General features: G+C 43.8%; 2 protein-coding genes across 2 annotated transcripts; one reads left to right on the top strand and one right to left on the bottom strand.

Moving 5' to 3' along the window:
- Positions 1-27,048: 27,048 nt before the first annotated feature.
- Positions 27,049-92,874, top strand: LOC311233090 (beta-galactosidase-1-like protein 2; the record flags this gene model as incomplete). Its single annotated transcript, XM_084319965.1, has 19 exons — positions 27,049-27,143; positions 27,721-27,906; positions 28,237-28,305; positions 38,191-38,286; positions 40,398-40,506; positions 40,633-40,725; positions 41,186-41,267; positions 43,610-43,674; positions 52,216-52,300; positions 57,631-57,768; positions 59,555-59,635; positions 71,618-71,721; positions 72,236-72,382; positions 75,688-75,759; positions 82,690-82,768; positions 85,523-85,610; positions 87,633-87,744; positions 88,372-88,488; positions 92,757-92,874. The coding sequence occupies 19 exons, from the start codon at positions 27,049-27,051 to the stop codon at positions 92,841-92,843; spliced, it is 1,905 nt and encodes a 634-aa protein (XP_084176091.1). The 3' UTR covers positions 92,844-92,874.
- A 4,147-nt stretch (positions 92,875-97,021) lies between these two features.
- b3gat1b (beta-1,3-glucuronyltransferase 1 (glucuronosyltransferase P) b) lies at positions 97,022-107,900 on the bottom strand (the record flags this gene model as incomplete). The annotated part of the gene is made up of 5 exons (XM_084319829.1): positions 97,022-97,147; positions 98,704-98,811; positions 99,299-99,595; positions 106,231-106,748; positions 107,789-107,900. 4 exons carry the CDS (start codon positions 107,898-107,900, stop codon positions 98,725-98,727), a joined length of 1,014 nt encoding a protein of 337 aa, XP_084175955.1. The 3' UTR covers positions 97,022-97,147; positions 98,704-98,724.
- Positions 107,901-141,822: the final 33,922 nt, after the last annotated feature.

Here is a 141,822-nt window from a genome sequence, read left to right as displayed (position 1 = left end):
CACATTGGCCGTATTACGGGGAGGGAAACTGAAGGGTGGGGATCGGGCGTTGTGAACAAGCGACTCCTACAAGTCGGTTGGTGCTCCTGCGCAGTAGAATCAGGAAGTGTCGGGGGCAGCGTGAGCCTCCCACGCGTTACTCCTCGACACTGAGAGATCGAGCTGCGCAGGTGAAAAGATGCGACTGCTGTTACCTCAAGTACCGGAGGGGACTTGTGCTATGTATGACTTAGTCCACATTGCAGCCGGCTTGTGGGAGGCAAGAAACAGCGTTCGTGACAGGGGAGGGTTGAATTGGATGATACGAAATTGGGATGGGAGAAAAATATAGAAAAATGGGAGAAAAAGTGGATTAAAAAAAAAAAGTATATATACAGCGGCAGGTGCGAAGAGTAGCTGTTCGTGCAGCAAGTTCAACGTTCAGCGAGTTCGGTAAAACAGTGAAGTGAGAAGCAGTGCGTCTAACAGAGCGTTGAGAACCACGTGCGCAGTGAATAGTAAAAGTGTCAGATTTAATGCAGTAACGTCAAGTTCGACTTAGCTTAATGTGAAGTAAAGAGTCGTTAATTATTGTGTATCGTGCCAACAGCAGTTCGTTCGTGTGTAGCATTACCCAGCAGTTCGTTCGTTTAGCTAGTGGACCTTAGCCAGTGCGCGTGGACTAAATACATTGGTACCAGCACACGAGGAGGCCTAGTCGGAGAACCTACTGGACATGTGCACAGGAGAACCGACGGCGGCGATTGCAGAACCAGTATTGGTTGGATTATATTGATTGTGGAACATACTACCTGGAGAAGAGCATCGTTAATCTCCACTGTCGTTTGGATTTAAACACTGTGAGGATCTACATTCGGGCTGGCCTCATGGACCGAGGCTAGCTGGCTATTATCATTGCTATTGGGCAATTGGATTACAGTTATTGCTTTTGATGCTGAGCTTTGGATTACAAGGACTGGCTTCTGTACGTGAATCCCCTTCTTCTTCAATTGATCAGACTGAGTATCCGAACATTTCTCTCTCCTCCAGAACTTACAACTCTGGGAGGAACCCCATTGTCTCCAGCGGTACCAGCGTTGCCCTATATAATTGCCATTCTACGCCAGGCGGCGTTAGCCTAGTACCCCATCGTAGGAATTATTCTATTCCCATTGATTTATGCTACTGACTGACTTTATGCCTATTCTTCGCCATACAAGCGCGACCCTAATTCTCATATCTGTAACATTTACTGCATAATAATAAATACCCTCAAATGATATTTCTTTGTCAGTGCCGTGTTATTATGAGTGTCTGCCATATATTAGATGTACTGTCTGGCCAGTAATTAAAGTACATAACTAGCAGTGGTTTAATCTATCACAATCTTTAATACAGTCAGGGTTTTGTAACCCCTCAGTTATAATTGGTCCTTCGAGCCGGAGGGTATCAGTAATCTTTAATATCATATTGATATGGCCAGCGGCGGACACTCTCCAGACGGCTCTCCCAAACTAGAGCGCCCTCGGCGCAAACGTCAGCCACCTCCACACCTGGAGGACTACGCTTTCGTTTTACCTCCAAGCTTATCTAAAAAGACGTTAAGCACGGATAAAACTGATAGTTTAAGCATGCCCAATCCTATCGACTTGTCGGCCCCACCAGTAGAGACCCCAGTGGGTTCAAACGAAACTGACTTAGCTCACGGGGGGAACAAGCGGGACATGACGTGACTATACCCCAAGACAGCGCCACCGGGATAGACCCCGGAGCGCCCCAGGATAAAGAAAGCGCCACCGGGATGGACCCCGGAACGCAAGAGACCCAAGAGCGCGCTCCCGAGACAGACCTCGGCGCGCACCCAAGAGAAGAGTACCGCGCTCAAGAGATGGACCTCGGGGCGCGGGAGAAATCAAGAAGCAGCGCTCAAGAGATGGACCTCTGAGCGCTCCAGGAGAACAGGTCCCCACCAAGCCCTGTCAGCGCCCGATCACCTCCATCAGTGTCATCCCCCAGCGAGGCTGACCAGAGACTAGCGCAAGCCTTAATCGCCACACTGACAGCTTCAACCGAAAGAGACCGTATCCAGGGTGAGCGCGACCGTCTCCAAGCACAGACACTTAGTGAGCGCGAACACTCTGCAGCGGAACGAGAGCGCCTCCAAGCGCAACAACAGAGTGCGCGCGAACAGTCTGCAGTGGAGCGCGAACGTCTCCAAGCACAGGCACTTAGTGAGCGCGAACACTCTGCAGCGGAACGAGAGCGCCTCCAAGCGCAACAACAGAGTGAGCACGAACGCATCCGACTGGAAGAGAGTCGCCTCCAGGCTGACGCAGCGATGACTATCAGACTGGAAGAGAGGCGCCTCCAGGTTGAAGAGAACATCCAGCGAGACCGCGCCAATGCACAGCGCGACGCCGCCAATGCACAGCGCGAGATGGAAAGAGACCGTCTGCAGGCGTAGATGATAGAACAATTGATCCAGAGGGCGACCCCCCCCTCCTCCACACGGAGCTCCCGGAGATCATCACGACACGGGTCTAGGGCACCTTCCCCTACCCGACAAATCTACACGGGACCCGGCCAACAGGAAGAACCTGCCTACGTCGCCGAGCCCCCTCCCCGACCGGTCTATACGGGACCCAGCCAACGGGAAGAACCGGCCTACGTCGCCGAGAGACTAACTAGAAGACTCCAGGACCTAGCGGAGGACGAGGAGGGACAGCAAGCCCACCAGCACGAACCTACTTTGGACCAGGAGGCCCAGTACAGCCCCGACCTCAGCCCCGAGTCACTGCGTTACAAACCCCCGACCCAACCCATGGGTGAGTTTAATACACAGTCAGCACCGAGGAGCAGCACCTGGGGGCCCGGCCTCTGGTACCCACCCAGCACTAACCCACGACCACCCGTACGGGGAGACTCGCCCAGGAGGCCTCTCCCCCTACGCTCATCGGTGTCCCAGCCATCCATGGCATCTTACCTTGGAACACCGACGTTCCCAGACTTTACGCGCGAGGACAGAGCACAGTACACAGAATTACGCATGTGTTTAGAGACTATAATGTCCGATGTCCACGACGAGTCTTATAAATATGCCATCCTCCTCAAGCATCTCAAAGTGCCCAGAGCGCATAACATAGCGCTGGCATATTCAAACTCAAGAACCCCCTACTCAGATGCTCTGGTGGCCCTCGACGCGCGCTATGGACGCATATGGGATTATGTGATCCAAGAAATACGAGATATCGACCGCCTCCCCCCAGCCAAAGACAATAGAGCACTAGATGACCTCTCTATCAAGGTACAATCCCTCATGGGGATGCTGGGGTCACAAAAGGAGAAGGGGAGATATGAACTATATGCAAATTCCAACGTGGAGCGGATACTGGAGAAGCTCCCTCCAGCCCGTCAAGAGCGTTTTCGGCGGCAGAAAGACCACCGTGACCCCCACGGCCCAGAACCATCCCTCCTAGACCTGGCTGATTTCCTCGCCAGGGAGGTCAGCAGTCTACGATTAGACACGTTCGTGTGGGGTGGCTCTGACCCTAAAGATGGACCGAGAAGGTTCAACGACAACCGCCGGTCCGTGACCGTGATGCACCAAGCCGCGGCTGAGTCACGGCAGACGAGCCACAACACCCACGTCCAGGAGAAGTGGAAGGCTGTCTGTCAGTACTGTGACAGTGAACACCAGCTGTCACAGTGCGACGCCTTCAAAGACCTAACCACCGCCGAAATAGGTCAGTGGCTTAAGGACAAACGCAGCTGCTTCCGCTGCGCGCGCGATCACATGGCAGCCGAGTGCCGCCTGAAGAAAAGATGCGGCAAGTGTGACGGCGCCCATCTAGAAGTCCTGCATGAGAGCAACAAGCGTCCGCCAGGAAACCAAAGTAGGCCCGTCACGGTGATGTACCAGGCCGAGGCGGTGTCACCACAAACCAGTCCTGAACCCCCCCCCTGGTGTCCTGACTGTTGCAGCAGACACTGGGAGTCACGGTGCTACTCGTACTACGACGAGTCGGCGTCACCACAGACAGGTCACAACCCCCCGGCCAAAGAAGTATGGAAGATCGCCTGTACGTACTGCCGCAGAGGACACTGGCTGGCACAGTGCGACGTGTTCCCGAGACTGACCATCGCCGAAATGGAGCAGTGGATTGCGTCTGACCCCCCAGAAGCCGGTCACCGCCGATTCCTGTGCGAGGATAACATGCGAAGACTAGCCCTACAAGACAACCCACCAACAGGAGTGCTCCACATCGACCCCAAGTACAGTGGGAGCCCCCGAGTGCTCATCAAAGTGGTCAGAGTGCTCCTGAGCTACGAGGACAAGGTCCTGGACACTTACGCCGTCCTCGACGATGGGTCTGAAAAGACTCTCCTCCTCGCTTCCGCCGCAGCCCAGTTGGGCCTGCGGGGTACCAAAGAAACAATGACAATCCGTACTATTCAGCGAGACCTAAAGACCATAAAGGGCAAAAACGTCTCATTCACAATAGCAGCGGTCGAGCAGCCCGAGAAGCGGTACAGCATCACTAAGGCATTTACAAGCCATGACATAGGTCTGTCGAGCTACAACTACCCCATCCCACAGCTGATGGTGAAGTACGCGCACCTACGCAGACTACCTATACCGCTCATCGACGGCGCCACACCGACCCTGCTCATAGGCTCCGACCACGCGGACCTCATTGTCCCAATCGAGGCGGCCCACATCGGACCCAAAGGATGCCCAGTCGCGGTCAAGACCCGACTGGGGTGGACACTCCAGGGCCCCCTCTACGGACTTGCCAGCCAACCCACGTCTACACGCTGCCTGTACACAAAGGTGAGCGACACAGGCCACTCTCTCGTACAGCCCGTTGAGAGGCTATTGACATTAGACGAGAAGCCTGTGAGAGAACCGTGGGCTCAAGAAGAGGGAGTTCCGAACTCCACCCCCCTCAGCTACGCTCCAAGCGACGTAGCTGACTTCGAACCCAGCACCCCAAACTACCTCTTGATGGGGCGGCCGGAACCGGCCCCTCCTCAGACGGTGTACCGAAAGAACAAGAGAAACGGACAGAGGATGTGGAGACACAACCAAGCACAGATCGACCAGTCTTGGGCCCGCTTCCTCCTAAGCTACCTACCATCCCGTCCAGCCCGTCAGAAGTGGGTAACGGACAGGGACAACCTGAAGGTGGACACAGTCGTTATGATCATAGACCAGTCACTACCCCGAGCTACGTGGCCGGCCGGCCGCGTAAGCAAAGTGATCACTGGTGCCGATGGGAAGGTCAGAGCGGCAGAAGTCATAGTCCAAGGGCGGACCTACACCCGACCCGTGGCGAAGCTGATAGAGTTGCCGGAGATCCCTGACTCCCCTGATGACGACCATGACCCACTGACTTTGTAGATTGCCCTACTCCTCACAACAAATATTGAGCAGTTGACTGGACTATTAATCTGTCTCCCTTAACTAATTAGGTGCAGACTAATTAGGAGGCGGCTGTTGTGAAGGGCCAGATTAAAGCTGAGAATCTACATTTATTGTTTTATATACCTTGTATATTATTTATATATACACGGTATATCCCTTTAAGCCTGCGTTTGAATCATAGTAATATTCGCTTTCCTTATTGGATAACGCCATCGGCGCCAGACCGCAAGCCCCCAAAGTCAGGTTCAAAGGCGAGTCCGGGCATGTTGCGACAGCGCATTGATTCGAGACGAGAACTGAGGTTCGGCACTAGATAGCCACTTAAGTATATATACAGCGGCAGGTGCGAACAGTAGCTGTTCGTGCAGCAAGTTCAACGTTCAGCGAGTTCGGTAAAACAGTGAAGTGAGAAGCAGTGCGTCTAACAGAGCGTTGAGAACCATGTGCGCAGTGAATAGTAAAAGTGTCAGATTTAATGTAGTAACGTCAAGTTCGACTTAGCTTAATGTGAAGTAAAGAGTCGTTAATTATTGTGTATCGTGCCAACAGCAGTTCGTTCGTGTGTAGCATTACCCAGCAGTTCGTTCGTTTAGCTAGTGGACCTTAGCCAGTGCGCGTGGACTAAATACATTGGTACCAGCACACGAGGAGGCCTAGTCGGAGAACCTACTGGACATGTGCACAGGAGAACCGACGGCGGCGATTGCAGAACCAGTATTGGTTGGATTATATTGATTGTGGAACGTACTACCTGGAGAAGAGCATCGTTAATCTCCACTGTCGTTTGGATTTAAACACTGTGAGGATCTACATTAGGGCTGGCCTCATGGACCGAGGCTAGCTGGCTATTATCATTGCTATTGGGCAATTGGATTACAGTTATTGCTTTTGATGCTGAGCTTTGGATTACAAGGACTGGCTTCTGTACGTGAATCCCCTTCTTCTTCAATTGATCAGACTGAGTATCCGAACATTCCTCTCTCCTCCAGAACTTACAACTCTGGGAGGAACCCCATTGTCTCCAGCGGTACCAGCGTTGCCCTATATAATTGCCATTCTACGCCAGGCGGCGTTAGCCTAGTACCCCATCGTAGGAATTATTCTATTCCCATTGACTTATGCTACTGACTGACTTTATGCCTATTCTTCGCCATACAAGCGCGACCCTAATTCTCATATCTGTAACATTTACTGCATAATAATAAATACCCTCAAATGATATTTCTTTGTCAGTGCCGTGTTATTATGAGTGTCTGCCATATATTAGATGTACTGTCTGGCCAGTAATTAAAGTACATAACTAGCAGTGGTTTAATCTATCACAATCTTTAATACAGTCAGGGTTTTGTAACCCCTCAGTTACACAGGGATTCAATGTCTCCTGATGACATCACTGGTGGCCATATTCAAATTAAGCTCTCAATAGCTGTCAAACTAAATGAATGTGTGCAAAACTGTTTAGTTTTTGAACGTGGTGTGAGATAATGTGCAAAATAAATCAGCATTGCTTTTTGGTGAAGTGCCCCTTTAATGTTTTGTTGTTGTTGTCCACAGGTTATTACATCCACAAATGCAACCTTGGATGCAGGCCGGATGGACATTTTCATTGTTTTTGCCATCTTTTTAAACCGTAATCGATTTGTGGATCATTTATTGAAAAAACACAGTTCACCTTCTCCAGCCATCCCTCAGGTAGCTACCTCCTCCAGCCATTCAGTGATTTTGATGCGAAAAGATTTCATACATAAATGCATATTTATCAAAACCACTTCAATTAATTACATTTTTTATAAAGTACTATAATTGTATGGAAGTGCATTGATATAGCCTTCTTGATGCCTGTGTTCAGTTTTGAAATCTGTCCAATTAAAAAATATATATCTTTAATTCGATGTCTAAGAATAAAAAGTTATTATTATCATTGCAAGAAGTATATATAAACAATTCTATATTATCAAAATAATATGGATGTGAAACTATAGTGGTTTGAGGTCAACCAGCTGTTTGTAGTTCACAGGACAGTTTTAGTGAGGTCAACCAGCTGTTTGTAGTTCACAGGACAGGTTTAGTGAGGTCAACCAGCTGTTTGTAGTTCACAGGACAGGTTTAGTGAGGTCAACCAGCTGTTTGTAGTTCACAGGACAGGTTTAGTGAGGTCAACCAGCTGTTTGTAGTTCACAGGACAGGTTTAGTGAGGTCAACCAGCTGTTTGTAGTTCACAGGACAGGTTTATTGAGGGAACAGCATGGCCAGTATGTATGGGACACATTCATCAGAGAGGAGGAAACTTGTGTGGAGTTTGATGCAAATCAAATCAAGCAGTGTTCATGAGTAACACTTCCTGTTTATAACACGTTTTTCCAAATTGGATTGGATGTGGCGGAGTCATATGGTTTGGCCTCCTAACAGAATTACACCATGAAAACCCTTCATCCTTAGATGACACACAGTAGGTCAACCTAGAAGTGCTGCTAGGGGTTAGTTATTTAAAGTATAAAAATAATAATAAAAAAGATTAATTAAAATAAATCCAATATGGCAGACTTGGGTGATCCATAGTGATGACCAGTTATCTTACTGGCATACCCAACTGCTCTCTCTCATTCACGCTGGTCCTGACTATACGCATTGATCCAAAAGTACAAACAAACAGAAGGTGGGACAGTCTAGTAGAAAAGTGACAGTAGGACCAGACTGACATATTAAAATACTTAATTAGTGTGGTTGTGAAAGGGTTAACAATTTTTTCATGTGGCAGTGAAAGGGTTAACCTGTATTGTCGCAGTGAAAGGGTTAACCCTTTGGTAAGTGTGGTAGTGAAAGGGTTGATGTCAACCTGAAATATGATCATCGTATTGACACAGATACCATTAGAATGTACTGCTGTGGAGTCATGGAGCTCAGAGGACATGCAGGATCCAGACCAGACCTCCCCATCTCCCCCCGAACAACAACCCACACTGGATCCCTCTCCTGCCAACCCGGCAGCTCCCAATTCCTCCAGCCCATCTGCCAGGAGATGCTGCTCACTATAGACACTCCAGCCACGATAGAGAACCAGTGGTCAGTTCTGGGATATATCCAGAGACCTTTAGATAAGGACGAGCAGTACCTGCTCAGCCTTCCACCGTCTCTCAAAAGACTGTCCAGACAGAAAAAAGCTCACATCAGGCGGGTCTTCGCACAAGCCCTCTATGAGGCAGAGTTTTGGGTGTAGCATGCATGCATGCACATTTGAATACTTTATTTGGTTCCACAAATTATATTACATAAACAGGGAATCAAATATATCGGGCCAAGCAGCACTGAACACTTAAGGGTACACCTAGCACCTCCTCCACACGGCTAAGCTGCCAATAATAGCTGAGACAGAGCAATATTTGGCAATTTGTTTGGCTTTTCTCTTTGACATTGCCGCAATTCTCAGACCGGTCATGGTGCATTTATATACATGGCCAAGACTTCCGAATATTAAGTACACTATATCTACACTTGTACCCAAGGCTGGTTATCACATCGAGCATTGGTTGGTATTTTATATACTTGTCCTGGAAAGCCTGGTCCATGTACAAGTCAAAGGCGCCTACTTCTAAGATTAGCACCTCCTTGTGGCTGGTGTCAACAAAAACAACATCAGGTGTATTTGGGATGTTAGCGAAGACATCATTGGTAAAACCAAACCATTCCGGTAGCACTCTAGTATGCTTGTACATTGCTGCACTAGATGGTAAGATGTTTTGTAGGTCTCATTCCCGAACGGATTTACGACAAGAAATTAGCTATCAGGCAAATTTCTGCCGATTTAAGACATATTAGGGCTGGTAGCGAGATTCCCCAAATTTCCCTGAGATCGTATTCAGCCGTGGCTGAGAGCAGAATTTAATTTAGTGCTGAGGAGCACACTTATGATGGATTGACTGATTAAACACTTTATTAACTTGACAGACTGTGTTCTCCATGTTCTTAATGGCTTTATTTGGGAGGAATCATAGTGATTCCTTCATGTCAACCCTACAGGCCTCATTGGAATTTATTACTTAATCATAATTCAAATAAATATGATAATATTTGTACGATAAGAAATTACGCGGATGTCGGAAAAATAAATAATATGGATTCATCTGATCACGGCAGCTGGATTAACCATATCTGAACCAGCTATTTTGGACAAATGTATAATTACTTTAATTACTCAGATATTCAAACACAATTATGCAATTATTGTGAAATGATTGAAAATAATAATAATTTAATGCCTTCTGTGGAATTTGTATTTCTTATTTGTTACATATCTGTTTTATTGATTAATTATACATTTGAAAGAATGCAGGTTAGAGTCAACATGCAATATATCCCATGATTAATGGGACAGACATTTGTTTGATATAGCTATAACTTGCATTCCTTCAAATATATCATTAATCAATAAAACAGATATTGAAATACACTATGTAGCCTACTACACCAACACTGCAGTGGATAAATAAATAAGAACTAAAGCTAATCGCGTGGAAATAGACTGCATTAATATTCCATAAGTCTTGTGTGCGCCAGTATAACCTACGTGTCTAATGAATGAACAGTAAAGTAGGCTTATATTATTCAAATTACTTGTTTCATTAGGATTTAGTAGATACTATATATGCTCTGCCCTATACAGTAAGTACAGTACACATATTAAGGCCGCCAGAGTCGGGCAGTGGACTGGTGGACTGTATCTGCGATCTCCTAATGAAACAAGTCATTCGAATAATATAAGCCTACTGCGTTCATTCATTACGCACGTAGACGTGTGTGGGGGGGTGCGCGCGCTGCGGCAGGTGGTCACGAGTAGTAGCCTGTATTCTGTATAATGATGACAATAGAGTAGACGACAGAGTACAGCAACTTGCAATGGGCCTGGTCTACAAGATACACTACGCGACCAAGGTACCCATGTACATGTCAAAATACTTCCCAAAGGTCAGTGAATACCACGATCACAACACAAGAGGGAGCTCCACAAATCATGTTAAACCCAGATTCGGCTCAAACAAGGGACTAAACACGTTTCGCAATTATGCCACAACAATGTGGAACGCCCTACCCAAAGCTGTAAAGGAATGTAAATCACTACCCACTTTCAAAAACACTCTCAAAGAACACCTACAGGAGACTGCAATTCGAAACTGGCCCCTACAAATGTCCTAACCCAGTTGTACAGTAAATTACCAAGTATGGCTTTGTCAGTATTCCAATGAACAGTGTACAGTGTCCCCCCCCCCCTACCCAACCCCCCCCCCCACCTCCAATGTACAGCCCCCACCCACCCACCCAACCTCCTCCAATGTACAGTTTCTACGTCAAATGTATATACACTCTTTTTCTGGACACTTTTTGTATCACAAACAGTACTGTATTTGCAAATCTGATATGTCATAAATGTATAGATGTAGCAGTACTGTCTATCTGTATGTCATGTATGTCATATTATGATGAATTGAAAATGGGGGACCCTGATGTAAACAAGACGAAAGTCTTTCTCTGGTCTGCATCCCCTTAACAATTGTATGTATTGAGCTGTACTGTACTGTACCCATTCTGCAATCTGTTAATAAACTTTTCAATCAATCAATCATCAATCAATCAATTCAATCAATCAATCAATTAATACATTAATCTAATCTCATTTTGATCTGTCGCAAAGCGCTTCCGCCACCATTTTCCCACGGCTGCATCATTAGTTGCATTTAATGAGCTGGACAGGTGTGTCTAAACCCTCGACTTTTCTCGATTTCATTTGCACACGGCACAGAGCCTGCCTTATAAGGAGCTCTGGAGGCATTGTTTTGTATGCAAATGACCTGTACGGGGGACGCACGTTCATGTTTCAGAGCAGTGACATTCCTCATCGCGGCATCTCAGCTGTGATAGTTTGAGCCACTTAAGACATCTTCCCCACTCGTTGGGAACTCAGAGTGAACTTGTCGTAGATTCTGTCTCAGTCGGTTCCAAGATAAGTCTTCCAAGAGAACTCTTTGGAAAATAATCGGGAATGAGACCCGAACGTCCACAATACGGTCATGACGAGCTATGTACAGGTGTTTGTATGCATTACATTCATTTGTTATGTGTGCAATGGATTCTAGGTGTACATATACACACACATAAATTATACAGTAGACACACACACAAGCATAAGCACTTTGTTCCTTTTTCTTATTAGTTGTGAAGTTGAATAAGCTCAGTGATCTTATTCAACTTCACAACTAACACACACACTGGAAACGTACGGTTATGTATATAACCATAGTTATATGAGTATAGTGACGCTCTGCGTCATACTGTAACTGTAATACTCTTCCATATCAGTATTAGCACTGAATACATTTTCACATGCACCTTTACACACCTTATCTGTCTGGCCACACCCCCATCCGCTCCTCTACATAAGCAGGGGTGTGGCCATACTAACAGCTCCTTCCCAAGTCTTTCACCACAAAGGCAAGACCACAGGGTCCTCAGTGAGTCCGACGCAGAGCGTCACTATACTCATATAACTATGGTTATATACATAACCATACGTTATATATCGTATAGCTCCACTCTGCATCATACTGTAATACAGGAGCTAAGCAGAGCGAGAGCTCGACAAATGTACCCGCTGAGGTCCCCCACAACCTAGGAGGGACCTTTTATTATTGTAACAAAAATCATATTTGTGGCGGGGAAGGGAACGGGGGTAATCAGGGGGGGGGGGGTCACTTAGCGGCGCCTGCCGGGAACAGCGCAGTGTTTGCCCCCACGGGGAGCAGGCCCGGAGGGACGGTACTGGGGTGCCTGGTCACGACGATCCCTACCGTCACCTCCGGGCGTGGGTTGGCTGGCTGTGGCGGTCAAGGCACCCTCTCTCCTCCTGGCCTTCTTTTTTTAAACAATATGTTTATTGGTATTTTCTATTTTTTTTTTTCAGTTTTACAGCATCAGTTCAACAGTTCAACAACCATACAAAAGGAAATGCTGCCAACTGTCCCCCCTCCCCCCCTCCCCGAGTTACAGAAAAATAGATACAAAATACCCCCCCCCCCCTGAAAGAAAAAAAAATCAATATAAAAAAAAACTCTAGGCCAGACCCCCCCTCCCCTCCCCCAGACTAGGACCTCAACAAATTAAGTTATTATTTTTTTTTTTACACATTTTGAGAATTTAGTAAACCCAGTTACACCCGTCTAACAGGTGCCCATACTTCTACACCAAACAAATAAATATCTAACGTTACATCTTTTCTCTTCAAAAAGCAACTAATAACATTTACAGTATCATTCATTGCAATATATACCCATCAGAAAGACAAAAGGGAGCTTCAATAATAGCCTACATCGTCAACCTACTATGTAATCTGTTCTAAGTATTGCCTAAACCCAGCCCAGCCCTCCTGGCCTTCTTGGCCGAAGGTCCAGCAGTGGCGGCGGTGGTGGCGGTGGCGACGGTCGCGGGTCCCCGACGACGTGGCCTCCGTCGAACCTCACCGGCAACATCGGGTGGGGAAAATGGGGCTGGAGCACTGCACGCTCCTCCTCCATGTCCCTGCAAGCAGCCGTCATCAGCTGCATTGCCGACCCGAAGAGCCCAGCATCGGAGAGGGGGGCCGTGAGCAAGGGAAGTCTTTTCCGCTCCGGCACCCGCGCCTGCTCCAGCCAAAGGTGGCGCTGGGTTAGAGTAGCCAGGGCGCGTACTTTCCCGGCGGCGATTGCCTGTAGCTGTATCAGGTGCAGGATGGCTCCAGCCGCCTGGGTGTGCAGGAACTGATGATGAGCGTCCAGCACCGCACCGCCCGCCATCATCCCTGACATGAAGCATGTTGGATGTCGCAGCTAGGCTCTGAGTCGAGGCGATAAATGACTGGTCACTCCAGTTGGCCAACTGCCTAGCCGATTTCCCTTGGGGAACCGGCTTCCGCAACGGCTCCCACACCACCTCAGGACAAAGGAGAGACGCCATCGGGCTATCAAGCCGAGGCACCCCTTCCTTCAGTCCCTCGATCAAACCCACCACCCGCGTGACTTGCACGTAGGCGGGGGTAAGGCCGGTGATGTGGGAGATTACCTGTCCCTGACGCACGTAGGCCTCCATTGAGGGGAAGAATGGGCAGACAACGCCCGTCTCCCTCACAGGACGATGTTGCCAGAGATGACCTATCAAGTCATCGGGGACAGGTGCAGGCAGTGGCTGCGGCAACGGCACGCCATTAGCGGCTGCGGCTGCTGCCATGAGCTCCGGAAACAAGGCACGCAATTCCCCATGTGCACCTTCCTCCACGCAGCCCGCGTCCCTTACGTACGGGAGGCTGCCACTCATTGTGGTGCCACCATCTGATGTGGTTGATAGCAGGGCATCCCGTCGCCGAGTCGGAGGTTCTAACTAGGGCTGCAACTAATGACTAATTTGGTAGTCGACTAATCTGTCGATTATTTTTTCGATTAGTCGACTAATTGAAAATCAATTATGTAAACCAAAAAAAAAAAAAAAAAAAGGATATAATTCTTTTTTTCTTTTCTTTTTTTTTAAACTACCTATCTTTGTGAAAGTGGCTTCTCAGCTCTGGTCCAGCTGAAGACAGAGCAGAGGAACAGATTGGACATTGAGCATGACCTCAGAGTTGCTTGTCTACCATCACCCCAGACTTTGAGACTCTTGTCAGGACCAAACAACAACATCATAACATGATGATCCCATAGCAAATTAAAATAATGACTCATGAAACATTTGAATTTGGATCTTAAGCCACTTTAAATGAAAATGTATTTGAAGAACAATACAGCAATCACTCATAACAAGATAAATAAATTAAATAATACAAATTAAAGTGGAAGTGTACTTTAAATAACTAAAAAAATTATAATAAAAAATAAATAACTAGCAGCATCTGCCCCCAGCACCGCGGTTGATGGGGCTGTAACTTGGTCCAGGACCAGGAGGGTGACGTGGAACAGCTGTAAAGGGAGAGGGGGATGAGTCAGATCAGACAGACTTCTAGGTCTTTTGTTTGCTGTGTGTGAGAGGAGTCCGTGTATGTGTGTGTGTCTTACTCTGATCGCTGTGTGAGTGAGAGGAGTGTGTGTACTGTGTAATTTGTGTGTGTGTCTTACTCTGATCGCTGTGTGAGTGAGAGGTGTGTACTGTGTAATTTGTGTATGTGTGTGTGTCTTACTCTGATCGCTGTGTGTGAGTGAGAGGAGTGTGAATGTGTGTGTGTCTTACTCTGATCGCTGTGTGAGAGAGAGGAGTGTGAATGTGTGTGTGTCTTACTCTGATCGCTGTGTGTGAGTGAGAGGAGTGTGTATGTGTGTGTGTCTTACTCTGATCGCTGTGTGTGAGTGAGAGGAGTGTGTATGTGTGTGTCTTACTCTGATCGCTGTGTGTGAGTGAGAGGAGTGCGTAATGTATTGTGTGTCTAGTCTGATCATCATCTCCTACAGGGGAACAATGTTTTCAATGTCCAAAATTTGCTATGGGATCATCATGTTATGATGTTGTCTGGAACCCTGAGAAGCCACTCTCACAAAGATAGGTAGTGCACAAAAAAAGAAGAAAAAAAAAATTAAATAAAATTTTTTTTTTTTTTTAATGACTAATCGACGCAACAATTTCTCGTCGACGATTTTTTTATAATCGACATCGTCGATTATGTCGACTAATCGTTGCAGCCCTAGTTATAACCCAACACCGGAGGACGAGGGACCCCAAGGAGACATACCACCCCCTGCCACACCCTGAGGGGGAGAGTGATGCGTCCCCACCGGGGCGTCAAACAAGAGCGCCTCCGCTTCCACCATAAAATCTTCTTTCCATCGGACAAGGAGAAGCAGAAGCACCCTCGTCTGGCCCCTGCAGGCCACCCTCTTACGACGGGAACGAGCAGAGGCAAAGAGCTTGCGTCTCAGATCCTCCGCTACCAGAGGAGCCGTCAGCCTATCGGCCGACCGCCCCCCAGCGGGGGAACCAGAGCTGGAACTAGGCCATCTCACAGGAGACGGCCTTGGCTCAACAGCTCCTCGGAGAGGCAAACTCTCCACCGGATGCCGATTGGGTGCGTTTGACTGCCACGACCGCGGAGTCAGCGCAGCCCCACGACGCACGGCGGAGGCGGCAATGGAGAACCTTTGGTGAAGGGTGGCGTTGCGAGCGCTCGAACCCCCCGAAGAAGACATTATAACTTAGCTTTTTTCTCTTAAATCGGTGAGAGAGAGAAAAAAACAAGAAACAATGTCAACGCAGCTCCTATTCCTTTCTTCAATATTTCAGCAGTCTCAAAGTGGTGTATACAGACACTTGCCGTGGTGAAAACAAAGAAGGAGCTGTTAGTATGGCCACACCTCTGCTTATGTAGAGGAGCGGATGGGGGTGTGGCCAGACAGATGAGGTGTGTAAAGGTGCATGTGAAAATGTATTCAGTGCTAATACTGATATGGAAGAGTATTACAGTATGACGCAGAGCGGAGCTATACGATATATAACAAGACTATTATGTAAGTAGGGGATGCACTGATGTGTTGTTTGAGGCGGATACTGAAGTCCAATCTCTTCCAACCCATATCGGCCAGATTGTTCGAGACATGCCTGTTTTCAGATAAGTAAGTGGTATCATGACATCACAACGCTACTTGTAAATACAGGACACAACCACGTAAATAAAAGGAGAAATGAACTGAAATGTATTGCTAGTGTTACACTTATGTTCACTTGGAATGTGTATTAAGTAAAACTTGTAAATACCTGTATAAAGGAAAAGGTCACAATAAATATTGGTGCATCCCTTGATTTAAGATATTTCAATTGCTGTGAATAATTTTGTAATCTGTATATGAATCTCAAGTATCTTGTGTTTTGTTATAAATTAATCAACTGTAATAAAGCCCATTTTCCTCATAACTAATGATTTCAATTTCATTTTCAGAATTATATTAAAACCATATGGAACTTTGGTATGCCTTCAGTTGCTTTCTGGTCACAATATGAGTCCATATTCATAGTATTCAATCGCAGACATTTTGGTCGCAAACATTTTTTTATTGTAATCAAACATCATGCTACGAAGACTATATGAATACTGGCACACCTCTTCATGAATCTCTCCTGTGGTCTGTGTGTGGGGAACAGAGTTTAGTTTAGTTTAGGTTATTTTCTCTGGCCTTATAGGTGACATCACTGTAACTAAAATAGAAACAATCTTCGCAAGGTTAATAACCATAGAGAAAGTAAATGTCTGAAACAAGTCATCTTATTGTGTTTTACTGTAATGGTTTACTGTACTGTACTTTTAATAGGGGGTATATTCAAATGAAATATACAACAATAAATTGTCCCAGAGAGTGAAACCTATAGGATAACAATGGTTATAATTGTAAATATATATATTTAATAATTATAATAAATGATAAATTCTCCTTATTTTACTATTAACCCTTTCACTGCTGCACTACCGAACGGTTAACCCTTTCACTGCGACAATACACAGAAGGTTAAGCTAAAGTCAATTTACCTCATGAAAATTCTTTTTTTGCATTATTTAAAAAATGATTATTATTATTTACTAAATGTAAGACACTGCAAATTGGATAATTATTTACAATGCTGGCAGGCTATCTGTTGCCATAACGTTATGATTGATTGATTGATTGATTGATTGATTGATTGATTGATTGATTGATTGAAAAGAAATATTAAACAGATTGCAGAATGGGTACGTACAATACAGTACGGCTCAATGCAACAATTGTTAAGAGGATGCAGACCAGAAAAAGGCTTTTGTTTTGTTTACATCAGGGTCCCCCATTTTCAATTCATCAAGACATTTATGACATGACATACAGATATACAGTATACTGTTTCATCAAGACATGTAATTGTATGGCCCATAACTGACATACAAATATACAGTACTGTTTAAGAGAAAGAGATCATAAAAAAATATATATTCGAAGGGGAAGAAACTGTACATTGGACCGTTTATGGACTACCGTATTTATTATCAGGTTGGTAAATATTAAAGCACTTTTGCGTGGTCAAACCAGCCGCTCCTGTTTTTCGAGTGCGCGATTAGTTCCAGGTTTACGGTAATGCATTAAAACAACCACGGGAAGCTGTTGTAATTAACCGAAGTGACTTTCGAATACAGTCTCACAAGTAGATCTTACAGAAATACTTAATATGACATTGAATGCGCATCGAATCAATAGGACGTTTCGTATGTGCAGTATTATTAAACATCGAATCAATAGGACGTTCCGTATGTGCAGTATTATATATTCGACCACAAAACTAAAGACAATTCCACAGAGGAACACTTCCGGTGAGGATTTCAAAGTAAAGGATGGCATGTGGTTAATTTCTATTATTTGCGATTGAGGAAAAGGGTAATTTATGAGAATAATGTTAGGACTTATTGCTTCATAAACTTGTTGCACAAATACTATGAACTACTTTTACTGTGTACCTTTTGAGAATGGCAAAATTCCCTCCAGAGAAGGAGCATTTGATGTGGGATAAAAAGCATTTCTTCCATAAGCAGTTTATTAAACTGCCATGGTTGTAGTACTTCTTAGACTACTTGCACAAATAATATGAACTACTTTTACTGTGTACGTTTTGAGTAATTTGAGTTTCAAAGTCCTCAAGAATGAGCATTTTCGACTAACTTTGATGTAAAAGTTAGAAGAGCTGGTTTGTGACCGCTGACATTCCGGTGAGAATTTGCATATGGTGCCTGCAGTGTGTGTTTCAAACTCAAATAAGCAAAGCATGCTGTACACAAACATTTATATTTTGCGGAAAGAGCCCTATACCACATCACGGTCTGTTAAAACAGCCATATATACAACTATTTTGTGTGTGTGTTCACACTGCTATGCACAGTTCAAAGCCATGGTAATTGGTAACTATACCACTGTGCTCATTGTTCTATGGAAAGGACTTTCAAATTACTCAAAACGTACAGAGTAAAAGTAGTTCATATTATTTGTGCAAGTAGTCTAAGAAGTAGCCTACTAAGTACAACCATGCAGTGTTGCAGTGCTGGTATCACTCGGTTTCACACTGTGATACCTCACTCACTGAGGCTGAAGTACGCGCAATCGCGCACGGAAATGTTCGCGCGTGTACGCGCAGTCACTCACACAAAAATCCGCTGTTCCCATTCGTTGTAACTAAGTGCCGGCTCGGCGCGGCCACCGTTTTTACATAACAAAAGCACAGGTAGAGTCAGTGTCTCCAACCACGTCCGCGAGTAGTCGTTATAAACGGATCATTTTGACAACAACAGTATCATTCATGTTGAACTTGTTAATCTACCTGCAACGCAACATGCCACCGCCGTCCAAGAGAAGAAAGATGCCGCAGCAGCTCGCCCAAAGCAAACTCAGTTTCGCTTTACCTCCAAAGCCTCCGAGTCCACTGAGTCCAGCAGTCCTCTTGCCACTCCAGTACAAGTTCAACAAGGCAAGTAGTAACGCATTTAAAATAGCTTTTCTTTTTTTCTTTATTTATCCAGATTGACTAAGCTATAGGCTATTTGCCTGTTTGTTTATTATCTTGAAATAAATAATCGTGGCACAGTCACTGGTTCTGTGGTTCATGAATCATGAGATTGAGACATGACAAATGCGTGTTTTGTTTACAGAGTCAAGAAATAATCATGTTTTAATTCAATGTGATCACTGATTAATATTGTATTGACAAAATGCAGATATATTCTTACAAAGAAATGTATTTGCCACGCAATCACATTGGAAGAATAATCATTCAGTAATGATTTGCCTTGCTATTGATTGAAAAATGTATTAACAGATTGCAGAATGGGTACATACAACAAGATACAAAGCATTCAGTTGACTAATTGTATATGTTCTAATGTTCTCTGTTTTGAAACAAATAATGTAAGTGATTGATTGAAACGTTTATTAACAGATTGCAGAATGGTACAGTAACCTACAGTACAGCTCAATACACACAATTGTTAAGGGGATGCAGACCAGAGAAAGACTTTCGTCTTGTTTACATCAGGGTCCCCCATTTTCAATTCATCATATGACATACACAACATACAGATAGACAGTACTGCTACACCTACATCTATACATTTATGACATACCAGATTTGCAAATACAGTACTGTTTGATACAAAAAGTGTACAGAAAAAGTGTATATACATTTGACGTAGAAACTGTACATTGGAGGTTGGGTGGGTGGGTGGATGGATGGGGGGCTGTACATTGGAGGTGGGGGGGGGGGGACACACTGTACATTGGAATACTGACAAAGCCATACTTGGTAATTTACTGTTTTTTGAGTGTTTTTGAAAGTGGGTAGTGGTTCACATTCCTTTACAGCTTTGGGTAGAGCGTTCCACTGTCCACATTGAATCCCTGATTCCCTGCCCCCCCTTATCAAGTTTGGTGTGAACGATGGGCTGTGTCTGTGATTGCCATGGAATACCATTCCATCCATAGAGGCCATTAGTGACAGTGTCATTGTCTTTCATATGCTGGGAATGATGTTCTCTGCAGACCAGAGAAAGACTTTCGTCTTGTTTACATCAGTAACATAACATCATAACATACACCAGATAGACAGTCTTGCTCTCTTAATATGCTGGTTAAATCGGCTGTCTTTAACCTGAATTAGCAAACAAGATACAAAGCATTCAGTTGACTAATTGTATATGTTCTAATGTTCTCTGTTTTGTTTATTCATCAACAGGACCATGAAACGGTGCCCACCACTTGTACAAAAAGTACCCTGCCACCATCACTGAATGAAACGAATAATGTAAGTGATTGATTGAAACGTTTATTAACAGATTTCAGAATGGTACAATAGCCTACAGTACAGCTCAATACACACAATTGTTAAGGGGATGCAGACCAGAGAAAGACTTTCGTCTTGTTTACATCAGGGTCCCCCATTTTCAATTCATCATATGACATACACAACATACAGATAGACAGTACTGCTACACCTACATCTATACATTTATGACATACCACTATACCAGATTTGCAAATACAGTACTGTTTGATACAAAAAGTGTACAGAAAAAGTGTATATACATTTGACGTTTTTTTCTGTCTTTGTTGTTTTTTCAGCAGGGAGATGGAATTGTTCAACCTGATTCCAGTACATCCTCACCGATACCTGACATATGGTCAGACAAGATGTGGGAAGAAAAACAGGCCAACTACCCGTGGCTGGATTGTAAAGATGGGAAGTTCGGCTGTAAAGTGTGCTCAGCCGCAGACGCTCAGAAAAGCAGAGGTCAACGATTTGCAGCAGAATGGACTAACTACGAGATCACACACAGTGGAACAAAAAAATCTGCTATGATGATGAGTCTCAGGAGAAAGGTGTGGCTCCACAACAGCTCGAATGCGCATGTCCAAGCAGTACGTATTCTCAATGACGCAAAAAAACAGAGAATTGAGAAATCCACTGACACCATGCTCGTATCAGAACTGACGGCTACAAATAATGTTTTCCATTCTGTGTACTATTTAGCAGAGGGGGACAAGCCGTTTTCAGATAGTGTTGGTCTGCTGGCTTTAATAGGGAGAACTGGGTCTGACACTGGCTACAGCTTGCACTCAAGAGAGAGTGCAGCAAACAAAGAAAATTTTTGCAAACAAATCCAATCCATAGAAGGTAAAATTTCAGTTCTGATTGATGAGTCAACTACCCATGCAGCTAAAACTACACTGATTGTGTACCTCAAAACTGAAGTTTTCAAGCACCTGGACCCACAGTTCTTATTTTTAGATCTGATTGAACTTCCCAACCAAAAAGCAGAAACGATTATGCACCATCTGTTGAAATGCCTCAGTGAACATGGCTTTGATGATGCATATTTGAAGAAGCACTTGGTTGCATTTGCAAGTGATGGAGCCAGTGTCATGTTGGGACGCAAAGCTGGTATAGCTGCAAAACTGACTGAACTGTATCCTAACATATTGACCTGGCATTGCTTAAATCACCGGCTGGAACTTGCTGTAGGTGACACAGTTAATGATATCACAGCTATGAACCATTTCCAGATCTTTATGGATAAATTGTATACTGTGTACAGTAGATCACCACTAAACAAAGAGCAACTGAACGAGTGTGCAGCCGGCCTGGAAAAACAAGTGAGAAAAATTGGCCGTTTGCTAGACACAAGATGGGTATCCAGTTCTTTCCGCACAGTGTCTGCAGTGTGGGATGGTTATGATGCACTTTGTGCTCACTTCAGCATGGCAATGACAGACAGGGGACGACAGAGCGCTGATAGGAAAACATATGAAGGTCTATTCAGGAAAATGACTTCATATCAGTTTTTGCTAGATTTAGCACTGCTGTACGACACCCTAAGTGAGTTAAGCATTCTTTCAGAAGCTCTGCAAAACCGCCAAATGACACTAACCTCTGCAGACAAACGTATGAGGCGTTGCATTAAATTCATTGATGTAATGGGAGAAAAACAAGGCAACAAAGTCCTTGAAGCTGAAACTGCAATAAAAGCAGGTAAATTTGGCACAGTTGATCTGACAGACAGACCGAAAATTGTTTCCATCAACCGGAAACAGTTTATCAGAAGTCTGAGTGATAATCTAACTAATCGGTTGTTCACCACTGCATCTTTTAAGGGGTCATCATTAGTGGCACAGAAAGAGTCTGAAGCACAGTATGTTCAATTGCTTGCACAACTCCAAGTTGTTGAGTGTAAAAGCTGGCCAAAAGAAATGCCACTAGGATTTGGCGAGGTGGAAATAAGGCATCTGTGCAAAAGATTCAAGCTGCCCCTTAACAGTACTATTGATGGATTCAGGGACTTTGTTGAGAGCAATGGAGAAATGATACCCGATGAGCTTATTCCTTTATTGAATTGCACAAAAGTAATTCCATGTAGCACTGCAGAATGTGAAAGGGGATTCAGTGCCATGAATCAAATTATCACCCCAACACGCACAAGGTTAATGATTTCACGGGTAGCATCTTTGATGTTCATTAAGATCAACGGGCCACCTCCAGAGATCTGGGATTCAACAACATATGTTGCAACTTGGCTGAGAGGCCATCGCTCAGCTGAGGACAAGAGAACGAGGATAGCAAAACCAAATCATAGGCCCAGCACCCTATGGTGGGGGCTTGCTTGACTGATTGTATGGTAACTCAGTTACTTCTAGTCTGCATCGAACATTGTACATATGTCTATACTGAACACTGGGACCTCTATTTTTACTTCTTTTTACATGCTATTTTATTTCATACTTATCTTCTCTAGCACAGTCTCTGGAGCGTAACAGTAAGAAGCATTTTGTATAAAAGTATTCTGTACTTCTGTATGACAACTATTAAAGAAACTTGAAACTGTTTTGAAACCACTGTTGTGAAACAAATTACATTGAACAAATTTAAGTGATGTGTACTTTTTCCCCTTCTCAAAATAAAGAACCAAGTAAACACAAGTTGTCTGATTATTTTAAGTTTGCTTTTGTGTTTGTGTGTAAAACAATTTCTTTAATTGAATTAACTTAAACTAAAAGTAAATACAAACTAAATTAACAATGTAACTTACATTGTTAATTTAGTTTGTATTTACTTTTCTAGTTTAAGTTGATTCAATTAAAGAAATTGTATCAATACATTTAAAACATTGTTTGTTTTTCAACCATATCTGTTGACAATATAGGCAACATCCTGCTACCTTTTTCAGCTTCTCTATTTCAAGGCAAAAAAAAAAAAAAAAAATGTGCCAAAAAAACTGTGCATGCGCGCGCGCGTGCACGCGCGTGGAGCGTTTGACCTACTGTCAATTTACCACTGCACCACTTTTGGCAGTTTCATAAACTGCTTATTGAAGAAATGCTTTTTATCCCACATCAAAGTTAGTCGAAAATGCTCATTGTTCTATGGAAAGAACTTTGAAAATCTAATTACTCAAAAATTACACAGTAAAAGTAGTTCATATTATTTGTGCAAGTAGTCTTAAGAAGTATTAAGTACAAACAGGGCAGTGTCATAAACTACTTATGAAATAATATAAATTAACCACATGCCATCCTTTACTTTGAAATCCTCACCGGAAGTGTTCCTCTGTGGAATTGTCTGTAGCTTTAGTGGTTGATTGATTGATTGATTGAAAACTTTATTAACAGATTGCAGAATGGGTACAATACAGTACAGCTCAATACACACAATTGTTAAGGGGATGCAGACCAGAGAAAGACTTTCGTCTTGTTTACATCAGGGTCCCCCATTTTCAATTCATCAGGACATATATGACATACATGACATACAGATAGTCAGTACTGCTACATCTATACATTTATGACATACCAGATTTGCAAATACAGTACTGTTTGTGATACAGAAGGAGTCAAGAAAAGGGAGTATATACATTTGACGTAGAAACTGTACATTGGAGGAGGTTGGGTGGGGGGGGTTGGGTACGTTGGGATATTGACAACCATACTGGGTAATTTACATTGGAGGTGGTTGGGGGGGGGGGGCACACTGTATAAACAAGCAAAACTGTACATTGAGGGGGGGGGGGGGGAGACACTGTACAAACAAACAAAATTGTACATTGGACTATTGACAAGACCATACTAGGTAAATGACTGTACATTGGAGGGGGTTGGGTTAGGATATTTACAGGGGCCAGTGTTGAATTGCAGTCTCCCGTAGGTGTCCCTTGAGAGAGGTTTTGAAAGTGGGTAGTGATCCACATTCCTTTACAGCTTTGGGTAGGGCGTTCCACATTGATGTGGCATAATTGCGAAACGTGTTTAGTCCCTTATTTGAGCCGAATCTGGGTTTAACATGATTTGTGGAGCTCCCTCTGGTGTTGTGATCGTGGTATTCACTGACCTTTGGGAAGTATTTTGACATGTACATGGGTACCTTGGTCGTGTAGTGTATCTTGTAGACCAGGCCCATTGCAAGTTGCTGTACTCTGTCGTCTACTCTAAGCCATCCTAGGTTGTCAAAGTGGGCAGGGGTGAGGTGGGTTCTAGGAGTAAGGTCAAGCAGTAGTCTGTATGTCGAATATATAATACTGCACATACGAAACGTCCTATTGATTCGATGCGCATTCAATGTCATATTAAGTATTTCTGTAAGATCGACTTGTGAGACTGTATTCGAAAGTCACTTCGGTTAATTACAACAGCTTCCCGTGGTTGTTTTAATGCATGCTTCTCTATTTGAACGAAGCAATTGGTTTTGATAGTCTATCAGTGAGCTGGATACAATCCTACCTGGAGGGGAGAGAACAGATGGTGGAGGTAAACGGTACCCTATCCCCCCCCCCTCCCAGTGAGCTGTGGTGTTCCACAAGGAAGCATACTAGGACCGCTACTGTTCCTAATTTATGCAAATGACATGTCGTCAGCTTGTGACTGCAACTTGTTCCTGTTTGCGGACGACTCAGCCCTGCTGGTCTCTGACAAGAACAAGTTACAGGTTGAAAAAACCCTCAGCTCGGAACTAGGCAAAATCTGCATATGGCTCGCCGACAACAAACTATCATTACAAATGGGCAAAACAGAGTCCATTCTCTTCGGTTCAAATAACAAACTCAGCAAGACCGACGGCTTCTCAGTTACAGTGGGTGACAATATTGTCACAAGGAAAGATGAAATTACCTACCTGGGTTCCATCCTAGAGGCTAATCTTTCCTGTGACAAAATGGCATCCAATGTAATAAAAAAAAGTCAACCAACAAAATAGATTATTGTACCGGATCTCCTCTCTGGTAAACAAGAATACCCTGAAGACTCTGGCAGGAGCACTCATTCAAGGGTACTACGACTATGCTTGCACCTCATGGTACCAAAGCACCTCAAAGGCACTAAAAACAAAATTACAAACATCTCAAAACAAACTAGTCAGACTACTGCTTGACCTTACTCCTAGAACCCACCTCACCCCTGCCCACTTTGACAACCTAGGATGACTTAGAGTAGACGACAGAGTACAGCAACTTGCAATGGGCCTGGTCTACAAGATACACTACACGACCAAGGTACCCATGTACATGTCAAAATACTTCCCAAAGGTCAGTGAATACCACGATCACAACACCAGAGAGAGCTCCACAAATCATGTTAAACCCAGATTCGGCTCAAACAAGGGACTAAACACGTCTCGCAATTATGCCACATCAATGTGGAACGCCCTACCCAAAGCTGTAAAGGAATGTGAATCACTACCCACTTTCAAAAACACTCTCAAAGAACACCTACGGGACACTGCAATTCGAAACTGGCCCCTGCAAATGTCCTAACCCAACCCCCTCCAATGTACAGTAAATGACCAAGTATGGCTTTGTCAATATTCCAATACAGTGTACAGTGTCCCCCACCCACCCCCTACCCAACCCCACCCACCCAACCAACCACCTCCAATGTACAGCCCCCCCCCCACCCACCCACCCAACCCCACCCCACCTACCCAATATAATTTAATATAATATATAATGCAGGACCTCTTTAGGGGGTCTTTATTCGGCATGCAACGAACTGGACATGCAATTGGAGCGGCACACACACACCGGGATACACACACACACACATGCATTGTCTTTTTCTCAGTCGCCAACCTCCTCCAATTGATTGATTGATTGATTGAAAACTTTATTAACAGATTGCAGAATGGGTACAGTACAGTACAGCTCAATACATACAATTGTTAAGGGGATGCAGACCAGAGAAAGACTTTCGTCTTGTTTACATCAGGGTCCCCCATTTTCAATTCATCGTAACATATATGACATACATGACATACAGATAGACAGTACTGCTACATCTATACATTTATGACATACCAGATTTGCAAATACAGTACTGTTTGTGATACAAAAAGAGTCCAGAAAAAAGAGTATATACATTGGATTGGGTAGGTGGGGGGGGACTGTACATTGGAGGTGGTTGGGTGGGTGGGGGGTTGGGTACTGGGTAGGAGTGGGGGGGGGGGGGGGGGGTGGGTAGGAGGGGTGGGTGGGGGACACTGTACAACTGTACAAACAAAACTGTACATTGACAAACAAAAATGTACAGTTTCTACGTCAAATGTATATACTCTCTTTTCTGGACTCTTAACAATTGTATGTATTGAGCTGTACTGTACTGTACCCATTCTGCAATCTGTTAATAAAGTTTTCAATCAATCAATCAATTCATTACCGTAAACCTGGAACTAATCGCGCACTCAAAAAACAGGAGCGGCTGGTTTGACCACGCAAAAGTGAAAGACAGCTCACTGGACCGCAGTCTAAAAGCAGCCACTTCGGGCACTACATTTGGACTGACACAAGTCGGTGCGCTATCACTATTGCGACAAGAAACCTATAGGCGTATGGATATTGTTATACTTTTATATTTGTAGGAATAAGCTACGTACATTTCAATGATACAATAAAATAATATCGATTTTGAAACAGACCATTATCAACGTAACTACGTTTATTATGTTCCCATGGTTATGCCCACTATTCCACACCCACAGGCGGTGCGCTGGTTATCCCATTCCCAGCATCGTGCGCTCATTTGTATCTCTGTGTGTTTGCTGCTTAGCATTACGGAACTCAGTTTGTATGACGCTTATGTTATCGGAGGGGATTCTTCACTTTATCGATGGTTGTTCTAAGAATAAGGATTGCCCACACCAACAGACATTATGCACTGCTCTGTCTGAGCATCGTTGCCTTCATTGTGTACAGATATATAGGGTAAGTTCTACAATTAACCTTTTGTGCAATTATGGCGGTTTATTTAGTTTGATTTTTTTTAAGACCTATTTACTTATTTTAAACCCCCCATCCACGCACGCACGAACGCACGCACGCACACACACACACGCACACACACACAGACACACACACACGGTTGCCCTCATTTCCAACGATGACGAGTAAACAGACAATTCAAATACAATAAAAGACAACATTAAATAAAATCAACATTAAATGCAAGATAAAAACAGATAAGAAACCCAGCTAAAACAGTTACAAGCACAGTGGTTACCAATTACCATGGCTTTGAACTGTGCATGTGTGAACACACACACAAAATAGTTGTATGGCTGTTTTAACAGACCGTGATGTGGTAGGGCTCTTTCCGCAAAATATAAATGTTTGTGTACAGCATGCTTTGCTTATTTGAGTTTGGAACACACTGCAGGCACCATTATGCAAATTCTCACCGGAATGTCAGCGGTCATGTGATGTGTGGCTGTTTTCTCATACTATTGCCAAACAGATGCACCTCATTGTATGTGTGACACAAACCAGCAATTCTTCCCACCAGTGTGCCAACTGGAGGGAGGGGGATGAGCAGGAAAGGGGGGCTGAACGCCAACTCCTCCCAGTTCACTTTGGAGGGGGAGCCCTTCCGTATCCTGGGGGGGTCCATCCACTATTTCCGCGTCCCCAGGGCCTACTGGAGGGACCGTTTGATGAAGATGAAGGCCTGTGGCATCAACACCCTCACTACGTATGAACCCCATGATTCTACACTGTAAAAAATAAAACTGTAAAAAAAACTGTAAATGTCTGGCAGCCACAGTTGCCAAATACTTACTGTCAAATTACAGTAAAATCAAATACATTTACAGATTACAACCTTTTGGTTAATATTTTGATAAAAGGTCATTTACTGTATTTTATGCCATTTACACTTAAAGTAGAAAAACAAAATAATTGTAAAATTATACAGTGAATTTCCCATGAAATATATATATATTGTTTTACAGTGTACTGATTTGTATGTCATAGTGAGTTTGGTTGAATACTAACAACAAGGGACATTCTACATCCCTTGCAGATATGTACCATGGAATTTACACCAGCCGGAGAGAGGACTTTTCCAGTTTCACACACAGTTGGACTTAGAGTAAGGACTCAACTGGTTTTATCTTCAAGGGACAGTGGGAATAACCCATTTTTGCCATTATTTTATTTTATTTGATATTTACCACATATCTGTCTGAATATACCTGCTATAATCCTTCTATATACCTACTTATACACCTGCATATAACCCATATAATCTATGATAGCATGTACAATAATGCTGTATATACCATATATATATCCACATATGTCTGTACATACCTGCACAAAATCCTTTTACATATCATATACTATATATCTGTTCGTATCCCTTACCACTCTTACTAGTTACACTGCTGGCCAGTATGACTACTACCACTGTCTTTATCTGTATCACTGTACATATTGGTATTACAACCCTGTACACATCTGATTAGCACTACACTTAGTAGTACTAATTTATATATTTTATAATATTTTAATCACCTGTACATTGTATATTACTATTGCACTTATACTGTTACATTTGCACTCTGGTTGGATGCCAAACTTCTTTCTGTTGTATTGTACTTGTGCTGTATAATGATTGACAATACATTTGAATCTAATCTAATATAATAACGGTTCTCTAACCTTCAAAATGGGTAGCTGACAGAATCCACTGGCCATGTGACCACTTATGGGTAACAAATAGTTTAATTTCATTTCATTTCATTTTTATTTATTCGTACATGGAATTGTTACAGTCCAACAGTACATATAGTTCACTTAATATGCTCCACTAAATTCCATGGCCGAAAGGAACAGGAAAAATAAAATTATTATTGTACCTGCCCCTACACACATACAGTACACTGATAGACTAAGTGCAATGTTTACCAAACCAAACAAAATGTACATACTGTGACGAGCCTGGTGGGGTGCAGACTCGCCACGGTTCAAATACAAACAAATTAAAATGTCCACACAAGAGCAATATCAATCAATACGAATATTTATTAAATTAAGGCAGAATCCAGTTTGATAGGCAAGAGAATGGTCGTAAACAGTCCGATGGCCAAAAACACAAAACAGGCTCGCCGACAGAAAAAGGGATTGTTCAATACTCAGGGTAGTTGTTCGGTCCAGGGTCAGTACACAAGGGGGTTTCTCAACCAGTCCAGGGTCCGTACACAATGAACACCTTCTCGCCTTCACCTCTCCTCACTACCTCTCACCTTACACAACTCCGAATAACTCAATCTCTCTCTCAATACAACAACTCCAACCTCACCTCCGCTCAACTTACTCCTGATTAACCTAGTGGCTTTGTAGTGTGTGTGTCTGGGGTGTGTGCACGTGAGATGTGGTGACCTAATGATGCGGATGTGTGTTCTATCAGTACTAATCAGCTACCTAATTGTCTCTACTCCTTCCGTGGCAATTGTATCTCCCTTCCTTCACATATCCACGAGAGGGGGGGGGGGGAGATCTGCCACAATACTTATTTTGCAGAAATGGAAACATCAACACAATTACATTAACATAAATAAATACATTTTGTGTATCCATCAGTTAAATTGCATATTTAGATTGATTGATTGATTGATTGAAAACTTTATTAACAGATTGCAGAATGGGGGCGTACAGTACAGTACAGCTCAATACATACAATTGTTAAGGGGATGCAGACCAGAGAAAGACTTTCGTCTTGTTTACATCAGGGTCCCCCATTTTCAATCCATCATAATATATATGACACACACGACATACAGATAGACAGTACTGCTATATCTATACATTTATGACATACCAGATTTGCAAATACAGTACTGTTTGTGATACAAAAAGAGTCCAGAAAAGAGTATATACATTTGACGTAGAAACTGTACATTGGAGGAGGTTGGGTAGGTGGGGTGGGGTTGGGTGGGTGGGTGGGTGGGGGGGGGGGGAACTGTACATTGGAGGTGGTTGGGTGGGTGGGGGGGGGGGGGGTTGGGTAGGGGGTGGGTGGGGGACACTGTACACTGTACAAGCAAAACTGTACATTGGAATATTGACAAAGCCATACTTGGTAATTTACTGTACATTGGAGGGGGTTGGGTTAGGACATTTGCAGGGGCCAGTTTCCAATTGCAGTCTCCCGTAGGTGTTCTTTGAGAGTGGTTTTGAAAGTGGGTAGTGATTCACATTCCTTTACAGCTTTGGGTAGGGCGTTCCACATTGATGTGGCATAATTGCGAAACGTGTTTAGTCCCTTGTTTGAGCCGAATCTGGGTTTAACATGATTTGTGGAGCTCCCTCTGGTGTTGTGATCGTGGTATTCACTGACCTTTGGGAAGTATTTTGACATGTACATGGGTACCTTGGTCGTGTAGTGTATCTTGTAGACAAGGCCCATTGCAAGTTGCAAGGTTCATTCATAGTGTACTGTATATGATGCCTACTCTTACATCAGGTGATGTGTTACGGTTTGTAAGTGACCCCAATAGCACAACACAAGACAGGTATGAGAGTTAGCCAAAAACAGGGCATAATTTATTACACAGGGAAAAAAACAGCACTGTCCCTTTAAGGGCGAATACACTAGAGCAGCGGTTCCCAAACTTTTTTGGCCGTGCACCCCCTGTCACCTCCCGACCTAGCTGACGCACCCCCCAATGGGTTTCTGTTAGAATTTTTTTTGCTGGTCTCCGTGCACAGATTTAATTTTTTATTTTATCTCTTCCCACGGCGACTATGGATAGGGAATTACCTTATTTAATTAAAATGTTCACGACAACATGGATGCATGTACTTTGCCAGCATGTTTAATATCCACAATACTAAAGGTTTGACTAAGATTTGTATGACATTTTATTGTAAAAAAAAGAAAAAAATGTTTTACCACCATTAGCCTTTTCATGTCACGCACCACCTAGAGGGCGCTCGCGCACCACAAGGGGTGCGCGCACCACAGTTTGGGAACCACTGCACTAGAGTCCAGGAATCATGAACAACAAAAATGCAGCACTGTCCCTTTAACACTTTGAGCGCCAGCCGTGTTTTCCTTTTTACCGGATGGAATGCCACCATCCACTCCAATGTTAACGTTAATATCGCCTAATCTATGTTTTAAATTATGACTATGTGTCTAATCTGCCTGTCGCTTATCAAAGAATCATTTTCCAGTTAACATTGTCAAGGCAGATTGTTTTTTTATCGCTTCATTTCTGTTTGATAGCATTTTGAAAATCACCCGTTTTCGCGGAAAAAAACAACCCATGCCTATGATAATCGCCTTTTACTGGAATATTCCAGAACGTTGTCATTTGTCGGTCTAATTATGAATCGTTTTCAAATAAATGCTAGATGATCGATAGTATATGTGTGCGCACGCACGCTCATGCCGCGCACTGATAATCGCTGCTCTTATTTCCTCATGGCTTTTACAGTCAAAACAGCCATATCACATAAACGCTTATATATCCGTGAAAACGAGTCTGATTATCCTAACACTGATAACATAGATTCCTTACCTGAGGTCAGATGGTATCCAAATGGTTTATTCCAATTTCCGATCGCCATTCGAAAAAATCGATAATTGTATTGATCCATCGTGTGTACAGTATAACCCATATTCGCCGTGGCTCAGAGGCTCCAGAATGAACTCTGGTAGACCCCGGCTGCATCAGTGAGAAGTAAAATGTGGAGTCAGAAATCCGTTCTCCCATTCACTTTCATTGAGTCCATTCCAAAAGGGTGATTTACCATCTGGGAGACGATAGGGGGCGCTTTTTTCACATCTGAGCGGCGGCAGTCCCTGGATCTCCAACGGTAGGCTCGCGTGATGCAATATGATTTCAGATCGCTAATAAAAAAAATAAAAATAAAAAAAACGAGAATACTCGTGACGTGGCATTCAACGGTCGGGGGGTAAACCCGAGAAAAGCCGTGAGTGGCATACAAAGTGTTAAGGGCGAATACACTAGAGTCCAGGGCCCTCATTCATCAACGTGACTTACGCACAGATATGTGCTTAACCTGTGCGTACGACCATTTCTAAGCAAAGTGTGGGATTCATCAATTTCAACTTGAACTTGACTTCGTGCTTATGTGTACGCACAGCTCTGAGCATGCTTAGCTGACGCCCAGTGGTAGAATATGGTTACTACGGCATATGCGCTGCTCAGTTCATGCATTAGTTTCAACGTGGAAATAAGCTTCCGTGCATTAGTTTCAACACTGGCGTGTTCAACCTCTGTATGACCCGTAATTCATTATAGTTCATTGTAAAATAGCGACAGTAGTGTAATTATAACGGGCTCACACGCGAACAAGAGGTTGGCCTGCTTGTTTGGCACGGGGGGGGGCAGACGCAGAACACCAACCTCCAAACGCGATTAAATATTGTTTCAAATAAAAAGCGAATTATTTTGTGTGTCATGTTTCCAAATAAGATTGGTCACGAAATGCTTTCTACTTCAATTTGTTGGTTAAAATAGATGACCTCCGTTGAAACTTCACTGAGACTAACAGTCTATTTGTGAGCTCCCGCACAGATGTGATAATAATAATAATAATAACAATAATAATAATAATAATAGCTTCATTTTATATAGCGCCTTTCAAGAGACCCAAGGTCGCTTTACATAGATAGGGGGGGGGAATAACAAAGTAACAAACATAGTGGACAGACACAACATATAAATATGATGATGGAATTCATTCAAGTCCTCTCCACCCTCGGGTCTTTGCCACCGGCACGGTCCATCGTGATATTGGAGATGGATCGAGCAATAGACTGTTACTGTAGCTGTCAAAGCTCCATCACAAATGCAGTTATGTAAATAGAAAGGGATTCCACTCAGTCAATGTTGCGATGCGCATTTGCCTGATACATGTTGTTGCTGCATGCCGGGAATAAAATTGAGGAGAACTTTAATCCCTGGGTATTAATCAAACAAAACGGGAAAAGGCAGTCATATTCCAGCACAGTCTTTATTAGTGTTTTGAGCTGTCCAGGCAGAATTGCAGCAATGGTCTTAGGGAGCCGTTGATATCTGACATCACCGTGTACAAGTCCGCCTTTTATTTATCCCATAACACGCGTTGTGTCTTCTTGGTTCGGCAGCGCCTCAGTGAACAATCTCCCGTGGAGTTTCTCAGAGTTCCGCTCGGGTCAGTCCATTATTTCACATCCCAAGGGGGGTGTTTCATTACCATATATGGATAATCATGCACAAGCAATTAGCTATCATGCTTCATAACTGAACACTGCGAACATCTTATACGTTTCAGACCCTGTTAGTCAAGTTGAACTATCGCTCTGACTGGGGATGCTGAGGGCATGCTGACTGTGATTTGACCAAAGCAGAGTACACACACAAAAAACGTGATCGGGGCATCCCTAGTCGGAACAATTAGGCCAGGTCCTCACGTATATGGATCTTTTGCCAAACGGATATTCTCAGGCTCCATTTAAAATAAAATCCCCGTCCACACCACAGTGTTAAAAAAAAAAACTCCATCCAGACACAAACACATAAACGCATATGCATTGCTCCAACAAGCATGCGGGCCAGCAGGTGGCGATAAGCGATATCCCAAATACCATGGTGGTACGAGCAGTCAGGACGACAGAGAAATTATAGGAATTGTCCATTGGTTCACCCAGCCCACTTCACCATTCCTAGCATTTCCATTGGCTATATTGACATACATACAGTAGATAATAAATAGATAGATATAGCGGTGGATTAGATGCAGTCCAGAGGAAACAACCAATCTAGATATGTCACGATTTAATGCTTTACTTCTGCGCACTGGGCGACGGAGAGATACAATGTCAATGTTGAGATCACAATCTCCGGATTTTGAAACTAAATATGGCGAGTCCTTATCACAAACTATATATATACTAATTACAACAAGACATTCATTAATTGCATTGTACTGTTCACGTGCCGTCGTCGCATATATAAGTAAGGATAGTTTGAATGACATTTCAGAACCCAGGCGCTGTCCACCGAAGTTATTATTACTTCAAAGCGCTACTGCCTATATGGAAAAAACAAGGTGTAATAAGGATATTTTAGGTGGTGGTAGTTTCTCTGTTAGGACATAGTCGGTCTGATATATATTAGACAAACAGTAAAGTAATATTCACCAAACAATCTGACGGGCAAGATATTATTACGGCCCGCCACAGTCTGAGCATGCGTAGTGAGCTGTGGCGTCATCGTTTATCTAGACTATGCGTTTACAGTGGCTGCACGGATCCACTGAACGGATATTTTGGAAAATCTTCACTTTAAAATGCGTTTAAGAAAGTCTCCGTTTATGTCTCTGAAAACACCCTTTACGTGTGGATGAGAGGCCCAATCGTGGAATAAAATGTGCGTTTGGCAAAAGATCCATATACGTGAGGACATGGCCTTCCTCTCCCGACGAGCTGATTGCCAACCACTCTCAGGTGCGTGAAGCAGACTGTTCAGCACGCCCCCTCGTTGGGAAGCGTGCAGTGTTTACCCAGCCCTCACATGATGTTTGTTAATGGTGGTTAAATTAGTCAAACTAAACAAAACTCATCAAACCATTGCCTTCAACCTTCCTCTCTTATTTCCATTTATTTATTTACCTAGTCCTAGGGTAGGTTCTCTGAGCACAGATGCTTTTTTCCAGCAACGCCCTGCTTCACATTCACACGGTTACACACATTCACACCTGGGAGTAACTGCCCAGTACAACTGCAGTCGGACACTGAGAAGTTGGGGGTTAAGTACCTTGCTCAAGGGCACTTTAGCGGTTGGTAACGAGGGACAAGAGAACACTATTCATTCACTTTCAAACCCCAGACTTTTCCTGCCGGCCCGGGGGATCAAACCAGCGACCTCCCTGGACGCAAGACCACTTCTCTAACCTTTAGGCCGCCACTGCCCCCTTTAGCCATTGTTGGATAAAAACAACTCAGACCATTTCTCTGGCCCCTGGGCCCTGACAATAACATTTGCTTTTAAATCCATTGTAAAATCCTCCCTTGGTGTTTAGTATCAGGGTCTTATCACTACGCCCCAAAGCCCAGGGGGTGAAGCGCCAGTAGCAGCAGCAGTGCTCACCTGACAACAGCAGCTTTTCCGCAACAACAACCCATTTATCTGGCAATTAACAGCACGAGGTGAAAAGTAACGAGATAAGTGTTGTTGCCTTGGCCCCTGTGTTGTTGTTGCCAAGCGTATTTCACGTGCTTCAAACAAGGAGATATGACTGTGTCACGCGATTCACATGTAAACTTAAAAGAAAAAGAAAGAAAAGAAAATTATTATTTGAGTATTATTCTCATGCTTGTTAGGTAGCGTCTCACTTGAAAGGCTAACTTTGGTACATGTTGCAACTCACATCTTTTTGGTTGAGAAGTACGAGATTTTTGTGTATATATATATATACTATATATATATAATATACGGGGCTGACCCCAATTGTTACGATGGGGTAGGTTAGAACACAGTTTGCAGAAGGGAATGGAGGCAGAGCCGAGGATTGAAGCTTGGAGAAGAGAGTTTACTGCAGAACCAGGTGCAATACAAAGAACATACAGAAACTACTTAACATACTTCTCAAAACAAAACAACAAACACTAACACTTACTAGAGGAAAACAAAACAACAAACACTAACACTTACTAGAGGATAACAGCGCAATACGGCGTGGACAGGAAACGGGGAAGGAGACAGGAGGAATGTCGCCACAAGGAAGTGAGGACAGACAGAACCTAAATACCCAACCCAATTAACAATCAAGAACACCTGGCCAACACAGAATCACAACACAACCTAGACAATAAAGAAATGACAACTAAACACAACTAGACACTACGGCAATGACACACAACAAACCCAAAACAGTGAACCATATCACACCAGGGAAGGGAAAGTCAGGGACAGCACACACCAGGACACCACATTGATCACACTATTAATTAAGGTTAAAACAGTAGTCAGGATGTCCAGTGTACTGGACCGCACCGTCTGCGGATGGCCACCAGAGGGTAGGAGACCAATGTTAGGCAGAGAGCCAATGTTAGGTAGGGAGCCAATGTTAGGTGGAGGGCACTGCCCAATGTTAGGTGGAGGGCACTGCCCAATGTTACCATCCTGCCCAGTCCAGCCAGGACCGGGCCTAGGAACCTAGGAATTAGTCGAATAGTCGACAAATCGATCGAAAGGAGCCGTAGTCGACTGCCAACCTCTTAGTCTGCAAAAAAAAGAAATATATATATATATATATTATAATCTTTCTTTTTTATCATTCTTTCCAAAAGCAAAGAGGCCTAGAAGAGTGGCCAACACTAATGGCATGCATACCAGCAAGGATAACTGCCTAAGAAAACACTAGACTAGACACATATCAAGATGTATCCATCAGTGGACTAATTGCATGCTTTCGCAGAGGACAAGGAGCCTTCAGTCGACTCCTTCAGACATTAAGCACCCCCCACAGCCCAAATGGAATGATACAAAAATATATACAGTATATATATATATTTGATCACTACTTACTTCTAAAGAAATGATCTAAAATTGGGTTGGATGATAATGCCTGTGTCTGGTTTCAGGATTATCTATCTTCTAGGCGGCAATGTGTGAAGTTAGGTCAAGCACAATCTGAATTCTTGGCCATGACTAAAGGTGTGCCACAAGGTTCAGTTTTGGGTCCTGTCCTTTTTACAATTTATATTAATGATATTGTTTCTTCTTTGTATGGATGTCATGCCCATTTGTATGCTGATGACACAATTGTGTACTGTATTGCAGACTCTGTACAGTTGGCCATTGAGAAATTGCAACTTTCCTTTTATGCTCTACACAGGATGCCCTTACTAGTCTTAAATTGGTTCTTAATGCTAGTAAGACAAAGTTTATGTTGTTTTCAAGAGCAAGGAATATTAACTTTGATGATGTGAGGATATCTACTGTCAGTGGCTCTTGTATAGAGAGAGTCACTGAGTATAAATATTTTGGCCTGTGGCTTGACGAGAAATTTACATTTAAGTTCCATGTGGACAATCTTGCCTCTAAACTGCGACAGAAAATTGGTTTCCTGTACAGAAACAGATCCAATTTTCCTCTATTTAGTAGAAAAATAATTGTTGAATCAGTCTTCTTATCAGTTTTGGACTATGGTGATATAATTTATAGGCATGCTGCAGGCCCTGCGGCATCAACTCTTAAACCTCTGGATTCTGCATATCACTCAGCTATCAGATTTATAACTGGTGACAGATATGATACTCACCATTGTGTCCTGTATGATAGGGTGGGTTGGCCTTCTCTTGCAGAAAGGCGCAACAAACACTGGTATTTATTTATTTTTAAAGCCCTTATTGGTAAACAACCTGTTTACTGTATATCTCTTCACTGTTAGATTGGAATATTGGAACCTATTCAACTCGATCGAATGACTGGGGTTCCTCAAATTTGTTCTGAGCTAGGGAAGTCAGCCGTTTCCTTTGATGCCTCTAACTCATGGAATGTCCTTCAACTCTCTCTGAAATTGGAGGTTCCCTCTTCCCTTGGAATGTTTAAACGTATGATTTCAGACCATTGTGTGACTACCTGTAACTGTTTTAGTTGATCTTTTTAAATTATTTTGAAAAGTTTTTAATTTTTTACTCTGGTGTTTAAATTTCTGTGAATATTGTTTTTATTATGTACTGTTTACATTTTGTACAATCGTCGTTTCTGTAAATGAGGGAAACCTCAGATGCTTACGATTTTAAATAAAGGTTGAAATGAAAAAATGAAAATATTTTTTTGCATTCAGGGGAGTAGTCAACTACCAGTCGACTATCGGCAAATGACTATCCAAATCCTTAGTCGGGGACAGCCACACACACAGCTGATAAATCATATAGACATTTTCTCTTTATAAAATATATTTAGATATATCTTTGTTATTTCTTTTCATATCTTTTTTATATTAATTTCAGAGCCTATCTCAAGCTTGCTGCTGAGGTGGGACTATGGGTGATTCTGCGTCCTGGGCCATATATCTCCTCTGAGCTGGACCTGGGAGGACTGCCGAGGTAAGACAGTGTTGTGGAATATTTTAAATTAGCCAAACAGTGAAACTGTAGAAATTCAGATGAGTCAAATTGTATAAAAAATAAAACATAGCTTATTATCTGTTTCTGTGGCCACAAAAAGAGTATGCTCAGTTTACAATCAGAGACCAAGCGTCTGACCAGAAAGTGAATGACATGATGTCAAAAGATGACAAATTAATAACAGATATGTCAAGAAAGGTAAACAAAGATGAACAAAGATGAGAAAATGAAAACAAAAGATGGGTTTAGGTGTTTTGTCGTGTCTCACACAAGAACTGGAGACAAGGCCAAATGTCATACCTCCTGGGCCTTGGCTGTTGTTTTAAGAACACTGTTAAGACTGTCACCCTAGTGTCTGAGCTGTAGCTGTATACTAGTTAACTATATTAACTAGTCAAGGCTGTACAGAGAATATGTATTTAACACAGCTATGGACATGATAATATTTTCCAAGACAACAGCATAGCATCATTTGTTGACTCTCAAGGGTTGAGTAGCTTAGATGTTTTGCCTATTATGCTGCATGTTTTCTCCGAGCCAAATACATGCAATTGCACTCATAATATACAGATGAATTTCCGTATGAACCAAACAATCTGTAGCTGCAGTTCTCCACTCTCCTGCATGTCCAGGCAACATTCCTCAATAAATCTAATAAAGACGCAAGTGATTGTGAATCTAATCACACAGAGAAGCCACTTGAAACCACAACACAAAGTGCTATTCTTATGACCATGTGCTGCCATGGGAACCAGTAAACAAGCTCCGGCCCCCACAGGGGGACGTCTTGTTTTGTATATGAAGCTCACTATGCCTCTGTTGTCCTTACATCTCTGTAGCAGAGTCACTGCTTAATAATAATAATAATAATAATAATAATAATAATAATAATAATAATAATAATAATAATAATAATAATAATAATAATAATAATAATAATAATAATAATAATAATAATAATAATAATAATAATAATAATAATAATAATAATAATAATAAATAATAATAATAATAATAATAATAATAATAATAATAATAATAATAATAATAATAATAATATTATTAATAATAATAATAATAATAATAATAATAATAATAATAATAATAATAATAATAATAATAATAATAATAATAATAATAATAACTTTATTTGTATAGCACCTTTCATACAGGGGATTGCAGTTCAAAGTGCTTTACATCAATAAGAAATAAGACATAAAATCAGTGTAAAACGAGCAGCAAGAGCAAAGCATAAAGTGGGATAAAATAATGCAGATATATTAATCAAATCATATCAGAACACCTCACGTTCCAATAGGCTTCTTGAATTTCTGTAATCTGTTACAAAACATGATGAAGGTCATAGTATGCACCCAGCGGATAGTGGGGCGTAGAGATAAAAGTAAAAATAAGTAAAATAATAGCAAGGGTAAAATGAGCAATCATATAAAGTCACAGTATTTCACATTAGGATCTAACATCCCAACAGGCCACCTTGTTTATGGTTTGATTGAGTTTTAGTAGAATAGAAAAGACATGAATGATGAAATGAGCACATAAAGTGCAGACATACTATAAAATCACAGTTTTTACAGTGCAATAAAATAGTTCTGGATTACTGTTCAACAGTTCAAAGTTGTCTTTACCTTCTGCCTTGTGTTCTTCACTGAACACTGATCTCTCCACACACAAGCACACATGAACACATGGACGGACACACACACACACACACACACTACAGGTCACTTTAGGAAAAAGCAAAGGTCACTTTAAAAAACATTAATGTATGTTTTTGTATAGTATAGTTAGTATAGTATAGTTACATATAGCATAACTGTATATATTGTATAGTATATTGTATAGTAGTGTATATAGGACTCATTATCTTTCATTCGTAAGCTTAGTATTGTATAGTATTTTATCTTAGTACCTTTTATCATGTCTATCTATTATCTATATTCTATTTTATTCTATTATTATTTGTATGTTTTTGCACAATCAAGGCGGGCATGGCCACCTTCATTTCACTACATGTCATGTATGTGACTAATAAATCTCTTGAATCTTGAATCTCTTCTGTTCTGTGACAGTTGGCTTCTTCGCGACGGGAACATGAGGTTGAGGACGACTTACCCCGGCTTCACTGAAGCCGTCAACACTTTCTTTGATCAACTTATTCCAAAAGTACTTCCACTGCAGGTCATTTGCTCGGCTGCTCGACTGTGTACCACCACGCACAATGTGTTTACTAATTTCATCTACTCGTTTAATTTACATGTTTAATTTACATGTTTCATTTACATGCTGCCTCCTGTGTTGTCTTAGTTCAAGAAAGGAGGTCCTATTATTGCAGTGCAGGTGGAAAACGAATATGGATCATTTGCAAAAGATTACGTTTATATGCTTTTCATCAAAGAGGTAATAGGTTGCACACACACATACACACACACACACACACATACAGTACACACACACGTACAGTACACACACATACAGTACACACACACACACACACATACAGTACACACACACATACACACGCATACAGTACACACATACACACACACATACAGTACACACATACAGTACACACACACACACACACACACACACACACACACACAGCATAAGCATTTTGTTCCTTTTTCTGATAGATGTGAAGTTGAATAAAGCTCAGTGATCTCATTCACAACTAACACACATATCAGAAACAAATTGATATGGATCCTTTGCAAAGGATGACAGTTATATACTCTTCATCAAAGATGTGATAGCCCCCCCCCCCCACACACACACACAGCTAATTCATTATGTTGATTCATGATGATTTATTAAATAAATTCTATTGTATTTGTCTCTTACTGTGTTATTCCTACAGGCCTTACAGTCCCGAGGGATCAGTGAGCTCTTGCTGACATCAGACGTCCACAGTGGCCTACAGTCAGGGGGTGTGGATGGAGGTAGAGTACACTACTATACACACGCACACACACATGCATGCACAAACACACGCACACATGCACACCCCTTGCACACACATATATTATACACATGTTCATTTTGAATACTTTATTTGAATTCAACTATTGAAATGTATGAATTAAAATATTCCAGAGGTTCAACGTGATTTAACGGATAATTCCACAGTTTTTGATATGTGGGTCTCTTATGTCATTCTTGATACGAGTTTCATGTATGAGACGTTTGTTCAATATACTTTTCCATCGTAGAGATATTTGGTAGCCATGTTGTGCAGATTCATCACTTATATAAGGCTTCTGCTGTATATTGTAAAAATGTACCATCATCAGCACCTTGTAAATGCTCAAAACTCACCACAACTGATAGAAATGTCATGCTAACCCGTGGGTCAACACTGATGACCTTAAAGTTGCTCCATTATACCCTTGTCTAGCATAAGAAGATGAGGGAAAAAGGTAAATGATTTTACCCACAGGTAGGGCTGACCTCAATTAGTAGAATAATCGACTAATCGATCGAAAGGAGCCGTAGTCGACTGCCAACCTCTTAGTCGAATGCAAAAATATATATATATTATTATTATTATAATTTCTTTTTATATATCATTCTTTCCAAAGACCGCTGCGCCACCTGGCCGCCCCTGAAAGAGGATTTCACCTGTCTAATGAACACACTGACTACTAGACAAATATCAAGATGTATCCATCAGTGGACCAATTGCATGCTTTCGCAGAGGACAAGAAGCCTTCAGTCGACTCCTGAAGACTCTAGCAGCAGAAGCACTCATTCAAGGGTACTACAACTATGCTTGCACCTCATGGTACCAAAGCACTTCAAAGGCACTAAAAACAAGATTACAAACATCACAAAACAAACTGGTCAGACTACTGCTTGACCTTACTCCTAGAACCCACCTCTCCCCTGCCCATTTTGACAACCTAGGATGGCTTAGAGTAGACGACAGAGTACAGCAACTTGCAATGGGCCTGGTCTACAAGATACACTACACCACTAAGGTACCCATGTACATGTCGAGGTACTTCCCAAAGGTCAGTGAATACCATGACCACAACACCAGAGAGAGTTCCACAAATCATGTGCAACCCAGATTCGGCTCAAACAAGGGACTAAACACGTTTTGCAATTATGCCACATCAATGTGGAACACCCTACCCACAGCCGTAAAAAAATGTGAATCCCTACCCACCTTCAAAACCGCTCTCAAAGAGCAGCTACGGGAGGCTGCAATTCGAAACTGGCCCCCGTAAATGTCCGAACCCCCCCCCCCCCACCCCCTCCTAATGTACAGTTCCCTCCCCCTCGTATGTATATATTTCCTGTTAGGATCTCTGTTTAACAGTACTGTATATTCGCATATCTTGTATGTCACAAATGTAACAGTACTGTATATCTGTATGTCATGTATGTCATAAATGTCATGATTAGATAGATTAGATGATTAGATCAGATTTTTATATCTGTATATCTGTACATTGTGTATGTCATAAATGTCATTATGAATTGAAAATGGGGGACCCTGATGTAAACAAGACGAAAGTCTTTCTCTGGTCTGCATCCCCTTAACAATTGTGTGTATTGAGCTGTACTGTACTGTACCCATTCTGCAATCTGTTAATAAAGTTTTCAATCAATCAATCCTTCAGACATTAAGCACCGCCCACAGCCCAAATGGAATGATCAAAAAAAAAAAAAAAAAAAAAAAATATATATATATATATATATATATATATATATATATATATATATATATATATATATATATATATATATATATATTATTATTATTATTATTATTATTTATTATACATTTCAGTGTATACATCAATGTCGACTATACAAATCCTTAGTCGGGGACAGGCCTACCCACAGGTTAGCAATGCATGCCATTTCCATCCAATGTGGAGAGTTTTTGAGTGTCCACAAGGTGCTGAAGGTACAATTCCAGAAACAATGGAAGCTTATGAAAGTGGTGAATCAGCACAAAATGGTTTTCCAGATATGGTTGTCAGGGAAACGCATATTGAACAATGGTTTGATGTATGAACTCATGTTTAGGCAAGAATGAATGATGTGTCAAAAATGGTGAAATGATCTTAAGTGCATTTAAGGATACAAAGATACATTATTTCTCTCTCTGTATCTCTCACTATCTTTCTGTCTCTCTATCTCAAATACAAGCACACGCACACACACACACACACACACACACACACACTCACACACACAAACACATGCGCACGCACGTACACACAAAATGTTCAACAATGATGGCATGCTGTCATGATTCTCTCTTTTGCAGTCATCAGAACAGTGAAACTTCAGAAGCTAAATATGAGGGACATAAAGTATTTGAATGCTATCCAGGTATGTATGTACTAAATTATTCCTCTCCAGGCAGCTCTTAGGCAAGTAGACATTAACAAGGTCGGGGGGCTCAGCTCGGAGAAACCAGTATGGAGCAAAGCAGGCACCACAGAAAGGAGGATGGCTGTGGAAGTGTGAGGTGTAGTGAGGTGACAACATGAGGAAGTAGTGAGGTGACAACATGAGGAAGTAGTGAGGTGACAACAAGAGGAAGTAGTGAGGTGACAACAAGAGGAGGTAGTGAGGTGACTAGTGAGGTGACAACAAGAGGAAGTAGTGAGGTGACAACAAGAGGAAGTAGTGAGGTGACAACATGAGGAAGTAGTGAGGTGACAACAAGAGGAAGTAGTGAGGTGACAACAAGAGGAGGTAGTGAGGTGACTAGTGAGGTGACAACAAGAGGAAGTAGTGAGGTGACAACAAGAGGAAGTAGTGAGGTGACAACATGAGGAAGTAGTGAGGTGACAACAAGAGGAAGTAGTGAGGTGACAACAAGAGGAAGTAGTGAGGTGACAACAAGAGGAAGTAGTGAGGTGACAACAAGAGGAAGTAGTGAGGTGACTAGTGAGGTGACAACAAGAGGAAGTAGTGAGGTGACAACAAGAGGAAGTAGTGACGTGACAACAAGAGGAAGTAGTGAGGTGACAACAAGAGGAAGTAGTGAGGTGACAACACGAGGAAGTAGTGAGGTGACTAGTGAGGTGACAACAAGAGGAAGTAGTGAGGTGACAACAAGAGGAAGTAGTGAGGTGACAACATGAGGAAGTAGTGAGGTGACAACAAGAGGAAGTAGTGAGGTGACAACAAGAGGAAGTAGTGAGGTGACTAGTGAGGTGACAACAAGAGGAAGTAGTGAGGTGACAACAAGAGGAAGTAGTGACGTGACAACAAGAGGAAGTAGTGAGGTGACAACAAGAGGAAGTAGTGAGGTGACAACACGAGGGAGTAGTGAGGTGACTAGTGAGGTGACAACAAGAGGAAGTAGTGAGGTGACAACATGAGGAAGTAGTGAGGTGAAAACAAGCTGAAGTAGTGAGGTGACTAGTGAGGTGACAACAAGAGGAAGTAGTGAGGTGACAACAAGAGGAAGTAGTGAGGTGACAACAAGAGGAAGTAGTGAGGTGACAACAAGAGGAAGTAGTGAGGTGACAACATGAGGAAGTAGTGAGGTGACAACAAGAGGAAGTAGTGAGGTGACAACAAGAGGAGGTAGTGAGGTGACTAGTGAGGTGACAACAAGAGGAAGTAGTGAGGTGACAACAAGAGGAAGTAGTGAGGTGACAACATGAGGAAGTAGTGAAGTGACAACAAGAGGAAGTAGTGAGGTGACAACAAGAGGAAGTAGTGAGGTGACAACAAGAGGAAGTAGTGAGGTGATAACAAGAGGAAGTAGTGAGGTGACTAGTGAGGTGACAACAAGAGGAAGTAGTGAGGTGACAACAAGAGGAAGTAGTGACGTGACAACAAGAGGAAGTAGTGAGGTGACAACAAGAGGAAGTAGTGAGGTGACAACACGAGGAAGTAGTGAGGTGACTAGTGAGGTGACAACAAGAGGAAGTAGTGAGGTGACAACATGAGGAAGTAGTGAGGTGACAACAAGAGGAAGTAGTGAGGTGACAACAAGAGGAGGTAGTGAGGTGACTAGTGAGGTGACAACAAGAGGAAGTAGTGAGGTGACAACAAGAGGAAGTAGTGAGGTGACAACATGAGGAAGTAGTGAGGTGACAACAAGAGGAAGTAGTGAGGTGACAACAAGAGGAAGTAGTGAGGTGACAACAAGAGGAAGTAGTGAGGTGACAACAAGAGGAAGTAGTGAGGTGACTAGTGAGGTGACAACAAGAGGAAGTAGTGAGGTGACAACAAGAGGAAGTAGTGACGTGACAACAAGAGGAAGTAGTGAGGTGACAACAAGAGGAAGTAGTGAGGTGACAACACGAGGAAGTAGTGAGGTGACTAGTGAGGTGACAACAAGAGGAAGTAGTGAGGTGACAACAAGAGGAAGTAGTGAGGTGACAACATGAGGAAGTAGTGAGGTGACAACAAGAGGAAGTAGTGAGGTGACAACAAGAGGAAGTAGTGAGGTGACTAGTGAGGTGACAACAAGAGGAAGTAGTGAGGTGACAACAAGAGGAAGTAGTGACGTGACAACAAGAGGAAGTAGTGAGGTGACAACAAGAGGAAGTAGTGAGGTGACAACACGAGGAAGTAGTGAGGTGACTAGTGAGGTGACAACAAGAGGAAGTAGTGAGGTGACAACATGAGGAAGTAGTGAGGTGAAAACAAGCTGAAGTAGTGAGGTGACTAGTGAGGTGACAACAAGAGGAAGTAGTGAGGTGACAACAAGAGGAAGTAGTGAGGTGACAACAAGAGGAAGTAGTGAGGTGACAACATGAGGAAGTAGTGAGGTGACAACAAGAGGAAGTAGTGAGGTGACAACAAGAGGAGGTAGTGAGGTGACTAGTGAGGTGACAACAAGAGGAAGTAGTGAGGTGACAACAAGAGGAAGTAGTGAGGTGACTAGTGAGGTGACAACAAGAGGAAGTAGTGAGGTGACAACATGAGGAAGTAGTGAGGTGACAACAAGAGGAAGTAGTGAGGTGACAACAAGAGGAGGTAGTGAGGTGACTAGTGAGGTGACAACAAGAGGAAGTAGTGAGGTGACAACAAGAGGAAGTAGTGAGGTGACAACATGAGGAAGTAGTGAGGTGACAACAAGAGGAAGTAGTGAGGTGACAACAAGAGGAAGTAGTGAGGTGACAACAAGAGGAAGTAGTGAGGTGACAACAAGAGGAAGTAGTGAGGTGACTAGTGAGGTGACAACAAGAGGAAGTAGTGAGGTGACAACAAGAGGAAGTAGTGACGTGACAACAAGAGGAAGTAGTGAGGTGACAACAAGAGGAAGTAGTGAGGTGACAACACGAGGAAGTAGTGAGGTGACTAGTGAGGTGACAACAAGAGGAAGTAGTGAGGTGACAACAAGAGGAAGTAGTGAGGTGACAACATGAGGAAGTAGTGAGGTGACAACAAGAGGAAGTAGTGAGGTGACAACAAGAGGAAGTAGTGAGGTGACTAGTGAGGTGACAACAAGAGGAAGTAGTGAGGTGACAACAAGAGGAAGTAGTGACGTGACAACAAGAGGAAGTAGTGAGGTGACAACAAGAGGAAGTAGTGAGGTGACAACACAAGGAAGTAGTGAGGTGACTAGTGAGGTGACAACAAGAGGAAGTAGTGAGGTGACAACATGAGGAAGTAGTGAGGTGAAAACAAGCTGAAGTAGTGAGGTGACTAGTGAGGTGACAACAAGAGGAAGTAGTGAGGTGACAACAAGAGGAAGTAGTGAGGTGACAACAAGAGGAAGTAGTGAGGTGACAACATGAGGAAGTAGTGAGGTGACAACAAGAGGAAGTAGTGAGGTGACAACAAGAGGAGGTAGTGAGGTGACTAGTGAGGTGACAACAAGAGGAAGTAGTGAGGTGACAACAAGAGGAAGTAGTGAGGTGACAACATGAGGAAGTAGTGAAGTGACAACAAGAGGAAGTAGTGAGGTGACAACAAGAGGAAGTAGTGAGGTGACAACAAGAGGAAGTAGTGAGGTGACAACAAGAGGAAGTAGTGAGGTGACTAGTGAGGTGACAACAAGAGGAAGTAGTGAGGTGACAACAAGAGGAAGTAGTGACGTGACAACAAGAGGAAGTAGTGAGGTGACAACAAGAGGAAGTAGTGAGGTGACAACACGAGGAAGTAGTGAGGTGACTAGTGAGGTGACAACAAGAGGAAGTAGTGAGGTGACAACAAGAGGAAGTAGTGAGGTGACAACATGAGGAAGTAGTGAGGTGACAACAAGAGGAAGTAGTGAGGTGACAACAAGAGGAAGTAGTGAGGTGACTAGTGAGGTGACAACAAGAGGAAGTAGTGAGGTGACAACAAGAGGAAGTAGTGACGTGACAACAAGAGGAAGTAGTGAGGTGACAACAAGAGGAAGTAGTGAGGTGACAACACAAGGAAGTAGTGAGGTGACTAGTGAGGTGACAACAAGAGGAAGTAGTGAGGTGACAACATGAGGAAGTAGTGAGGTGAAAACAAGCTGAAGTAGTGAGGTGACTAGTGAGGTGACAACAAGAGGAAGTAGTGAGGTGACAACAAGAGGAAGTAGTGAGGTGACAACAAGAGGAAGTAGTGAGGTGACAACAAGCTGAAGTAGTGAGGTGACTAGTGAGGTGACAACAAGAGGAAGTAGTGAGGTGACTAGTGAGGTGACAACAAGAGGAAGTAGTGAGGTGACTAGTGAGGTGACAACAAGCTGAAGTAGTGAGGTGACTAGTGAGGTGACAACAAGAGGAAGTAGTGAGGTGACTAGTGAGGTGACAACAAGAGGAAGTAGTGAGGTGACTAGTGAGGTGACAACAAGAGGAAGTAGTGAGGTGACTAGTGAGGTGACAACAAGAGGAAGTAGTGAGGTGACTAGTGAGGTGACAACAAGAGGAAGTAGTGAGGTGACAACAAGCTGAAGTAGTGAGGTGACAACAAGAGGAAGTAGTGAGGTGACTAGTAAGGTGACAACAAGAGGAAGTAGTGGGGTGACAACAAGAGGAAGTAGTGGGGTGACAACAAGAGGAAGTAGTGAGGTGACAACAAGAGGAAGTAGTGGGGTGACAACAAGAGGAAGTAGTGACGTGACAACAAGAGGAAGTAGTGAGGTGACAACAAGAGGAAGTAGTGGGGTGACAACAAGAGGAAGTAGTGAGGTGACAACAAGAGGAAGTAGTGGGGTGACAACAAGAGGAAGTAGTGAGGTGACAACAAGAGGAAGTAGTGAGGTGACAACAAGAGGAAGTAGTGACGTGACAACAAGAGGAAATAGTGAGGTGACAACAAGAGGAAGTAGTGAGGTGACAACACGAGGAAGTAGTGAGGTGACTAGTGAGGTGACAACAAGAGGAAGTAGTGAGGTGACAACATGAGGAAGTAGTGAGGTGAAAACAAGCTGAAGTAGTGAGGTGACTAGTGAGGTGACAACAAGAGGAAGTAGTGAGGTGACAACAAGAGGAAGTAGTGAGGTGACAACAAGAGGAAGTAGTGAGGTGACAACAAGCTGAAGTAGTGAGGCGACTAGTGAGGTGACAACAAGCTGAAGTAGTGAGGTGACTAGTGAGGTGACAACAAGAGGAAGTAGTGAGGTGACTAGTGAGGTGACAACAAGAGGAAGTAGTGAGGTGACTAGTGAGGTGACAACAAGAGGAAGTAGTGAGGTGACTAGTGAGGTGACAACAAGAGGAAGTAGTGAGGTGACAACAAGCTGAAGTAGTGAGGTGACAACAAGAGGAAGTAGTGAGGTGACTAGTAAGGTGACAACAAGAGGAAGTAGTGGGGTGACAACAAGAGGAAGTAGTGGGGTGACAACAAGAGGAAGTAGTGGGGTGACAACAAGAGGAAGTAGTGGGGTGACAACAAGAGGAAGTAGTGAGGTGACAACAAGAGGAAGTAGTGGGGTGACAACAAGAGGAAGTAGTGAGGTGACAACAAGAGGAAGTAGTGAGGTGACAACAAGAGGAAGTAGTGGGGTGACAACAAGAGGAAGTAGTGAGGTGACAACAAGAGGAAGTAGTGGGGTGACAACAAGAGGAAGTAGTGAGGTGACAACAAGAGGAAGTAGTGAGGTGACAACAAGAGGAAGTAGTGGGGCGACAACAAGAGGAAGTAGTGGGGTGACAACAAGAGGAAGTAGTGAGGTGACAACAAGAGGAAGTAGTGAGGTGACAACAAGAGGGGGTAGTGAGGTGACAACAAGAGGAAGTAGTGAGGTGACAACAAGAGGAAGTAGTGGGGTGACAACAAGAGGAAGTAGTGAGGTGACAACAAGAGGAAGTAGTGAGGTGACAACAAGAGGGGGTAGTAAGGATAGGATAACACACTGAAGTTCTGCAGGTGGGACAATGAGAACTAGCATGGAGGGGGTGGTTCTGGGATGCTGGAACTAACCATTGAGCCTTCCCGAGGTGTTGTGGGTCTAACTTGATGAAACACCAGCGAAGGGAGGTGCCTACTTGATGATAACCCTGGTGATATGGTGGCTCTCACTGCCTGTCTATCTACACATTGGGCTGTGGTGGCCGTTGGGGGCCATGTGGTGGCTATGTTGCATCGGCATTGTCAATACCTAAGCGCACATCAAAGAGGTGCAGGAAATCTGTTTGGGGGCCGTTATGGGCCAAGTAATACATTCGTAGTATGAAGTTCCATAGTATAAGGATTTATAGGCATGTTAGACTTTCTTTTGGTAATTGTGTTTCTTCATTGATTGCTTATCCTTATCATTAAGGCACAAGTATCTTGTGTTTTATTATACATATCTCTCTATACAGTATTAACATTATGGAAATCATATGGTTAAAATATAATATAAAAATTATATATTATAAAAGTATAATAATATTTAAAGGAACACTCCAACATTTTGGGAAATTAGCTTATTTAACATCTTCGCTGCAGTTAGACAAGAAGATACATACCTATTTTGTCTCTCTGCATGCATTAGGCTTAGGGAATGCCTGGACCGTGGGTTAGCTTCATCACTGGAAGTGGGTCATACATTTACCCGAGTTCCCAAACAGTCACGAAAACACACTCCAAATACAATCAAAATACAACTCCAAAACGTTCCTGTAAACATGTTGTGACCTGTGTATTTACCACGTGGAGAAATAAAAAATAATTGAATTAGACATTTCCGTTTTCTAAGCAGATATACTCGGAATTTTTTTTTGCCTAACCACTCCTGTCTGGGCGCAGTGATTTCACGTCACCAGTGCTACTTTTTCTAACGTTGAGGTCAGTGTTTACATTTTCGTTTCATTCAAAGGATCCAAACCGATTGAAGTTATTAATATGGCTACCATGACTGTGGTAAGTTTTCATTTATGTTTTTAGATGGAAGGCTGTATTCTCACCCTGCAGCCCAGGTACCTCACTCTGCTCTCACCCACCTGGTGACTGGGAGACTCTGGGAGACTTGTGTGACTGGGAGACTCATGTGACTGGGAGACTTGTGTGACTGGGAGACTCGTGTGACTGGGAGACTTGTGTGACTGGGATACTTGTGTGACTGGGAGACTCGTGTGACTGGGAGACTCATGTGACTGGGAGACTTGTGTGACTGGGAGACTCGTGTGACTGGGAGACTTGTGTGACTGGGATACTTGTGTGACTGGGAGACTCGTGTGACTTGTGTGACTGGCAGACTCGTGTGACAGGGAGACTTGTGTGACTGGGAGACTTGTGTGTCTGGGAGACTTGTGTGACTGGGAGACTCGTGTGACTTGTGTGACTGGGAGACTTGTGTGATTTGTGTGACTGGGAGACTTGTGTGACTGGGAGACTCGTGTGACTTGTGTGACTGGGAGACTCATGTGACTGGGAGACTCGTGTGACTGGGAGACTTGTGTGACTAGGAGACTTGTGTGACTGGGAGACTTGTGTGACTGGGAGACTTGTGTGACTTGTGTGTCTGGGAGACTTGTGTGACTTGTGTGTCTGGGAGACTTGTGTGACTGGGAGACTTGTGTGACTGGGAGACTTGTGTGTCTGGGAGACTTGTGTGTCTGGGTCTGGGAGACTTGTGTGATTGGGAGACTTGTGTTACTGGGAGACTTGTGTGTCTGAGAGACTTGTGTGACTGCAAGACTTGTGTGACTTGTGTGTCTGGGAGACTTGTGTGACTGGGAGACTTGTGTGACTGGGAGACTTGTGTGTCTGGGAGACTTGTGTGACTGGGAGATTTGTGTGACTTGGAGACTTGTGTGACTTGTGTGTCTGGGAGACTTGTGTGACTGGGAGACTTGTGTGACTGGGAGACTTGTGTGTCTGGGAGACTTGTGTGACTGGGAGACTTGTGTGACTTGGAGACTTGTGTGACTGGAAGACTTGTGTGACTGGGAGACTTGTGTCTCTGGGAGACTTGTGTGTCTGGGAGACTTGTGTGACTGGGAGACTTGTGTGACTTGGAGACTTGTGTAACTGCGAGACTTGTGTGACTGGGAGACTTGTGTGACTGGGAGACTTGTGTGACTGGGAGACTTGTGCGACTAGGAGACTCTGGGAGACTTCTGGTGGATCCTGCTGGACGTCACTCACTTCACCATAATTGATCAATGACAGCATGAAAAAATTTATTATTTTTGGGAACTCCAGTGATGAAGCTAAGCTAGGCTAACGGTCCAGGCATTCCCTAAGCCTAATGCATGCAGAGAGACAAAAAAGGTATGTATCTTCTTGTCTAACTCCAGGGAAGATGTTAAATAAGCTAATTTCCCCAAATGTTGGAGTGTTCCTTTAACAATGGTATTATCCCAATACAAATTCAATACACCCTTATGTAAGGTCTTTTGTGGTTTTTGTGTCATACTGTGTCTTTCAAAATGGTCTATTCTCATCAAGTTGCCATTGTAACTTTTAATACTCTTACAATGTACCATAAAATACAGTTTATCACCCAGCCCTCACGAAAACCATCATAAACTGATAGCTTGGACATTCATTCTGTAGCCAAACAGCCCTGCCATGGTGATGGATTACTGGACCGGCTGGTTTGATGTGTGGGGGGATCTCCATCATGTGTTTGCCCCAGAGGGTAAGAAGAACTCCTTACAAACGTCACCATATGAATTGTACAGGTTCGTTATACGCTATTGATTACACAGGAATTCCTGTGTTGTGCTTCTCTACTGTGTCTACTGACAAAAATGGGTTCAAAGTACATTTTGTAAATGTATTTTTGTATTGATAAGCGTACAAAGTTGATGAAAACCTGCTCCAACAGGGCTTGTTATACGTGGGCTTAAAGTCAGGGCTAACCTGCTTTCGAAATGCTAGTCTATAACATTAGTTAGATCTGAGGTGGAAAGAACCTGATAAACTCACAATGATTAATTGGTCTCTGACACTACTGGATGTCATTGAGCTGTGGGTCGCAGTGGCCGAGAAAGTTAAGGCCACTATCTAGCAGCGGAGCGGGGTTGGGGTGTTGGTCCTGGGGGAGGAAATGTCTTTTGTGGTGTTTGTGATAATATAATTTTGTTTAAATGTTTAGGTTCTGTATTTATAATTGTTGTTGTTCTACTGTCATTATATTGTCATTATAGTTATTGTTATTATTATTGTCTGGTGTTCTTCTGTTTATTATTATTATTATTATTAGGGCGGCTACGTGGCGTAGTGGGCAAGGCGCTCGCCACGAAATGCTGGAAACGCTGGCCTCGTCAGTTCGAGCCCAGCGCTCCACATTTGCTTTCAGTTTAGCTGGTCGTCCGTACTAATACACATTGGCCGTATTAGGGGGTGGGAAACTGATGGGTGGGGATCGGGCGTTGTGGACAGCGACTCCTACAGGTCGGTTGGTGCGCCTGCGCAGTAGAATCAGGAAGTGTCGGGGGCAGCGTGAGCCTCCCGCGCGTTACTCCTCGCCACTGAGAGATCGAGCTGCGCAGGTGAAAAGATGCGACTGCTGTTACCTCAGGTACCGGAGGGGACTTGTGCTATGTATGACTTAGTCCACATTGCAGCCGGCTTGTGGGAGGCAAGAAACAGCGTCCGTGACAGGGGAGGGTTGAATTGGATGATACGAAAATTGGGATGGGAGAAAATATAGAAAAATGGGAGAAAAAGTGGATCAATTTTTTTTTTATTATTATTATTATTATTATTATTATTATTATTATTATTATTATTATTATTATTATTATTATTATTATTATTATTATTATTATTATTATTATTATTATTATTATTATTATTATTATTATTATTATTATTATTATTATTATTATTATTATTATTATTATTATTATTGTATTATGTGTTGTCATGTTTTGTTTTATCCATGTAAAAAATAGAAGAAGAAAAAAGATAAATGCTATTTTAAAACCTAATGCTAACTTAAGGGAAACTGTGCTAACGTCCCCTCTTACAGGCACTCTCCCATACATTAAATGGTAAGTTCAGAATTGCGGACCCCTAGGTCCTACTCATTGTTGACATTGTCGAAGGGTCCCTTTCTGAACACAATCCATGCTGTTCTTCATCCTGGATACCCAGCTCCTTCTTACTGTAGTTAGTCACAAAACGTATGTAAAGTTACCACTGTAAAAAGCACATCCCCCAGGGTCGGTACCGACCCCTAAATGACATTATGATCATAGATCCATATTTTTCAGAGTGATGCAAAACATTTGCGATTTTAAAATCAAACGTTTTCAAGTATTAACATCACTAACATGTCACAAAAGCATGTAGAATGTATATTATCATCAATATGTTAGTTTAGCAATAGGTTAAAAGTGTTAAAAGATAGTTTTAAGTTTTCGATTTTCGATCGTCCATTCCAAGCTTGAAACGAAAATGGAAATTTTGAACCATGGGAATTGTAGTCTTTTTGCGGCCATTTTTCCGAACTACACTTCCTGGCAAGGTATATGGGGGTTCAAAGTTCAGAGTTGAATTATGAATTATGTCAATAACTGTTATTATTCGCGATAATAAGCCACAAAAGGTAACGTTTTTGACAAATATTGAAACGCAGTTAGTTTCTCCTCCCTATTGTTAGCATGTAGGAACAATTAGATCTGAAATTTGTTTCAAAACGGTTGCACTGTGGGGAAAATAAAAAGTACACTAGATTACAGTAGATATCAGTATCTGTTCTTATGCACGCCTGGTGATACTAAATCCAAATTGAACTCGGGCATTTGAAAGATAATATATGTATATATATTAGGGCTGTCAGTTTATCGCGTTAATTCGATTAATTAATTACACAGCTAATTATCGCGTTATGAAAATTAACTCAAAATGAATTACCAAAAGAAAAAGAAAAAAAATTATAATATTTTTTTTATCTCATTCATTCCATAAGAATGTAGAATACACATTTAATTATTTTTTTTAATATGGTCTATTTGCATGTTCTTGGTATCTGATTCTAGGGACATCTATGAATCTCAGGGAATGTATTCCCAGTGTCAGAAATACTGTGGGCTAGATCCACAAAGAATGGATTGCACGGTGCAAGTTGCACCCTTACTTACAATTCATTATGAATTGAAAATGGGGGACCCTGATGTAAACAAGACGAAAGTCTTTCTCTGGTCTGCATCCCCTTAACAATTGTGTGTATTGAGCCGTACTGTATTGTACCCATTCTGCAATCTGTTGATAACATTTTCATTCAATCAATCAATCTGCGCGGTGATTGATTGAATGAAAATTTTATTTTGAGTAAATTGTAATGAACCAAATGAGAATATCAATAAACATTTTTTAATCGTTGACTGTGAATAACACCATGCTCAAATTGACCAGACCTGAAAAATCTAAGCAAATTAATAGATGGAAGATGATTAAACAGAAGGTTTTGTAGATACAGTACTGAATTCTGCCATCCGGACACATGCAATTTGAAATATGATTATAGAATATAGAATATCAGGCATAAAATGGTTATGCGATTAAAATGCGATTAATTAGATTAATTAATTACAAATCCTGTAATTAATTCGATTATTTTTTTTAATCGCCTGACAGCACTAATATATATATAAATGTGCGAATTGGCTATAATAAGGTAATGTATAAGCATCTATTCTATATTCTATAATAATATTTCAAATAGCATTGGTCCGGATGGGAGAATTCAGTACTGTATCTACAGAACCTTCGGTTTTATCATCTTCCCTTTATTAATTTCCTTCGATTTTTTTGTACACATGATCTCAAGAGGGTACTGAACGAGGTCAGTGGCGTTTTTTTCTTTTCTTTTTTTATTGATATTTTTTCCCCTCCATTTTCCTCCGATTTTCTCCCAACCCAATGTTAGTCGTTATGCCAATTCCCAATCCCCTTCCTGGTCGCTGCGTACTTACCCCCCACAGTCGGTCTGGGAAAGTGGAGGCTATCACGTGCTTCTTCCGACACACGTCCAGCCAATCAACCGCTTCTTTTCATCTGGCAGCGCGGATTCTCATTGAGAGGGCGTAGCGTGTGGAAGGATCACACTATCCCACTCAGGTCCTATCCGCGCTTAGCAGGCGCCCCGACCGAACTGTAGGAGTCGCTGTTTACAACAACCCGGACCCACCCCACCAGCTTCTCCCACCCTCTAATACTTCCAATTGTATTAGTGTGAACGGCCAGCCAAGCTGGTGACAACCCCGGAGCTGTGAGCTGGACTCGAACAGGCGAATCTAGCCGCTCCGGGGTTTGGTGACGAACGCAATCTCCGTTACGCCACCTGACCGCGCGGTCAGTGGCCGTTTTTAAAGTTTGGTCATTATTATTATGGTGTTATTCACCGTCAAAGATGCAAAGAAAAATCATAATTCATATTCTCCTTTGTTTCATCACAATTTAAGCAAGCCTAGTAATAGACACTGACATATTTCTGACACTGTGAATACATTCCCTGAGGTCCATGTACCTAGATACCAAGAATATGCAAATAGCCCTTGTAGAAGTGGAGCAATATTCCATTTACCTAGGTATATATTTTATGCGGATTTTCACATTGTGTGGAACAGGTTAAACATACTTTCCATAGTCAGCCACAAAACGTATGTAAAGTTACCACTGTAAAAAGCACTTAATACTTACAATAGTCAGACACAAAACATACAAATTATAAGTATAAAAACCTATTTTCTTTTAACCTCCCCTCCCACCCACCCAACCACCTCCAATGTACAGTACCCCCCCCCCCCCCCACCTACCCAACCTCCTCCAATGTACAGTTTCTACGTCAAATGTATATACTTCTTTTCTGGACTCTTTTCGTATCACAAACAGTACTGTATTTGCAAATCTGGTATGTCATAAATGTATAGATGTAGCAGTACTGTCTATCTGTATGTCATATATGTTACGATGAATTGAAAATGGGGGACCCTGATGTAAACAAGACGAAAGTCTTTCTCTGGTCTGCATCCCCTTAACAATTGTATGTATTGAGCTGTACTGTACTGTACCCATTGTGCAATCTGTTAATAAAGTTTTCAATCAATCAATCAATCAAGGTTTCAGGGTTTATTTCAGGACTTGTATAGACTGAAGAGTGGCCTCGTTACTTTACATTTGTTTTTGAATGATCTGTGGGTATCCAGTATGAAGAGCAGCATGGATTGAGAAAGGACTCCAATCGACAACATCATTGGTAAGTAACATATATGGATGTCCAACATTCTGAACGTACCCCTTCATAAAGGGGTGTAAAAAGTACCCAGAAATTATACTTAAGTGAAAGTATGGGTCCTGTCTCAAAATCTTATTCTAGTAAAAGTATCTGGCTAAAAACACACTTGAGTAAAAGTGAAAAAGTGTCTACATTTAAATGTACTTAGGTACTAAAAAGTGAAACTAAAAAAAAAAAATTTATTCCGTGGAAAAGACATTTTCGTTTCGTCCTCTTCATCACTCACTCGTACTATCGTTTGTGGCCATCTTCTGTAGCTTGTCACTCTGACTGTCTATTCTTCTGATAGCAGGTGTTTAATCATAGATCCCCGGTTTCTAGTCTTGCACAAGGACCAATCAGCATGGATATGGGTGTGTTAATTTTCCATTGATGGGGCTTTGATTGGCTGTTTTTAAATAAAGAGCGGCCCCAGGATTAATAATGTTAATTAACGTTAGTTTGGTCAGAGAAACAAATATACTAATTAAAATGGTTGGACCTGCGAGATTTGTACTTTGTACTTTGTAGGTCTGCATTTTAAATGTAAGTTCTCTCTGAAATGTAATTGAGTAAAAGTACAAGTATACAAACAAACTAAAATCCCCCAAAACAGTAGGCCTACTTAAGTACTGTAACGAAGTACAATTACTCAAGTACTTTACACCCCTGCATATATGGCTAGGGGTCCAACGTTCTGAACGTACCTCCTTCAGACTGTCTAACATCCCTCTGTTCAGCAGATATGGTGTCCACCGTGCGGGACATCTTGAGGCGAGGCATGTCCATCAACCTCTACATGTTCCACGGAGGGACCAGTTTTGGCTTTATGAGCGGAGCCCTAGCCAACCCTTCCTACAAAGCATTAATCCCAAGCTATGGTTGGTTCTAAATATGTCATTTGTCCTGTTAATATAGTGGTGTCTATGTCGTAAAAATATACAATGCAAATATGCATATTGTGAAATATAGTTCATGGTATTACAGCTTTTGCCAGTAGTCTACTGCAGCATTAGGGACGCGTGTTGCTTAATAACAGCGCAACAGTGCAAAAATGCTTCCGCATTCGTCACCGCACGCCAGTACGGTAATGCGCCTTTAATTTTCCTTCGCCCAGCGCCCAGGTGCGTGCACCGGCGGCGGCGGCGGCGTGCTCGCTCAGGTGCGTGCACCGGCGTGCTCGCGAGGTGCCCGCGCATGCGCATTAGTAGCAGTGCACAGAACCAGAGCATTTAGACCTTTTACTGTGGTTCAACAGTTTTAGTAGCAGTGCACAGAACCAGAGCATTTAGACCTTTTACTGTGGTTCAACAGTAGTTCATACAAGACTTTCTTTGTAAAATGTGTCATAATGACTGTAGCATTTGTGTGTGTGTAACGTACACTGTAAAAAATAAATGTTTTTTCACAGGAAATTCACTATTATTTTACAGATTACTTTTGTTTTTCTACTTTAAGTGTAAATGCCATACAAATATAGTAAATTACCTTTTATCAAACTATTAACCATTAAATAAAGGTTGTAATTCCTTCATAGTTAAATACAGTAGAGGTTGCATACTTCATTATCTAAAGATGGTAAGTTAGAGTGTTGTGTTCACTCATAGTTAAAGACTGTAGAGGTTGAGTACTTCATTATCTAAACATGGTAAGTTAGTTAGAGTGTTGTGTTCAGTCAGACAGTAGACAAGTAGAGGTTGAGTACTTTATTATCTAAACATGGTTTGATTGATTGATTGAAAAGTTTATTAACAGATTGCAGAATGGGTACAGTACAGTACAGCTCAATACATACAATTGTTAAGGGGATGCAGACCAGAGAAAGACTTTCGTCTTGTTTACATCAGGGTCCCCCATTTTCAATTCATCATAACATATATGACATACATGACATACAGATAGACAGTACTGCTACATCTATACATTTATGACATATCAGATTTGTAAATACAGTACTGTTTGTGATACAAAAGTGTCCAGAAAAAGGAGTGTATATACATTTGGCGTAGAAACTGTACATTGGTGAGTTAGAGTGTTGTGTTCATTCATAGTTAAAGACAGCCGAGGTTGAGTAGTTTCTTCTGATATTCCATAGTAAAGTACACGTTAACGTTACAATGTGTTGTGTTCACAACACTGTTTAGTTAAAGACAGCCGAGGTTGAGTAGTTTCTTCTGATATTCCATAGTAAAGTACACGTTAACGTTACAATGTGTTGTGTTCACAACAGCGTTTAGTCGCCTCCGACGACGCGTCGCGATAATATACTATATTCGCGAAGTACACGTTAACGTTACAATCGTCGCGATAATATACTATATTCCATATCCATAGTAAATTACACGTTAACGTTACAATGTTGCGTTGTGTTCACTCATAGTTAAAGACAGTTGTGTTCACTCATAGTTAAAGACAGCCGAGGTTTCAAGTGATTCGTTGCAATGTACGCGGAAATGCCATAGCATTTGTCTAAGCGGGCCTGAAAAGAAAGGCGCTTTACCGTAGTGGCCTGCGGTGACGAAAGCGGAAGCATTTTTGCACTGTTGCGCTGTTATTAAGCAACACGCATTAGGCGTATGAGCTGTCTTTTCCAGCCTGCATTGTTTTTTCAACCACCAGAAGGCAGTGTTAGATCTTATCTCTATCCCTCACTCTGGTATCGTTCAGACTATGATGCCCCCCTGACTGAAGCTGGGGAATACTCTGCAAAGTATCTCCTCCTCCGGGACCTATTCAGTCGGTACAACAGTAAGTTTAACATTAACCCTTTCACTACCACACTACCAAAGGGTTAACCCTTTCACTACCACACTACAGAAGGTTAACCTTTCAACCACACTACAGAAGGTTAACCCTTTCACTATCACACTACAGAAGGTTAACCTTTCACTGCCACACTACAGGCGGTTAACCTTTCACTACCACACTACAGAAGGTTAACCTTTCACCTTTCACTACCAGACGGTTAACCGTCTGTAGTGAAAGGTTAACGATAGGTTATGTATATAACCTAGTTATATGAGTACTGGCTGAGCGTCCCGCTCTTAAGCCTATTGAGATACCCCTTATCTCCTGTACCTACTGTACTCCACCACGAAAACAACTTGTACACACACACCTGACCGGGTCCCGCCTCTATGGAGGCGTAGCCTATAAGACCATGGCCATGGTCACCAACACACCCTTCCTCGCCAAAATCCCGTTCCAGTAAAAGATCCCTCAAAAGGGAACTCAGGGCAGCTTAAGAGCGGGACGCTCAGCCAGTACTCATATAACTAGGTTATATACATAACCTATCGTTATATTTCGTATCTGGTTTATCGCGTCCCACTCTTAAGCCTATTGAGATATGGGTTAGAGCGGACGCGAGACCCGACAGATGTACCCCCTGAGGACCCGTAAGCCCACATCAAGGGGTTCGGGGAGCCCTGTCACCCCATCCTTCCTAATGAAGGGGGGGCGCAGTCAACTCCACCTGAGTGCGAGCAAGAGGGAACTAGAACCCCTTGAACACACAGCACAGGCGGAACCACGTGTGACCTAACCCACTGTGGCCCATACCCACACACTCCTGCTACCCTACCAAAGGACGGGAAGCAGGAAAGGCCACAGACCCCAGAACCGCCTGGGAGACAGAACCCCCGGTCATGTCCATGAGGTAAAACCTTACAAAGGGGCCCGGGGAGGACCATGATCCTCCACCGAAGCCCCACCCAGGAGAGCGGCAGAGGCAGCCACCCCACGAGTGGAGTGCGCCCTGACGCCCCCAGGGGGATCCTGCCCAGCCAACGTGTAGCAGAGGGCAATGCCCTCGCACAACCAATGGGACAGGCGTTGTTCGATAGTGCCTTACCGGCATGAGAACCACCGTGACAGACAAAAAGCTGAACGGTGACCCCGAGGTCCTGAGTACGGCCGAGGTAATTCCCAAAGCACGGACCGGACATGACAGGTGAAGGAGGCGGAAGAAACGCCTGAACCACAATATCCCTGGAGCGGAAGAACTCCGGATATTTACAGGCACGAAGGCAGGATTAGGCCGCAGAGTGGCACCGCAATCGGACGAAAGACAGGCACTCTGGACGTACCGAGAGAGCACAAAGCACACCCACGCGTTCCGCGGAGGTGACGGCCAGCAAGAACGCGGTCTTGAACGACAGCTGTTCCAACGGCGCCTGCTCGAGCGGCTCAAACGGGGCCAAGGACAACCGACCGAGGACCAATTGAAGATCCCAAGTCGGAGCCAAGGAGCGTTGCACCGGCTTAACGCGTCGAGCGTCAAGCAGGAAACGCTTCACAAGAGGGTGGCTGAACAAGACATCCCCTCAAATCCCTCATGATAGGAGGATATAGCTGCTGCATATACCCTCACCGTCGAAGCCGACAGTCTATCAAGGAGAGACTGGAGGTAACTAAGGACAGCATCCAGGGGGCAGGAGACTGGGTCCCGGCCCCCCGCCTTACACCACACTTGGAACATACGTCATCTGCCCGCGTAAAGCGCGACAGTGGAGGGAGCATGTGCATTCCGGATGGTAACACCATCAGGATCAAGAACCTGCGCCCCTCAACGTACCCGTCCCAACAACTGACCTAACAGATGTATGGGGAAGAATCCCAGGCGGCACGGCATCGGTCCCAGACCTGCCTGGCTATGTCCGGACGTAATCCCCACCCGTCAGGATGAGGACCGCCCCGCGACAGTACACCTGTACCCACATTCTCCCTGCCGGGGATGTGGGGAGCCCTCAGGCCGCACAGATGGAGGACGCCCATAGCCAGCCGCCCGCCGCCTGGTGCAGACGGGGCGAGCGTACTCCTCCCTGTCTGTCGATATACGACACTGACGTCGTATTGTCCGTCCTGATCAACACCGTTTGAGGACCAGAAGGACCGCTTTCAATACCAACACATTGAACGTAGCGCAGACCGGGCAGCATGGTTTGCCAGCTGCCCCCTACTGCGTTGGCCCGACGCGTCACCAGCGAGGGAGGCGTCGGTGAAAAACGTGACGTGAGACAGCGCCGTAACCGTCCTAGGACGGAACCGCCCGAGCGTGTTGACAACACGCTCTGAGAGGGATGCCCATAGCCCTCCAACCGTTGACTGGGAAGAGGAGTACTCTACTTCCAGTCTACAGCCAACCCCAGGCTGGTAGGGACCTGCCTGGTACGAGACCTGACGATCCACCTTGAACGCGAAGGACCAGAACGTCGTCAGGGCAGAATACACTCCGTAACCCCTGACGACGCAGAGGCCCCAGTGCGGCCTCCACGCACTTGGTGAAGATGCGGGGAGCCAGAGAAAAACCGAACGGCAGCCTCTGGTACTCATACGCTAACCCTGCAAAGGAAGCGTAGGTAAGCCCTAGGATGGAAGATCAGAGATGCGCATACGCATCCTACAGGTCTATGGAGGAGAACCAGACCACCACCTGACAACAGGTAGGAGACGATCCAAAAAATGCTGAACCTTCCCATGGGACAGGTCCAGCCTGGGTCTGACACCCCCCCTCCCGATTTCTCAGGCACCAGAGAACACCGGGAGGAGAACGCCACGACGATGGCTTGCTTCGTCCACAGAGATTGGATCTCGTTGACCAGAGCTGTCACTGCTGGAGACCCTGACAATAGGGTCTTTACCAAACCCGAAAACGGGTGGGGTTGTGTAAACACAAGTCCCCGCCTCAGCGTTCTCTCCATCCACCTCGACATATGGTACTGCCGTAGACATATGTGATGACACTCCCAACGCACCCGCCGCCATGTGGCGCAGGTCCGCCAGGAACTGTAGATAGTTGGCCCGGTCCCACCCGCTGTGCGTAGCCAACCCTGGACCCGCGCGAGCAGAGCGTTCCGTGTCGGGACATCTGACCCTGACACTACCCACGAGGCAATCGCACCCAAGGGGGGACCCCGACAGAAAGGGCCGGTTTGATACGGGGGGCTTTCTAAGTGAAAAAAGCCCCCCCACTGAACACCCCTCCAGCACATGCTGAGGAGTTGTTCTGCAGCCGGACATGCAAGGTGTAAGGACCCCATGCTGGTCTCTGACAAGAACAAGTTACAGGTTGAAAAAACCCTCAGCTCGGAACTAGGCTAAATCTGCATATGGCTCGCGGATAACAAACTATCATTACACATGGGCAAAACAGAGTCCATTCTCTTCGGTTCAAATAACAAACTCAGCAAGACCGACGACTTCTCAGTTACAGTGGGTGACAATATTGTCACAAGGAAAGATGAAATTACCTACCTGGGTTCCATCCTAGAGGCTAATCTCTCCTGTGACAAAATGGCATCCAGTGTAATAAAAAAAGTCAACCAACGAACTCGATTCTTGTACCGGATCTCCTCTCTGGTAAACAAGAATACCCTGAAGACTCTGGCAGGAGCACTCATTCAAGGGTACTACGACTATGCTTGCACCTCATGGTACCAAAGCACCTCAAAGGCGCTAAAAACTAAATTACAAACATCTCAAAACAAACTGGTCAGACTACTGCTTGACCTTACTCCTAGAACCCACCTCACCCCTGCCCACTTTGACAACCTAGGATGGCTTAGAGTAGACGACAGAGTACAGCAACTTGCAATGGGCCTGGTCTACAAGATACACTACACGACCAAGGTACCCATGTACATGTCAAAATACTTCCCAAAGGTCAGTGAATACCACGATCACAACACCAGAGGGAGCACCACAAATCATGTTAAACCCAGATTCGGCTCAAATAAGGGACTAAACACGTTTCGCAATTATGCCACATCAATGTGGAACGCCCTACCCAAAGCTGTAAAGGAATGTGGATCACTACCCACTTTCAAAACCACTCTCAAGGGACACCTACGGGAGACTGCAATTCAAAACTGGCCCCTGTAAATGTCCTAACCCAACCCCCTCCAATGTACAGTCATTTACCTAGTATGGTTTTGTCAATAGTCCAATGTACAATTTTGCTTGTTTGTACAGTGTCTCCCCCCCCCCCCTCAATGTACAGTTTTGCTTGTTTATACAGTGTTTCTCCCCCCCCCCCAACCACCTCCAATGTAAATTACCCAGTATGGTTGACAATATCCCAATGTACCCAACCCCCCCCACACAACCCCACCCAACCTCCTCCAATGTACAGTTTCTACGTCAAATGTATATACTCCCTTTTCTTGACTCCTTCTGTATCACAAACAGTACTGTATTTGCAAATCTGGTATGTCATAAATGTATAGATGTAGCAGTACTGAATATCTGTATGTCATGTATGTCATATATGTCCTGATGAATTGAAAATGGGGGACCCTGATGTAAACAAGACGAAAGTCTTTCTCTGGTCTGCATCCCCTTAACAATTGTGTGTATTGAAATGTACTGTACTGTACCCATTCTGCAATCTGTTAATAAAGTTTTCAATCAATCAATCAATCACCGTAGCCCTGCAGTGATATTACTACCACCCAAATCACGCGTGCCTGCGAGACCACTACCAATCTTTCAGGAGTGGGAGGCACCAACATGATACCTGGCCTGGCGAAGGCGAGGCCGGGGGAAGCCCGCACTGTGTGCCTCAAAAGGTTTCGAGCCCCCCTGCTGACAACACTTATAGTTGACAGACGTAACACCAGGCTCAACCAACACAGCTTATGGTGTGGGAGCCGCTTGACAGCACAACATTCTCATGGACAGACCCAGGCTCAGCCATCAACTGGGTGTCAGCCCCTGTCCCCATGAGAAGCGAAAAGTGGGGCCGCCCGCGCTTCAACGAAGGCACGCGGCCCGCAGCCAAAGGAAACTATCAGAGCCCACTTTTTCCGCTGGTGTTGGGGAAGGGAGTGATCGGAGAGCGGGCTGCTCGCGGCAGGACGGTGACGGCTTGTTGTTCAAGCCGAACCCATCCAGCATGGCCGATCCCTCGGCCGCCAAGGCTGTCGGCCTTGTGGACACCTGTCGATTCAATGCCCAGGATACCTCTGGCGGGGGAAAACATGGCCGCCTGTCGAGGGCCTCGTCATCGCCGCTGACGAGGCCGTGCCCTCTCTTCTTCTGGCTGCGCGGTGTGAGGCGGTGTGGGGCCTAGGACAATACCGCCCGCGCTCCAGCAGAAGACCAAAATCCCCTGCGGAGAGGGGAACCCTGAGCGGTTATAGCTTGCGGCTAGGTCAAAGCTAATAACGTCAACAACCTCGCTCGATGTGTCGACGTCGGCTGGCCCTCAAGGCTCCGCCACCAGACACCATTTTTATTTATAGAAAAAACAGCAATTCGAACACAGTTCTAATCGCTGCCAATTCCATACCGTGGCGGTACAGGCTTTAGCAGCCACTCGCCAGGCCGACCCACCCATGGCGTCGGCCGGGGCACTGTTTCAATATGTCAAAAGCAAAGGACTGATGTTAACACGGAGCACCATTGGTGGTTGCAAACAGCAACCTCCACTGTGGTGTGCACCATGAAAGGGTTAAATGAATAAAAGAACTAAACCACAAAATACTGTAGAATGAGCAAACCCATATACACAACGTTAAGGGGAGGCGGACCAGAGTGAACTAGTCCCGCCTTCATTCAAAATATTCACAACAGCACACCAGCCCTAGCTTAGCCCATTTACCAAAAAAGGTAAACAAAGCCCCCCCGCATACTCCCCCAACAGACACCGATTGACCGTCAGCATGAATGGTTGAGAGGAGAGAAAGCTGTAGCATAGACAGACCTTCTCATAGCAGAGTGACAGAACAAAACAGTAGCCCCCTACACTACTACAGCCTAGCGTGAGGCGATGTGGAACCCAGATCAACAACCTCCTGCGCAAAAACACGCAACATGTTTACAATGTCGGCTGGACCCATAGCCCCACTACCCGACGCCAATGTGGATAGGAACTAGCCAGCTGAGCCGTAACCCGCCGTTAAGTCCCATCCTGCAGTAGTATAGCTCTACTGCTACACCGCCGAGCTCACGTATCGGCTCCCAGATGGGGACACCGTTCAACAGACCCCGCCGGAACACAAAGGTAACGTACCTGGCTAGGCTACCTAGCCACGGCCTACCCTGTTGTCAACCCATTTACCCGTAAAAAGGTAAATAGGACTCAGCAAAACCCCCACAACAGCTACCGACTGACCTTCATTGATGAACCGGGCAAGAGGAGGGAGAAGTGACAACATCTCACGGCGGAGACATTAGAACAGCGTAGCAGTAGTGTTCAGCATGTAGCATTAGTATTAGCATGCAGCTAGCATTAGTTGTTTAACAGCACGCTTGCAGGACCGTTTGGAACCCGTTCACCGCAGTGAACGTTCACCAAACCATCCCCCCCTGGCGCCGACACACAACATGGTTGTGTAACAAACAACCCAGCCTTACTAACACTAATACCCGTGCCTGATGACACAGGGCTCACCGTTGTACAAGCCGGGCCGATAGCCAAACCATGTACGCTGCCCCTCGATCTGCTGTCGTCAGACGAGGAAACATCAACATAGGCCCGTCGTGTCGCTGAAACATGCTTCGAAGATGCCAGGGGCACGCAAACCTCCGGTAAGCTTTCAACATTACGCAATTCCTCCAATCTTTTTCATACTACTAGTTACATAAGGTGCACTGCATCCAATATGATGGAACGAAAATAGAGGAAGGGTGTGTTGGTGACCATGGCCATGGTCTTATAGGCTACGCCTCCATAGAGGCGGGACCCGGTCAGGTGTGGGTGTACAAGTTGTTTTCGTGGTGGAGTACAGTAGGTACAGGAGATAAGGGGTATCTCAATAGGCTTAAGAGCGGGACGCGATAAGCCAGATACGAAATATAACCTTCTGTAGTGTGGTAGTGAAAGGGTTAAAGTACATAATAGATGAGAATTATGCTTCAACTGCTTATATGATGAGTATTAGGAGGTGCACCGATACCACTACAGACTCAGTTAAATGTTTACGTTTTAATCTAACCAAACACCAACATCCCATTTTATTTTTCTGATAGAACTAAGGGTGCTTTCACACCAGAGCTGTTTGGTCCGGACTATCGGACCAGAGTTTATTTCCTTGGATAGTCCGCTTTTTTTGGGGTGGTGTGAATGCTCAGTCGAACTCTGGTGCGGACCAAACACACAAACTCCGGTCCGCCTGAAAACGTAAGTCTCGGTTCGCTTCATCGGACCAAACGCAAGACCAAATATAGGAAGTGACCTGATAAACTGTGCATCTTGGGTAGAAGGAAACAAAACAAACACTGCGGCGCGCATTCACTGCAAAACAAGCATGCGGTAAACATGTCTCGTGGACAGACATGGGCAAATGACGGGGTGAAAGCCCTGATAGAAATATGGGCAGAAGACCAAATTAAACAGCTACTTGTGGGCACTCATAAAAACGACGCAGTGTACAAGTTGTTTAGCGAGAGGATGGTGGTAATGGGCTTCAATAGAACAATGGATCAATGCCACGTCAAAATAAAAAAACTGCGTCAGCAATATATTAATAAATAAGCAGATAATTAAATTAGATGTCCATAACATTTGTGTTTTTAATTAGCATACCCTAAATAAATATGAATTCAAGAAGTTAAATACTGAATTAACGACACATATTTATTAACAGGCTAAAAGTTTAAACGAATAACAGGCTGAAAAAGACTAGACTATTTAATATAGGCTAAACACAATGCGTAAAATATAGGCTAAGCGGTGCGTAAAAGGCAACTTTGGCTATAGCCTTCTAAAACTATTGAATAGGCTAAACTTCGTTTTAACTTCTTGAATTCACATTTCTTTAGTTTGCAATAATGCAACTGCAAGCCAATGTTCCGAGACATATTACATTTAATTTGTTAGGCTATTTGAATACACCATTAGCCCTAAATGGTGGATTCAAATAGCCTAACAATTACAAATATATAAATATGTCTCTCTCCCAAGATGAGACCCATCAGACGGCATCACCAGCTGAAAATTGTGACGCCTCCGCTGATCTGGAGTCTGTATTTCTGTGTGTCTAGTACAGTGTTTCTCTCTTCACTTCACGCCAGAGCTCTTTAGCCCTGCACCAGATGGAAACATTAACCCAGGCAAACTTGTAGTCCAGAGGGCTCGCAGTCACACACACACACACACACACACACACACACACACACACACACATACACACACACACACACACACACACACACACACACACACACACACACACACACACACACACACACACACACACACACATACACATACACACACACACGCACACACACACACACTCACACACACATATCGTTGAGTCTTCGAAAGACTCAACGATATGTTTCGGGCTGGATGTGGGTCTTGTGCCAAGTATAACGTCCAGGTCATCATACCAAGGGAATGTTCTCGTCCCCCGAACTCCCACTTTTTCGAAGCAAGTTACAGACTTTAAATAGGCTAATTGTTTTTTCAGCCTGTTATTCGTTTTAACTTCTTTAATTCACATTTCTTTGTGCGCCGCGCACACACGTTATGGCTCGCAGTCACGCACACACATTTCCACTCTCTATTGTGTCCAATAGACGAGCGCCATTTTCGACCACGTGACATTGTTCAGAAAGTTTGGTGTGCTTGACAAATTGCAATGTGAATGCAAACCGAACCAAATGAAGAATGCAACAATGTTGCAACTTCACCCCTCGAATCGCACAGAGTCCACCAAAACTATATGTGAAAGCGCCCTAATACTAATCCTTTCAAATCAAATCAAATACAATTTATTTGTAAGGCCCGACAACACCCGTTAATGTCCCCATTGGCCGGACACGTCTTCTTTAACACAAGTCAAGAAGAAACATCACAATAAATCAAGAACAAAACAAAAACACCATGAAGTCCAGAAAATGTAAAATAAATTAATGCAACACTCCCAGACATACCCCACGCGAAGGTAAGGAAAAACTCACTAAAACCTAGCAATAGCGAAAAATGCACCACAGGCAATGTGGAGGAGAGAAACCTTAGAAGGGCTGTTCAAGTGGGCTGCTACGTGGTGCAGTGGGCAAAGGCGCTCACCACAAAAATTCGGAGGCTGGGCTAAAACAGATCATCTCCCTGTTCGAGCCCAGCGCTCCACATTGCTTTCAGTTTAGCTGGTCGTCCGCACTAATACACATTGGCAGTATTAGGGGGAGGGAAACTGATGGGTGGGGATCGGGCGTTGTGGACAGCGACTCCTACAGGTCGGTTGGTGCGCCCTGCGCAGTAGAATCAGGAAGCGACGGGGGCGGGGCCCCTCCAAAGCCCAAGTAAGTCAAGTCAAGTAATTTATTTATAGAGCACATTTAAAAGCTCGAGAGCCAACCAAAGTGCTGTACAGTACAGTCAAAGCATAAAATCAATGTCCTATAAAATACACAAATACAAAAAGGCACAACAGGACAGGACAGTACATTCAAAAAATAGGACAAGCGGATAGGGGAGCACAAAGTAGTAGTACAGTATAGCACACCAGGGACAGAGGAGCACAAGAAGAGATACAAGAGGGTGGGGGCAGGATAAAATTGCATGGGAGTGTGTGGGTTAGGGTGTGGGAGAATCAGGATTAATCGAAGGCTAGGGAATAAAAGTGGGTTTTTAAACGGGCCTTAAATGTCTCCAGCGTAGGGGCAGATCGAATCTCCAGGGGAAGCTGGTTCCATAGTTTGGGGGCTATGGCCTTGAAGGAGCGATTGCCTCTCTTTTTTAGTCTGGTGCGGGGGGGGGGGGGGGGGGGACCAGCCGAGCCTGGTTGGAGGATCTTAGTGACCTGGGTGCTGCGTAGGGGGTGATGAGCTCGGTGATGTATAGGGTGCTGCACCCGATAGTGCCTTGAAGGTGAGGAGGAGGATTTTGAAATCTATTCTAAGTGGGACTGGGAGCCAGTGTATGGAGGCTAGGACTGGTGTGATGTACTCTCTCTTTCTGGTGCCGGTAAGGAACCTAGCTGCAGAGTGCTGGACCATTTTGAGGCGGGACATGGCTGCCTGACTGATGCCGGTGTAGAGGGCATTGCAGTAGTCAAGGCGTGATGTGATGAATGCATTGACTACGGTTTCCTGGTCGACGGGTGAAAGGATTGGTTTTATTTTACTGATGTTGCGGAGTTGGAAGAAGCATGACTTGACTATGGCATTTACCTGCCGGTCGAATTTGAGCTCTGGGTCAAAGATTACACCCAGGCTCTTGACGTGGGGTTTGAGGTGGGTGGAGAGTTGTCCTAGGCTGTTGGAGAGTGTTTTGGTGGAAGAGGGGGGGCCAAACAAAATGATCTTTGTTTTATTTTCATTTAGCTGTAAGAAGTTGAGGGCCATCCAGCTTTTTATGTCCCTAAGACAGCTTTTAAGAGAGTCTAGGTTAGCTGTGTCAGAGGGGTTGAGGGGAAGGTAGATTTGGGAGTCATCGGCATAAAAGTGATATGAAATGTTGTGTTTCTGGATGATTTCGGCCAGGGGGAGCATGTAGCCCAGACCCCCGACGCTGAAAGATCGAGCCTCGCAGGTGGAAAGATGCGACTGCTGTTACCTCGAGTATCGGAGGGGACTCGTGCTATGTATGACTTAGTCCACATTGCAGCCGGCTTGTGGGAGGCATGAAACAGCGTTCAAAGACAGGGGAGGGTTGAATTGGACGATACGAAATTGGGATGGGAGAAAAATAGAAAATGGGAGAAAAAGTGGATAAAAAACAAACAAAAAAAAAGAAGGGCTGTTCAAGGGGGGATCTCCCTTCTTACATGTCGGTGATAGTAGTGTTGCAATAAAACAGGCGAAACAGTTGGTAAGCATGCACACACGTGTAATGAAACACAGATAAGTGCATGCAATAGCAACTGAATATTTTGAAAGATTGAAAATAGAGCTGATGGCGGATCTATTTGAGGCATGGGGGCGGTGCAGAGAGGGTTGCATCCTCCTGGTCATCATCACGGGACGTCCACCACTCTGGTCATCACCAAGAGACAGCCACTCACAGGGAGACAGGGTGACGGGACAGGCGTTAGACAGTTTGCGTGATTGTGATGGGCAGACATAGCATAGATACATGTGGTAAGCATATATGTGAATAGAATAGATATATGTAGTAAGCATATTACGTGAATAGAATAGAAGTACTTAACCTAGCAATGAACTCACCGTCTAAACCACGTTGACAGACCACGGACAGAAGACGGTAAGAAGCTGATCCATGGCCTGGATCAGCTTCAGCACGGTCCATCATTGTCTCTACATTGTGCTAGAGAACTCAGTTATTGGTATCTGTAATATTAATGGATACAGAGTATGAGTATTTCAACCAGGTGTTGAGCTGATCTCAGATACAGGTACTCTTAGGTGTAGCTCTAATTAGTATGTTTAGTTACTGTAAGGAGACACTGACACCACACATCCTGCACTCTCTCACACACAAACACTCTACAGGTCACTTTAGGAAAAAGCAACGGTCACTTTAAAAAACACAACTGTATGTGTTTGTATAGTGTAGTTAGTATAGAGTTAGTATAGTATAGTTACATATATCATAACTGTATATTGTATAGTATATTGTATAGTAGTGTATATAGTACCTTAGTATCTATTTATTATCTATTCTATTATTATTTGTATTTGTTTGCACAATCAAGGCGGGCATGGCCACCTTCATTTCACTACATGTCTCGTGTATGTATGTGACTAATAAATCTCTTGAATCTTGAATCTTGAACTTTTTGCCTGATCACTTCTTCCGCCTTTTGTTTTTGGGAGGAGAGAGTCTTCCTCAAATGCCGGCCTTGCATTATAGAGAACCTTATGAGCCAGCCATCATGTATCAGCACCTTTCTTTATGGGATGCCTTGAGTTTCACCAATGGGGTAAGTGTGTAGGTGTGTGTGTGTAGGTGTGTGTGTGTGTGTGTGCGTGCGTGCATGCGTGCGTGTGTGTGTGTGCATGTGTGCAAACAAAAGTAGATAGGCTTTTGAATTAGTATCTTTGACTTCTGTCGATATGTCTATGTAAAATAGGAATCCCATACTGAAACTTGTGTTCCTGTCTCTTTTATGTTTACATTTTATTATATTACATCATATTATCTTTTCTATTTTCATGTTCCTGTTTATCTTTTATGTTCTTCTCCAACTTATATTGTACACTCCTTAACTGAGGATGATATTGTTAATGATGTTGATAATGATGTAATGTCTTGAATATTGTTGTATTGTTTTAAGTGTCGGACCCCAGGAAGAGTATATTTTTGTCAAGTACAAAAGCTAATGGGGATCCTAAATAAACATAAACATAAACAACCCTTGCCACACAGTGCTATTGACAACAATGCAGTTTCCTGCAGGGGGGTGATAAAGTTGTCTTGTTTTATCTCACCTGTAGCCATTTAAATCACCCACACCAGTGAACATGGAGAATCTACCTGTCAACAATGAGAACGGCCAGTCCTATGGATACACTCTATATGAAACCCTCATCACCAGTGGAGGCGCGCTGAAGTCTGGAGACAACGTTCGGGACCGTGCCCTTGTGAGTCATCCTCGTATGTGATGGTATCAGCTCACCCTGACCTTCAGGCAACCTTCTTCTTTAGGAACCCGCTCCATACTGAAAGATCTAGGGTCTGTCTTGTAAAATATTATCATGTCCATAGCTCTGTTTAAATACATATTCTCTGTACAAAGCTTTAACCGGGTTAAATAGTCAAGTCAGGCGACAGTCTGGTGTATGTTCTTAATAAATCCTTCGTGCACCCCACTAAAACACTGCACACGGTGTACCCTTTGGGACGTTTTATGTCCCATGTACTTTACATGTAATATATATATATTTACTTATGTTATTACTTAAAAAATGTATGACTACCATTATTAACTTCAGTCCTCAACATACATATAAAATATTCATTCATTTTCAGGATTTTAACCCCTTAAATAACAGTTTGTGTGATTGAAGCGTGGCTTATTTTCAAGACAAAAAACACTAAGGGTTAATTATTTTCCATCCCATAAATGCTAATGTCATTTTTTTTGGGGGTGGGATTATGAGAGCCTGGAGTGTCGAAGATTGGCAAAAAAAATAAGTTTGATACATACATTTTTTTGTGCAGTGACACAGTGTAAAAAACGTCCTATTGACTCCCATGTTAAACACGCTTTTTTGAAAACGACGCCATTGCAGATTGAAGTGCGTGCATGCGTGCGTGTGTGTGTGTGCGTGTGTGTGTGTGCGTGCGTGTGTGTGTGTGTGTGTACGGACCGGAGCCACTGTGAGAAAACCAGCAGCATGCACCCACCCCTCCCCCAACAGCCAACACACAGGCCTCATAGGGAGCAGATCTCACATACTGCCTGCATTTGCAGCCATTTTCACATAATGGCTGCAAATGACCACATGCATGCACATTAATTTCTCAACACACACATGCACACCACACTAAGGCCTCCATAAAAGATTCTCAAATCATTTAATTTTACATAAAAATATTTTTTTAACTGCATTGCAGGATACAAGCAGTAAACACACAAGCTGTGGCCACCGGAAATAGATGACGGAATGCGGCCATCTTGAAAAAAATTAGTAATCATGCATATGTAAATGTCCATAAAGGGGCCTAGATGAAAAAAGAATTGTCTTTTAAAATTCAATCTGCAATGGCGTCGTTTTCAAAAAACTTGTTTTAACTTGTTTAACATGGGAGTCAATAGGGAAGTTTTTTGTCCCAAGGGTACAATGTGTGCAGTGTTTTTTTTGCAGGGCAAACTATAGGGTAAAAAAATAAAATTATAATGCAGACTTCATCTTTTGCCCTAGAGAAACTGCCTGACTTAATTTCAGGGGATATGCAATAAATCAAGACAAGGTTATCCCAAGTACAGTATGTACATTATCTACAGTTGGGACGTTTTTTGTCCCAGGGGTGCAGGAAGGTAACAACGGCCAAGGCCCAAGACAGCTTGACTTAGATATGACATTTCGCCTTGTCTCCAGTCTTGTGTGAGACACGACAAAACCCCTAAACCCATCTTTTGTTTTCATTTTCTCATCTTTGTTCATCTTTGTTTACCTTTCTTGTCATATCTGTTATTATTGTCATCTTTTGACGTCATGTCAACTTTGTACTTAACCCTTTCTTCGCCAAGAACGTGTTACGACGTCATTCTCCGCCATGCGTAATCTGCCAATGACGTCGTATAGCGTCTTTGAGATCAATATTTAAAAAATCTGTCATGGCAATCATATTTCACCCACGGAGACTTGACGGGTGCTGTAGATCTCCTCTCAACTCTCCAACGGTTCAAGACCGCCATCTGGTGGCCGATCGGCGAATTACCAAAACCGGAAGTGAGCGGCCGGAAGTGGTGCTCACCCATATTTTGTCCGGCCACTCGCTATCGCTCCCGGGGCTCCATCTCGACACACTGGATAATCGATCGGTTGCCCTAACTCAATAAACAACGTTATTTGGACGTATATAGTATTATACAACCTGGAAATGGATCGATACTGTATATCAACATCCCATAATAGCGATCTTTCTGCTCCACGCTGATCACCCAACGGTCAGAGGAAGCTGCGGTGAGTTTCAGCGTGTTTGATTATTATTATCCATACAAACTGCTATGATCAACATATCACCCATACTACATGATTCATTTAACGTCGGTCATTGCATTATAAACGACCCCCCCCCCCCCCCCCCCCCCCCCCTCCGGTCAACATCAGATGATGAGTCATGACGTTTAGGACCTTGTACAATTGAAATTTTTTATCTGACGTCAATCGGTATCAAACTACATTTGATGATCTAATATATGTATTTATGGCTATAACTCACATTCTATGGAATGCTGCAGAAAACGATAAAAACATATTTATACTTTAGACAGTATTTTAGTGGGCGCCCCAGTGGCGAACCACATAGCGCGCTCAGCCCGGGTTCGATTCCCGAATCCGTCGTTATTTCCCAAATGTCTTCCCCCCACTCTGTCTCCCATTTATCCTCTGTCTCTCCCTACTGGACTGCCCAGTAGTAATAAAGCGATAAAACGCCAAAAAATTAATCTTAAAAAAAAAGAAAAGACAGTATTTTAGTATAAATGTGTGAATGAAAAAGTAGAACGTTGCTACATCCTAAACGATAGATACTTGATGTTGAATGGGCCATAGTAATGTCAATTTAGCAATACAATTTAAAAAGTTATAGCCCTGCAAAGAAGGGGAACATCTCCATAGACTTACAGTACTGGCAGAGAAGGGATTAAGATGAGAATAATCTCCGGCAGATAAAGGGTTAATTGTAAGTCTGACCAGAGCTCGGTCTCACTTTCTGGTCAGACGCTTGTGTGTACACTTGTCTCTCTGATTGTAAACTGAGCATACTCTTTCTGTGGCCACAGAAACAGAAACAAACTATATTCTATTTTTGATACAATTTGGCGCATCTGAATTTCTACAGTTTCACTGTTTGGCTAATTTAAAATATTCCATAACAGGTCCTTTATCAACATCAAGTCTGAAGTGTTGCGAGGAATATCTTACAGGAGGCATTGCTACACAATAGTTCTGCTATCAGTTCATCTACTAGTGTTGTGACTTGTTCACACTTTGTAAAATGTCAAACTATTGTATCAACCGGCTGCCACAATGACGGTACACCAGCAACACCCTGATCCAGGGGCAAACAATAGCCTCATTTTAAGGCAACCTTTAGCGTGTTGTTGACTGTGACAATAATGGTAGACAAACCCTATGACACCTTTGACATGGGAACTGTCGAGCACCATATAGACAAGACATCATGCACTCATTTGAAAGTTTTTCCTTTTTTCTAGGTGTTTGTGGACAGACAGTTCATTGGTCTTTTCAAGCGCCGAAACCTGGAGCTAGCGGTTCCTGATGGTAAGGTAGGGCCTGGCTCACATGACTGTATCTGCATTATGTTCTGCTCACATGACTGTATCTGCATTATGTTCTGCTCACATGACTGTATCTGCATTATGTTATCCTCACATGACTGTATCTACATTATGTTCTCCTCACATGACTGTATCTGCATTATGTTCTCCTCACATGACTGTATCTACATTATGTTCTCCTCACATGACTGTATATGTTCTCCTCACATGACTGTATGAATGAATGAATGACCTTTATTTATATAGCACCCTTCACAGCACGAATGCACAGGGTGCTTTACACTACAGCTTAATATAAAAACACAATAAAAACAAAATCAGAAATAAATGACAACAACAACAAACAGCAGTTAAAAACAGTGAAACCAGATATAAAAAGTAGAATAAAAGAATTTGGATAAAATCATGAGTCACTAATTAAAACAAACAAATCTACATTATGTTCTGCTCACATGACTGTATCTACATTATGTTCTCCTCACATGACTGTATCTACATTATGTTCTCCTCACATGACTGTATCTACATTATGTTCTCCTCACGTGACTGTATCTACATTATGTTCTCCTCACGTGACTGTATCTACATTATGTTCTCCTCACATGACTGTATATACATTATGTTCTCCTCACATGACTGTATCTGTTCTGCTCACGTGACTGTATCTACATTATGTTCTCCTCACATGACTGTATCTGTTCTGCTCACATGACTGTATCTACATTATGTTCTCCTCACGTGACTGTATCTGTTCTCCTCACGTGACTGTATCTACATTATGTTCTGCTCACATGACTGTATCTACATTATGTTCTGCTCACATGACTGTATCTACATTATGTTCTGCTCACATGACTGTATCTACATTATGTTCTCCTCACATGACTGTATCTGTTCTGCTCACATGACTGTATCTACATTATGTTCTCCTCACATGACTGTGTCTGTTCTGCTCACATGACTGTATCTACATTATGTTCTCCTCACATGACTGTATCTGTTATGCTCACATGACTGTATCTACATTATGTTCTCCTCACATGACTGTATCTGTTCTGCTCACATGACTGTATCTACATTATGTTCTCCTCACATGACTGTATCTGTTCTCCTCACGTGACTGTATCTACATTATGTTCTGCTCACATGACTGTATCTACATTATGTTCTGCTCACATGACTGTATCTACATTATGTTCTCCTCACATGACTGTATCTGTTCTGCTCACATGACTGTATCTACATTATGTTCTCCTCACGTGACTGTATCTGTTCTCCTCACGTGACTGTATCTACATTATGTTCTGCTCACATGACTGTATCTACATTATGTTCTGCTCACATGACTATCTACATTATGTTATCCTCACATGACTGTATCTGTTCTGCTCACATGACTGTATCTACATTATGTTCTCCTCACGTGACTGTATCTGTTCTCCTCACGTGACTGTATCTACATTATGTTCTGCTCACATGACTGTATCTACATTATGTTCTGCTCACATGACTATCTACATTATGTTCTCCTCACATGACTGTATCTGTTCTGCTCACATGACTGTATCTACATTATGTTCTGCTCACATGACTGTATCTACATTATGTTCTGCTCACATGACTATCTACATTATGTTCTCCTCACATGACTGTATCTGTTCTGCTCACATGACTGTATCTACATTATGTTCTGCTCACATGACTGTATCTACATTATGCTGTATCTACATTATGTTCTGCTCACATGACTGTATCTACATTATGTTCTGCTCACATGACTATCTACATTATGATCTGCTCACATGACTGTATCTACATTATGTTCTGGTTACATGACTGTATCTACATTATGTTCTCCTCACATGACTGTATCTACATTATGTTCTCCTCACGTGACTGTATCTGTTCTCCTCACGTGACTGTATCTACATTATGTTCTCCTCACATGACTGTATCTACATTATGTTCTGCTCACATGACTGTATCTGTTCTGCTCACATGACTATCTACATTATGTTCTGCTCACATGACTGTATCTACATTATGTTCTCCTCACATTACTGTATCTGTTCTGCTCACATGACTGTATCTACATTATGTTCTCCTCACATGACTGTATATACATTATGTTCTGCTCACATGACTGTATCTACATTATGTTCTGCTCACATGACTGTATCTACATTATGTTCTCCTCACATGACTGTATCTGTTCTGCTCACATGACTGTATCTACATTATGTTCTGCTCACATGACTGTATCTGTTCTGCTCACATGACTGTATCTACATTATGTTCTCCTCACATGACTGTATCTGTTCTGCTCACATGACTGTATCTACATTATGTTCTGCTCACATGACTGTATCTACATTATGTTCTGCTCACATGACTGTATCTACATTATGTTCTCCTCACATGACTGTATCTACATTATGTTCTCCTCACATGACTGTATCTACATTGTGTTCTCCTCACATGACTGTATCTGCTCTGCTCACATGACTGTATCTACATTATGTTCTCCTCACATGACTGATCTACATTATGTTCTCCTTACATGACTGTATCTACATTATGTTCTCCTCACATGACTGTATCTACATTATGTTCTCCTCACATGACTATCTGTTCTCCTCACATGACTGTATCTACATTATGTTCTCCTCACATGACTATCTGTTCTCCTCACATGACTGTATACATTATGTTCTCCTCACATGACTATCTGTTCTGCTCACATGACTGTATCTACATTATGTTCTCCTCACATGACTATCTGTTCTGCTCACATGACTGTATCTACATTATGTTCTCCTCACATGACTGTATCTGTTCTTCTCACATGACTGTATCTACATTATGTTCTCCTCACGTGACTGTATCTGTTCTGCTCACATGACTGTATCTACATTATGTTCTCCTCACATGACTGTATATACATTATGTTCTCCTCACATGACGGTATCTGTTCTGCTCACATGACTGTATCTACATTATGTTCTCCTCACATGACGGTATCTGTTCTGCTCACATGACTGTATCTACATTATGTTCTCCTCATGTGACTGTATCTACATGTGTTCTGTATCTGCATTATGTTCTCCTCACATGACTGTATCTACATGTGTTCTGAATCTGCATGTGTTCTCCTCACGTGTCTGTTTCTCTGCCCCATGCCAGTAGTCACAGTAGTACACTGCATTTATTTATGTACAAACTTTCAATATTTCGGAACATAGTGTAGTGGAATCGTCTGTCCTTCCCCCGCTAATACACCATCCCCTTTGTCTCTATACCTAACACATATCCTTTCCTGTTTACCTTCCTTATTCTTTATTCTATTTAATTCTTATTTTTAATATTATTATATTCTTATTCATATTTTAGTCCTATTGATTACCTAAATGTTTATTGTTGTTCAATGTGAGCAATCTGTAGTGCCGAATTTCCCTCTGGATTATTAAAGGATTTCTATTCTATTCTACCATCCCCCTTCCGGTCCCACCTTCTCTAGCCATTTCTTTGTGTCTCACCCCTCCTCCTCCCTCCTTCACCTTTCTCCAGCCCCTCCCTTTGACCCCCGCCCACCTGTCTCATCCTCCCATCCTCTTTCCCACCTACTACTTAACCCCATCCCCCTTGTGTCATGTATACCGATCGACGTACACTTCAGGGGTACCAGGCCAGGACTTCCGGGTGGGGTCTTCTGAAGCCAACTCCTGTTATTACATAACCTAATACATCTGTAACAACCAGCTATTGACCAGCGAGTTACTTCCTCCGGCATCCATGACAATAGGCTTCAAATAACTTTGTGGTTTCACTTATTACCACATATCTTATTTGCCTATTTCTATATTTCTTACCCTATTCATTGCGATAGATATAGATAGATAGATAGATAGATAGATAGATAGATAGATAGATAGATAGATAGATAGATAGATAGATAGATAGATAGATAGATAGATAGATAGATAGATAGATAGATAGATAGATAGATAGATAGATAGATAGATAGATAGATAGATAGGTCTCTGACAAGAACAAGTTGCAGGTTGAAAAAACCCTCAGCTCGGAACTAGGCAAAATCTGCATATGGCTCGCTGATAACAAACTATCATTACACATGGGCAAAACAGAGTCCATTCTCTTCGGTTCAAATAACAAACTCAGCAAGACCGACGGCTTCTCAGTTACAGTGGGTGACAATATTGTCACAAGGAAAGACGAAATTACCTACCTGGGTTCCATCCTAGAGGCAAATCTTTCCTGTGACAAAATGGCATCCAATGTAATAAAAAAAGTCAACCAACGAACTAGATTCTTGTACCGGATCTCCTCTCTGGTAAACAAGAATACCCTGAAGACTCTGGCAGGAGCACTCATTCAAGGGTACTATGACTATGCGTGCACCTCATGGTACCAAAGCACCTCAAAGGCGCTTAAAACAAAATTACAAACATCACAAAACAAACTGGTCAGACTACTACTTGACCTGAACCCCAGAACCCACCTCACCCCTGCCCACTTTGACAACCTAGGATGGCTTAGAGTAGACGACAGAGTACAGCAACTTGCAATGGGCCTGGGCCCTGTTTCATGTACGTGGTTCAACTAAGTCGATCAACATGTCCATTATCCAGCTTCAGTTAACCCGATGTTCAAAGCCGGGATTTTCCTGTTTCACAAAGGAGGATTCAGTCTCGTTAACTCAAGCCAGACTTGAGAGTCAGGCTCAAGTCAGGCTAGATGCGCGCTCCCGTTTTAGGTGGAAAGCCAGCACGTATCGATGGCAGAGACCCTGATTCTCAACGGCATTGATTGATTAATTGATTTAAGACTTTATTGACAGATTGCAATAGGCTCAATCGCCTCGCCGACAAGTTAAATGCGTTATCTATAGGCTAATTCTAAGTCCCTCATTACCTCAATCAATCAGATTATATTTCTTTAAACTTGCCTGCTGGATTGAATAATCAAATGAGATCTTGCTAGCGAAAATTATTAGTTAACTGTTATACAGAATTACGATACGGCTCTCTCATTGGCTCTCTCATTGATTGATGTATAGTCAATCTTTTACTTATCTTCTCTGTGGTGTAACGGGTTCTTCTTTTGACTTTCACACGGACGACCGGGGTTCAAGGCCCTAGTCTTTTCCTTCTTTTTGCAATATAGGAATAATTCAATTTGGTGCACGTTGAGAGCTATATAAAGAATGACATCCTCAATGCATGTAGATTTATAATATTTTAACTTAAAACCAGGCTACTTTGGCGTATAATCATTAATATTATATTCAAAAAAATCATATTGGAAACACGGGGATTTGAACCCCGGTCGCTGAATTGGCAGGCATGAGCACTACCGCTGGGCCACTGGGCCAGATGGGATAAATTCATTGTTTATACATTAATGAACGAGAGACCCGTGTTTAGAATATCCGTTGTTTTGAATGAAGTTTATCTCTTTATCCTCATTCATTAATGTGACGTCAACGGCTCATTCAATTTCTCAAATCCGTCAAACAGCGCATCTCATCAGACATCTTAATCCCAGTTACAATTAAAATAACCACATCATGTGTACATCGCACGAGCGAGCGCCACCGTCGCCACGGTATATATAACGTGCATTATTTAGGACAAAGTGAATTTAATATCAGCATTTTGGGTCTATTTTACATTTCAAAAGCCCCCTCTGGAAGAATGGAGCACAAAAACGTAATTCAGAATGGTATAATGCAGATCGTAGACTGTGGGAATAGTTTCAGGAAACGGGCTGTCACTTCTTTGCGGGGGCGTGGCGATAGTTCAGGCTAACTTGAACTTGAACTCTGCTTTCGAGCAGGCTCAAACTTTTGGATATGTTGTCATGGTGATTTGGGAAATCCAGGTACATGAAATCGGAAAGTCAGGCTAACCCAGTTATCCAGCTAAAGTTATCCGGCTAACTCGGTTATCCCGGTACATGGAACGGGGCCCTGGTCTACAAGATACACTATACGACCGGGGTGCCCATGTACATGTCAAAATACTTCCCAAAGGTCAGTGAATACCACAACCACTACACCAGAGGAAGCTCAACAAATCATGTTAAACCCAGATTCGGCTCAAACAAGGGACTAAACACGTTTCGCAATTATGCCACAACAATGTGGAACGCCCTACCCAAAGCTGTAAAGGAATGTGAATCCCTGCCCACATTCAAAACCGCTCTTAAAGAGCACCTACGGGAGGCTGCAATTCGAAACTGGCCACCGTAAATGCCCAAAACCCCCACCACCTCCTAATAGACAGTCTCCTCCCCACCGCATGTATATATTCCCTCCCCGCCGTATGTATATTTCTCTCCCACCCACCCACCCCCTCCTAATGTACAGTCCCCTCCCCATCATATGTATATACTCTGTCAGGATCTAGGGGTAACAGTACTGTATATTTGAATACCGTTTATGTCACAAATGTATCAGTACTAAATACCTATATGTCCCTATGCCATAAATGTCATGTATGTTGTGTATGTCATAAATGTCTATATGAATTGAAAATGGGGGACCCTGATGGAAACAAGACAAACGTCTTTCTCAGGTCTGCATCCCCTTAACAATTGTATGTATTGAGCCGTACTGTATTGTACCCATTCTGCAATCTGCTAAATAAAGTTTTCATTCATTCATAGATAGATAGATAGATAGATAGATAGATAGATAGATAGATAGATAGATAGATAGATAGATAGATAGATAGATAGATAGATAGATAGATAGATAGATAGATGTTTTGATGTTATTTAATCTTTCATCAAGATAATGAAGGCAACTGACCCTGAACTAATACATTCGTCCTCAATGTAATATCAGTTGTGATGGTTGTTAATCTCCTGACAAGACTCAGTGATTTCTCACTACAGGGACAACGGACATTAAGTTTACTGGTAGAAAACTGTGGACGGGTGAATCATGGAAAATCCCTTGACAAACAGCGCAAAGGTACTAACTAGTTACATTCCTGCTATTAAAGGGACACTTCACCAAAATACAATGCTGATTTATTTTGCACATAATCTCACACACATCCAGAAACTCAAATACATTTAGCACACATTCATTTACTGTAGTTTGACAGTTATTGGGAATAAAGTGATGTCATCCTTGTGTCCATACAGCTCCTTGAAATGAGATGGAAAAAATAGCAATACCTTGTCTTATAGGAACTGTGAGAAGGGGATTTGGCGGAGCCAAATAGCAAACACAGGAGGAGAGAGAATGGAGCGTTTTAGGGTATTTTAACACTTTGAGCGCTGGCCGTGTTTTCCTTTTTACCCCCTTGAATGCCACGGTCCACGGCCAATGTTAACGTTAATATCGCCTAATCTATGTTTTAAATTATGGCTATGTGTCTAATCTGCCCGTTGCTTATCAAAGACTCATTTTCCAGTCAACATTGGCGAGGCAGATTGTATTTTTATCGCTTCATTTCCGTTTGATAGCATTTTGAAAATCACCCGTTTTCCGGGGAAAAACAACCCATGCCTATGATAATCGCCTTTTACTGGAATATTCCAGAACGTTGTCATTTGTCGGCCTTTTCAAATAAATGCTAGATGATCGATAGTATATGTGTGCGCACGCACGCTCGTGCCGTGTGCTGATAATCGCTGCTCTTATTTCCTCATGGCTTTAGTAAAAACAGCCATATCACATATCACATAAACGCTTATATCTCTGTGAAAACTAGTCTGATTATCCTAACACTGATAACATAGATTCCTTACCTGAGGTCAGATGGTATCCAAATGGTTTATTCCAATTTCCGATCGCCATTCGAAAAAAATCGATAAATGTATTGATCAACCGTGTATACAGTAGAACACATGATCCGCGCGGCTCAGAGGCTCCAGAATGAACTCTGGTAGACCCCGGCTGCATCAGTGAGAAGTAAAATGTGGAGTCAGAAATCCGTTCCCCCATTCACTTTCATTGAGTCCATTCCAAAAGGGTGATTTACCATCTGGGAGACAATAGGGGGCGCTTTTTTCACATCTGATCGCCGGCGGTCCCTGGATCTCCAACGGTAGGCTCGCGTGATGCAATATGATTTCAGATCGCAAAAAAAAAGAAAAAAAAAAACACCAGAGAATAGCCGTGACGTGGCATTCAACGGTCGGGTCGTAAACCCGAATATTCTCGGGCGTGGCACTCAAAGTGTTAATGTAGTTCTCCCCAAGCAGACAGTTTGACAGATGGAATGTGCAACAGACAGGTATTTGAAATGTTCTTGGGGTTAGTACAGGTGCACTCCTTGTGCAGTACGGGAGAATGTTCTTGGGGTTAGGACAGGTGCACTCCTTGTGCAGTACGGGAGAATGTAGACACAGGGCTGTGTCGGGGTGAGAGCAGGAGCACTCCTTGTGCAGTACGGGAGAATGTTCTTGGGGTTAGGACAGGTGCACTTCTTGTGCAGTACGGGAGAATGTAGACACAGGGCTGTGTCGGGGGTGAGAGCAGGAGCACTCCTTGTGCAGTATCAGCACGGGATGTCCGGGTAGGAGGGACACTGGAGCGGAGGTCCTGGGCACACAGAGAACAAAGGTTAGGTCAGGGAATATCAATGAGTACAGGTAGCAAGGCTTAGGTTCAGTCTTCTTACTTGGAAGGTAGTTTAACACTCCCATGATGAGGGAACAGGATCCACCAGCTGAAGTATCTTCTGGCTGATGAGGGGATGGGTGACAGCTGTGTTGATGAGGGGATGAGTGACAGCTGTGTTGAGTGGAGAGCTGGCAGCGTGCAAGAGTGTGGGAGAGGATGAGGAGGAGTGAAGAAGGCTGGCAGCGTGCAAAAGTGTGGGAGAGGATGAGGAGGAGTGAAGAAGGTGTGTGGAGAATGTGGAGGGAGGATGAGGAGGAGTGAGGAAAGCTCTTGCTGTGATTACAACAGGAACTGCCACCTTATAATATCATTGAGCTGTAATTAACACAACACAAGGGTTCACTGGTGGTCATATTCAAACTCATTTACTCTTAATAACTGTCAAATGAAATGCATGTGTGCAAAACGGTTTAGAGTTTTTGAGTGTGTGTGTGTTATGTGTTATTTTCTTTTCCAAATTCAAAGTATTTAATTAAGATTGTTAACTAGGGGGGGCAGGTGGCGCACGGAGATTACGTTCGTCACCAACACCGGGAGACACTAGGATTCGCCTGTTCGAATCCAGCTCCCGGCGTTGCTATCAGCTTGGCTGTCCTCTCACGCTGATACAATTGGCTGTATCAGGGGGTGGGAAGCTGAAGGGTGGGTCCTGGGCGTTGTGGACAGCGACCCCTACAGTTCGGTCGGGGCGCCTGCTCAGCGAGGGTTGGATCTGAGGAGAGATAGTGTGGCCTCCCACACGCTACACTCTCCCCGGTGAGAACCTGCGCGGCCAGGTTGGCCTGCCCCAGGCTGCACATGCGTCGAAGGAAAGCATGTGACAGTCTCCGGTCTCCCGGACCAACAGTAGGGGAAAGTACGCAACAACCAGGAAGGGTGGGATGGGAGAAACATCGGGAAAAAGGAGGGAAAGAAAGATAAAAAAAAAAAAAAAAAAAAAAAAAAATAATTGTTAACTGATTAAAATCTGCTATAAACAAATGGACTCGCATCTGTGATGTCTGGTAAAAGTGCCCCTTTAAATCACTCAATCAACAGCCACTGAATTGTAGCAGCTGGTGTTCATGCCAGTTCTTTACTGTTTTCTCACAGGTCTTGTGGGAGATATTTTATTAAACAATATTCCTTTGAGGGATTTTGCAATATACTGCCTGGATATGAAACCCACCTTTATAGACAGGTCTGTATCCTTTATTAAATTGAAAGTGCTGTATAGACCACCGCAACACTTCCGGGATTCAGACATCATGCGAGAGAGAGAGAGCGGGGGGAGAAAATGAATGAATGTGGATGAGCCTTGACATTAAGTGGTTATAGCTACTGAAGTAGATTCCCAAGCTAAAACGGTTCTGCTCTGTACCAGAACCGTGCGCTGATCTGCTCTGCGTTGTGTTTCAATAACTCTAAGGCTCTGGGAAATACTTATGAATTTCTCAGCGGTGCAGGCAGGAGAAATCAGGAGGAAAAGGTAGTTAATCAAACAGCTGTTTAATCAAAGTTAAGAGTTGTATACAATTCACAATAAAGAATGCTATAAAAGATTCCAGGTACCGGAGCACTATGCCGCTCTCGCCCTATCTAAGAAATCAGATTAAAGAATAGAGTTGATAAGTCGTTGATGGCTTTGTTCTCTTGGCTAGTGAACAAAGTATAGTTCTGTTTTTCCCTCCAAAAGCTCTTTGTTGTTGTCCTGCTGCCGCTCCTCTGTGTAGATGGTAGGTGTGGTTCCTGGTGAGTTGGGTTTCAGAGTTCCTCTCCCCATCACAACATCCCATTATATCCCCAAGGCCCAGCGTCTCGGTGTGATGACAACATCATCTGTGGTTGTCCAATCACAGCCTCTCTACATTTGAATGCAAACAGGGGCGGTCCTTACACAGACAACTATATATTTTCATTTGTTTAAGTCAAGGAGCAACCATCATCTAACAATCTACCTAATACATTGCATTTATTCATTTCCTAATATCTATATTTGAATTACCATTGGTTACATGAACCCAGAGATATCATATTTAAAGACATTTCTTATCATTAAGCCTATTTTCACTTTAAGTGAAAACTAATCTTATTCTGTAGGGGACTTAAGTTTATACTCTAGTGTTCATTTAATAATATGCTTTTATACAGTTTCAGTATGACTTCAAAATTATTACCACAATGTAAACAGGCCTAATTATATTTTAACTTACATCAATTTCTTTTATACAGTTTATACTTTTAGCATTCATTTATAATATATTCTTCCATGATTTACCAAGCTCTAGCCTAAACATTCTACCTCAGTAAACACACATAAGTTAACAGTTGCATGTCCTTGCGTCCCCCAGGCCGTAAAACAGCTGATAACACTTCATGGGCACTTTGACCCTGTTAACCTCATCACCTCATTGTGTTCGCTAGGACTTATCTGCAATCCTTCCTGTCCCACCCTAGGAACCAGGTGGCTTCTATTGTTCAATCACTCCCTAAGGGGAAGAAGGTTATCTTGTTCAAACAGTTTCTTTTAACTTTTACAGCCGGCTTTTTTAAGTGGCCATTTACACACAACTCTTTTGTGAGGGGTAGACAGGGCAAAAGGTTGGAGTAATTTGATCACCAGAAGAATGTATTTGGTTGGCTGACTAGTAGTGCAGCTGTTTTCTTAATCAAAACTTAATCTTATGACCTTTTCTATAAACAATGATGGTTATGATCTATGTCTATTAAAAACTACCACACTACAACTGTGGGGGGGCTGGAGACATGATCCAATAGACTTTTATATGCCTGAGTCTCCTGAACACGGAGAGACTAATTCCAAGTCGATCTGCACTTTCTCGGCCGAGCTATAGTCACTTTTCCGCACCTACTCCCGAACTACGCATGTACAGATTGCCCATGGAGTCTAGGTTCATCAATCTGCGCGTGTGTAGTTCGGGAGAACTACGCAGGCCAAGAAAGTGCCGATCTACTTGGGATAGGTCGCACCGTGTTCAGGAGACTCAGGCGTATAAAAGTCTATTGGATCATGTCTCCAGCCCCCCCACAGCCGTAGCTACAACCACTTAATGTCAAGGCTCTCATCCACATTCATTAATTTTCTCCCCCCACTCTCTCCTCCTTGAGCTCAATGTAACATGCAAGTGCAGTGGTCTATAGTTAGTATATCCGTTTATTTTAATTTTATTATATTGGACTTGAAATGGATGCTGTTTTTCAGTCTCTACCAGGCGCCTTGGAAGACCCTCCCTCAGATCGCCAGCTTCCCAGGGTTCTTCATGGGGAGACTGTTCGCATATGGCTACCCGAGCGACACATTCGTGAAGCTGCCTGTGAGTGAAGATCACATTTTGCGATACATCCATATTGAGAAAATATTCAATGTACTTTTATTATCCCTTTTATCAATACATGAAAGGAAATGATTTGAGAGATATTTGTAAATGTACTGTTCAAAAAGCTAAGAAGGGGATTAAAAGGAGATGTATTTCTATTGTTGGGGTTAACTTGTGGAACAATGCTGATATACATATAAGAATGAGTAATTCGCTTTTGGTTTTTAAGAAAATGGTTTATATATAGGACAGGCATGTATAAGCATTATGCTTCAGTCTATATACCTTTTCAGTCACTGCCAAATCAAAGATTGTTGAATGATTGTGCATTATTGTATTGTGTGTGATGACTGAATAAAACGACGACTACTACTACTACTACTATACTACTACTATTATACATTATCTTGATACGATCTAAATTACATTAAAGAGTGCTCGCTGATCATAAGGCATATTAACAAACATGACAATGACCCACCTGTTACATTTCAATGTCCAGTCACCCCCCCCCCCCCCCAAAATGGAACACCATTTTGCTGTGTGGACTGCGTGTTTAATTCCCAAATAGCTCAATGTAACAGAACAGTGGAGGTGGGTTGTTTACTATGTCCTTGTCCACAGGGCTGGAGTAAAGGTGTTGTCTTTATCAATGGGCTGAACCTGGGACGTTACTGGTCCATTGGCCCCCAGCAAGCACTCTACCTCCCTGCTCCCTTTCTCAACAGTGGAATCAACCAGGTATTGAACACCAGCATTTGTTCCAACGGTTAAAGGAACACACCAACTTTTTGGGAGGTAGAGTTTTGGGAAATTTGCTTATTTGCCATCTACCCTGCATGCATTAGGCTTAGGGAACAGCCGCACTGTTAGCCTAGCTTAGCGTCATTCACTGGAAGTAGGTGTGCCAATGTAGCCTAGTTCCCAACAGTCACAAAATACACTTCAAATACAACTCCAAAACTTTCCTGTCACATGGAGAAATGTTTTTATAAAAATTTGACATGTTCATTTTCTAAGCAGATATATACGCCCAGGCAGCAGTGGTTCAGCAAAAAAAATTTCAGAGTATATATCTGCTTAGAAAACGAAAATGTCAAAAAAGATAAATATTATTTCTCCACTAAGCCTAATGCATGCACAGAGAATAAAAGGGTATGTATCTGCTTGTCTAACTCCAGGGTAGATGGCAAATAAATTACCTAAAAAGTTGGCGTGTTCCTTTAAGGTTAACACTCGTCTCTTCTTCTTCTTCTTCTTCTTCTTCTTCTTCTTCTTCTTCTTCTTCTTCTTCTTCTTCTTCTTCTTCTTCTTCTTCTTCTTCTTCTTCTTCTTCTTCTTCTTCTTCTTCTTCTTCTTCTTCTTCTTCTTCTTCTTCTTCTTCTTCTGTTTATTGGCGGTTGGCACTAACGTGTTGGTGCATTACCGCCACCTACTGAAATTGATTTTGGAGCTAGATGGATTATGCATATGACAATCACTATTCTACACTACTCTATATCCTACCACTCAAACCTGTACTATTTAGAAAATGTTAAATGGCCCTATACCCCACATTCCCTGAACTCAGTCGCAACACTTCTCTTACCTCCAGCTTGATGTGGTCTCTCTCTAACCTTTCTTTGAGGATCTGTCTCTCTTCCCTATACTTACTACACTCCACTAACACATGCTCCACTGTTTCCTGCCTACTGCACACTCGTCCTTTCAATGCAATTGAATGTTATAATCCAATCACGTCGAGGTAATGACGGGTGCATCCAATCACGTCAAGGTAATGAAAGGTGCATCCAATCATGTCAAGGTAATGGCAGGTGCATCCAATCACATCAAGGTAATGACAGGTGCATCCATTCACATCAAGGTAATGACAGGTGCATCCATTCACATCAAGGTAATGACAGGTGCGGACGCTCTCAAATTTAATTTAGCTTGTGCTGTGATCCGATGAGCCCCACCACATCTTGAAGTGGTCAAGCTTGCATCATTATTGGAATCCTATGTAGTCAGACATCATTTGATCACAATGCACACGTGAGTGGAGATGGAGAGAAAGACGGAGAGAAAAACACAACTCAGACTATGACTAAGAATCTAAGAATGCCTGAAAGGCATTTTCAAACCCAAGCAATGCAATCTCACAACATCTGATCCTCATCATCAGATCTCAACAATATAGCATTGAAATAACAAGTTTAACCGTATAGCCAAACTCTCTTTCTTTCCTGGTGCTGTAATGGATCTATTCAGGACATTCGTTTCTCTATTAGCTTTTAATGTTTGTTAAACAGATGCTGTATGTATCTGTGTATCTAATGTTAGTAAGGGCATATCTACTTTGTACACCAACTGCTTTTATTACCTTTTTATTTACCTACTGTATGTCCTATTTTATAATGTTTTATGTCAGCCCTTTAAGGGATGGGTGTTACAAATTAGCTTTAGCTACAAACACTACAATACAGGCATTATCTATGTATTTGTATCTGTCCCTTTCAAATAAATCAAATCAATCAATCAATCAATCAAACATTCATAGAGAGGTTACCATGTGGATATTGTTTAGAATTTCTGCCACTGTGCATTTTGTCCTGGGCTACTAAGGCTCCGTTTAGACGGAAACGCTAGCAGGTGAATCCGCAAAAATATTTTTTCGGATGTGCCTTTCGTTTATACGGAAACAGCGTTTTTACGGGGTGAAACCGCAAAAAAGTGAGACTACCTTCCAGGGTGGAATTCCTAGAAACGCAAAAGCTTTGCGCTCTCGTCTAAACTGTTAAACCGTATAAATCTGTTAAAACGATGACGAAAGGGTTGTCACGGCTCTGGTCGCGCGTACTGCTTACGTCACAGGTAGCAGGTATGCGCCAGTAGCCGAGACGTAAACAAAGCAAGTATGTCTGACATATATCAACGGAGATCACCTGAAGGCTACATTGGCAGTACTTTTAACCCTTTCACTGCCACACGACAGAAGGTTAACCCTTTACTATCACACAACCGGCTGTCGTGTGGCAGTGAAAGGGTTAAATACACAAGAATCTGTCCCGCGGCGTGAGTGGACCCACTGTCTGTGAGTGACTCTGCTTTGGTCAAATCACATTCCCCATCCACAGTCTGCGAATCAGAGGCAGAGTAGGGCGGGTCTTCACAGCACGTCATGTGACATATGCGCCAATCGTGTGACAGCGGGGCTCCGTCGTTACAGCGTCGTCTGCACGGAGAATTCCACCCCAAAACGCTCGTCTAAACGTAAAATTAAAAGTGAAACCGCAAGATGACTTTTGCGGTTTCTGTTCACAAAACGCTCGTCTAAACGTAGCCTAAGTCAGAGATGTTCCTATCCTCCTATGTGATGCAAGGCTCGACTCTCTCCGTCCAAAGTAAAAAAAAAAAATAAGATTATCCGCACTGAAAGTATATTTTCAGTATATAAAGTGTATCAAAAGTATATTTCTACCCAGCATACTTGCAATGTACTTTTGGTACTTCCTGTGCTTTCATGTACTAATCCAATGCACATGTTTAGTATGATAGTCATTAATATACTGTAAGTGTAATCTAAATACACTTAACACTTTGAGTGCCAACGACGAGAATTCTCGTTATTTCATGCCAACCGTTCAGTGCCAACGAAGAGAAATCTCGTTATTAATCGCTATTTTTTTTATTATCGATTTCCATTCATTTTTCATCAATCTAGCCTCACGTTACCACTGGGACTCTCTCTGAGCTCGAACAGGGAAAATACCGCCCCCTATCATATCCCGGATGATAATGCACCCATTGGATTGGACTGAATGAAAACGCATGGGGAAAAGAAAATCCGGAATCCACATTTTACTTGTCAGGCATGTAATCCGAGCTGATTGCAGTCTTTGTGGTCCCTCAGAACAACGTGGATTATGTGTTTCAAACACCCAGCGTTGGATCAATAAACGCGATCGATATTTGGAATGGCGATCAGGAATTGGAATAATCTTTTTGGAGAACATCTGATCTGAGGTAAGGAATCTATTTTACCAGTCTTGGGGTAATCAGAGTTTTTTTCACAGATATATCAACGTGTCCCCTATGTGTGTATGTGTGTGTGTGTGTGTGTGTGCTGATCAGGAAATAAGAGAATCGATTTTCAGCCCGCTTCTCTAGCGTGCATAAGTACACATATACTATAGATAATCTAGCATTTATTTGAAAACGATTCATAAATAGGCCGAAAAATTACAAAACGTTTTTTGTGTATTCCAGTAAAGGGCGAATCCTGCAGAATCTCTTTTTTTTCTGAAAATTTTCAAAAAATAGCGTTTTTCAAAATGGTATAAAACGGAAATGTACAGATGAAAAAACAATACGTTTCGACAATGTTGACTGCAAGCAAGTCATTGATAAGCGACAGGCGTATTAGACACATAGCCATAATTTAAGATATAGTTTATGCGTTCGCAAATGTGCTCGCCCTCTCATTGAATAGAGCGTTGGCACTCAAGCGCTAAATCGTGCGCCCCCTGCTGGCATTCAAAGTGTTAAAAGAAATAAATAAACACACCTGAGATGTTTACCAAATAACCAAAAGTACATCAAAGGTATCATTTAAATATATTTAAGCACACCTTTTAACACACTAAGTACAACTTAAGTGGTTTCAATTTAACACAACTTTAGTAGCTATACTTTCTGAATATATAAACAGTACATGTTGATATGTTGATGTTCAATTACAGTTGATGAATAAAAAATGGAAGACCCTTATGTAAACAAGCCGAAAGTCTTTTTCTGGTCTTCATCCTCTTAGCAGTTGTTGTATTCTGCTGTACTGTATTGTACCCATTCTACAATCTGTTAATAAAGTTTTCAATCAATCAATCAATCAATCAATCAATCAATCAATCAATCAATCAATCAATCAATCAATACTAAAGTATACCATGTATACTTTCAGAAAATATACTTGAAAAACTTCAGAAAACCTTGGGATGTCTCTCACGGCTCCACGTGTTAATGTCATTCAGATCATTGTGTTTGAGGAGCAAGAAGCTGAGTACCAGGTCCAGTTTGAGGATACCCCTGACCTAGGCATGGCGGCAGACATCCAGTGACTGCTGAAGAAGAATGGGGGGTGACATTGAGATTTTGTTGTTGTTGTTGTTGTTGTTGTTGTTGTTGTTGTTGTTGTTGTTGTTGTTGTTGTTGTTGTTGTTATTGTGGGGGATGGAAGTGTAGGTAATTTTGTTGTTTTCTCTCAATACAAAGGGTTTATAATCACACTGGGAATATTATTATCATTCACTGAACATATCCACTACTAGTTCATCGATACAAGAAGGTGCAGGAATGCTGAAACCCATCCAACAATGGAGGGGCAGGAATGGCAGGGACCAATGGTGTTGGACGGGTTCTGACTGACGGGAGGAAACAAAATGGAGACAAAACAAACACTGGGGAAGCAAATACATTTGGGATGTAACAAAGGCCAAGAGCCCGGTAGACACAATATCACCTGAGGTACAGCAAATACACTGACACGTTTACATATATATGTTTTTATACCTATGTACAGTACATTGTTGTAGTGGATCTTTACATTTGTAGGAGACTTACTGAATGAAACCTTTTACCTTTGGATATCCAAGAGCAATGGTTTCAGCTGGGACTGCCTCGTTAGAATCTGGTTAGAACACGTTGTTAGGTTTGTATTGCTTCTGTGTACAGTATACTGCAGACTGTGTGGGCAAAAAAATTTACAAGCTATAAAACTGCCTTAAAAAAATAAACAAATGTTTCTCTCACACATTTCTGGCACAATAATATGAATTGATAGGTAAGACTAAGAGTGATGCATATAAGAAATCTTAAAGATAACATAAACAATGGTAGAACAATAAAAATACCCTGATCTTAACTTGAAAAGTGCAGAAAGAACCCAGTAGTGTTACATTGTCTCATGAACAAACATGTCCATATAATAACCATACAAAAGAGAATATTACAATATAATGCTAAAAACAATAATTCAAGAATAGTCATTACTCACTATGTGTGTGTTTTAACCCTTTCACTACCACACTACCAAAGGGTTAACCCTTTCACTGCGAGAATACAGAAGGTTAAACCTTTCACTGCAACACGACAAAGGGTTAACCCTTTCACTACCACACTACAAACCGTCTGTAGTGTGGTAGTGAAAGGGTTAACCTTCTGTAGTGTGGTAGTGAAAGGGTTAAGGGATACAGGGCTCCTAATTAGTGCAGTGTTTGGGATGCTATCTGAATAGCTCAGTGTTGTACAGTTTAAGTGGGGGGTGTTGTTATGCCCTCAGTACAGTCTGTCAGTCAGTGCTGACTCACCTAAAGACAAGAGCCCCTTTATTCCGCCCAGAAAACCAGCTCGGCTCAGGACAAAGGGGCCCTATTTGGTGCCGATTAGATGGTTGGCTGGTGTTGTCTGGGTTGAGAAGGCTCCCTGTTGCCAGCCTGCCGCACCATCTCTTCCTGTTTCGCTTTTCTGTTGCTATGGAAACAGAACGCCTCGCAGCGGAGGGGCTTCAGCTCGTCAAAATCAACAGGGATTTCTGCTTCTTTTTAGCCAGTGCAAATCGTTGTAAACTTGTGACTTAAATATGATGTTTATCATTTAACCTTTACAGTCACTGCGAGAAGAACTCTTCATCCCGTGCCAGTTTACAAAGGTGATTCCCAACACGGCTGTTATTGTTGTCAACGAGAGCGAGTGGGATTTACTCTCCTGTGAACGGTTTACATTGTGACGTAGTAGTGAAATAGGACGACAACTGCATTAACGTCCCTCTTCTCTGCTCCCTGGGGACGGGTCTCAGTGGATAACCTCCTTCCGGCTGCTTCTACCAGCGGGTCACATCACTCCTGGCTCCTAGTAGAATAACGGCCTCTTCTACACAGTTCTCTGATACTTCATGCCTGTACGACAAAACTGAGGAAAACAAAAACAAACCCCGCGAACTTTGGAAATTACTCAATAATCAACTAGGCTGCAGTAAAAAACTTAAAACCAGATTCTCAAACATAAACATAAAGACGGACAACACGCTCATCACAGACAAGCTGGATGTAGCCAATTACTTAAACATCTTCTTCACAAACATAGCCACAACACTGGTAAACAAACTACCCTCCCACTCAGGGCATTATGGGGTAGAACACATAGTAGCATACTACAAAAACCTAGGGGTCCACAAAGACGACTTCAAACTTGAAATGGTAACAACCGATGAGGTACTCAAAAAATTGAGCGCCCTCCAACCTAACAAGGCCACTGGCCATGACAACATCCCCTCCAAATTCCTCAGAGACGCAGCAGCCGCCATCACCCCAGTCATCACACACATAATAAACCTCTCTATAAAACAGGGGCACGTCCCCAAGGACTTCAAAATTGCGAGAGTGACCCCTCTACACAAAAAGGGCAGCAAATTAGACCCAGGCAACTACCGCCCTGTTTCTATTCTTACCTCCATCTCGAAAGTCATGGAGAAAATAGTCTACGAACAGGTCGAAAAGTACCTGGCGGAAAAAAACCTAATCTACGAATTCCAATCTGGCTTCAGAACGTCCCACTCCACTGACACATGCCTCCTCTATTTGAACGACCACATCAAACAAGAGGTGGACGCTGGCAAATACTGCGGCATGGTCATGCTGGACCTACAAAAGGCCTTCGACACTGTCAATCACTCCATTCTAATGGACAAGCTAAAAGCAATTGGTTTTGATAGCCTATCAGTGAGCTGGATGCAATCCTACCTGGAGGGGAGAGAACAGATGGTAGAGGTAAACGGTACTCTATCCCCCCCCCTCACAGTGAGCTGTGGTGTTCCACAAGGAAGCATACTAGGACCGCTACTCTTCCTAATTTATGCAAATGACATGTCGTCAGCCTGTGACTGCAACTTGTTCCTGTTTGCGGACGACTCAGCCCTGCTGGTCTCTGACAAGAACAAATTGCAGGTTGAAAAAACCCTCAGCACGGAACTAGGCAAAATCTGCATATGGCTCGCTGATAACAAACTATCATTACACATGGGCAAAACAGAGTCCATTCTCTTCGGTTCAAATAACAAACTCAGCAAGACCGACGGCTTCTCAGTTACAGTGGGTGACAATATTGTCACAAGGAAAGACGAAATTACCTACCTGGGTTCCATCCTAGAGGCAAATCTTTCCTGTGACAAAATGGCATCCAATGTAATAAAAAAAGTCAACCAACGAACTAGATTCTTGTACCGGATCTCCTCTCTGGTAAACAAGAATACCCTGAGGACTCTGGCAGGAGCACTCATTCAAGGGTACTATGACTATGCGTGCACCTCATGGTACCAAAGCACCTCAAAGGCGCTTAAAACAAAATTACAAACATCACAAAACAAACTGGTCAGACTACTACTTGACCTGAACCCCAGAACCCACCTCACCCCTGCCCACTTTGCCAACCTAGGATGGCTTAGAGTAGACGACAGAGTACAGCAACTTGCAATGGGCCTGGTCTACAAGATACACTATACGACCGGGGTGCCCATGTACATGTCAAAATACTTCCCAAAGGTCAGTGAATACCACAACCACTACACCAGAGGAAGCTCAACAAATCATGTTAAACCCAGATTCGGCTCAAACAAGGGACTAAACACGTTTCGCAATTATGCCACAACAATGTGGAACGCCCTACCCAAAGCTGTAAAAGAATGTGAATCCCTGCCCACATTCAAAACCGCCCTTAAAGAGCACCTACGGGAGGCTGCAATTCGAAACTGGCCACCGTAAATGCCCAAAACCCCCACCACCTCCTAATAGACAGTCTCCTCCCCACCGCATGTATATATTCCCTCCCTGCCGTATGTATATTCCCCTCCCACCCACCCACCCCCTCCTAATGTACAGTCCCCTCCCCATCATATGTATATACTCTGTCAGGATCTAGGGGTAACAGTACTGTATATTTGAATACCGCCTATGTCACAAATGTATCAGTACTAAATACCTATATGTCCCTATGCCATAAATGTCATGTATGTTATGTATGTCATAAATGTCTATATGAATTGAAAATGGGGGACCCTGATGGAAACAAGACAAACGTCTTTCTCAGGTCTGCATCCCCTTAACAATTGTATGTATTGAGCCGTACTGTATTGTACCCATTCTGCAATCTGTTAAATAAAGTTTTCATTCATTCATTCATTCATTCATTCATTCATTCATTCATACGTGTACCACACCCGGCTTCCACTGCTTGCGGTGGGCATGGTCGCCTCCTTTCCTATGTTATGAAGTCGGTCACTGTGCAGTAAGAAATCACCGCAGGCCATGACCATCCCTGTGTGGAGCCTTGAGTCCATTTGGAATCCCAGCATGAAGTATCTCACCTGAAACTAAAAAAAGTATAAACATGTACAGTATATATGCGTGCACATGCCGTCTCAACAGTGTCTCCAAACAGACATGTCGACGTGTATAATCTTTATTCAAAACCTGCATGCGAGATAATTGTTTTCTATAATCACATTGGTTGTCGTTTTAACTTGGGGAAGTCATACATCACTGCGAAACATATCAACACAGTTTGGTGTGACGCTGAGGAAAGCTACAGCTGACTACCTGTCGTGTTGTTGGCTTTGGTGATATGGTGTTAACCCTTTCACTATCACACTATGGATGGTTAACCCTTTCACTACTACACTACAGTACAGACGGTTAACCCTTTCACAGTACTGTCTATCTGTATGTCATGTATGTCATATATGTTACGATGAATTGAAAATGGGGGACCCTGATGTAAACAAGACGAAAGTCTTTCTCTGGTCTGCATCCCCTTAACAACAGTCGGTGTTTCCTACAGTCCAACTGTATGGCCGGAGGGCCAAACCCATCCAGCCGTAGCAAGGAGGACTGTAGATGGTGAGCATGTCAGCGGCGTGAGCCCCTAATACAAAAAGCCGGTGGAGGTCACACAGAATGATCATCATCTTCCAGACACTCCAGTGACGAAGACAATATCGCCGTATTTTCTCGAAAATAGTGAGAGAGAAAATAAAGATATGTCAACGTATCTCCTTGTTTTTCTGTTTTCCTTTCCTCAGACTAATATTTCCCCACGTCAAGTGGTGTATACAGGCACTTCCTTGTGGATGAAATTTGAGAAGGAGATGAGTGTGTGGCCCCACCCCTGCTTATGTAGGCAGCAGATGGGGGTGTGGTCAGACGGATGTTGGTATGTAAAGGTACATTTTGAAATGTATTCAGTGCATATCCACTGAAGCGAGATATTATGCAACTGGTGCTGAGCGTAAGCCCTAACGAAATAGAACCGTCTGTAGTGTGGTAGTGAAAGGTTAACCTTCTGTAGTGTGGTAGTGAAAGGTACTAAAAAACACAATAGTACTATTGTCAGATGAAGATCCATCCATGACAATTGTTTTGTACCAACTCGTAAAAAAATAAATAAACACGGATACGGATCAGCTAGCCTAGCTGTTGGCCCAAAAAGCTGATCCGTATCTACTTCCATTAATGTGTGCTAAACTATGCTAGCTAAGCTCGCTAGCTGCTATAGCAGTTGGATCGCATTCCAGTGAATGCACAGAGAGGAAATAGTTATCTATCTTCTCGTCTCACTCTGGAGACGACGGTCAGTGCATTTCCCATAATGTTGGTGTGTTCTTTTATACCTTTCACTACCACACTACCAAATGGTTAACCCTTTCATGGCGACAATACAGAAGGTTAACCCTTTCACTGCCACACGACAAAGGGTTAACCCTTTCACTACCACTACAGACGGTTAACCTTTTCACGACCACACTACAGACGGTCTGTAGTGTGGTAGTGAAAGGGTTAAGATGTCTGCCCTAGACAATTCCACCATAATCATGGTGGAGGATCAGTCATTTGCAGATGTATATCTATATGTATATATCTCTATTATTACCTCTATGGAGGAGGGTGAGTTTCAAATCTCCACGCTGCAGTCTGTGAATCCTGTCTTCCCTTCATTCACCAGCACAGGTTTTTCCGTTCTCGTGTGCCAGACTAGTACCTGGAAATGAGAGGAGAGATTCAAGATTCAAGAGATGTATTCATCGCATACATAGACGAGACATATAGTGAAATGAAGTTGGCTATGCCCGCCTTGATTGTGCAAAAAATACGAATAATAAAATAGAATAGATAATAAAATAGACATGATAAAAAGTACTAAGATAAAATACAATACAACACTAAAAATGATAGGTAATGAATCCTGGGAATACATTCCCTCCGATCCATGTCCCTAGATACCAAGAACATGCAAATGGACCATGTAGAAGTGGAGCAATCCTCCATTTACTTAGGTACTGTATGTATTTTTAGGCGAATTTTCAGAAAATATGTCTAGGGTGAGGTTAAATAAAAATAAATAAACAAAAGCAGCTAGATTCTCTTGCTAGATTGTCTTGTTTAACAGCTCAGTCTCCCCTCCTCCTCCTCCTCCTCCTCCTCCTCCTCCTCCTCCTCCTCCTCCTCCTCCTCCTCCTCCTCCTCACCTTAGTGCAGTTAGCAGCCTTGGGCTCCAAGTCGCTGAGCGTGACCAGCTCCCTCAGTAAGCTGCTCTCCTGATAGCCTCCTTTCACCCCTCCAAGCTTGAAATAGGCCTGAGGCCGGTGGAGAATGAGACGCAGGTTCACGGCGAACCCGGCCATGTCGATGGCAAAGGGCCGATGGGGGTCGAACACGGTCTTCCATCCGTACACCTTGCCCAAGGTGTTGACTTTAGGGGATTCGTATCGCAGACCCCCGACAAAGGCCACGGGCCACACGGACACCCTTCTGGTTGAGCGCATCTGGAAAGATGAAGAAAGAATGTAAAGTAAGCCAAATGATTCCTTCTTCAATATGCCCTTAACCCTTTCACTGCGACAATACAGAAGGTAACCCTTTCATTGCCACACGACAAAGGGTTAACCCTTTCACAACCACACTACAGAAGGTTAATCCTTTCGCTACCAGAATACCCTGAAGACTCTAGCAGGAGCACTCATTCAAGGATACTACGACTATGCTTGCACCTCATGGTACCAAAGCACCTCAAAGGCACTAAAAACAAGATTACAAACATCACAAAACAAACTGGTCAGACTACTGCTTGACCTTACTCCTAAAACCCACCTCACCCCTGCCCATTTTGACAACCTAGGATGGCTTAGAGTAGACGACAGAGTACAGCAACTTGCAATGGGCCTGGTCTACAAGATACACTACAGGGTAGGCAATTAGGTTTGGCCGAGGGCCAAATTTTTTCCAAGCCATTGTATGGGGGGCCGGAAACAAAAACAATGGCTAATTTAATATATTGATAGTGAAAACATTGTAACTCTGTGACAGACCACCTTATAACTAAGACATACATTTGTGGCAGAGGCAGAGAATGGACAAAATAAACGAGCTGCATAGGTGGCATAATAAACTGTAAACGACATACACATTTGCACTGAACATTATACCTTTGTCTGTTTGCCATTTTATTATAAAACCAGAGACAAGCGCCTCTCTCTTATCGGCCTATCTTACATTACGCGCAACCAATGCGTCTATCTGACAGCCCTTTCTGTGGAGCGCACTGGACTATTGAGAAACAATAGGAATTTTCCATTGGTTCTCCCAGTCCACGTGACCATTTCTAGCATTTCCATTGGCTATAGTGACAGACATAGATATGTGATAAATGGATAGATACAGCGGATTAGATGCAGTCCAGGGAAAACAACCAATCTAGATATTTCAAGATTCTATGCTTTACATCCGCGCATTCTCTGAGAGATGCACAACATTTTTAGATGACAATCGATTCCGATACAATAAAGCAAGTCTTTATCACAAACAACTCCAAAGATATTCAATGTTTTACAAAACATGTCTAGTGTCGTGTCCGGCTTTAGAGGGTTAAAAGCCTAATTGTATGTTTTATTTAGTTAATAAAAGTCTTGTTGTAATTCCTTATATACCTAATGTAGCGCATCTTCTTGAAGCAGATTCAGCTTTTTTTGCTCTGATTTTACTTTAGTTTAAATGCATTGTTACTGTTCACATGTGTGGTGCCGTCAGTCATATATAAGTAAAGATAAAGTTTGAATGACTTACTGAACTGGTGTTTTAATTTCACACCACACTGCTTGTTTGTTATTTCAGCACCAGGCGCTGTCCACCGACTTTTTTCATGTTGAGCAAGCGCTACATTGCACCTCGCTGCCTACCTGTTATTCACTCTCTCAACATGGATAAAACAAAGTATAATAAGCATTCTTTAGGTGGTGGTAGTTTCTCTATTTGGATATTATAGCTAACATATAGCCTAGCCTAGTTGGTCTGATATAGAATAATAATTTTTTTTCTTTTCTTTTTATAATCTGAGGGGCCAGATATTATTGCTGGCGGGCCAATTTCGGCCCACGGGCCGCCTATTGCCGACCCCTGCACTACACCACAAAGGTACCCATGTACATGTCGAAATACTTCCCAAAGGTCAGTGAATACCACGGCCACAACACCAGAGGGAGTTCCACAAATCATGTGCAACCCAGATTCGGCACAAACAAGGGTCTAAACACGTTTTGCAATTATGCCACATCAATGTGGAACGCCCTACCCACAGCCGTAAAAAAATGTGAATCCCTACCCACCTTCAAAACCGCTCTCAAAGAGCACCTACGGGAGGCTGGCCCCCGTAAATGTTCGAACCCACAATCCCACCCACCCACCCCCTCCTAATGTACAGTTCCCTCCCCCTCGTATGTATATATTTACTGTTAGGATCTCTGTTTAACAGTACTGTATATTTGCATATCTTGTATGTCACAAATGTAACAGTACTGCATATCTGTATGTCATGTATGTCATAAATGTCATGATTAGTTTAGATTAGATGTGTATTGAGCTGTACTGTACTGTACCCATTCTGCAATCTGTTAATAAAAGTTTTCAATCAATCAATCAATCAAACCACACTACAGAAGGTTAACCTTTCACTACCACACTACAGAAGGTTAACCCTTTCACTACCACACTAGACGGTTAACCCTTTCACTACCACACTACAGAAGGTTAACCTTTCACTACCACACTACAGAAGGTTAACCCTTTCACTACCACACTACATATGGTTAACCCTTTCACTACCACACTACAGAACCCTTTCACTACTACACTACAGACAGTTAACCCTTTCACTACCACACTACAGACGGTTAACCTTCTGTAGTGTGGTAGTGAAAGGTTAAACTTCTGTAATGTGGTAGTGAAAGGTTAACCTTCTGTAGTGTGGTAGTGAAAAGGTTAACCACAATGCAGGTTATCAAGCACAAATAACAGATTCATAGGGTTGCTTCTGCCTGTGCAGAACACAGCGCCTCCATTCCTACTTCTCTTTGCTGAACAGGGACGCCTGATTACTTTTACCAACGGATTTCCAGTTCCGCGTTCGCGATCTGCGATCTGATTGGCCACTGACGTTTCTGGTTGCGCCAATCGTGTGACGCCTGTTTCTATCACCGGTTAAGCTTAGGCACTCTTTCGAAGTTGGTTAAGGTTAGAGTTTGTCTTAGAGCAGGGCGATAGAACACCAGCCCTGATTCCAAACTCTAACCTTAACCAGCTTCGAAAGAGTCGCCTAAGCTTAACCAGTGATAAACTACGCGTTGCTTGCAGGCTGTTCGAGGCGGAAATGGGCGCGTCACGCGATTGGGCGCACATGTCACATGACCAGAAACGTCAGTGGCCAATCAGATTGCACCAGAAACGTCAGTGGCCAATCAGATCGCAGAACGCGGAACTGGAAATCCGTTGGTAAAAAACTAGACGCAACAGGGACACACACAAAGTGCCATTCCTGTGAGACGCCACTAAGGGCTAAGTGTGACTGACTAGGTTTAGCTTGTACAGTTGTACATTGTTCCCCACCCACCCACCCCTCCTACCCAACCCCCCTCCCACCACCCCACCCACCCACCCACCTCCAATGTACAGCCCCCCCCCCACCTACCCAATGTATATACTCTCTTTTCTGGACTCTTTTTGTATCACAAACAGTACTGTATTTGCAAATCTGGTATGTCATAAATGTATAGATGTAGCAGTACTGTCTATCTGTATGTCATGTATGTCATATATGTCCTGATGAATTGAAAATGGGGGACCCTGTTGAAAGTTGAACTCTGGTCTGCATCCCCTTAACAATTGTGGGTATTGAGCTGTACTGTATTGTACCCATTCTACAATCTGTTAATAAAGTTTTCAATCAATCAATCAATCAATCAATCAATCAATCAATCAATCAATCAATCAATCAATCAATCAAAGGTTTACTTTATTTGTTCAAGGGGGACAGTGTACATTAATACACATTTTAAAAACGTAAATGCACCAAATTTTATCCAAAAAGGCAAATTTCCATTAGTAGAGTCCCATGCCAGAAGGTACAGGCTAAAATCCTATGTAAAAAAGAGTTAGCAATACAAACTGTATTGTTTGTCCCAGGTATGTGGTACTAATCTGATGTTGGTTTAAAAGTAATAATGTTTTGCTAACCCTACAGGTTCGCTTTTATGGGGGGGGGTGTGACGTATGTGGGTTGGTCATTATCATTATTACTGTATTTGTGACACCATGTGAACATCAGGTTAGGACGCGTGAATATTTTCCCTAACGGAGTTGCACTTCCGCGTTCGGTTTGCACGATCTGATTGGCCACTGACGTTTCTGGTCATGTGACATCTGCGCCAATCGTGTGACAGCGGGGCTCCGTCGTCTCGAGTTGACACAGCCTCGTCTGCACGCAGAATTCCATCCCAAAACACTAGTCTAAACGCAACATTAAAAGTGAGACCGCAAGACGACTTTTGCGGTTTCTGTTCTTTTTCTTTCTTTGTCAGGTGCCGCCCGTCCCGACACTGAAGAGTGCTGATTGCCTGATGAGTGGTAGCCCCTTCCGTGACTGCGATGTGCAAGCCAGGGGCTGGCTTTTTAATATGTCACTCTCAGCTATGTAGCTACCAGGCTCGTTTGGACCACCAAGCACTGCTTCCGAGCTCGGGGTGGGTCAAAAATATATCAGATATGAATTTCAAAGGTACCCAGCGTACAAATAGGGTTTCACTCAGCGACGCGCTGAGGTCTGAAAGCTCGGAGTTGCTAATAAACAGTTTAAATCATTGTTATGCACCAGGGGGGACAAGGACAGAGCACATCATGACATATTAGATGGCCCAGGCATAGACAAACTCACAATATCCACACACTGCACACACACACACACACACACACACACACACACACACACACACACACACACACACACACACACACACACACACACACACACACACACACACACACACACACACACACACACACACACACACACACACACACACACACACGCACACACACACAACACATCAGTGTTGACTATGCTGATTTTCAATTTCTTAACCCTGCACTTGAATGAGTGATATGATGTGGACTTTCTAATTCAGACCTGGGTACGTATCCGGCCCGCGGGATGATTCTGACCGGCCCGCAGAAGATTACATGATAATAATTTGTTTTCCTTTTATATATATATATATATATATATATATATATATATATATATATATATATATATATATATATATATATATATATATATATATATATATATATATATATATATATATTTTTTTTTTTTTTTTTTTACTTTTTTTTTTTCAACGTTCACACGCACAATATACGCTTACCTAGGATTTGACTTGATTCAACATCAAAGCAGTCGGGGCAAGCCGAAAACGGTCTAAAGTGTGGTTATTTGAAGTTTGGATTTTTTTTTTTACAACTGAGGTAGGTAGATTACATTTTTAGAGACTAAAGTACAGAAAAAAGGTACCGTTGGGTACCGGTATCGATTCACAGGTACCGGTACCGTATCGGTTCAAATGTGAACGGTACCCATCCCTACTGAACACACAACTGCAGGGCAAGGGCATTTTTGCTCATGAAATGCATAGCCATGTGAAAGCCTTCATGACAAAGTTGCAATTAATTTCAAGGCAACTAGGCAGCAACAATCTCAAACACATGAAAACCCTGAAAGAAGTCAAACCATCAGCTGATCACCGGCACAGGTACTCATCCATGTTGGGAGCAGTGCATGATGAATTTTCAAGGCGTTTTCAAGATTTCAAAAAGGTTGAGGATGAAATGCAGCTGGTTTCCTCTCCCTTTACCTGCAGTGTTGATAGTTGTTCAGCTTGAACTCATTGACCTGCAGTCTGATTCACTACTGAAAGAGCACTTTAAGTCAGCATCACTGCTAAAGTTCTACTCTGCTCTCAAGGAGGAGAACTTTCCAAACATGAGGAGACATGCTCAGAAGATGTTGGTTCTCTTTGGATCCACCTACATATGTGAACAGACATTCTCAGTCATGACGTTTACCAAGTCCAGGTACAGATCCTCTCTCACTGATGAACATCTGGCAGCTATGCTTCGCATCTCCACCTCAGACATGCAACCTGACTTTGATGGACTTGTTAAAGCTCAACAGAGACTGGATTTCTCACACTGAATGAAAAAAAAAATAACTGAAGAACACTAAAATGTGGAAATATAACAAGTGAAATGGGACACTTGATCGTTTTATTTCTTTTTTTTGCACAGTTCTGAAAACATTAAATGTTTAATATAGGCATGTAAAGTAAAAAAGGCTACAAAACTGGGACACTTTTCTTTACACAGTTCAGTGACATGTCTTGTTTATTTTTGCTATAAGATGATGTGATGTCTTTAGAAAGCTAAGAAAATCCATGTTTCAATAGTATATGAAACTCAAAATGCCCTTTGTTATTAATGTTTCACATTTTGTTTATCATTTTGGAAATAAATTCTATTTGAATAAATGATATTTTTGAAAGCTAACCTCACCTTTTAATTGCCAAATAATAACATACACTCTTACCAGGGGTCAAAACAATGCCATTTACTGCTTTTTATATAGAAATAAAATGTATATTATGCATAATTGAGTTTGGAATTTTGGCCCGGCCCTCCAACCTATTTTCAGTTGCTCATTCGGCCCCCTGGGAAAAATAATTGCCCACCCCTGTTCTAATTGGTTGAGGTATTAAATTCCATTGGTGGGATTCTGACTGAATGAATGAATGAATGAACAAGTTAGTGATATTGCCCCGGTCCATAGAGATGCTTTGCATCTTAGGAATATAGATGCACAGATCATCCTGATACACTCACCTCTTCAAACAGTTCCAGACTGTAGGTGTTGTCATCATCCGACACTCACCTCTTCAAACAGTTCCAGACTATAGGTATTGTCATCATCCGACACTCACCTCTTCAAACAGTTCCAGACTGTAGGTATTATCATCATCCGACACTCACCTCTTCAAACAGTTCCAGACTGTAGGTATTGTCATCATCCGACACTCACCTCTTCAAACAGTTCCAGACTGTAGGTATTGTCATCATCCGCGAAGTACACGACCCCCGGCCGACTGTTGTTGCTGACACTGAAGGTCTCCCTGAGCCACCGTAGGGCCAGGTTCCTCTGCATGGTTCCCCGTGGGAGCCTGTTGTGGTCCCCCGAGTCCCCGCGCAGCCTGTAGTTCCTCGGGGTCTCCACGTTGAGGTGGGTGTAGTTGAGGCCCGTCTCGCGGAGGAGGCGGCCGACCAGAGCGGTCCTCCGTGGGGAGTCCTCCACCAGGATCCAGTGGAGGTTGGGCACGTGGAGGAAGGTGTTGGCCAGACGCGTCAGCTCGGCCTTCTGCACCGGCCGGCTGTAGGTGGGCGTGACGACGTGGAGGACAGGTGTCGCGCGGGACCACGGCGGAGGACGGCTGTAGACGTACTCGGTGGGCACCACCACGACGTCCCGCTTCTGCTGCAGGACGCAGGAGTCCTTGAAGGCGGCGGTGCTCCGGGAGTCGGATCGTCTGTCACGTCTGTCATCTAAACCGGGAGAGTTGGTGGCAAATATTAACCCTTTCACTACCACACTACCAAATGGTTAACCCTTTCACTGCAACAATACAGAAGGTTAACCCTTTCACTGCCACACGACAATGGGGTTAACCCTTAACAACCGTCTGTAGTGTGGCAGTGAAAGGGTTAACCTTCTGTAGTGTGGTAGTGAAAGGGTTAAAGCATAGAGGTGTTTGTGTTCTTTAAAGTGTCAAGCAAGTAGTTTGTGCAGAGGAGCAGGTGTGTCAGTAAAACTGTCATCACGCACAAGCGCCACTATTTACCCATAATGATAAGCCTAATTTGAGAGAATAACAAACTATAATACCATGTTTTATATTACACAACGCTTTTACAATTTTATTTTTAATAAAAATTATATTATATGCATTTTAAATTTTATTTAGTTTGGGAACCACTGTCCTAGAGTGCCTGAGCAGTGGACAGCTGTGACCTTATATGGCCTGATGGCTGATGACGTCTCATGACGTCTCACCTGTCTGAGCAGCCAATCATGATTTATGACATTATGCACTTTCAATAAAGCATTATTTAAAAAAAAACTGTTGTCATTCTTATGTTGTGGCAGCAGCAGGGGGGACGACGACGACTTCGTAACCTAGTTACTTTCAAAGTTAGTTACTTTGATAATCAAGTAATCAGTAAAGTAACTAGATTACTTTTTAAAGGAGTAATCAGTAATCAGTAATCAGATTATTTTTACAAGTAATCTGTGGCATCACTGTTCCTGTGTGCACACGCGTGCACATCCGTGCATGTGCGTGCACGCGATTCTGCTCACAAAAGCTTGGTTGCACATCGTGCAACCCCGTCCCATGAGCAACGCCCCTCTGGCTACAGAAGGTTAACCTTTCACTACCACACTACAGTAGCATGGTAGTGAAAGGGTTAACCTTCTGTAGTGTGGTAGCGAAATGGTTAACCTTCTGTATTGTCGCAGTGAAAGGGTTAACCATTTGGTAGTGTGGTAGTGAAAGGGTTAACAGGAAATTGTGAGTGATCTTTACCCTTTTGAGCAGCTAGCAGAGGAGTGACGGCACTCTGGTGCCAGACGGTGATGAGCAGTGTCCACGGCAACACGATCAACACGATGGCGAGTACGTCCCGTCTCTTCGGCATCTCCTGGGTCAAACCTGAGCCACGTCATAACCTGCAGGACACATCAACATCAAGGTTAACTCCTTGACCAGTCTCAGGTTATGGAAAAGGTTTTGCCTCGTTTTGGTGTGGATCTAGTAGTGTGAACTGTGAAATGTGAAGTGTTGGTGTGACGTAGATAGGTTGGTCGTCATCCTTATTATTGTATTTGTATATACCGGTAGTATGGTGCTGTGTTTTGTTAATAATTCCCCTTTTCTGTTTTCTCAGGTGCCGCCCGCCTTATCGTCTATTCCTGTTTTTTGTTCTCCCTTTCCCTTGTGACAATTTTGTCGTGGGCTTCATTCCCTTCATTCCCCTTTGTTACTTTGGAAACGCCTTATTTCTTCCTCCTACCGGGACCTGTGCTAAATGCACCTGCTGAACGGGTTGGATTCACAACAACCCGGTTCAGATATACAGTTATGGGTTAACTGATACAGTATGTAAAGCATTTTACATAACATTTATAGACCGTTGTATGTGACTGATAGTTGGGATCACATGAAATTGGTACTTTGTAGGAGTGCGGTAATGATAGCGCAGACGGAGTCGTGTTCCGAAGCAAAAACAAACTATTTTATTACGCACTCTACTGTCACACAAACAACGCTTTCATTCATCTTTCACTCGTCTCTCTTTAACTACGTTATCCCCTGATAAGGGTCACAGGAGCTGTAGTAAACACCACAATAGGCTAGAATGCCGTGAATTATGACCCATGTAGCCACCACACACGTCCCCCCAGAATTCACAAGAACTGGCCCCAAAAAACGGCCAGGGGCTCTGACGACCCGCCCAAAATGACTCCGGTACCCCTGGGCAGGCACAGGAGACCGAGGCAGTGGTAAAGCAGTAGGCTGACACTTAACAGGCATCGGACGGCAGGTACGGGGGTCCGCCGGAGCTAGAATCGGCATCGGGACTGCCCTACCATGTGGGCGACCGCGGCGGTGCGGTTGGGCCAACTCAATGGGGCAGTCCAAATCCAGGTGAGCAGGCTTCAGGCGATCCACCGAGATCCGTTCTTCACTCCCCCCCAATGGCCCCCCATGTCAATGACAAAGGTCTTCTTATCGCCTGCCTTCACAACCCGGTAAGGACCATCGTAGGGTGGCTGTAGGGGGCCTTGATGGGCGTCTGCTGCTTGCAGATCAGGCGGGACACGCACCTTCGGAACGCTGTGGCATGAGGTAGGGATGGGCAAGAAAGACTTGGCCTTGTCCAGCAGAGCATCCCGCTGTTCCAGTGCTGACCAGGAGACCGTAACACAGGGAAGAAAATCCCCTGGGACACGGAGGGGTTGGCCGTATACCAGCTCAGCCGAAGATGAAAGAAGGACCTCCTTAGGTGCAGTACGGAGTCCCAGCATCACCCAAGGAAGTCTGTCCCAGCTGTCGCCCCCGGAGATTGGCCTTAAGAGCAACTTTCATCGACCGGTGAAAGCGTTCACACAGGCCATTGGCCTGTGGATGATAGGCCGTAGTGCGGTGGAGGGAGACACCCAACTGCTGGGTAATGGAAGTCCATAACGCGGAAGTGAATTGGGCCCCTCGATCAGAGGAAAGATCAGAGGGAACACCGAACCGAGCGACCCAGGTACTGATGAATGCACGGGCTGTAGTAGTCAGCTGTAGTAGTCGCAGTGAGTGAGACAGCCTCCGGCCAACGGGTGGCCCTGTCTACCATCGTCAGAAGGTGAGTGTACCCCCTGGAGGGAGGAAGGGGTCCCACCAGCTCCACGTTGATGTGGTCAAAACGCCTCTCAGGGACTTTGAACTGCTCCAACGGGTCTTAACATGCCGATGGACCTTCGCGTGTTGGCATGCCATGCAGGTCCTGACCCAACCCCCAATGTCAACCTTCATCCTGGGCCAGATTAATTTCGCCTCCATTAGGTGCTGTGATGGTTTTCTGCCCGGGTGCGAGAGGCCATGGACGGCCTCGAAAACTTGTCGTCTCCATGCATGTGGAACCACTGGATAGATATATCACATAGCAGAGTCGTGCCATCATCAATGAAGGGGACGTCCGCCAACCGGAGGCCAGTAACCGCCGTCCTGCATGCCTGGATGCCTGGGTCTGAAACCTGATCCACAGCCATATGGGCGTAATCAATGCCCAGGTAGACAGCACCGATGGCGGCACGAGAGAGGCAGTCAGCCACGGGGTTGTCCTTCCCAGCCACATGCCGGATGTCAGTGGTGAACTCAGAGATGAAAGCCAGATGCCGTTGTTGCCTGGCAGACCACGGTTCTGACACCTTCGCCATAGCAAAAATCAATGGTTTGTGGTCAAGTCAAGTCAAGTCAAGAGTTTTATTTGTCACGGCATACAAGTATACAATGAAATGCGGGTGGTCTTGCCCGCAACGATGTGCAATACAGTGGTACAACATATAATAGAATCCAATACAAAAAACATTGTGCAATAACAGGTAACAGGCAACATGGTGTGACATCTCGGCATTTGTACATAGTTATTTACAGAGTATATAGGACATGCTAGGTAGCTTTGGTAGTGCAATACACTGTTACTGTTGCTAATACTAGTTTAAAGTGGCCTTTCCTTTTGGCAATAAGTGTGGGTGTGTGCGGCATGAGTGTGTGCCCGCTCATGTTAAAGTCACTCTAGGTGGGCAGCCTGAGGGATGAACCGATGGTATAAATTCACCATCCCCAGGAACTCCTGCAAGGCCCTAACAGTGGTAGGGCGTGGGAGCTGCACCTTTACTGGCACAAAAACAGTGAAAGGGCGAGCCTCCAGCAGGAAACGGAAATGTCTGACTGCCAAGTACAGGGCGAGGAGCTCACGGTCAAAGGTGCTGTACTTCTCTTCGCTGGAACGGAGTTGTCGGCTGAAGAACGCCAGGGGTTGCCAAATGCCATTGACCAACTGCTCGTAAACGGTTCCAACGACATAATCCGAGGCATCAGTTGTCAACGCCACGGGAGCGCATGGTTGCGCTCGCAAGGGCCTCCTTGGTATCCGAGAACGCCTTTGACATGTCGTCGGAGCAGGCAATGGCATACTTGGGAGTCTTGCCCTTGAGAGCCCCATACAGGGGGCGCATTAGGTGGGTAGCCTGAGGGATAGCCGCGGCAGAGATAGAGAGTGGTTGCAAACGGAACCCCTGCTCATCAATGCTGCCAAACACCCCTTCCCAGCTGAGAAAAATACATCCGCTTCTCTAGCTAGCTGACGAAAGTCAGTTTTGATGGAATTAGCCATAGATAAACAAACATGGTCTGGCAGCTGTTGCAGGAAAAGTTCTTTAAATAGAAAACATGGCCCATGGTCACTCAGCAGAGCTAGCATGTGGTCCATCAGTTCAGAGGGTTTTGAGTCACCCAGTCCAGGTAGAGAGAGAAGCTGGCGAGCACGGTCAGATTCAGACAGACCGAAAGCCTCTTTAAGATGTGTTTTTATAGTTTCAAGTTTCAAGTTTCTTTAATAGTTGTCATACAGAAGTACAGAATACTTTTGTACAAAATGCTTCTTACTGTTGCGCTCCAGAGACTGTGCAAGACAAGATAAGTATGAAATAAAAACATAGTAAAATTAGAAGTAAAAAAAAGGTCACAGTGTTCAGTTTAGACATATGTACAATGTTCGATGCAGAATAGACGTAGTTACCATACAATATACAATACTGTGCAGTGTACTAATATACAATACTATATACAATACTATATAGTGCAAGGCAGAAATGGAGAAATGGGACGAGTGTACTAATATACAATACTATATACAATACTATATAGTGCAAGGCAGAAATGGAGAAATGGGACGAGGTGCAATTTAGGTACAATTCACAGTAGGTGTACGAGTTGTAGTGCAAATCCTTTATCAATAAATATAAAGTGTAAGTGTGTTTGTGTGATCTAAAGTGTGGAGAGTGGGTGCTGCAGTGTGTTGTTTGTTTGAGTGAGTGTGTGCGTGTGGGTGTGTGTGCTGTATGCATTTGATGGTTGTTGCATAGTGATTATTGTTCGTTTAGCGATTATTGTTCGTTTAGCAGCCTGATGGCCTGGGGATAGAAGCTTCTTCTGAGTCTTTCTGTGCTCGCCTTAAGACTCCGGTATCGCTTGCCTGACCGCAGCAGTTCAAAGAGGCAGTTGTTCGGGTGGCTCGAGTCCTTAATAATTCTCTTAGCCTTCCCCTTGCACCGCTTGTAGTAAATGTTCTGGAGGGTGGGAAGCCCCCCTCCAATTGTGCGTTCGGCTGAACGTGTCACTCTTTGTAGTCTGCTACGGTCTTGTGCAGTGCTATTCCCAAACCAGGAGGTGATGTTGCCGGTCAGGATGCTCTCTATTGTACATGAGTAGAAGTTCCTAAGGATCTTCTGACTGACTTGGAACTTCCTTAGGCGCCTGAGGAAGTAGAGGCGTTGTCGTGCCTTCTTCACTACACTGTCAATGTGTGTGGTCCATGTCAAGTCCTCGGATATGTGGGCTCCGAGGTACTTGAAACTGTTCACTCTCTCAACCGGTGCCCCGTCGATGCATACTTGTCATGTGTAGGTGGGTTTTCCAGCAAACTCACCACTCTCGCTGCAGTTGAGTTTGTAAGGGCTGCTACCACATAGTAGTACTTGGTGGCATCTGTAATATCCCTGAGAGCGAATTGGGCTTCGGCTTGCGCAAACCCAGCGTTGGCACTCTGTTCCCAAAACTCGAGCAGCTTGAGTGAAACTGCGTTCAAAGATCTGCGATCTGCGTTCTGTTGTTCAGTTGACATGTTCGATATAATCTCCGAAATATGTCCAAGAGAAAATAAGGGTCACCAATGTAGGAGTGTCGTAATGATAGCGCAGACGGAGTCGTGTTCCGATGCAAAAACAAACTATTTTATTACGCACTCTACTGTCTTCAGATTAAAGCAAGCTATTCAGACCTGCCCCCATGTCCTATATCACACCTAACAACCTAACACACTCCTTGGGTAGGAGTCATGGTGGAGGAGTGTGTGTGTGTGTGTGTGTGTGTGTGTGTGTGTGTGTGTGTGTGTGTGTGTGTGTGTGTGTGTGTGTGTGTGTGTGTGTGTGTGTGTGTGTGTGTGTGTCAGTTATATTGACTCTATGAAACTATAGAATAGTTGATAAGATAAATAAAGAATAAAGCTATAGAATAAGCGGATAGTAAGTGATAATTAATTGCAACTAATGTACATCAGTGAAATGGAGATTTTACCTTTCTCTCTTATGAGTCCAAGGGAAGTTACGCTTTAATAATAATTTATTACCAGATTACATGCTGTCCCTCCATGGTAATTTTCAGACTCAATACTAAAGCTTCAACTGTTAATAAACTAGTTTTTTTAATTCAACCGTTTCTGAAATTCATGGGATAAATGGTACCCTGTAACAACCAAACAGAATATATTCAAATGGAGAATAGCTTGGATTCTTAATGACTCTCTTGTACAAAGGTTAACCCTTTCACTACCACACTGACAAAGGGTTAACCCTTTCACAACCACACTACATAAGTTTAACCCTTTCACTACCACACTACAGACGGTTAACCTTCTGTAGTGTGTGAAAGGGTTCAAATGAATCATTTTCTTCTCTGGAGCTATATTTAGCCGGCTCTCAGAGCCAGTGAATGGAAGAACGGCTCCATTGTGCTCCTCAATCTAATGGCCAATCATAATGTTACTGTGTGATTGGTATTCTAAAGCATAGTGTTGGCTCCAGTGAGGATCTGCGTAGCTCCGTATTCTAAAGCATAGTGTTGGCTCCAGTGAGGATCTGCGTAGCTGCGTATTCTAAAGCATAGTGTTGGCTCCAGTGAGGATCTGCGGAGCTGCGTATTCTAAAGCATAGTGTTGGCCCTCCAGTGAGGATCTGCGGAGCTGCGTATTCTAAAGCATAGTGTTGGCTCCAGTGAGGATCTGCGGAGCTGCGTATTCTAATCTAAAGCACAGTGTTGGCTCCAGTGAGGATCTGCGGAGCTGCGTATTCTAAAGCATAGTGTTGGCTCCAGTGAGCATCCAGTATTTGCCTTGCAGCTCCGCAGATCCTCACTGGAGGGCCAACACTATGCTTTAGAATACGCAGCTCCGCAGATCCTCACTGGAGGGCCAACACTATGCTTTAGAATCTAAAGCATAGTGTTGGCCCTCCAGTGAGGATCTGCGGAGCTGCGTATTCTAAAGCATAGTGTTGGCCCTCCAGTGAGGATCTGCGGAGCTGCAAGGCAAATACTGGATGCTTTTTTGTAAAACCGCCTTGGCCGCTGGAGCCCATTGCACCCCAGAGAAACCCCTCCAAGCTTCTTATTGTTCTGTTTAATTTAAAAGCCTGCTGGAATACTAGATAATAATAATAATAATAATAATAATAATAATAATAATAATAATAATAATAATAATAATAATAATAATAATAATAATAATAATAATAATAATAATAATAATAATAATAATAATAATAATAATAATAATAATAATAATAATAATAATAATAATAATTAATAATAATAATAATAATAATAATAATAACTTTATTTGTATAGCCCCTTTCATACAGGGGATTGCAGTTCAAAGTGCTTTACATCAGTAAGAAATAAGACATACAATCTGTGTAAAACAAGCAGCAAGAGCAAAGCATAAAGTGGGATAAAATAATGCAGATATATTAATCAAATCATATCAGAACCTCACGTTCCAATAGGCTTCTGTAATCTGTTACAAAACATGATAAAGGTCAGAGTATGCACTCAGCGGATAGTGGGGCGTAGAGATAAAATAATAGCATGGGTAAAATGAGCAGACATATAAAATCACAGTTTTTCACATTAGGATCTAACATCCCAACAGGCCACCTTGTTTATGGTTTGATTGAGTTTTAGTAGATTAGAAAAGACATGAATGATGAAATGAGCACATAAAGTGCAAACATACTATAAAATCACAGTTTTTGACAGTGCAATAAAATAGTTATGGATTACTGTTTAAGTGTTTAACAGTTAAAAGTCGTCTTTACCTTTCATTTCTCAGATTGTATTGGTGATTTAAGGAAGGTTCAGTCTGTAGTAGTACTTTGGTATAAAGATACATAGCTCTTCCCTGCCTGTTTAACAGATTGTTAGAATAGGATTCACTCCAAATAATAAGATTAAATGGTAAAAGGTTTTATAACTCACCCATGTTTAAAGTATACCCATATAGACATATCAAGGACACCTCAGGATCTACATACAGAAGCAGGTGAAAGAGATGATGTCTCAATTGTTTGGTTTAGTCCATCACACAAGAGACATAACACAGCAGGTATCAATAAAACTTGCTAAACTCAAAACTCGCAAAAAAAAGAAGAGAAAACAGGTCTGGGTCAGCTGCATATATAATTCAAACCCCAACCAGCCACCCTTACCGTTGTTAATTTCCTTCTCTTCCGTGAGTCCTGATCAAGACGGATTATCTACTCATTTATCACATCTCTTCAGATGTAATTAATCCTTGATTGTGGATCAAACATGGTCTGTGAGATCAAAGGCTGCTTGCTAGTCATCATCCCAGGATAGTTTTAATACAGGATGCAGTTTATATTGTCATGCTCCTGCAGGAACCACAGTTGCTTTCACAGTTATTTTAACCGTCTGTAGTGTGGTAGTGAAAGGTTAACCTTCTATAGTGTGGTAGTGAAAGGGTTAAAGTATGTTTGCACCACACAAGGTGAAGGGTCACAACTCGTAAACTTGGGTATCATGGAACCTCTTTACCAATCCCAGCATGTCAACATCATATTTCTGATGATGTCTCATGATACTCCATGTTCATAATAACCCTTTCACTGCCACACTACCAAAGGGTTAACCCTTTCACTGCGACAATACAGAAGGTTAACCCTTTCACTGCCACACGACAAAGGGTTAACCCTTTCACTTCGACAATACAGAAGGTTAACACTTTCACTGCCACACTACCAAAGGGTTAACCCTTTCACTGCGACAATACAGAAGGTTAACCCGTTCACTGCCAGGCGACAAAGGGTTAACCCTTTCACTGCGACAATACAGAAGGTTAGCCCTTTCACTGCCACATGACAAAGGGTTAACCCTTTCACTGTGACAATACAGAAGGCTAACCCTTTCACTGCCACACGACAAAGGGTTAACCCTTTCACAACCACACTACAGAAGGTTAACCTTTCACTACCACACTACAGACGGTAAAGGGTTAAAGTATGTTTGCACCACAAAAGGTGAATAGTCACAACTCGTAAACTTGGGTATCATGGAACCTGCCAGAGTTTACCACTTGTTTGTCCATTTGAGTACAATTTCCGACTTTACAAGTTGACAAGGACCGACCGAATGAATGATAGATAATACCACTCATTGTAGATTAATGTCAGCTATTCAGTCACTTGATGACAGATTTGACGCTATCGCCTTTTGGTACAGTGTGATACATGTCTGGCATTTTTGCCGTGCAACTCAACTGAAGAACGGACCCCAAGTCAACCTGCCAGGCTGTATATATCCGCTAACCTACAACAGCTCAGAATGCTAGTAATAATTAGTGCATAATCAACCATGGTTTTGGACAAATGGAAACATATGCTACCCTGTAAACACTGCCCAGAATGTCAGTAAAATGGTGTCTTGGTCTCAGTAACTGTGTCGATGTTGTGTGGAAGTGTGATTGACGTCGATGTCATCCTAATGCGTGTGGGACGCCACAGATGTAGAGGTGCTTCGCATCTAAAATTGACATGTATGTACATTGGTGATTGAATAATTTCTGTTTGCAAGACCATTACATTTAACCAAAAAGCCTTCCAGCTCACTCTTCACTTGATCGTGTCTGAGCAGGTGCTCTACTCTGACGGCCATTGATTGGGAGCTTGTCATGCTGAAGCTAAATAGTCGTTCCATGGTGACTACAAAGAGACCCAGCACACGTTCATGTATGACATGCAAGACAAACACACTGGAAGAGATGGAGAGGGACCAAGCCATTACCAGCACGGTAGAGGAAGCAGGACAAGTTACTAATGGGGCACCACTAGGGAAGCAATGTGACAATTGGAAATAGCTCCAATTAAGCTGTCTGGCTGTAAACATTCACGCGGGTCTTTTAATCAAATGCCGTCAGCTGAGAATGCACAAATACAGAGAAGAGTCTAATGAATGGTCCCACAATGTCATTGAGTGACTAGGACCCAGAAAAGCAGCATGACCCATCATATCTCTGCACAATAATCTCATAATCAGCGGTATACCCGTTGCATTCTGGGACGTGACCCTCAGAAACAAATAAAGTGAAAACACAATGCTTATCCATCTATCTATGTATCTATCTATCTATCTATCTATCTGTCTGTCTGTCTGTCTGTCTGTCTGTCTGTCTGTCTGTCTGTCTGTCTGTCTGTCTGTCTGTCTGTCTGTCTGTCTGTCTGTCTGTCTGTCTGTCTGTCTGTCTGTCTGTCTGTCTGTCTGTCTGTCTGTCTGTCTGTCCGTCCGTCCGTCCAGACCAAAATGGCGTTTATGATGTGTTGGATGCGTGCTTAGCTGGAGCTGAGGATGCAGAAAAGATTCTTATTGGGGATTGGAACACGGATATGCAACAAAAAGATGCAACCGTCTTCAAATCCTTCAGTAGGTTTTGTGATCTGCACGGCCTCAGCCAGCTAATCACCCAACCCACATGTGTATGTGAGTCAACTCAGACTACTATTGACCTCATCCCAGGGGCGTATCTAGACCCAGCACTTCAGTAGGGCACAGAAGGGCACCAAAAAAATGTGGCCGGTTTTGGCCGGTTTGTGGGCGAAAATGGGTGGATTTTGTAACTATTTTTTTTTAACTTTATTTCGGTTTTAGGGTTAGGTTAGGGTTATGTTATTTAATTATTTTGGGGAGCCAGCCCCCCAAACTCCTGAAATGCATAGAAATCTATGAAATAAATAAAACAATCTGACATTTATATTAAAAAGAGCTAGCCACCCAAACCCCTAAAATACATAGAAATCTATGCATTTTGGAACAGTTACTATATATATAGTCAAGAAAGCATTTAGTCATACTTAAAGTTTAAAGTGCTTTACTTGCATTGAACATTGAACATTGAGGAGACATCATTAGAAAGTGTAGCACTTGTGTTAATAACAGTAACAGCTGTTTGCCACGGGCACAGTTCTAGGTTCGAATGCGACGAGTAATATGCACAATTAAAAGAATAGTAGACCAGAGGCAGAGGTATAACAATAACCGGTGTTTTAATTAAAAGCGCGCTAGATAAACAGTAATAATACATACATAATCTGGTTGAGACTTGCGGCTTTAGTCGGTTGGTTAGTCCGGTCCGTCTGGGCGATGTTGCTGGTTCGGAGGTCGAGGCGGAAAGAGGACTGGCTGCTTGAGAGCTAGCTGTTTTTATAGGAAACCAAGATGTTCCGGAACGTTCTATATGACATCATAGGATGACATCACAAAAGTTCCAGAACCTTCTATCATGACATCATACGCTGGTTCTAGACTGTTTTACGTTCTATATACAGGAAGTGGGACCTCATGGTAAAACAGGAAGTGGTAGCTCACAGATAAACAGGAACTATTTATGTTCCTATGCTAGTTATGAATCTGAACCCTGGGTTACAAAAGCACAATGTATGTTTCCATAGTTACGCAGATGACACACAATTGTACATCTCCGCTGAACCAAATGATCACACAGCTATAAACTCCATTTCCGCCTGTCTCTTAGCAATAAACAAATGGATGACGAACAACTTCCTAAAATTAAATGAGGGCAAAACTGAAATCCTACTAGTCGGTCCTATAACAAAAAGAGAAATGTTACAGAGCAATATGGGGCAACTTACTCCTTGGATCAAACCCGAAGTTACAAGTAAGTAACCTACACTGGCTTCTGGTAACATTTAGAATTAATTTCAAGGTCCTCCACCTCCTCCTTATATACAAAGTATAAACATTGTGATCATCTACTACTGGTCTATTGAAGGTTCCAAGCCAAAGTCTAAAGAAAATCAGGGATGTAGCCTTTGCTAACTATGCACCAAAGTTATGGAACACACTACCTATGGACATTAGGGAAGCTAGATCTCTTAATATTTTCAGAAATAAGCTAAAAACGTACCTCTTCACCATAGCCTTCTAATACACCCCGCTGTTGATTGTACTGTAGCACTATTTTACTCTGGCCATTCTATTGCATAATTTTACTATCTATTCTACTATTCTATTATTGCACTGTATTATTGGTGTGCAAACCAGTCAACTTACAAAAAAGAGCCTGTTGGAGGATTTCAACAAGATAAATGCAGTGCAAAATATTTCACTATAATATTTCAAAGCGAAGTAAAAAATATTATAATAATTATTTGATCATGTTAAATGATCATTTGATCATGTTAAAAAAGGGAAAATAAAAAACATTTGTTAAAAAAAAAAAAAAAAAAAAATTTTTTTTTTTTTTTTTTTTTTTATCACTGGGGCACAGATGATCATCAGTAGGGCACGTGCCCTAGTGATAGTGGTCTAAATACGCCGATGCCTCATCCTGACCTCTGACAAGTCCAAGATCTCCAATAAAGGGGTTATAGCATGCGGGCCCTTGTGTACCCCTGGTCATGAAAACTACTTTTTTGAAATATTTTGTGTGTGTGTGTGTGAGCACAGCGGTGTCTGTGTTTATTATTATTTCATGAAATTGGGAAAATATCTTAATTTTACATATATGTTCATTGTGTCAAAAGCTTATAATATGAAACACTCTAAAACAATAGTTATAGTGTTTAGTGCCTTGTTTACCCCTGGTCATGTTTTCTACTCCCATCCGCTCCCATGTTAAAACGGCATTTTTAACCATTTTTAAATCTGCTCTCATTCGTTAAATTCTCGATATATTTACCATTGCTTTGCATATTCCACAAGCTAAGAACCCCGTCTAGCGTTAGGATGTGCTGTTACCGATGTAAAACACATGGTGGCGTAATTGCTCTACAGATAACTTTGCCACAATTCAGGGGAGGGTGAGAGAGCCTGTTGCGGGCTTCCGGTGATTGAAACAGCGGATACATGGGGCGGCGGGGGGGGGGTTCGAGCAAGTGGATTTTCAACATAGAACCAGAGGCGAACCGGACCCCGTAGTCCACAGCGTGCCATACGCCGAAACACGAGCCCCCCATAGCCGGCGCGCTCCAACGAGGAAGTGTACTGCACGGAGCACGTCTGGTCCTCCTCCCACCAGCGACCAGAGTTCAAGATTCCAGCCGTATAACCACTTGGAAGCGCCCGCAGGACATTTAGGTATCTATGAGCGCTTAGTAACGTTTCGCCTCAAAGCCGTTTCTGGCCGAACTAGTCATCGAATCTTTAATCTTTTTTTTTATTCATGGTTTATTCAGAGGTATTTCGTCGAGATATTTCGTCGAGTAATGTTGCGGTGGAAATGTGTAGAAATATGGTAAAAAAAACATTTATCAGTTTTTTTTCAATGAAAAAAAACGTTGTATCAAACAAACACAGATTTGAGTGGTTATAATTCCGAAATATGAGTAATCTGTTGAGAGATATATTGAGATTATGCTATTACTGTTAATCATGGGGGAAAAAAAGTTTTAAAAATAGTAAACAGTTAAAATTATATGGCTTTAAACATGAGCCATCATTTCATCTCACATCGTGTGTGTCAGCAGTTCTAGGGAGGCACAAGGGTCATTATATGATATTCTGTACCCGCAAAAAGCTAAAACAAAAGGCTGGCTGTCACAAAACAGTCACATCTAGAGACCTCAAAACCTACTCTAGCGAGGCCTTTAACCTTGAACTGGAGAGTCTGGACTGGTCAGATGAGCTCAATGGCACACTGGTTGAAGAAACATGGCTTTGTTTCAAAACCAAATTTTCAACAATACTAAACAACATGGCCCCCCTAAGAACCACCAGGGTAAAAAATCGCGCTGAGCCGTGGATGCACACTGAAATACTGACCGCTATGAAAACCAGAGACAAAAAATGCTCTGAGTTTCGTAAAAGTCAGTCAAAGCTTACTAAAAGCACGAGCAGTGAACTCCAAGCCCACGTGACTGAACTCAAACTGGAAAGAAACAGACTAAGAAATGATGTAAACTCCATGATCAAAACAGCAAAAAAATAATTCATCAATGACAAAACCGAGGAAAACAAAAACAAACCATGTGAACTTTGGAAATTACTCAATAACCAACTAGGCTGCAGTAAAAAACTTAAAACCAGATTCTCAAACATAAACATAAAGACGGACAACACGCTCATCACAGACAAGCTGGATGTAGCCAATTACTTAAACAGTTTCTTCATAAACATAGCCACAACACTGGTAAACAAACTACCCTCCCACTCAGGGCAGTATGGGGTAGAACGTAAGGTTATGTATATAACCAAGTTCTGTGAGTTATGGTGCGCTCAGCACCAGTTGCACTGTACCTCATTTCATGCACGAGCACTGAATAAAAAATTCCACCATGTACCTTTACATCCCAACATTCGTCTGGCCACACCCCCATCCGCTTACCTTCATAAGCAGGAGTGTGGTCACCTACTCGCCTCCTTCCCAAACTTTCACCATAAGGCGAGATCAAGGGCCGCAGCGGCGTCCTGGTGCTGAGCGCACCATAACTCACAGAACTTGGTTATATACATAACCTTACGTTCTGTTTCGTTATGGCTTCGCTCAGCACCAGTTGCACAACAGGAGCTGAGCGGGAGCCATAGCCCAACAAATGTACCCCGCTGAGGCCCCCCACAACCATCAGACCGGGGAGGACAGAGCCCCCCGACCCTCCCTAATGGAGGATACCCCCCCTATTGGAGGTTTACGGGAGGGAGACGGATCCGACCGTGCGAAGAGGAACTCAAGCAACTCAACGCACAGGGTGAGCAGACCGTGGCTTGACCCCACGACTACACACACGCACAACCCGCATGCCACCCGGGAACGAACAGAAGGAACAACCTCGTTACTGCCCCCAAAATCACGGGGTCAAGAGCAACCCAACCCCGTGGCAAGGCTGTAGCAGCGGAGCGCGAAGGAAGACCCAGACCCACCGAAGGGACTGGATCCCCTGGTAAAAGGGGGCCCGGAGAGGTCAATGACGCCAGGCATCAAGACCCCACCAGGCGGTCACTTAGTGACACCACCCCCCACATCGCCAGCGTATTCGGATAAGGCCCCTCCAAGAGCGGGCCCTTTCCCCCCAATAGCACACCGCCTGGCACACTGACCCTGCAGAACAGGCAGTCAGCATGGCCGTAAGCACTCAAAAAGGTTAACCAACGGAAGCAGGCAGCGCACCGGGGAAACCAGGCAGCAGGCTGTAACCTGAGCCTGGAGCACTGCGGACGAGACAGGCGCCAAAGAGGTCAGCTGAAAACAGCCCCCCCCAGCGGAAGGGGCGTATGCTGGCGTTGTTGATCACCATGACAAAGCCTCCATTAAAAAAAACCCACCCAGAGGGGTCGAGGCAGAGAAGGCTGACATGATTGGCAGACGTTATGAACGTGCAGGGGCACACTCAACCGGGTAACCCGGGAGTTGACTCTGCTCCAACACACCAGGGAATCAACCACCCTCTCGGTACAGACGGTGGTTGTTCCTATAACCACTCAAGAAAAAACTCCAAAACACACCTGCGGGTATACACCGGCTATACCGCAGTACAAGTGTTTCAGTTTTCAAAAAAGGGTTATCCCAGGCCTACGGTATCAACAAAACTTTACTTCGGACCGGGCCCGGCGGCACGGGAAGCACAGGGTTACCAGAGGAGGTCCAAGACCACCCCAACAGCCCCCTCTTCGCCACGTGTGAGAGAGGAGCGAAAATAATGGAGAACCAGCCCTAAGCACACCGCACTTGGTATTCCCAGGCGGTCTCCCAACCAAGTACTAACCAGGACCGAACCTGCTTAGCTTCCGAGATCGGACGAGATCGGGCGTGTACAGGTTGGTATGGCCGTAAGCCATTACGATAGTGCAGAGTACAACATGTACCCAACAAAGGGCCTCCATAACGCCTAACCCTGTGACACCCGGACCGACCCGGCATTTTTCCCCCCGAAAAAAGCACAAGTCCCTCAGGGTACCAGAACAGCAGATCTGCATCCCCGGTGGACAACGGGTTTAACTGACCTGGACCAGCGCGACCAGACCAGTCCCGTGTCCTAACCACGCCGACATGCCCACTCCAGAAGAGGGGGTAGGTATGCGTATCGATCTAAAACATGAAAAGAGGGCGCCACCCAGACGGTCCCCATTTGGACTGTGCTCAGTGGCCCACCCCAAGGGCGTGAGACCCCTCTACCTATGTTCTGATCTATTCTGTTAACATCCCCCAGATATGAACGAGAATTCATCGAGACAACCTAGTAAACTGGCGCTCGGAAGAGACAAAACTCCATCCCAGTTGCCCTATAAAAACGCTGTTTTAACAAGCAACCAAGGCGCACTTAGCCCCTGCGTGATTCCTTAACAGAAACACACCGAGCCAGCACTATGTATGCGTCGAGACCCAAACACATCAATGGATAGTCTAGCAAGACACCAAACATTGTTCCTCCAAGTCGCCTGGGAGAACGACACGAAGCCGTCGTGCTTCATGTACCTTCCTCTTTTTATTCAAAAAAGAAAGAAACACAGACTGACATGAATCCCACGTGACGCAGCTGAGGGTACATTTTTTTAATATTTTTACATCCCACCACCCTCGCCATAGGGAGGAGACGGAAATCCCCAGAGAGACTTCCCACGCGAGCTGTATAGATTGAAAAGAATATATTGCAACATTGAGCTATGTAATATTTGGGTTTAGGGCTCTCCGAGGAGGAGGCACTGAACCAATACACACTCAATAATCGAATTGAATCGAATACACACACAATAGAGCAGAACTCCTTTTTGAAGTTCTACTCACCTTGACAATCTGAGGAGGAGGCTCTGAACTCTGAGGAGGCTCCCTCACAGGGAAGGAGAGTCCGAACTCACAGAAGGCCCGAGGAGGAGCTTCGTGAGGAGGAGCTCTGACAACTCCCTGAAACAGATCCATAACATGGACCTGAACAACTCACGGAAGTCTTACCAACAGAGACGCGCACAGTGACGTACTCTACGTACACTAATTTCTGCGGTGCACACGCCCAATCTTCCAGGGCGTGGGACCAGGAAACTCCCTCCCCCCCCCCCCCCCCCCCTCTTACCCTGTAACGTGCCGAACAGCAACGTGACAGGAACTTTGAAGGACAGGAGGTTTTAACCCCTGATCAATCAGAAAAGGGGAGGAAAGGATTACCAGTTCACCCCTTTTACGACCCCACACCCATGATACGATGTAATGACAAAAAAGAGCATGACACAGTCATAGTCTGCTACATGAAGTGTCTAACAGCTTCACATAGCTCATGTGCTAACCTGCTATCTGATTTTTACTAAGGAAAAAACACAGAATAGAGAGGGCCCCCTTTAAGAGCCCCGGTACCAGACTTACACATGTGCTTCTGTGGCCAACCTAACCCAGTTGTAGATCACAAGACACACACAACCCTTCATCACAACAAAAAATGGCAAAAGTACACTCTTGCAACAGAGGAACGCCGTTTTTCATAACGAGAGAATACAGAATCCTCGATTATGTATTGGCCACAGGCCTTGCTAAGCACACATAATAAGTGACCAAACAATCTTTTCTTTAGGAAAATATAGTTTCTCAAGCGGAAAGCACAACCCCAGCAATTAAGCTAAGGGTTACATCGTATCCCCACAAACACAGTGACACAATATATTGTAAACAACATGTCTGAGAGGAGGGTGGGGAAGCCCCAGGGAAACCGGGGGGATCACCCCTCCTTCCTTACCCTTGATACGGCCAAGTTGAACAGGTAACCCTGTTAATATGTGAACACACTGTTCATTGTCATTACAGGCTGAGAAAAGAATTCATTCCTCAATCACATGTCACTAAGCATAGCTTTATAGGTTAATTAACCCCCTTAGTTGTGAGTTCACAACACATGAACACACATGTTCTCATCACAACTAACCAGATCATTTTTACACATGTAAACAATAACCCGATTTCTATGGAGAGAGAAGCTATACCAGTGACAAGACAATTCACACACAACACGCGCCGTATCCTCAATGTATTGCAGCAACACACGTTTTGGAAAACATCGTTATTACAAAACATTTAGAAGGGAAGGAAAGAAGAAGTGTTTAAGGTCCGGTCGGGACCTTCCTACCCTGAGCGCCGGCCAAGGGAACTGCAATCTGGCTAACGGGGCACCGAAGTTGAACACAGCATCCCTGTGTTGACGACGAGGGTAACGTCGTTGCGCGACCCAGCCGCTACGTTTCTCCATGTTTGACGCAGTCCTCGCTGCAGGGCTCCGGTGTAGGTTCGACTAACATCCTCTGTCAAAGATGACGTCGTAGTCAGAGTGTTTAAGGCATGTTATAGTCATAGAAAACGTTCAACAGTGTAGCATTAAGCTAACAGCCGTTCGACCGATAGCAACAAGCTAACGTTTACTAGCCTGGTAACACAGCGGGCTAGCGTCGCAGCTAACAGCTGACTGGCTAACACAGTAGTCCACAACTAGCACGCAAGCTAAGCAGCTATCACCTGAACTGCACACAACGACATAACAAGCCACACTTCAGACAGGCCACTGTCCAAGTCCCTCCCCTAAGAGGGAAAAGAAAAAGAATGTCAGAACACAGTTTTCAACGGTGATCCAGACATGCAGCGGGGCCAGCACAGTTCCCATTTCGGGCTGCAGCCGACTTTGAGCATGGAACTCCCGATAAAGAAGATCCTATGCCCACATTTCCTCGTTAGGGTATACTTTCATTTGTATATGAAAGATGGGGCCTGCACGAGACAGAGAAGCATCCGCTCGAGAATCCTGGGATCACCAGGTCCTGGTCGGGGCCCACTAGATTGACCATCATGGGCGTCAGACCAAGATCCTCTGACCGCCGTTTAAGCCGAGCAGAGGACCCCAGCCTGAAGTCGGCGTTTCGTAAATTGTCAGCTAACCCCCACAGCATCAACAACAACCAGAGCTCGCAAGCAAAACAGTACGTACCCAACCTGGAAACAACCGCTTCTCACAACAGTCGGTGCTTCCCACAGTCCAGCTGTGTGGCCGGAGGGCAACCCCATCCAGCCGCAGCAAGGAGGACTGTAGCTGGGGAGCATGTCAGCGGCGTGAGCTCCTAATACGAAAAAGCCGTTGAAGGTCGGAATGACCATCATCTTCCAGACACTCCAGTAACGAAGACAATATCGCCGTATTTTCTCGAAAATAGTGAGAGAGAAAATAAAGATATGATGTCAACGTATCTTCTTTTGTTTTCCAACTTTCTTCTACTAACAACCTCGTCAAGTGGGGATCTACCGAAGGCACTTCCTTGTGGTGAAAGTGAAGAAGGAGGCGAGTAGGTGACCACACTCCTGCTTATGAAGGTAAGCGGATGGGGGTGTGGCCAGACGAATGTTGGGATGTAAAGGTACATGGTGGAATTTTTTATTCAGTGCTCGTGCACGAAGTGAGGTACAGTGCAACTGGTGCTGAGCGAAGCCATAATGAAACAGAACACATAGTAGCATACTACAAGAACCTAGGGGTCCACAAAGACGACTTCAAACTGGAAATGGTAACAACAGATGAGGTACTCAAAAAACTGAGTGCCCTCCAGCCTAACAAGGCCACTGGCCATGACAACATCCCCTCCAAATTCCTCAGAGACTCAGCAGCCGCCATCACCCCAGTCATCACACACATAATAAACCTCTCCATTAAACAGGGACACGTCCCCAAGGACTTCAAAATTGCGAGAGTAACACCCCTGCACAAAAAAGGCAGTAAATTAGACCCTGGCAACTACCGCCCTGTTTCTATCCTAACCTCCATCTCGAAGGTCATGGAAAAAATTGTATACGAACAGGTAGAAAAATATTTTGCGGAAAAAAATCTAATCTACGAATTCCAATCTGGCTTCAGAACATCCCACTCCACTGACACATGCCTTCTCTATTTAAACGACCTCATCAAACAAGAGGTGGACGCGGGCAAATACTGCGGCATGGTCATGCTGGACCTACAAAAGGCCTTCGACACTGTCAATCACACCATTCTGATTGACAAGCTAAAAGCAATTGGTTTTGAGTCTATCAGTGAGCTGGATGCAATCCTACCTGGAGGGGAGAGAGCAGATGGTGGAGGTAAACGGTACCCTATCCCCCCCCCTCACAGTGAGCTGTGGTGTTCCACAAGGAAGCATACTAGGTCCGCTACTGTTCCTAATTTATGCAAATGACATGTCGTCAGCTTGTGACTGCAACTTGTTCCTGTTTGCGGACGACTCAGCCCTGCTGGTCTCTGACAAGAACAAGTTACAGGTTGAAAAAACCCTCAGCTCAGAACTAGGCAAAATCTGCATATGGCTCGCTGATAACAAACTATCATTACACATGGGCAAAACAGAGTCCATTCTCTTCGGTTCAAATAACAAACTCAGCAAGACCGACGGCTTCTCAGTTACAGTGGGTGACAATATTGTCACAAGGAAAGAAGATATTACCTACCTGGGTTCCATCCTAGAGGCAAATCTTTCCTGTGACAAAATGGCATCCAATGTAATAAAAAAAAGTCAACCAACGAACACGTTTCTTGTACCGGATCTCCTCACTGGTAAACAAGAATACCCTGAAGATTCTGGCAGGAGCACTCATTCAAGGGTACTACGACTATGCATGCACCTCATGGTACCAAAGCACCTCAAAGGCGCTAAAAACAAAATTACAAACATCTCAAAACAAACTGGTCAGACTACTGCTTGACCTTACTCCTAGAACCCACCTCACCCCTGCCCACTTTGACAACCTAGGATGGCTTAGAGTAGACGACAGAGTACAGCAACTTGCAATGGGCCTGGTCTACAAGATACACTACACGACCAAGGTACCCATGTACATGTCAAAATACTTCCCAAAGGTCAGTGAATACCACGATCACAACACCAGAGGGAGCTCCACAAATCATGTTAAACCCAGATTCGGCTCAAACAAGGGACTAAACACGTTTCGCAATTATGCCACATCAATGTGGAACGCCCTACCCAAAGCTGTAAAGGAATGTGAATCACTACCCACTTTCAAAAACACTCTCAAAAAACACCTACGGGAGACTGCAATTCTAAACTGGCCCCTGTAAATGTCCTAACACAACCCCCCCCAATGTACAGTAAATTACCAAGTATGGTCTTGTCAATATTCCAATGTACAGTTTTGCTTGTTCAGTTGTACAGTGTCCCCCACCCACTCTATCTATCTATCTATCTATCTATCTATCTATCTATCTATCTATCTATCTATCTATCTATCTATCTATCTATCTATCTATCTATCTATCTATCTATCTATCTATCTATCTATCTATCTATCTATCTATCTATCTATCTATCCATCTATCTATCTATCTATCTATCTATCTATCTATCTATCTATGTTATGGTTTGACACCGACCCCAAACGCAACGACACAAGAGAGTAGGATTCAGAGTTGCCAAAAACAGGGGCTTGTTTATTGAGACTAATTAAACAGCATAGAATAGGAAGAGTCTAAACAAGACAGGAATTCAAGCAAGGATGAAAATGTTCTGCTGCTCTGCAGCTTCTCCCGAGGTGGTAGTAGGGGGTAGCAGATGCTGACGTCAGAGCCGCTCTGCAGACTTCTCTCGGCAGAATCTCCGAGGTGATGCGGGACCGAGAGAGAGAGAGAGGGAGCGAGTCAACACAGGGTGCAGGTAGAACGAGCAGGAGAACAGGAGAGGTGACTTGTACCCAAAAACAAAAGTTATCCAAGTGAACTAATCTTCGTGTAAACACACACAGTGAGCAATGTTCCAAAACACAATCCCAAGTGAAAAATATCTTCGGTGCAAAAATAGACACTGAGAGCGAAGTCCAAAATACAATCCAATGTGATAATATCTTCGGTGTGATAAACACACAGTGGGAGATGTTAGGTCAAAATATTATCCCAGTGAAACAATCAAAAAGGCAACCGCTGGGTGAGTGACTGTCTGATAAAAAGGTGGTAATCTTCAGTGTTATAAAAACACACGAAAACGGAATTTGATCAAAGACAGTCATTAAAAACTCACCCAGGCGTTGTGCGTAAAGAGCGCTGGAACAGCAGCGGAGCGAGCGCGTCACCACGGGAAAAAGGTGTCCAAGAGGAAGGCTTCTTGGATATCCTGGAGGTAAAGCACAGGGAACAACAGCAGCAGCAGGAACGGCGAATGCAAACAGAAAATATCAAAACGATCCAACAAAACTTGAGTGGGGAAACGGGGTATAAATAATACGGGATTGATTGATTGACAAGCAGTGACAGCTGGGGGATGTGATTGAAAAGCGTGTGGACGGGAGAGAACCAATCAACGACGTCTCTGGGAAGAAGCGTGTGAATGGGGGAATGAAATGATTAACAGAAACAAATGGAAAACAGAGCGAGGTGGTTTAAAGGAACAGAGCGAGTAGGTGAGCAAGGACAGAAACCTCACAGTACCCCCTCCTCCACGGGAGCCACCCGGCGACCAGGCCGACCCGGCTCGTCAGGATGGGCACGATGGAAGTCAGTGATCAAGCTGGGATCCACGATGAGCTGCCGGGAGACCCAGCTACGCTCCTCAGGACCGTAACCCTCCCAGTCTACCAGGTATTGGAACCCCCGGCCCCGCCGACGAACGCCCATCAACCGGCGGACCTGCCACTGGGGGTGACCATCCACCAACACGGGAGGCGGAGGATCAGGAGCTGGAGGCATAAGGGGACTGAGGGAGACGGGCTTAACCCGGGAGACATGGAACACGGGGTGGATGTGCATGGACGCAGGAAGTTTCAGGCGCAGGGCCGCCGGACTGAGTACCTTCAGGACCTCGAAAGGTCCGACGAAACGGGGGTTGAGTTTCTTGGCCGAGGACCGTAGCGGCAGGTCCTTTGCGGAGAGCCACACCCTCTGCCCAGGGCGGTAAGTCGGCGCAGGAACCCGGCGCCGGTCGGCACCACGACAGGCGCGCTCAGATGTCCGGAGCATCGCGGTCCTGGTGATCTCCCAAACTCGTCGGCAGCGGTCGAGGTGGACCTGCACGGAGGGAACTGCCACTTCCGCCTCCTGTGCGGGGAAAAGAGGGGGTTGGTAGCCCAGGGAAACCTCAAAGGGTGAGAGGCCGGTGGCGGAACTGACCATTGAATTGATGGAGTATTCAACCCAGGGAAGGAAACGGCTCCAGGATGCCGGTCTCTCGGCTGCCACACACCGAAGAGCAGACTCCACGCTCTGGTTCATCCTCTCCGTCTGCCCGTTAGTCTGGGGATGATAACCAGAGGAAAGACTGACCGTTGCCCCCAATCCCTTGCAAAAGGCCCGCCATACCTGGGAGGTGAACTGGGGCCCCCGGTCAGAGACGATGTCCTGGGGAAACCCATGAAGGCGGAACACGTGGTGAGTCAGGAGGTCCGCCGTCTCGGCCGCCGAGGGAAGCTTGGAAAGGGCCACGAGGTGAACCCCCTTGCTGAATCGATCCACCACGGTCAGAAGGCAGGTGTTCCCCTGGGAGGAGGGCAGACCTGTGACGAAGTCCAGCGCCACATGTGACCACGGACGGCTCGGAACGGGAAGTGGCTGCAAGAGCCCGGAGGGTGCCTGGTGAGAGGCCTTGCTGCGGGCACAGACCGCGCAGGCCAATACGAACTCCTTGACGTCGTTCCGCATGGTGGGCCACCAGAAACGACGAGCCAGGAAGGAGAACGTGCGATGGACGCCAGGGTGGCAGGCGAACCGGCTGGTATGGCCCCAAAGCAGTACCCGGGACCGGGCAGAGTCGGGGACGAAGAGACGATGCATAGGGACGTTGCTAGGAGCACGCTGGAAGTGTAGGGCACGCCTAACCACACCCTCGATGCCCAAGGTGATGGCTCCAACCACTCGGGCCTCCGGGAGGATGGGAGTAGGGTCCTCAGAGGGTGGAGCCCCCTTGGAGTGTAACCGGGACAGGGAGTCGGCCTTCGTGTTGCGGGAACCGTGGCGGAAGGTCAGCGAGAAGTCGAACCGACTGAGGAAACTGGCCCATCTCGCCTGCCGACCGTTGAGGCGCCTGGAAGCGCGGATGAACGTCAGGTTCTTGTGGTCCGTCCAGATGGTAAAAGGCTCCTCGGCACCCTCTAGCCAATGACGCCACTCCTCCAACGCAGCCACGACCGCCAGCAGCTCCCGATTGCCGGTGTCGTAGTTCCTCTCGGCAGGGAGGAAGCGACGCGAGTAGAAGGCGCAAGGATGCACCTTCTGGTCCGAAAGAGAACGTTGGGATAGGACAGCGCCCAGGCCAGTATCCGAGGCGTCCACCTCCACAATGAACTGTCTCTTGGGGTCAGGGTGGAGCAGGATAGGGGCGGAAGTGAACCTCTTCTTGAGGGAGCGGAACGCAGCGCATGCCGCTGGGGACCAGTCGAACGGCAGAGCGGGGGAGGTCAGCTTGGTAAGTGGCTCCGCCACTTGACTGTAGTTCCGGATGAACCTTCGGTAGAAGTTGGCGAACCCGAGGAAACTCTGTAACTCCTTCCGAGTGGTGGGTTCAGGCCAATCCTCCACAGCTTGGATCTTGCGAGGATCCGCTCGGGTCAAGCCCTTCTCAACGATGAAGCCCAGGTAGTCGACGGAGTCGGAGTGGAAACGGCACTTCTCCGCCTTGACGAAGAGCCGATTGTGGAGGAGGCGCTCCAGCACACGGCGGACATGCTGGATGTGTTCCTCGAGGGTCCTGGAGAAGATGAGAATGTCGTCCAGGTACACCACCATGAACACCTCCAGCATGTCACGAAGGACGTCGTTCATGAGTGCCTGGAATACCGCCGGGGCGTTGGTGAGGCCGAACGGCATCACTAGGTACTCGTAGTGGCCCCTGGGGGTCTTGAAGGCGGTCTTCCATTCGTCGCCCTCACAGATACGGACAAGATGGTAGGCACTCCGGAGGTCCAGCTTGGTGAAGAACGAGGCCTGGGTCAGTGGCTCGAAGGTGGAGCTCATGAGGGGTAGAGGGTACTTGTTCTTGATGGTGATCTCGTTGAGCTGACGATAGTCGATGCAGGGTCGCAGGTCCCCATCCTTCTTACCAACAAAGAAGAAACCGGCCGCCACCGGGGAGGAGGAAGGCCGAATGAGTCCTGCTTCCAATGACTCAGAGATGTAGAGATCCATCGCCTTCTTCTCCGGAACGGTCAGACTGTAGAGGCGGCTGCCGGGAAGGGGAGCCCCTTGGCGGAGGTCGATGGCGCAGTCATAGGGGCGGTGAGGTGGAAGGGCCTGAGCCCTGGATTTACTGAAAACCTCCAAGAGGTCGTGGTACTCGGGAGGTATGGACGAGAGGTCCGGAGGCAACTCACCAGCGGGCCTCCGGGGCGGGGGACAGGACGCCGCCTGCAGACACAGGGCGTGACAGGAGGAGCTCCAGCCCTTGATGGTACCGGAGGACCAGGCGATGTGGGGCTCGTGCAGCGCGAGCCAGGGCCTACCCAGGACCACCGGGACAAGGGGGGATTGGGTGATGAGGAACTGGATTCTCTCGACGTGGTTCCCAGCGATGGTCAGCACGACTGGGCCGGTGCGTTGAGAGATGTCGGCCAGGCGGTGTTGGTCCAACGAGAAGATCTCCAAGGGCCTCACAAGGTCCTCAAGTGGAATGTTGGCTCGGGTAGCGAACTCGAAGTCGAGGAAATTCTCGTCTGCCCCAGAGTCGATGAGGGCCTCCACCGTGGCACGTTGGTCCCCCCAGGCCAGGGTGACGCTCATCAGATGGTCAGGTGGTGCGCGGCGCTGGGAATGGGAAAAACGGCTCACCAGGATCTCCCGGGGTCTCGGCGAGCCTGATCTTTTGGCCGGGTGGGGCAGTCGGCGATTCGGTGTCCCGCACCTCCGCAGTAGAGGCAGAGACCGGACCTGAGCCTTGCCTCACGCTCCGCCTGGCTCAGATGAGAGCGTCCCAGCTGCATGGGTTCCTCCTCGCGAACCGAACGGGGAGGCCTGCTACCACCAGTAGTGTTGAGGACAGGGCGTCCAGGAGTGACGTCATGCGTCCGGGGAATCCGGGGTACCTCAGGAGGTAACAGTCGGGTCCTCTCGCGCCTTCTCTCCAGGAGGCGTCCGTCGATGCGGATGACGAGGCTAAACAGGTCCTCGAGGGAGTCGGGCAACTCCCGGGTAGCGAGCTGGTCCCGGACTGCGTCACTGAGTCCCCTCAAGAAGGTTAGGCGAAGTGCAGGGTCGTTCCATCCACTCTCCACCGCCGCCAGTCGAAACTCCAGGACATAGTCCGTCACCCTGCCGCTCCCCTGTCGGAAAGTCCCCAACCGGGCTCCGGGGTCCAGACCTCGGGCTGGATGGTGGAACACTCTGCGGAGCTCCGCCACGAAGTCTGGATAGGAGAAAACAAAATCTGCATCCATTGCCCAGGAGGAAGTGACCCACTGGGCAGCATGGCCTGAAAGCAAGTTCGTCATATAAGCCACTTGGGACCCTCGAGCAGTAAAACGGCTTGGTTGATGACGGAAAACCAACTCACATTGCATGATGAATGTGGCACACTCCTCGGGATTGCCGTCGAACAGCCGTGGGACGGAGAGACGGTGTTCCCGAGGTGCGGGATCTGCTGGGGCTGCGGTGAATGCTCCTGAAGGATGTGAAGGAAGTAAAGCATTAACGGTGTCGCTCAGCGAGTGAAGCTGAGCGAGAATACCGGATTGTTGTCCCGCCAGAGCGGCCATTGACCCTTGAATAGGCAGGACCTGTTCCCTGAGATCCTGCACCGCAGCCGCAGCCCTCTCTAGTTGGAGACTGTGATCCCTGGTCAACTCGACTTGATTAGCAAGTGCGGTTCTGACCCTCTCTGTGTCGGCTGGGGTCGTCATTTTGGTTGGATCGTAATGTTATGGTTTGACACCGACCCCAAACGCAACGACACAAGAGAGTAGGATTCAGAGTTGCCAAAAACAGGGGCTTGTTTATTGAGACTAATTAAACAGCATAGAATAGGAAGAGTCTAAACAAGACAGGAATTCAAGCAAGGATGAAAATGTTCTGCTGCTCTGCAGCTTCTCCCGAGGTGGTAGTAGGGGGTAGCAGATGCTGACGTCAGAGCCGCTCTGCAGACTTCTCTCGGCAGAATCTCCGAGGTGATGCGGGACCGAGAGAGAGAGAGAGGGAGCGAGTCAACACAGGGTGCAGGTAGAACGAGCAGGAGAACAGGAGAGGTGACTTGTACCCAAAAACAAAAGTTATCCAAGTGAACTAATCTTCGTGTAAACACACACAGTGAGCAATGTTCCAAAACACAATCCCAAGTGAAAAATATCTTCGGTGCAAAAATAGACACTGAGAGCGAAGTCCAAAATACAATCCAATGTGATAATATCTTCGGTGTGATAAACACACAGTGGGAGATGTTAGGTCAAAATATTATCCCAGTGAAACAATCAAAAAGGCAACCGCTGGGTGAGTGACTGTCTGATAAAAAGGTGGTAATCTTCAGTGTTATAAAAACACACGAAAACGGAATTTGATCAAAGACAGTCATTAAAAACTCACCCAGGCGTTGTGCGTAAAGAGCGCTGGAACAGCAGCGGAGCGAGCGCGTCGCCACGGGAAAAAGGTGTCCAAGAGGAAGGCTTCTTGGATATCCTGGAGGTAAAGCACAGGGAACAACAGCAGCAGCAGGAACGGCGAATGCAAACAGAAAATATCAAAACGATCCAACAAAACTTGAGTGGGGAAACGGGGTATAAATAATACGGGATTGATTGATTGACAAGCAGTGACAGCTGGGGGATGTGATTGAAAAGCGTGTGGACGGGAGAGAACCAATCAACGACGTCTCTGGGAAGAAGCGTGTGAATGGGGGAATGAAATGATTAACAGAAACAAATGGAAAACAGAGCGAGGTGGTTTAAAGGAACAGAGCGAGTAGGTGAGCAAGGACAGAAACCTCACAATCTATCTATCTATCTATCTATCTATCTATCTATCTATCTATCTATCTATCTATCTATCTATCTATCTATCTATCTCTATACAGTATATGTATAGATAATATGTCTGTTATAGGATCAATAGGCAGTCTCAGATTTTTGGCAACATTCTAGATTTATTATTATTATACTTATTATATCTCATCAGTAATCAATAGTCATCAAAGAAATAAGACGTTTGATACCGAAATGAATTTTTTCCCCCTTCTGGTAAGGGGTAGGAGCTCACACAACGACCAATCAAACAAACGACCAAGTCAAATGAGAAGGAACGATCGAGCTGTCTATCAAACCCTCTAGTGACATGCAGCATTGTTATGCGCATAACAGTTGTGTGCGTACACAAAGGCCTGTTGCTAACACATAGCTGCCTGCTAGCTATCTAGTGAGGCATGACTTTGGAGGCATCCTGGTGCATTCGGATTGGGAAGGTTGTCGTTTCGTTATGGAATTCCAGGATTTTGTAGAGTTTAAGGATTCTGCCCAAAAAGTTGAAACTCTATAAAAAATTATTAGGAAATTGCTTGGCACATTTATTATTTGTGTGTATGTCATACTTAGTAAGGTCATGAATTAATCCATTGATCTGTCCCGAGCGTGCAGCACATTCTAAACCACAAAAAAGAATGTGGTTATTGTGTGAAAGCTGAGAATCATTAAGTCACTTTAGCTGCTTGCTGTACAATTTCTGCCAATTTGTTTTTGCAATATTGCGGACCGCAAGACCACAGTATTCAATTTACTTATAATTACATGTTATTCTCAAACATTATATCAAATGTACATATATTACCATGCATTCCCACAACCTCAACACCTGTAACAATGGTATTTCATACACAAATCCTCTGTCAGATTAACTGTTCTGTGGTATAGGCCTATGGGCAATATGCAAACCAAGGTCAAAATGATTCTACAGGTAGAACAAATAGAAACAGACAGATTTAATCTGGGATCCAAAAGAGAAAAATCATCCTTGGACACTTATGGTCTTGGAGAGCCATTCATTTGTAAATGATAAATGGACAGCATTTATATGGTGCTTTTATCGAAAACGCTTTACAGTTTATGCCTCATGATTCACCCATTCGTTCACACAACGATGCAACCATGCAAGGTACCAACCTGTTCATCAGGAGCAGTTAGGGGTTAAGTGCCGAAATCTAACCGGGAACCTTCTGATAACCAGACGAACTCTCTACCTCCTGAGACACTGTCTAACCCTAACCTTCTGATAACCAGACGACCGCTCTACCTCCTGAGACCCTAACCTTCTGATTACCAGATGACCTGCTCTACCTCCTGAGCCACTGTCTAACCCCAGCCTTCTGATTACCAGATGACTGTTCTCTACCTCCTGTGACACTGTCTAACCCTAACCTTCTGATTACCAGACTCTACCTCTGAGACACTGTCTAACCCTAACCTTCTGATTACCAGACGACCGCTCTACCTCCTGAGACACTGGCTAACCCTAACCTTCTGATAACCAGACGACCGCTCTACCTCCTGAGCCACTTTCACAATGTTTCTGACACTGAAAATGTAATAAAAAAAGTCAACCAACAAACAAGATTCTTGTACCGGATCTCCTCTCTGGTAAACAAGAATACCTTGAAGACTTTAACAGGGGTACTACTCATTCAAGGGTACTACGACTATGCTTGCACCTCATGGTACCAAAGCACCTCAAAGGCCCTAAAAACAAGACTACAAACATCACAAAACAAACTGGTCAGACTACTGCTTGACCTTACTCCTAAAACCCACCTCACCCCTGCCCATTTTGACAACCTAGGATGACTTAGAGTACACGACAGAGTACAGAAACTTGCAAAGGGCCTGGTCTACAAGATACACTACACCACTAAGATACCATGTACATGTCGAAATACTTCCCAAAGGTCCGTAAATTCCACGACCACAACACCAGAGGGAGTTCCACAAATCATGTTCAACCCAGATTCGGCTCAAACAAGGGACTAAACACGTTTCGCAATTATGCCACATCAATGTGGAACGCCCTACCCACAGCCGTAAAATAATGTGAATCCTTACCCTCCTTCAAAACCACTCTCAAAGAGCACCTACGGGTGGCTGCAATTAGAAACTGGCCCGGTAAATGTCCAAAACCCCCTCCAATGTACAGTTTCTTCCCCTTCGAATGTATATATATTTTTTTTATGATCTCTTTCTCGTAAACAGTACTGTATATTGTGTATATGCCTTGTATGTCATAAATGTCTTGATGAAACAGTATGTATATCTGTATGTCATGTACTGTATGTCATAAATGTCTTGATTAATTGAAAATGGGGGACCCTGATGTAAACAAGACAAAAGTATTTTTCTGGTCTGCATCCTCTTAACAATTGTTTGTATTGAGCCGTACTGTATTGTACCCATTCTGCAATCTGTTAATACAGTTTTCAATCAATCAATCAATCAATCAAACGCCAATAATGCACTTGTTATTATTGTATTATCAGGCATCATATGTCTGCTCAACTGTCAACAATTTAATGTGGTAATGAGTACAAAAATACCCAATCTAATATGTATATATACACATGACAAGGCTGTTGTGATGAGATAAACATTACATCACATTTGTTTTTCTGAAGATTTTTTTTTATTATTATTGATTTATATAGGGGAGGTATCTTCATGAGCCGTTTTAGCTTCTAACCTATCCTGCAGAATGTAAAAACTTTTCAAAATGTTTGTCTTTTTTCATTATGTTCAAAACATTTCTATATACTTGATTAGCACTATTTTACTATTGCACACTACTGTTACATTATTTGCACTCTGGTTGGATGCCAAACCTCTTTTCGTTGTACTTGTGCTGTATAATGACAATACATTTTAAACTAAACTAAACTAGGGCCGGGCATGGACGAGCAGCTCCAGTTAGCACTTAAAATCGATGGATCAACACAACTATAAATAGCCCCCGTTTGATATCAGATAACAGACGGTGTGTTTTAATGCTGTTGAGTAGTAATCCATCCTAATGTTGTCGGTGGCAATGACAGCTAAATGGCAGGCGTTTGGGAGGAGGCATTAGGTACAGGCAAGCCCAGGAATGCTCCTCAGTGTTGTGCAGAACATTCAGACCTACTGTAACTCATGAGATCTTACCCATATTGTGTTTTTTTTTACTCTTCAAACATTGAGGAGCTGCTTACCTCTTAAGCCCGGAGCCCTATTTTCTGAAAATCCACCTAAAATACATACCTATGTAAATGTACATCCATGGACCTCAGTGAATGTATTCCCAGTATCAGAAATATTGTGTCTATTACTAGGCTTGCTTAAATTGTGATGAAACAAAGGAGAATATGAATTATGATTTTTCTTTGCATCTTTGACATTGAATGCTAATAATAATGACCAGACATGAAAAACTTCTTGAGATCATGTGTACAAAAAATCTAAGGAAATGAATAAAGGGAAGATGATTAAACAGAAGGTTTTGTAGATACAGTACTGAATTCTCCCATCCGGACCAATGCAATTTGAAATATTATTATAGAATATAGAATAGCAGGCTTATAAATTACCTTATTATAGCCAATTCGCACATTTATGGATTGTGCCAAATCTTATATTTCAAATGGCAGAGTTCAATTTGGATTTAGTATCACCAGGCGTGCATAAGAACAGATAATGAAATATACTGTAAATACAGTAGCCTTTTTATTTTTATCAGGGTGAAACCGTTTTGAAACTAATTTCAAATCTAATTGTTGCTACATGCTAAAAATAGGGAAGAGAAACGAACTACGCTTCAATATATGTCAATAACGTTAAGTGTTGTGGTTTATTATTCCGAATAATAAGAGATATTAAAAAAATTCATACAGAAGTATGAAGCCTGAAACCCCATAGAGGCTTTTGGGAAGTGTCGTTCTGAAAAATTCCAACGCTGATCGAAAGCTAGCGGTGCCCTCTACAAAATGGCTGCAAAAAAACTACAATTCCCGACGTTCAAACTTTCCAAAATGGTCGACTCTCGCGAAGTAAACGACCAAAACGAAAAGGAAAATCTATCTAATAACACTTTAACCTATTGGTAAACTAACGTATTGATGATAATATACATTATAAATGCTGTTGTGACATGGTTTTGATGTTTATACTTGAATACGTTTGAAAAATAAAACGATACTTTTGTCAAACAGTCTGGAGAGATTGATTTATGACGTGATGTCATTTGCGGTCCCCCGATGGACCGCACGGGTGGAAGAGGTTAGAAGCTACAAGCCACATTTGGGCAGAGCCTTATTATAACTATTTAAATCCAGAAGAGGACAATGACCAGTGTTGTCTGTTCTACTCATGATATACAGCAGCTTCAAGGACCATGTATAGTTAACTGAACTGAGACATTAATCCAATAATCATCAAACGAGAGCAGGAGATTCATACTTACAGTGATATATGGAATGATCCACTATATTGTCATGCCTCTAATCCCGTTCTGCCATGCGGATTATAATGGTGACGATGATGATGGTGATGATGGGACCTATAATGAGTGAGATGTCATAATCAGAGAGAGGGTCCCTTGGACTTCTCTCCGCCTGGTAAAGAAGAAAGTGTTTTTGCCCACAAAAGAGGGGACAGCTTGTTGATTCAGGCACAGCGTCCGGCCCTGGTGCTGCTATCCAATCCCTGGGCAGGGTCGCGTCCTCAGTGCCAGCCCCTGTTGTGGCCCTGCAGAGACAGAGGAGGCCATCCCTCTGGAAGAATGCCGCTTCTCATCGCAAAGACAAAGGCTTGGATTGTCAAAGCTGATGGCAAGGGCACGGGCGGGAAGGGTGGGGCGGGGGCGGGAGCTGGGGGGGCTGGGGACTCGCGACAATGGAATAAATAATGTAAAAAATGTCACACAGACCTACACTGTAAAAAATTAAAAGAAGAATTTACGGGAAATTCACTGTATTATTTTACAGATTACTTTTGTTTTTCTACTTGAAGTGTAAATGCCATAAAAATACAGTAAATTACATTTATCAAAATATGAACCATTAAATAAAGGTTGTAATCTGTAAATGTATTTGATTTGACTGTAAGTATTTGGCAACCGTTGCTGCCAGACATTTACATTTTTTTTTACAGTATACGGGATTTGAACCTTTGAGAGAGAAAGCCGTGCATGTAACATCGGGGGTTGTTTACATGATGAGTATTAGTATACAGGCGAGTCACATGGTCAGCCAAGCAGACAGTGAGGGCATTTCTTCTCATTTCCCTTTCATTTCCCGACGAGCGGCATTATGAAAGGGGTGCATTCTGAACGTACTTCCTAAATCTGAAGAGTCTGATCCGGAGATGTGATAAAAAATATTATGCCCCTAAAAGGATTCTCATGCACAGTCACAGAGGAACGGCTGCGGCGTGAAATGTGGCAGCGGTTCTCAAACTATGGGTCGCAACCCAAAGTGGGGTCGTGGCCCGTGGGTAGGTGACAGTGCATTGTGCACTGTGTAAATGTAAAAATATCTATATATTTCTTTTTTTATGTTCTGGCAACATATTTCGGCTAAATATGCCTCGTTATATAAATGTGTATTGATAACATAGTGCTGTAAAATGTTCTAATAAATATGCATGATCAAGTTCAATAACGTGTGCTTTTATTTAGATTTTCCTTAATTCCATGTTGAAATTACGCGATACATTAAGTGTGGGGTCGCCAAAGAAAATCCAAAATAAAATGCGGTTGTGGTATAAAAAAGTTTGAGAACCCCTGCTGTAGAGCACATCGTGTCCTGAGGAGATGTGATTGAGTGGCATCATGCTGATAGAACCAATTACACGGGAAATGGGATGTAAATGCTTTGGCATGGGGTGGTAGTGCTGGTGGTGGAGCAGGTGTTTTAGCCGGGGAAGTCCCTCTGACCTGTCCAGGCTGGTGAGATGGTCATTTGGAATGAGACATTATTAAAGCCCTGGTGTGGGATCTATTTTGGACCATGTAAATGTGAAGTATATTTATATACATTCTTTAACCATTTAAAATATATATATATTTTAACGTTCTTAACCCTTTCACTACTACACACTACGGTTAATGGCTACACACTACGGTGTAGCCACTGGCACATTCTATCATCAGATAGAACCTTAAATGACCGCTTCCAACACCCGTCACGCTTTACGCATAAAAGGGCTACCAACCTGAAGGACCGCCTTGTTAGAGCGGACTCGTATTCAAAGCCAGAGCCTTTTATTTATGGAAGCTTCCCATGTAGAGCATGTACATCTTGTAGCCACATGATCAAAACAAACACATTTCACGACTCCCACACCAGGAAGAATTACAAGATCAGATCGCTAATAACATGTAATTCCACACACATAATATATTTATGCCCATGTAAAAAATACTATATCGGACAGACATCCCGCAAATAGAAAATCTGATTGAACGAACACAGAAGCAATATAAAGCGGACCGACATTAATTCCCCTGTGGCACGACATTTTAACGAAATGGATCATAAAATCAATGACCTCAAGTGCATAGGTCTAGAGATCGTTTTTATTAATAGAAGGGGTGGTAACCATGAACAACTTATTTTACAACGGGAATGTGTATGGATTCATCGGCTCAAATCTATGTATCCATCTGGGATGAATGAAGAGTTCAATTTGGCTCCATTCCTTTAGGTGAAAGCTATCCTAAGTTGTCTAAACAAAAAACGAGTACACTGATTAATGAACGGTCTAACAACCTGATACCCCCAATGTACTGTCTTTTTTGTTCCATACAGATTTATAAATATTGTATTGTAATAAT

This window comes from Notolepis coatsorum, assembly GCF_963971535.1.
Source record: "Notolepis coatsorum genome assembly, chromosome: 8".
Lineage (NCBI taxonomy): Eukaryota > Metazoa > Chordata > Actinopteri > Aulopiformes > Paralepididae > Notolepis > Notolepis coatsorum.
This window is presented reverse-complemented; position numbering and strand designations above follow the sequence as displayed.